Genomic DNA, 127698 nt, shown 5'->3' with positions numbered 1-127698 from the left:
ATGTTAGCATGTCCAACCAGTGGAATACCTGGTTAAACACTAGCTAATGTTAGCATGTCCGACCAGTGGAACACCTGGTTAAACACTAGCTAACGTTAGCATGTCCAACCCGACAGACACCTGGTGAAAGCTGGTCAAACAAGGGGTGGGACCGGTCTGATGCCGTGCAATCATTCAGGACGCCGTTACCCCACCATGTCCTGTCAGCAGTGAACATGGAGCATGAGGCGGCGCAGCACGGGGGGGGGGGGTGAGGTACTCCAGCATTGATGCGGAGCAGGTTCATGGGTGTGAGTGTTGGTGGAGTAATTATAAGGTGCTTCTGTTGACTAATGAGCGTGGGGGGAGTGTCCGGGGAGGACGGGGACGTCGATCTTCACGCGGTTGGCAGTCAGCTCTAATTTGTGATGATGGCTCCTGGCAGCGGATGATAATTACAGACACAGGCCATGGACAGAAACCGTCACACTGCCCCCTGTCTGCAGCCGGCAGTACTGCTGCTACGCCCTAATGGATCACACCAGGGAGGGGGGGAAAGGAAAGGAAGGGACGAAAGGGGGGGGAAGGAAAGGGAGGAAAAAGGAAAGGAAGGAAAGGGAGGGAGAGAAACGGAAGGAAATAGGGAAGGGAGGGAAGGAAAGGAAGGGAGGAAAAGGGAAAGGGAGAAGGAAAGGCAGGAAGGAAGCATCTTGATGCAAACCCTCTGAAACAAATCCGCTCAGAGCCGGAGGATAAATTTGACTTGTAACCATGGGAACCAAAGACAAGCAGCACTTCAGACATGGACAGACAGAACCAGTCCTTCGTGCTCGTCCGGTTAGCGCTCAGCGACCCGACGGACCGTTCTGCTTCCTTCGCCACCCTGCCCTGGCCACGCCCTCCTACCAAATCCTGGAACTAGCTCCACCCCTAAGGTGTTGAGACGGCTGCGACGACAGCAAACGGCCGACTTCCTGTTCTTCACACAACTTCCTGTTTCATCATCGACCCCCCCCCTCACGGCTGGGCACACCTGAAGCGTCCACCAGACAGACGAACGCCTACCTGCTGGCGTCCGGTCCGGGTTTGACGCGTCCCTGAGTTCTGGCCTCCCACACGCCGTTGGCCAGCTCGTTGCCGATGGCCTTCATCACCTTGATGAGCTCCAGCGGCCATTCGTCCAGGTCCAGAGACCGGACCCGGGACAGGTGGGTCCCCAGGTTCCGGTGGATACCCGAACACTCGATGCAGATCAGCGCCCCGAGGTTCAGACTGGCCCAGTCCGGGTCTTGGTGAGAGAGGAGGAGGAGCAGTTTAAAACACAAGCGTGACCTCCTCACCTGAGGAGGGGGCGGGACTCACTCTGAGCGTCACAGTCGGCGCAGCGGCCGTTTCCTCGGATGGTTCTGATGGTCAGCAGAGCCTGGGCCTCGGTCCGGCTGGTGAGACGCGACTGGAACAAAGACAACAAGCACGTCAGCACCAGAACCAGGTCCGTTTGATGGTACCTGCGACGGGCCAAGAGGTTGGACTCCAGCGGAACCGGTCTGAGCCGCCCCAGCAGCCGCCTGACTGGAACCGGTACCAAAACCACAATCACTGGACACCAGCCCGGGTTTTGTTCTGAGACAGGCGACACCAGAACCTGAACGGTTGCCCCATTTCAGGCTGAAGGCGTCAACGCCAGAGAACGAGTAGGGGGGGGGGGGGGGGGGGAGGGGCGGGGCTCTGGTGGACGTTGGGTCCAATCACAGCCCGAGAGCCTGAGGCGTCAACACAGCGGGCCGAACCGAGACTGGCAGCGCGGAAGCTGAGCGCCAGTAATTACTAATCATGAGTGGGGTGGGGGGGGGGGGGGCAGACTGAAGAGGGTCGCTCGGGTCGCTCACCTTGTTCTTGCTGCTCTCACAGGACTGCAGGCAGGCCAGGATCTGGCTCTCGATCACCTGGACCCAGGCGTCCCGGTCCTCGTACGACCCGGCTTCAAAATGCCACATCTGGCCCGTCAGCGACACGATGGTGAACTCCAGGTTCTCCTCGGGTTCTGTTGGGAAGAACACTGGAACAATGAGCACAGCAAGGGTTCTGGAGGACCGGCAGTGATGTCATCTCTGCTGTTGGGGGGGGGGGGAGGGGTCAACTGTCAAACAATTAAGCCACACCCACAGGAAGTCCCACGCTGCACCAACGAGATCGGGTGCGTAGCGTAGCATAGCATTTTGCAGCCAAAGATGGACGTCTCACCCCTCAGGAGGGGACGGAGACCAAACTAAGAGGTCCAATCCAACACAGGGAACATTAGCGCTGCAGGTACGCACCGTTAGAACATTCGGAACCCCATCTTGTGCCCCTCATTCCAACGTTTGGTGGGAAGGTTCCACGAAACCGACACGTTGGAGCGATATAGCGTTTAACGCTGTCGCGGTTCAGGACCGACACCGCAGGTCCAAAGCTCGGCTACCGAGCGTCTCCGGGTCCTGGTCCTTCCTCAGATGCGTAGCAGCGATTGAAAGCAACATTGCCCATGTTCTAGCTCTTTTAGCGGGTCTCTGAGTTTTCTATGCTAGTAGCAGTTAGCAGCTAACCTTGAGAAGAGAATGTCTGCAGAGTGGACAGATAGAGGACGAGCTCAGACTTGATGCCGGGGTGACGGGGTTCTGGTGTCTCTAGGCGCCTTCGTGCTACGTGTCCATTGAGACATTGCTAGCTATGTGCGTGTCAACAACATGGCCGCGTCTTCAACGTGGCGCTAGGATTCGACCGCTGAGGTGCGTTCGGGTCCAGCACCGGCCTGTTTTTGCTCCTGGAGCAGGATTGGTGCGTCTGGACCAGAAACCTTCTGGAACCGTCGCCATCCCGACCGGCGTGAGGCAACGTGTGTGAACGTTAGCGGGCCACGCCTCCGTGCCGCTGTACACAATCAACGTATGCATGAGGCCCAATCACAGGTGGAGCGGCGGCGGCGACGGCTTGGTAATTACCGCCAGCGCTTCCGGCTACGGCGGCGACATTCACGCAGACAGAGGCGGCGCCGAGGCAATTTGTGAACTCTGACACGGCTAACCTTTAACGGCAGGAACGAAACAAAGCCAATACACGGCATTTACACGACGCAGGGTGGGGGGGCCACGCCGTGCATACCGGCCGTCGTGGGGGGGGGGGGGTGTAACCGAGCCAGCAGAGAGTGTGAGGAGGTGCAATGAGAGGGGAGGCGGGAGGAGAGACGGCCTCAGGAAACACAAATTAAAAGCCTTAAATGTCGCCGCACACTGGATCGCTTTGCGACACAGGTCATTACTCGTCATATTATTGTCAGCCTTTCACAACATTAATAACCTGGAAAGCATCAGAGGCGCCTGTTCCCAAGCCCCCCCCCCCCCCACAACCGCGGAGACGGTCGCCGTGACGCCGCATCCATTGCAGTTCACCTCCTTCTCTGGACTCCAGAGTCTCTGAGGACGGGCGACAGGAGGCGCCCAAAGACAACGCAAGAAAAGATGCACAGTGTGGACGACAGGCGTCTTCCCAGGGGAGGTGTCCTCCTTCGGTTTGAAGAGGGGGGGGGGGGGTTCAAGGAGGGAGGGGCGGTATGACCGGCAGGTCACACGACCCCAGAACGCCCCGATGGGGAGGTCATGAGAATGAGAAAGAACTTAATGGAGCCACAGAGATAAACGTGCTGCTGCCTTTACCAGGCCTAGCCTAGCCTAGCCTAGCCTAGCCTAGCCTAGCATAGCATAGCATAGCATGCTACGCAGAGAAACATCATGACTGAACAATGTGAAGAAAAAGGAGCCTCATCCTCAGTCATCCAATCACAGGAGGAGAGTTGAATGAAAGCCAGCTCTGGGGGCGTCGCCCACAGACGGCGGTCCCCCCGTGAATGATGCCGGGCCTCGCTCTGACACCGCCATGCTTCACCTGGCGCCGGGTGTGACAGGCGGCGCGCCGCCGCCGGCCCGCTGCTTAATGGCTAAATTGGGAAGACGGTTACTAATCGCTTATTGAATAATGAACACGACACAGCTGATAAAAAATTTCAACACTGGATTATTTATAATATTTCACTTAAGCCTCTCTGGCTGACTAATGGGGGACAAGTCTGCCGAGGGGACAGCGAGGACGAAGACGAAGAGAGGACTGGATGGGACGCAGCGTGAAGGAGGAAATAAATAGTCTGCATGCTCTGAATCCCAACGACATTTACAATCACCGACGATGCCCCGCCTTCAAACAGGATGGCCCCGCCTTCAAACAGGATGGCCCCGCCTTCAAAAAGGATGGTTCCGCCTTCAAGCAGGATGTCCCGCCTAGGAAGGATCCTGGGGAGGACAGTGACAGGGGGGGGGGGGGGGGGGGGGGGGGGGCGTTACCTTCTGCGGTACCAGAGAGGCCGTCAGCTTTGAAGTTACTCGTGCTCTTCTTCCTCCGGTGCTTCTTGCGGTTGGCGTGCGGCGATGGCGGCGGTTCCGTCTTCGGACTGGTGGTGCCGGGACTGGAGCACGTCGGGTCTCCCAGGCCCGTGTCTGTAGGTCCAGACGACAAGGAGGTAAAGATGGTCGCACTCGCTGCTGGTTCCCCAGATTCTAACCGGAGCGGTTCTGATTATTGAGGGTGTGTTTTTCCACGTTTGTCCGTAACCGTCCAGAGGCGTTATCCAATCAGAGAACCTAAATGACCGGCTGTACGAGCGGTCCAAGCCCCTGGTGGACACCGGCCCGGTCCCACACGCTGGTGTGGAGGAGGAACCGGAGGGCGAGCGGGTCCATCGGCAGAGAGGTCGGGTTGGTCTGGAAGCTGTGACAAAATAACACTCAGCTTCCATCAATATCAGAGCATGGCGGAGACTGACGTGTGTGTGTGTGTGTGTGTGCGCGTGTGTGGAGGCAGCACACGCACACACACACACACACACAAAGCCGCCTGCTGGCCGCCGCGGCGCCCAAACGGCACACGCCCCCAAGGACGGCCATAACTTATTTTACAATCGTTTAGTCTCAGCTCAAGTGGAAAATGTGACAACTTATCTCTGCTGACAAGACGCCGTCCCCCAGAGTGCAATTAACCGCCGCGGATTAACAGCCCCCCCATCTGCACGCCGCCGCCCTCCCCCCCCCCCCCCCCACACCCCAAAATGTCCTCCTCCCGCCCATCGGATGTTTGGACAGCAGCTGCACTTCCTATTTGCACCCAGGTGAAACAGCTGATTGAGCCTCGGGGGGGGGGGGGACCTGTCAGCGTCCATTTTTACTCCTCGGCAGGGGCGGGTCCAATCCGTGTTGCCTAGCAACGAGTCCTGGGTTCCAGTTTAAACTGGATCCCTTCCACTGGCGACGTCGCCGTCGACGTGACATCATTATCATCTGAAGGTGTAAACTTGGAAGCGACTGTTCGGGCCGAACCGATGACCCCTCCTAAAGGTCGTCAGACTTGTTGTCATGGCAACAGACAGGCGTAGCTGTCGGTCACCCGCCTGACTCGCCGTGTGCTCTCTTACCTGTGCTGGCTCCGGAGTTGGCGATGACGGTGGCGTCGGTCCACTGGTCGGCGCTGGAGACGGAGCAGGAGCGCTGGTGCAGCCCGTCCAATCCCCGGCTGTTGAAGGACGCCGAGCCGGCGCCGCTCGCCATCTGAGACGCCGACGAGCTGCTGGTCACCGAGCCTGAGGCAGGAAGCAGCGGGGGGTGAGCGGACGGACATGCCGACCACGGGTAACCCTAACCCTCGCCAAACGCACTGGCCCCTCCCCTTCCTCCTGTGATCTGAAAGGTATGAACCCGCTCCAGTCAGGCCAGTGGGTCCAACTGGTCCAGACGGGGGTCCACCCCCCCACTCTCTCATTACAGCTCATTAATATTCATGACGATAATTAGAGCGGAGCACGGCTCACTGAGCATCACGCCATTAGCCGGGGCCTCCTGGATCCCGGCGCTCCCAGAGCGCCACCTCGTAAGCGCTCCTCTGTGTCCAGAGTCGGACACAGAGGAGCGCTCGTTTCTCACACCACGGCTCCCTTCAGCGTTCCCTTTGATTTCGCCGCCATCGCTCTGACCTGTCGTCTGTCCCAGCTGCAGGCCGCTCATGTCCCTCGTCAGCCCGTTGGTTTTGGGATTCGCCGCGGCGCCGCTGGTGGACACGGCCCGCGGCGGCCTCTTCCCCGGGACCTTCACCGTGGTCCTCAGCAGGTCGACCTCCTTCCCGTGGACGTTCTGCATGTAGTCCTAAGAGACGGGCGATGACGTCAGCAACAGGGACAACCATGTCTCCCACCCAGTCCCAACATTCCTCCACCCCAAACTGAACCAGAACCAGTCCACACACAAAATGTCCATTTGTCCCGGTCCAGTCCAGAGGCTGGTGATTGGGTTGTCTGTCTCAGGGACAGAAACAGAAACCGGAGCAATGCTTCTGGACCGGGAACCGGGCAGTCCCGGGACTGTCAGCGCCGGACCACGCAAACTGTGATTGGCGGCAGCCATCCACAGACACGCCCACAAACACAACATCTCAGTAATGAGCTCTCCTCCGGTCTGAAGGGGCGGATCAGAGACCCGAAGGACGAGAGGCGCTTGTTAAATCCACCCACGTTTCCCTCAGAGTGGGGTGGAGTGTCAGCGCTGACCCAACAGGAGCAGGGCATTGTGGGAGGTCGGCCTCCTCTCCAACATCAAAGGGACTAGGGGAAACAAAGCTCACGCCACCCGCCGGGCCGTATTAAAACACGCCGCCAGAGCACCGGGTCCTGTGATGGTGGAGGAGCCGGAGCGCGTCTCGCCGTCCTCTTAGAGACAGCGCTCCTCTTCAAACATTCTCTCGGTGTCCCGCCTCCTTCTGGCAGCTCCGATGACAAAAGGCCAATTCAAAGCCAAGTGCTCTCGACGGCGTCCTAACAAGCCACCAGAGACCCCCGGATGCAGGGCCCGCTGGGTAAACCCTGACCACACCCCCCCGACAGATTGACCGAAGTAATTGAGTCTGCATTAGCATCGGGGAGCTTTCATCATCGTCCACACCTCGCAGCGGCGTTCAGGACGGAGGTGTGTATCGACCAGCAGCTGGCGTCCGTTCCTTCATCGGTGTTTGAGCAGAATACTGCTGACGACCCGGAAACACGGATCCATAAAAGAACAAGATCGATCGAAGACGCCGCGGCCGATGAAGGAGGAGAAGAAGAAAGTTGATGAAGACTGAGGCCGGGGCGTTTCACGAGAGACCGCGCACAGGAAGCTCACGACAGCAAGATCCTGTGATGATGCAGCCACTTAATTAGGTACAGTTAGCATGATGTAAGCTAACGTGGTCACTTTATTAGGTACAGTTAGCATGATGTAAGCTAACGTGGTCACTTTATTAGGTACAGTTAGCATGATGTAAGCTAACGTGGTCACTTTATTAGGTACAGTTAGCATGATGTAAGCTAACGTGGTCACTTTATTAGGTACAGCTAGCATGATGTAAGCTAACGTGGTCACTTTATTAGGTACAGTTAAACATAAAAGCTAATGTGCCGAACATTAGCAATGATAGTTGAAATTAGCTTCAACCTTTTTTGCCACTCATGTCAAGCTCACCTGAATATAACAGGGCAAAGCGCTGGATGAAGACAGGCTAACATTAGCTGCAGCATTGGCTAAAGATGTACTAGCTAGCAGCATTCCAAAGTTAATTTAAATTGTAGCTTTCAATCTTCTTCTATGGGCTGCAGAACACTCCGGTCAGGTGATGAGAGATCAGGTCCTGATTGGTTGCTGCCTTTGATTATGTGAACTGGTTCACTTGCTGGGAGGCGGGACTACAGGCCGAACCTGTCGGAAACAGGTGGCGCCCCCTGCAGAGTGAGGTGCGCCGCGTAGGTCTCTGTCATCCTGGCTTTGAGGAGACATTTCTTGCTAGTTAGCGTCTCCTGCCATCCTCTTAATTAGCGGCATTAATGTGATTTCTTTGCACATAGTCGAGCAATTAGCGGCGCTGATTGAGCTTCATTCGATTAGCCTCTGCAAACATGCTAATTGACGCCTGAGCTGCAGACGCCCCACGCTGACAGAAACCGGGCTTCTGGTGCTGGAGGGGTTCTGTTTATGAGTGCTAATGCGTTGTAACGCTAATCTACAGCGTCAGTTGTGCTAATGGCTGACGGACGTGTGGGCGTGATCAACACGGAGGAAGCTGGGCCACACGGCCAATCAGATGGTAGCCACACACATCGTCAGCGGTCAGGGTTCCTCTGGACAGGAGAACCAAGCAGAACATGGGCTTTATAAACATCAAAGGGTCGACAACGTGTGTGTGTGTGTGTGACCACTCAGCTCCATCCGGAGGCGGAGCAGGGAGGTGACTTCAGCTCTGAGTCTAAGGAGGCAGGAGTCAGACAGGGGGCAGTACGGAGTCTGGGGCAGAAAGGAGTCACAGATAGGGGGCAGTCCGGAGTCCGGGGCAGTAAGGAGTCACAGACAGGGGGCAGTACGGAGTCCGGGGCAGTAAGGAGTCACAGACAGGGGGCAGTACGGAGTCCGGAGCAGTAAGGAGTCACAGATAGGGGGCAGTACGGAGTCCGGGGCAGTAACGAGTCACAGACAGGGGGCAGTACGGAGTCCGGGGCAGTAAGGAGTCACAGACAGGGGGCAGTACGGAGTCCGGGGCAGTAAGGAGTCACAGATAGGGGGCAGTACGGAGTCCGGGGCAGTAACGAGTCACAGACAGGGGGCAGTACGTAGTCCGGAGCAGTAAGGTGTCACAGATAGGGGGCAGTACGGAGTCCGGGGCAGTAACGAGTCACAGACAGGGGGCAGTATGGAGTCCGGGGCAGTAACGAGTCACAGACAGGGGGCAGTACGGAGTCCGGAGCAGTAAGGAGTCACAGATAGGGGGCAGTACGGAGTCCGGGGCAGTAAGGGGGTCTTACGTGCAGGCTGGGGTGGTAGGTCAGCAGGCCGTCGTCACACAGGGTCACGTACTTCTTCTTCCACTCCTTGTTGAGGGATTTCCCGCTCCTCTTCATCAACATCCCCTGCAGACAGAAAGTGACCCGTTAAACCACACATACCCAAACTTGGACCCGACCAATCCTGTCCCAGAACTGCTTTGTGACCAGAACCCAGGGACCATCAAAACTCGGCCAGAGGCAAGCGCCCCCCCCCCCCCCCCCGATTACAGCACACGGACCGCAATCAGTGATGACATCACACCACACAGTAGGAAGGGGGAGGGGTTGTCGGTCTGGACCGGACTTAATTCAGGGGGAGACGTTTCGTCTTCAAACCTACGTCAGCGAATGAATTCTGGCCATCCATCCGTCCCGGGGGCGACACGCCATTAGTCTGCTCTGGGGGCTAATTGAACGCCGCATAGAAACCCTCATGATGGGTAATACCCTTCATTATTCACCCCCCTGGGCTTCATGACACGCGTCGCCTCATTTTACCTCCAGGGAGGGGGCGGCAGCCATGACAGCTTACAAGCTGCCCACACGGGAAAATAGATCAAAGAGATAAAAACTCCCCCTGCAGGACCCAGGCACTTCCTGCCCCGGTGAAGAATGGGGGGGTCCTGCTTCGGAAAGGTCGCTAGCTTGGGGGGGGCAAAAGATGAAGTCATCTGTTAGACATCCAAAAACGTCCACGGGCTGCAAGACGACGAGCAGCTGTTCATTAAGAACGAAACACAGGAGCAGAAGTAAAGTCCAAGTAGAGAACAAAGGATCAACAAGATCCCGAAAACATCCACAAAAGATCCTGAAAACATCCACAAAAGATCCTGATAACATCCCCAAAGGATCCTGATAACATTCCCAAAAGATCCTGAAAACATTCCCAAAAGATCCTGAAAACATTCCCAAAGGATCCTGATAACATTCCCAAAAGATCCTGAAAACATTCCCAAAAGATCCTGAAAACATTCCCAAAGGATCCTGATAACATTCCCAAAAGATCCAGAAAACATTCCCAAAAGATCCTGAAAACATTCCCAAATGATCCTCAATCCAGACACACACGCCTGTCCTCGGTCGGACACACACACGCCTGTCCTTTCGGTCGGACACACACACGCCTGTCCTTACAATCATTCGTGTCCTGAAGGTGTCCGTCCTCGGGAGACTAATCTCCTCCCTCATCACCTCCTATTTTCCCGGGACAATGGGCTCCCTGCTCCCACTGAAGGGAGTGATAGCGGATCTTGAAGGAGCTACAGTCGGTGAAAAGACCAGCCAGAGACACTTTTGTTGACCGCCGTCCCCAGAGAGCAGGAGGCCAAATGGGAGGCGTCACCTCCATGACAGCGGAGTCGGGGTGACGGCTGCTGGGAGGGAGGCCGGACTCCGCCTCCAGTATCGGGGCGGCCATCTGAACCGCAGGTCATCCATCATCCCTCGAGGGGAGTGACTCCCTGAGAGCCGCCTTCCTGGGAGAAGCTAACGGTGGCTAACACCTGTCTGCTAACACCCTAACCTGTAACACGACACCATTCGATCTCTATGGGTGAGACGACAACACGACAGACAGGTGGTGGCGCCGCTTCCTCCAACGGTCAGTTACCGGGTCAACGGGTAGGAACGGTCTCTGCAGGTTCCCCAGACCGGGTTCTGTGGGGTCCCGGTTCTGTCCCCCTGGTACCGAGTGGGTCGAGAACAGCAGCACGACTCTGTGACTCTGTGACCGTTACTTCAGCCCAGCACTGCGTCTCCAGCTGTTTCCACGACGACCTGAAGACAGTCGGCGAAGGCGGAGCCAGCCAAGACTCATTTCCTGCCCGCCATGGTGGATACCCCCGCCCGCCGGCGCCAGTATCTGATACAACGGCGACAAGGTCAGCGCTGATGGGGCAAGGACAAGGGAGGGCAGGCCTGGGGGGGCCAAGCAGATCAAATAAAAACCACCGAAGAAGAGGGGCTGATTTATCTGATCAGAGTTCTGGGTAATTAATTAGAAACCCAATTATCCAAAGCTGACTTGAGCAGGCAGAGTTCATTATGGGATAGAAAACCCCGCCCCTCGCTCCAGTCTGATGAACAGCGAGGCTCCTCCTCCTCACGGAGAGCCTCGGGTCGCCGCCGCGCCTCCTGATGAGTGGAGGCGTGGGACAACAGACGCTACACCCGGCGCCGCTCCGTGGAGACGCCGCGCTCTGATTGGCGTCCGGGTTCTGTGGATCGGCTGATTTAATTATGTCAAACAACCCCCCCCCCCCCCCCCCCACCAAAGAAACCCTCATTTCCAGGGTTAGTGCGCTCCACAAAAATGTCATGATGGCCAAAATGGCTCCGAGCAGCGACAACCTTTCCAGGGAAATGATATTTTTCCAATCCGATGGAAGGCGGATCGTGTGGCCCTCGTTAAAGCCTTGATAGCAGCTCATTAATATTCGCCGTCTTAATTAGGGCCGCAGTTAATTTCATTAAATTCTCTGGCTGCTAAATGAAGCAGATTATGAGACATCTTTTACTGCAGAGCGTGAAATTACGGCGGCCCGGCGCCCGGGGGGAGGGGGGTGGGGGCAGGGGTGAATTACAGGGTAAATAACACCCAAATTAACCAGCCAACACACCCGGCGCCAGGGGGAGGGGCTAATGAATTACAGGGTAAATAGCACCCGAGTTAACCAACCAACACACCCGGCGCCAGGGGGAGGGGCTAATGAATTACAGGGTAAATAGCACCCGAGTTAACCAGCCAACACGCCCGGCGCCAGGGGGAGGGGCTAATGAATTACAGGGTAAATAGCACCCGAGTTAACCAGCCAACACGCCCGGCGCCAGGGGGAGGGGCTAATGAATTACAGGGTAAATAGCACCCGAGTTAACCAGCCAACACGCCCGGCGCCAGGGGGAGGGGCTAATGAATTACAGGGTAAATAGCACCCGAGTTAACCAGCCAACACGCCCGGCGCCAGGGGACAGGACAGTCCAAAGTCCCGCCTGGACTCTGTCCTTTGCTCGACTGAAAAGAGGACAGAGTTCGGCTTCACTTCACTTCAGCTAACTGCTAGCTGCTGTTAGCTGCTAACTCAAACAGAAGGAGGCGACAGAACAAGCTGCTCAGCGGGCTCCAGGAGCCGCTTGGCCCACGTTACCGTGGTTACGGGCCTGGTAAACAGGTCCAGACAACCTAACCCTCCTTGCTGGTCCTGGCGGCTCGGCTGCGGTGTCGGGTTGGGTTTCAAAGCGCTGCAGACGCTAATTAGCAGCGCGGAGCAGATGTCGGAGGAACCCCGCGCCATCTGGAACCAGAACTGGGCGCGTTCAGAAGCAAGAAGGACCAATCAGCTTCCAATCAGCACCATCGCCATCGCCGTAGCAGGACGTTGGTTCTGACTCACTTCCCCTGAATCCTTTCAGGTTCTTTAACGGACCCGTCCGACCTTGGCTTGTCTGTCCAACGTCTGAGCGGTTCTACTGGGTCTGAGAGCTGACACATTAAAGGGTTAACGCTCTCCTTCCTACGTCTCCTCTGATTGGACAGCTGAGAATCAGCTCCGGTTCTGAACCGGTGATGGACAGACGACGCTTCACGATGATTAAAACGCTTCCAGAAACGGGCTGCGGCGAGCAGGTGGAGGCGACGCGTCCATGTGACCCGGTCCCGCCCACACTCACTCGACACACTGGTATCTGACCGGCATCCACCAGGACTTAACGAAGTCCTCCTGGTCTCATTACAGACATGACTTTTAATGAGCACTGGACTCTTAATGAAGGCGGGCGCCGGGACCAACAGAACCGCCGTCACCTCCGGTGGTTCTAACGTGAACCTCGCCCACGCCGTTTGATCCACACGGCGCTAATGAGGACATGACTCAGCGTTACTACTGGACCCCGACAGTACCCGGTTAGCGGGACACGGCTAATCGCTACGGCAGATGTCAGACTCGGGTCCAGAGAGCTCCGCCCCCAGAGGGGCGGCGTTCATCAACAGTACAGAAACACGTATATAAAAGGACCCCCTGACTCCCAGGTCCACCAGGGTCCAGCAGAACCAACGTCAGGCCGGAATCATTACAACTAAACAATTGACACCTCGTTCCCTGGAACCAGGTTCTGGTCTCACCCCTTAATTAAGTTCAGCGTGGTACCAGGATACATTCGGGTGGGCCCAACGGAGACAGCGGATGAAGGAAGCATCTGGTTCCGAGAGATCCAAACATCGTTAACGGGGAGAGGCGGTAGAACCACCGACGTCTAACAAGGCATCCGGTCCGGCCCGCTGACAATCAGGGACACGCGGCGAGAGCGGCCGCAGAGAGCCATCAAATCAATTAACGTCCACTTCCAAAAACACACAACAGGAGGAGGAGGCGCCTCCAGGCTGCTCCTCATCCTCCGGGGCCTCGTCGGCCCGGAGAGGAACGTCTGGATCCATTAGCGTGGCCTCATCACGCATCCCGGGCTGCCTGTTGGAATCCTGGACAATGTCCCGTTCAATAATCATCTCCAGCGGTCTGCTGAGCGTGTTCCGACGTCTTGATGCATGTTCACACAACCAACTGCCAGTCAGTGGCCAGCTGAGTCTAATGCTAGTGAAATGCTAAGCTAACACCAGACAGGACCGTACAAAGAACTGTTAATGAGCTACATTAGATACCAGAAGCTGTGGTAGGTGAAACTAGCTAACATTAGCATTGATAAGCAACACTAGCTAACATTAGCTGTGACAAATGACACTAGCTAACATCAGCATTGATAAGCAACACTAGCTAACATTAGCTGTGACAAATGACACTAGCTAACATTAGCATTGATAAGCAACACTAGCTAACATTAGCTGTGACAAATGACACTAGCTAACATTAGCATTGATAAGCAACACTAGCTAACATTAGCTGTGACAAATGACACTAGCTAACATCAGCATTGATAAGCAACACTAGCTAATATTAGCTGACAGCTATAAAGCAGCCAACTGAAGGTGAAGACGGACGGAGTCGAACCTGAACCCAACATGCCCGGTTCTGATAACCCACAAGAACCAAAACGCTCCGTCCTTCCTGCTGCGCTCCGCCGCTGCAGCAATACCACAGAAGAAGAAGAGAATATCTGCAATTACTGTCGTCTCCACTGCGACGGTCCGGCGGGGGTCCGTCTCCATGACGACCCCAAACAGGAGCCTCGCTCTGTCTCCCCCCTCAGCCCCCCCTCTGTCGCCCTCTCTCCACAAACGATTAGTTCATTAGCGGAGGACAAACGGGCCGCGGCGTGGACAGCGGCTGCGATTAATGCTCCCTAATGCGCTGATCCGTTTGTAGGGACACCCCCCCCCACCAACACCTGTCTGAACTCCTCCAGCTGGAGGAGGACATGTCCACCACCTTTCAGGTGCTCGGCTGTGTCAGCTGAGGCATGGAGAGCTTTTGATCCGTCCCGTTCCTCCTTCATCCTTTTTTTAACGCTCCCGTTTTAACAAAACCGAGAAGCATCTTTGAAGGAGACACGTGGCATGAGGAAGGCGCGCTCCTCTCATGTCCTCCTCCTAATGATCTGGCTGGAGGACCCGGGGGACCCTCACCCTAATTGATGTAAAGTGTGTGATTTCACTGTTAATCAAGGCCGAGCAGAGCAGCTACACGTCTCACCTGTTTGATGGGGATGGCCCGCCCACTGCCGATGCTGTCGGCCCGAGCTTCCATGCCTTTCTTGTCCTTGTCCATCTCGCTGGCTTTCCTGGACTGTGGACCAGAGGAAAGACCACCTGTCAGCTGACACCATTCTGATACCATCCACCCAGACCCAGACCTTGGCTTCTGACCCGGAACCCAGTCTGGGAACCAGGACTTTCCTTAATCTAACATCAGCAACCGACTAGGGTCAGTTGGTCCAGTCCAAGGTACCGGGTCAAACCAGTAAACCTTACATGTAGATTTGCTAACGTTAGCTGCTGCGCTCAACCAGGTGTCTCTGCAGACAGAAATGCTAACGTTAGTTGCTGCGCTCCACCAGGTGTCGCTGCAGACGAGACATGCTAACGTTAGCTGCTGCGCTCCACCAGGTGTCTCTACAGATGAGACATGCTAACGTTAGCTGCTGCGCTCCACCAGGTATCTGCAGACGAGACATGCTAACATTAGCTGCTGCGCTCCACCAGGCGTCTCTACAGATAAGACATGCTAACATTAGCTGCTGCGCTCCACCAGGTATCTGCAGACGAGACATGCTAACGTTAGCTGCTGCGCTCCACCAGGTGTCTCTGCAGACAGAAATGCTAACGTTAGCTGCTGCGCTCCACAAGGTAACTGCAGACGAGACATGCTAACGTTAGCTGCTGCGCTCCACCAGGTGTCTCTGCAGACGAGACGTGCTAATGTTTAGCTGACGGTTGACTCACGGTGAACAGGTTGGAGCGGCGTTTCGACTGCTTTCGGACAGGTGTCGGCGTGTTAGCAGTCTGGGCCACGTCGATGCGGAGCTCCTTCTGGCTGGTGCTGGGTGTCGACGGCACAGACGACGAGTAGTCGCTCAAACTGCCGCTGCCGTTGCTGGTCTGGAGGGACAGAAAGAAAACCGCGGTGACGGTTGGTCCGCCAGCGGTTCCTGGTATTCATGTTAGAAGTAGGAACGCTTTTTAAAACTCGGGACAAAGTCTGCAGCGTCAGACGTGTCGTCAGGGCGACGCATCCGACTGGGTGGAGGCGGCGGGAGATGAACTGGACCTTGGGGGGAGTGATGGCTGTTTAACGACTAATCAATGAGGATGGGAGGAAGAGGGGGCGGTCCAGGAGACAGAGCGCCTCGGTTCTGACCATGGCGGCGCCCTCACCACGCACGTGGAGTATGTGAACTGTTCAGGTCAGAAGGGGTTAAATGTGTGGACAATGTGCTGCATTGCTCTGCGGGGGCCGTCCTGGAGGACCGAGTGACCTCTGACCTGGCTGACGTGGACCGAAGACACCTGTGGGGCGCAGACGGACGAGTGACTCGGCGAGTTTGGGAGGGACTTGCAGGGTCCGATGGACAGCTGCTGCTTCTTCCTGGTGGACACGATCTTCTGGGCAACTGCAACACACAAACCACAGCAGATGAACCCACAGAGGAGAACCCACAGAGGAGAACCCACAGAGTAGAACCCATAGAGGAGAACCCATAGAGAAGAACCCACAGAGGAGAACCCACAGAGGAGAACCCATAGAGGAGAACCCACAGAGGAGAACTCACAGTAAAACACCCACAGTGGAGAACCCACCATGGAGAACCCACTGTGGGGAACCCACAGAGGAGAACCCATAGAGATGAACCCACAGAGGAGAACCCACCGAGGAGAACCCACAGAGAAGAACCCATAGAGGAGAACCCACAGAGGAGAACCCAGAGAGGAGAACCCACAGGGATGCCTCATTACAATTTCAGACAAACAAGCTTTCCTTGAATGTAAATAAATCAAATTATATACTTTTTAGAAACAAAAAATAAAACTCTTCCTAAGCAGGACTCAAAGCTGCTAATTAATAACATTGAAATCAATCATTTCTTGGTCTATTAGTTGATGAAAGGTTGTCCTGGGTAACCACATCGAGTCAGTATTATCATTAGAGTCTGATAGTTTGAGCTGCTTCGTTTTCCTCACACCTTAATTCAGAAATGTTGAACCCAGTTCATTTAAACACCCAAAACTTTATTCATGTCTTAATCAATTAATGTCACGTCTTGGGTCCAGGACCGATCACATGACCAGACTCTGGAGGTTTAACCCCGCCCCCCTCACCGCCCTCGGGTCGGCCCACTTGCAGCGGACTGCTTCTGATTGGATGTTTCCTCAACCAGGTGTGTTCAAAGGAACGGACGACAGGGACGGAGGCTGGAGAGTGGGACGTTAGCATAATGCTAGCAGGAGCTAGCAGAGGATGGGTCAATGGGGCGGAGCCTAGCCAGACTGTATATTACTTTAACAGCCATTATTTTAGGGCTCTGCTAAATATTTAACCTGGAACTTAACTTGATCCATCAATCTCCGTTCTGCTCCGTCGTTCCCGTTAATGGAAGCGTCTCCCGTTTGACCAGATTTATGGGGAGGCTGCGCCGCCACTCCAAGGGGGAGCGGGGGAGGCGGAGTCTCGCTGCGTTCACGCCGGTCGAGCATCGTTTCACAGGTTTTCACCGTTGAAAGGACGGAGTCACCAATCAGATTGAAGCGCTGGCCCCGGACCGGCCCCTGAGGGCGGAGTCATCTGTCCTCCCCAGCTGGGGCCGGCGTCCTGAATCATCCCGCCCCCATGCCAGACCGCCGCCGAATCAGGATCAAAGCTACCAATGGGTGCGGAGCTTTAGCGCCTTCGCTCTGACACGGACCGGAAAACGAAAGCGGCGTAATTAAGCTAATTAGATGAGCTCGCAGAGTCCTGCCCCCAGAGGTCACCGCCCCCCAGCATTTCTTCACCTGGAGATGCTGCTTGTCGCCATGACGATGCAGCTGATTCTGAAGCCGAGTATGAGCGTTGTCGTTGAAGCCCCGCCCACGACCACCAGCAAGTCCCAATCAATGCAGGCTCCAAACGAAGTGAAGGTCACGGAGTTTGAGTGCGAGATCAATACAGACATACACCTCCTTCATAAATTGTCATTTGATCGCCATCGACTCCGGGGCCACGCTGGCAAATGTGCTTTAAATGAGAGCGTTTAGTCACGGCGTGTCACAGGGGCGGGAACACCATCGATCAATAACTGATTTCCTTCTGATAGGAGCCGACTGACGTCCTGTTCCAACAAGCTGCATCTTCCTCCACGATGGAGTCCTGTTGGAGTATTGATCGACTGGGCTGAACTACTGATCACCCTGACCGGTGGAGTCCGAGCTCCAGAGACCAACGGAACTATTGCTAATGCTACCACTGCTACTAATGCTAATAATGCTATGAATGTCACTAATGGTACCACAGCTACTAATGCTATGACTGCTAATGCTACCACTGCTACTAATGCTATGAATGTCACTAATGGTACCACAGCTACTAATGCTATGACTGCTAATGCTACCACTGCTACTAATGCTATGAATGTCACTAATGGTACCACAGCTACTAATGCTATTACTGCTAATGCTACCACAGCTACTAATGCTATGACTGCTAATGCAACTACTGCTACTAATGCTATGGATGTCACGAATGCTACCACTGCTTCTAACGCTAATGGTTATGCTAATAATGCTATGTATGTCATTAATGCTACCACAGCTACTAATGCTATGGATGTCACGAATGCTACCACTGCTTCTAACGCAAATGCTTATGCTACTAATGGTATGAAGGTCACTAATGCTAATGCTACCACTGCTATGAATGTCTCTAATGCTAATGCTACTACTGCCACAAATGGTATGAAGGTCGCTAATGCTAATGCTACTGCTCCAGAGGCCGCATCCATAACTGATAATTCTACTACGACTGCTACTCATCTTAATGCTAATAGTTACTGCTTCTAAAGCTAATACTGCTGCAAATGCTAATACGGTTACTATTGCTAATACGGTTACTAATTATAATGCTAGTACTGCTACTTGACTACTGCTATAATGTAAGACAGACAGACAGACAGCTACAGGCTGCTGTCGTGTTTCAGACAAAAAACATTAAAGTCATCGTTCTGCTGGATGATTAAAAAAATGATTAATTTGAGATAATGAAGAGAAAGATACAAAGAGACAACACACACACACACGCACCATGGACACGCACACACTCACAGGACACACACACACACAGGAATAATTAAGAAGATAATAAGGCATTGTTTAGCGTGAATGTTTCCTCCTGGACCAAGAACACACACACACACACACACACCATCATGTCGTTCTCCTCATTATTCCTCAGATTATCATTAATTCACTCTGACTTCCTCTAATTGGACGCAATAACTCCGTGTTCCTGCACTGCCACCTTCAGGACGAACACTGCCATGACGCAAAGACCGGCCGATCCTGCCGCAGAGGAACCAGGACCCTTTACGAGAACCAGAACCTCTTTGCCGGTTCTTCTTTCTGACTATCAGGGTGCTGCGTGTCCCAGCCAGCCTCCTCCTCAGCTCATCTTCATCGTGCTGCTCTAATATGTGCTTCTTTTATTAATTCCTCGCTGTGATAAAACTTAACTGCGGTACAGTTCCGGCTAAATCGCCGAGCGGCTCCATTTCATTCTTAATTGACGAGTGATTAAGAGCGTCCGAATGGCTGTGGCCGGGGCGTCGGGGGGGCGGGGAAAGTCACCTTCCCGGAGGACTGGACGCCGCCGTCCTGACCACCGAGGTCTTCTTACCGTCCTGGAAGACGCGCTCCACATTCAGGCCGTAGGTGGCGCAGGTCTCGTAGTAGGTGCAGCGCTTCAGGTCGTTGGACAGCTTCCTGGCCCGGCCGTCGTCGATCACTCTGGGATTGGCCGAGCTGATGGCGTCTGGGAGGAGACGAGGACAGCATCATTCAGAACCGTCGGGCTGAGCCGAGTGGACCGTTCTGGTTCTGACGGGTCGGGGTTCACAGAATGAAGACGCGATTCAGTGAAGAAACAGGAGAACCAGCAGTGGAGCTCTGGCGCCCTCTGCTGGACGTCTGCTTCAGGGCAACAGTCAAAGTGTCTTTAATGCGAGGGAGGGAGGGAGGACAGAAGGAGGGAGGGAAGGACAGAGGGAAGGAGGGAGGGAGGGGAAGAGATGTAGGGAGGGAACGAAGGAAGGAGGGAGGGAGGGAAGGACGGAACAAGGGAGGAAAAGACAGAAGCAGGGAGGGAGAGAGGGAGGGAAGGACAGAGGAAAGGAAGGATGGAGCGAGGCAGGAAAAGAGAGGCAGGGAGGGAGGTGTGCCCTGATGAATGACTGTCGTGTGCAGTAACTGAAAGGCACCACTGGGTGGCAGCAGTGACTCATGCCCAGAGAGGGAGGCGGTGGCGCTCCTGGTTCTGGTACCTTGGGTCCCGACCAGGACCAGAGGCAGGTCCCCGGTGCTCCTGCAGCCGGCCAGGCGGCTGAAGTAGTGGTAAACCGTCTGGAAGCTGATCTCGTCCTCCAGACTGAAGACGAAGATCACGGCGTCCGCCCACAAGGAGAACTGTGAACAGGGACCGGTTCAAATCAAACTTTATTCACACACAAAGACGGGACGGCGTCCTGCCAGTCCTCACCTGGGCCTCCGGGGGGCCTCCTTCGTCTCTGATGAGCAGGAGGTGACTCTGGCCGTCGACCATGATCTCCTTCTTGAAGCGGCCGCCTGCAGGGAAGCACAGGTGATTGATCCACGATCGATTGATCGGCTGATCAGAGCGCCCTGCGATGCGTCTGAAAGGGGAGGCGGGTCGGGTTCTGGCTGGTTTGCTCGTTAAAGGGTCGACCTTTGACCCTGCAGCTGATTGGTGGACCAGGAAAAGTGACCTCAACCTCGTCGCGGCTCAATGCGCCAATAACATTGATTGATTGATTGATCAGGGACGAACAGGAGAAACTGATTGATTGATTGGGTAGACCGGATGCCGAGTCAGCTGATGAGGGGCGGGGCTTCCTGTTGAGTCCAGGTTCAGGCTGTGACGTGTCGCCCCCCCTCTGATTGGCCCAGTCAGAGGAGGGTCGTGGTCTCGGGGGTCCGATGCGATTCTGAACCGCAGCTATTGTGAACATGAAGGAGTGATAGATGGATGGATGGATGAAAAGGAGGGGAGGATAGTTACCTGCGTCCACGTCCGCTAGTTTAGAGCAGCAGCCAGAAAGAAGAGAGACAGAAGAGCCGTCAAAGACAGGAGGAGGAGGAGGAGGAGCTTCATCACCGTGCAGCCCGGGCTCCAAACCACAACCTCAGAATAGTTCTGGTTCTGGTTAGCGGCGCGGCGCGGCGCAGGCGGTCGCTCCCGTTCTACGGAGCAGCAACTTATTCTCGACCCCAGGAATGCCCGGCTGGTCTCCTCCTCTGCTGACCTCCGTCCGTTCCTCGGTGGTGACGCAAGCGTTTCTGAAACGTTTCTATTCCATCAGAGCCGAAGCGCTGCCGGCCGGTGGGGGCGGAGCCAGCGCCGGGGACTCTGTGGTTAAAGCCTGCCCTCCTCCACGGAGGGTACGCAAATAAACTACATTCATGTACCAGGGGGCGGGGCATCAGCTCCTTTGCTGCTGGGGGGTGGGGGGGGGGGGGGTCTGACTAGTTTACTATTTGTTGTGTTTGCTGAAACGTGGTGGAGAGAAGCGGAAATATTTAAAGGCCATGCTTGACTGAAGGAAGGTTCTGTTAGCAGAGACGCTACCGTTAGCTCGAGTCTCATTCAAATATCTGATCAAAACGGTGACAAGAACCTGGATTTAATCCACGAGGTCAGGGGCGTCAAACTCATGTTCTCCGAGGGCCACATCAGCATTATGGGTGCCCTCAAAGGGCCAGTTGTCACGGTAACGCAGTGTAAACGTAACTAAATGTAATGTAATGTAAATAAAATGTAACTACTTCTTAACATGCTGCTAAATAACTGTATTTACTACTACATACTTAATTAAATTATAAATATTACATATGCAATTGCGTAGTTCTAAAAATATATCGATATAAAAATATCCGCCGAGGTTATGTAATCGCCGGCGTCTGTCTGTAATTTGTTCTTCAATATCTCCATTGATTATTGACCGATGTTTATGGAATTTAACAGTCATGTAGGGGGGGGGGGGGGGGGGGGGCTCTATCTCACCACTGAATATCATCTGGGTCGGATCCAGAATGGAGTCGGCAACAAATATTTAATTTTAACATTAAAACCTCATTAGAAATCTGTTACAAATACTCCGATTCACTTTTACTTTTCAGCATTTTACAAAAACAAATGTCTGCACAAAGCTCTCGCGGGCCACAAAAAATGACGTGGCGGGCCACATTTGGCCCCCGGGCCTTGAGTTTGACACATATGCACTAGATGATCTAGAACACAATGTCAAGGACCTAGTCCAGAATCTAGTGGATCTAGTCCTGAATCTAGAACACAATATCACGGTTCTAATGCAGAATCTAGTGGATCTAGTCCAGAATCTAGTGGATCTAGTCCAGAATCTAGTGGATCTAGTCCTGAATCTAGTGGATCTAGAACACAATATCACAGATCTAATGCAGAATCTGGTGGATCTAATCCAGAATCTAGTGGATCTAGTCCTGAATCTAGTGGATCTAGAACACAATATCACGGATCTAATGCAGAATCGAGTGGATCTAGTCCAGAATCTAGTGGATCTAGAACACAATATCACAGATCTAATGCGGAATCTGGTGGATCTAATCCAGAATCTAGTGGATCTAGTCCTGAATCTAGTGGATCTAGAACACAATATCACGGATCTAATCCAGAATCTAGGGGATCTAGTCCTGAATCTAGAACACAATATCACGGTTCTAATGCAGAATCTAGTGGATCTAGTCCAGAATCTAGTGGATCTAGTCCAGAATCTAGTGGATCTAGTCCTGAATCTAGTGGATCTAGAACACAATATCACAGATCTAATGCAGAATCTGGTGGATCTAATCCAGAATCTAGTGGATCTAGTCCTGAATCTAGTGGATCTAGAACACAATATCACGGATCTAATGCAGAATCGAGTGGATCTAGTCCAGAATCTAGTGGATCTAGAACACAATATCACAGATCTAATGCGGAATCTGGTGGATCTAATCCAGAATCTAGTGGATCTAGTCCTGAATCTAGTGGATCTAGAACACAATATCACGGATCTAATCCAGAATCTAGGGGATCTAGTCCTGAATCTAGAACACAATATCACAGATCTAATGCAGAATCTAGTGGATCTAGTCCTGAATCTGATGGAAGACCATCAGCGGCTTTTTCCTGAAGCACAGGTCCAGCCGGACCTCAAACAGAGACTGAGTGAGTACTGGTACCTTCAGGGGACTCCTCCTGGACGTAGGTTCCCGTCAGGTACCTGTGGACCAACGCCGACTTACCGCTGGCCAGGTTACCCACAATGCCCTGGAAAGAGTTCTGGTTACTTTGACTGTAGGTGAGGTTCTATGTAAACGTTGGCTGGTTGCGGTTTGGACTCACCACTTTGAGTTCTGGTACCGCCCGACTCAGAGTCCATTCCTGACTGTTCACAAACGCATCTGGAAGCAGAAATGGACAGCGTTCAGTCCGACGCCGTGGACAGGCGGCGCCTTCAGGTGCCGTCAGTTCAGCAAGCCGCTCAGGGAACGAAGGAAGAGCGGCGGCGAGACGAGCCGATGCTCCTCCCACAAACATGGACGAACACCTGCCCATCAACCGGGACGTGTCTGAAGGTTCACAGTGGAACCAGCACCCGTCTGCACGCCCTGCGGCGCCACTCCAGTGGGCCAACGGTTCCCCCTCATCCTCACTTAGCACGTTAGCAGGGTGCTAGCATGAGCCCGCAGGTTTAGCCTCAGTTTACGCCCACAGCTATGACATCATCACTTAAATGCTCGATGGACCTCCATGAAACCGACCCTGGTCTCCGCCCTCTTCCTGGATCACTGGATCTGGACCGACACACACACACACACACACATGCACAGGGATAATGGGTGAAGCGTGTTCATTCCCTTAGGTGTGTGTGTGTGTGGGGGGGGGGGCTCAGCTGACTGTGACCGATCAGAGAAGCTCCATCTCATTGGTCATGCGTGTTTGGGCCTTCATCCTTGGCGCTGCTCCTCTTCGTCTCCCTGAAGGAACTCGTGATCCAGTTCTGTTTTCTTTGTCTCCGAGGAGACATTCAGATCGTCTGTCTGTCTGTCAGCCACCGTGTCAATAAAGATTTGATTCAACGCCACTGTTTTCTATACAGACCTGTAACGGCTGACGAAGACAACAGAGGAGTTGAATTAAAAACACCTGATCAACAACCTGCTGATTAAGCCTGTCAGACAGGTAACCCCCCCCCCCCCCCCCCCCACACACACACACACCCACACACAGCCGTCAGAACCCGGGATGAGTCGCTAAGCCATGTGATAACGCAGCCAATCAGGCTCAGGGGCGGGGCGTGCTGTTGTGGACGACCTTAGAAACCAGTAAAGCCACCATAATGAACGCGCGTGTTCGACATCCCATAATGAAGGCGTCTGCTGACATCACAGCTGATACCAGCTACATACCGCCTTTGGCCACGCCTCCACGCCACACCCGACCCTTTTTAGAGAGATTGTGCTATAGCACCAAAACAGACTTGTGTGTGTGTGCGTGTGTCTGCCTGCGTGTGTGCGTGTGTCCCTGCGTGTGTGTGTGTGTGTCTGCCTGCGTGTGTGCGTGTGTGTGTCTGCCTGCGTGTGTGTTTCTGTGCCGTGACACATTTCTTGTGTACATTAATTCTGCATGGTTGTGGATGTAGGTCACACACACAGGGTGGGCGGGGCTAGCCCCCTCCCCCCCAGACTGGTGGCAGATAAAACGCGCAACATCACGCAGGGCGGCGATGATGTCATCTGCAAATAAATGAGGCCGACAGCAGTAACCAGCCCGTAAACCAGTAACCAGCACGTAAACCAGTAACCAGCAGATAAACATGGAACCAGCACGTAAACTAGTAACCAGCCCGTAAACCAGTAGCCAGCAGGTAAACATGAAACCAGCCCGTAAACCAGTAACCAGCCCGTAAACAAGTAACCAGCACTAAACCAGTAACCAGCAGGTAAACTAGTAACCAGCCCATAAACTAGTAACCAGCCCGTAAACAAGTAACCAGCACGTAAACCAGTAACCAGCAGGTAAACTAGTAACCAGTCCATAAACTAGTAACCAGCCCGTAAACTAGTAACCAGCACGTAAACTAGTAACCAGCAGGTAAACATGAAACCAGCACGTAAACCAATAACCAGCAGGTGAACATGTAACCAGCACGTAAACTAGTAACCAGCCCGTAAAGTAGTAACCAGCACGTAAACTAGTAACTAGCCCGTAAACCAGGAACCAGCACGTAAACCAGTAAACAGCAGGTAAACATGGAACCAGCACGTAAACTAGTAACCAGCAGATAAACATGGAACCAGCCCATAAACAAGTAACCAGCCCGTAAACCACTAACCAGCACGTAAACCAGTAACCAGCAGGTAAACATGAAACCAGCACGTAAACCAATAACCAGCAGGTAAACATGAAACCAGCACGTAAACCAGTAACCAGCAGGTAAACATGAAACCAGCCCGTAAGCCAGTAACCAGCAGGTAAACATGAAACCAGCAGGTAAACATGGAACCAGCACGTAAACCAGTAACCAGCAGGTAAACATGAAACCAGCCCGTAAACCAGTAACCAGCACGTAAACTAGTAACCAGCCCGTAAATTAGTAACCAGCACGTAAACTAGTAACTAGCCCGTAAACCAGGAACCAGCACGTAAACCAATAACCAGCAGGTAAACATGGAACCAGCACGTAAACTAGTAACCAGCAGATAAACATGGAACCAGCCCGTAAACAAGTAACCAGCCCATAAGCCAGTAACCAGCAGGTAAACAAGTAACCAGCACGTAAACCAGTAACCAGCAGGTAAACATGAAACCAGCACGTAAACCAATAACCAGCAGGTAAACATGGAACCAGCCCATAAGCCAGTAACCAGCAGGTAAACATGAAACCAGCACGTAAACTAGGAACCAGCAGGTAAACATGAAACCAGCACGTAAACCAGTAACACCGTGCGGAGCCCCGCCCCTCAGGACTCCTCCTCCTCCAGCCTCCTAGGAGGATACGAAGCACGTGGAGCTGCTTTGAATCCCGAGGTCGTAAAACGACCTTAGACAGGATGTTTGACGTTATTTGTACTGTAATACATGCTACTGTGTGACTGTACTTGTACTCTAACATTCTATCTAATATATTCATCATCATCATCATCACCACGACCTCCTTCCGAGTGGCCCCAGAATCGGAACCAGTGGATGGGCGGAGCCATCCAATCACTGGGCGGGTGTGTGATGTCATTACCGTCAGTGCCCGCCCCGTTGACGTTCTCCATGCTGGGCTGGAGGGAGCGGTTGGTGCCGGGGCTCCTGGCCGAGGAGGCCCCGCCCCTCCTAGTGAAGATCCCGCTGAAAAAGCGAACCAGACGCGTCTCGCTGGACCACCTGCCCCCTGCTGCCCCGCCCCTCTCAGCCGCCAGACGCAGCAGGTCGCTGTTGTCCAGCGTCCGGTTCTTGCCGCCATGCGTCCCGTCCCAGCGGCTCAGTTCGGACAGGAAGTCCAGAGTACGGCCGTGGCGAGGAGTCGCCTGTGGGACGTCCCGGCCGGTGCAGCCGGAGCTGCTGAGGTGTTTGTGGGGGCGGAGCTGCCGTGGCTCGCCGCCGCGGCGCAGGAGGCCAGGAGGCGCCTCGGCACTCCGCCCCTCCGTGGCGCCGCGTGTTTGAGGAGCTGCGGAGGAGAAATCAGCCGTTCCCTGCTCCTCAGGAGGACGTCCTCCACGCTCCACGTCCAGGCTCCTCTCCTTCAGGAGGAGCTTCCTGGAGGAGGCGCCCCGCCGACCCAGCTCCAGCTGCCCCATGCTGAACGCCCTGAAGCTCCTCACGAAGCCGCGTGACCACGAGAGCTGGTCAGACTCGTCCTGCACCTCCTCTCGCTGCTCCACCAAGCGCTCCTGGTGGGAGACCCCCAGCCTGGGCGGGGGGCCCGGCCCCCCCTCTTCGCTGTCCGGACGCTCCCTCTTCACCAGCGTCAGGGAGATCCTGTAGACCGTCTTCCTCTGAGGTGTGCTCCTGTCCATGCTCTCCAGGAGGAGCAGCCCTGAGGAGGAGTGACTCCTCCTCAGGGCTGCTGGTTCTGGTTCTGGTTCTGGTTCTGGTTCTGCACAGGAACCAGCCTGTGTGAAACGGACTTCTCCTGCTGCCGAGGAGCGCCCAACAGAAAGATCAACGCTCCTCCTCCCAGAGCTCCGGCTCCGGTCCCGACAGCAAGGAGGACTCTACCGGCGAGTCCCGGCCGGAGCGCCGCCTCCCAGCGCCGGAATGTCGGCGATCAGGAGCCGAGGTCCCGCCTGGCCTCCTCGAACCTCCAGACGGCGATACAAGGACCGCCTGCTCCTTCTCCCGCTCCTCCTCCGCTCCTCTCTCTCTCTCTCTCACACACACACACTCCAGCAGCAGGAGATCACAGGAAAACACGGAGCAAAACAGAACTGGATCAGGACTCCAACCCGGCGGAGAACGGCTTCTCCGGAAGTAACCATGTCAACAAGAAAGGGGCGGAGAGTGACATCAGCAGCTGTGAGCTGATTGGTCAGCAGCCTGACTCCAGCTCAGGTTTTACCCCCCCGCAGGAGGAGCTTCCTCTTCCTCCTGCCATCATCATCATCATCATCATTAACACTCTGAAGTCCAGAGCCTCAGAAGCTCAGACTCTTCATCATCTTCATCATCTTCATCACTCGCCTGCATCTTTAGCTCCTCCTCCAGTAATCAGAGGAGCATCAGACAGCGCCCTCCTTCAACCGGCACCTCCTAGTGGACAGTCTCCTCATCCATCAAGCAGGAGACCCTACTGGAGAGGAGGACCATGTCCAGGGTCAACGGGACCCTGGAGAAACCCAGCCACCTCCTTCTCCCAGCGGAGGAGTTCTGCTGCCACACCGGAACTCCTTTGCGAGGAGCTCCAGGAGGAGATGATCTGTGCTGTTGTGGAGTATTATTGGGTATTTATACTAGTAGTATAAGGTTTGTGAGGAAGTGAGGAGAAGGGAGGTCTACTCCTGCTGCAGCATTTCTGTCTGCATTAAAGAGTGAGGAGCAGCAGGAGGTGCACTGCCCCCCCCCCACCACACACACACAGAAAAACCACCCACTCACTGGGTGATGGAGAAAGTGGGTCAAGTAGCAGCAGCATTGGGGTAAAAGGGCGCCCCCTGCTGGCAGGAGGCACCTGCAGCTAATTAGAGGCTAACACTAAGAATGCTAAGCTAACCGCAGAACAGAGTTCGACCAGATAATCGGACTCTCCTCCTCCTCCTCCTTATTAGCATGTTCTTCTTCATCATCTTCATCATCATCATGACTTTAGCGCTGCATGGCGAGCCCGCCCAGCACCTCCAGGTCGTTTCTGGGCCGGTTCTTGGAGCCTCCTGCCAGCAGAGGGCGCTGCTGCTCCAGGAATCACGTGTCAGGCAACTCCCGCAATGCCTTTCAGGCGACCAAACAAGGTGGAGAAGAACAACCACGGCGACCGCTAAGAGGGTTCTGAGCAACCCAGAACCCGTTTAGGTCTGCCTCTGTCCTCTGGGACCTCAGAACCCAGCCCAATGACAGGCGACGGAGAGGAGGACTCACCCCCTCGGGGGTTGTTGGAGATGTGTTCAGTCAGAATGATCCGGAGCGGTCCCGTAGCTCCTAACCGGTCCAGAACCGGACACAAGAACATTGTTAGGGAGCGGGCAGGAAGCCAGACTATTTTTATTCCAACAGGAGATGGCGGAGAACTCGCTATTGTTTTGGTCGGGTAAGTGTCCGGAGCTTCCCCTCGTGTTACAGAGGCTGTGGAAAACGCAGATCCAGGTCCCTGGATCCGGATCAGAGCCATATCAGAACCACACTAGTCCGGCATCAACGCAACTAGGATTGTTTCCGTCATACACCAACTACATGTAAAACGTTCTCTGCTGTCACATCCCTGGTACCCGATCCAGCACCAACCGGGATCCTGGTTTTCCCATGTTACTTCTGTATTCACACAGACCAGAGAACTGGTACAGAGACTACACCTGGAACCGAGACTAGACCTGGAACCGAGACTAGACCTGGAACCGAGACTACACCTGGAACCGAGACTACACCTGGAACCGAGACTACACCTGGAACCGAGACTACACCTGGAACCGAGACTAGACCTGGAACCGAGACTAGACCTGGAACCGAGACTACACCTGGAACCGAGACTACACCTGGAACCGAGACTACACCTGGTACCGAGACTACACCTGGAACCGAGACTACACCTGGTACCGAGACCAGACCTGGAACCTAGACCACACCTGGTACCGAGACTAGACCTGGTACCAAGACCAGACCTGGTACCGAGACTACACCTGGAACCGAGACTACACCTGGAACCGAGACTACACCTGGTACCGAGACCAGACCTGGAACCGAGACCAGACCTGGAACCGAGACCACACCTGGTACCGAGACTACACCTGGTACCAAGACCAGACCTGGAACCGAGACTACACCTGGTACCGAGACTACACCTGGAACCGAGACTACACCTGGTACCGAGACCAGACCTGGAACCTAGACCACACCTGGTACTGAGACTAGACCTGGTGCCAAGACCAGACCTGGAACCGAGACTACACCTGGTACCGAGACTACACCTGGAACCGAGACTACACCTGGTACCGAGACCAGACCTGGAACCTAGACCACACCTGGTACCGAGACTAGACCTGGTACCAAGACCAGACCTGGTACCAAGACTACACCTGGTACCGAGACTACACCTGGAACCGAGACTACACCTGGTACCGAGACTACACCTGGTACCGAGACCAGACCTGGTACCGAGACTACACCTGGTACTGAGACTACACCTGGTACTGGAACTACACCTGGAACCGAGACTACACCTGGTACTGAGACTACACCTGGTACTGGAACTACACCTGGTACCGAGACTACACCTGGAACCGAGACTACACCTGGTACTGAGACTAGACCTGGAACTGGAACTACACCTGGTACCGAGACCACACCTGGTACCGAGACTACACCTGGAACCGAGACTAGACCTGGAACCAAGACTACAACTGGTACCGAGACTACACCTGGAACCGAGACTACACCTGGAACCGAGATTAGACCTGGTACCGAGACTACACCTGGTACTGAGACTACACCTGGTACTGGAACTACACCTGGAACCGAGACTACACCTGGTACTGAGACTACACCTGGTACTGGAACTACACCTGGTACCGAGACTACACCTGGTACTGAGACTAGACCTGGTACTGAGACTAGACCTGGAACCGAGACTACACCTGGAACCGAGACTAGACCTGGTACCGAGACTAGACCTGGAACCGAGACTAGACCTGGTACCGAGACTAGACCTGGAACTGGAACTACACCTGGAAGTGAGACTACACCTGGAACCGAGACTAGACCTGGAACCGAGACTACACCTGGTACTGAGACTAGACCTGGTACCGAGACTAGACCTGGAACTGGAACTACACCTGGAAGTGAGACTACACCTGGAACCGAGACTAGACCTGGAACCGAGACTACACCTGGTACTGAGACTAGACCTGGTAACTGAGACTAGACCTGGTACTGAGACTACACCTGGAACCGAGACCACACCTGGAACCGAGACCACACCTGGAACCGAGACCACACCTGGTACCGCTGACACACAAACAAACACAGGACCCGAACCTGGCTTACAGGCCTTCATCAGACTCCTCGAACCTGCAGCCGGGCCGCCCGGAACAGGTGCTCGGGTTCATACACACCCTACCTTCAATAGCGATGACATGCTCCCGGATCTGGTTCTGCAGCAGCGGCTCCTCCACCTGCTCCAGCAGCTCGTAGATGGAGTAGATGTTGGGATGGACAGACTCGAACCTCTGGATCTCGGCCCGGATAGCGGCCGAGTTCGCCAGGTGCTGCTGGTAGTTCATCCCGGGTCCTCCCGGGTCGGGTCTGTGGAGAGGAAGGTGACCGTCTCTGCTTTCTGGAGCCAGTGATGAGAACCCCCCGGTCCTGGGTCTGCTGCCCGCAGGTCCTCGTTACATCCCGGGGGGGACCGGAAGGACAGCGGGTCTTCCAGCGGCGGCGCCCGCTGCTGCTACTGGCCGGCGACGGCTGCACTTCTCCGGCTAGAATCTCATCAGCGACCGGAGGGCAGGAATCAGAAACGGCCTTGCAGCAAACATGCTAGGCTACCGGCTAAAGCTAACTAGCCACAGCTTCCAAACCGGGAAAAGAGCTAGCTGTGCGTCTCCCGGGCGTCCAGAAGAGGACGGCGGAAGTTCGGGAGGAAGGGAGGCCCGGACCAGCAGCGGGGACGGTCCGGTCGACCCGGGGACAGTGGGCGGCCGCGGCGGGGCTGTCCCCCGTCCGTTGTTCAGTCTCCACTCCAGCTACGTCCTCAGTCCCGTGTCAGACCCCCCTGCGGGCCCCCCGGCGGAGCGCGCGCGGGTCTCAGGTAGATCCAGGTGTGAAAGCCCGTTTTCTACAGGTCCGGACCCTCAGCGGTCCAGTCTGTGTCCACCTGGAACGTCACTGCCTTCAATGTGTTTCTACCCGGAGGGTCAGGTTACACACAACACGCACCGTAACTTCCGGAGATGGTTTTCAAACTAAGAGACATGTTCCGCCGCAAAAATGAGAGGACGCGGATCGATTCTATTTTACTGTGTGTATATCTTATACCTTTATTTTGAAAACCCTCCCCCAGCCTTTCCGGTGGGTTTGTGACCCACTGTCGCGTGCTTGACGAACGGACGTCCAAGAACACACGAACCGCAGACATCGCGCAGAAATCGAATAATCAGTTGAATTCACTGATCTCTCCTGGAATTCATGATTCTAACTTCCTTTTGGACCCCTTCAAAATAAAGCGGAACACAGGCGCGTGAACGGAGAACACTTTATTGGTCGTATCGACAGGAACACAGCCAGCTCCATCATCACCAAGCAGGACAGAGGCCTCCGTCCCGGTCTGGGCCGGGCCGGGACCGAACCGGGCTGAGTCTGGGACGCGCTCCCCCTCCAGCAGGAAGTGACGCACGGCGCCGCTCTTCTTCTTCCCGCTGCCGACAGCCTTGACGCAGCAGCCATGAATCGTCCACAAACTCCCCCTGTGGACAAACAACACACTCAACGTGGGCAGCCGGAGGGAGGAGCCGCCCCTGATGACGTCATGCTTGTTGTACTGTCAACATCGATTAACGAAATAAACCAACAAAAAGGAATTCTGGGTACAAAACTATTAAAGTGTATTACAGATCTATAAGTGTGTGTCCTCTCCGGTGGAGGATCCGATTACTCGATGACTCTAATTAACCAATCGATAGAATAATTGATTACTTAATCGATAGACTGATACGCAGCTCCTTCAAACGGAACCAAGATCCGGAATGAAAACCCTTCCAGCCAATCAGTGACAGGTTTACGTTTTATTCATCGTGCAGACAGACGTCGGCGCCGCCGGGAGAAACGGTTCCACCGGACCCCAACCTGTGATGTCATCAGGGCCCGCCTTCCCTCCACACCGCGAAAGACAACGTCTCCCAGAGGCGGCCTGCGGGACGCCAGATAAGATGGCGCCACACGTTTGTCAGTGACAGTAGATCAATAAAGGTTTCGTTGAAAGATGGAGAAGGACACAACTTTAGGAATGTGTAACAGCAGATGCAGAACCGGACCGGGACAGCAGCTCAGGGGTCCACCTGGACCAGGACAGCCAGTACATGTCCCCCCATCAGACACCCGAGTCAGGTGGGTGGACAGGATGTGGGGACAAACAGCAAGGACTCGCTAGCACTTAGCAGCCGGTAGCTCTTAATAATCAATAGTGGGCAACTATAAATAGCGTCTGACGCTAAATCAAACGTCTCGCTTTAAGCTAGCTCGCGGCTAGCCGTGGAGGAATGGGGGCGTGGCTGTGATCAGCAGCATCAGCCCAAACGTCGGTGAGGTGTCCACACAGGAGACGATGACGGGGAGAGGAGAGAAGACGAGTCCCAGCAGAGTCGTCCGCCACCGCCGCCACGCCCACCGCGTCCTGCTGGTCTTCAGAGGACGCAGCAACGCTTCTTATTCTTCTTGCCACTCGGCCCGTTTCTGTCTTTGCCCTCGACCATCTTCTTCTTGCGGACGTCCCTCATGAGGTCGAAGAACACCTGGAGACAGAAGGAGGGTGTGTCACGAGGAGACAGGCCGCCGCCCCCCTCCTGACGTCGGCGCACCTTGTCCACGTTGGCTCTCGTCTTGGCCGAGGTCTCCACGTACGGGACGCCCCCCCACTCGCTGGCCTTGGCCGCGGCGTCGTCGGCGGACACCTGCCGGCGCTCCTCCAGGTCCGACTTGTTCCCCACCAGGAGCAGCGGGACGGCGTCCTCCTCCTTCACCCGCAGGATCTGGTCCCTGTCAACCGGTCAGACAAATAAAAAAAAAAGGAAAACAGGCTGCGCAGGTGAGACCAGAAGGGGGCGTGGCCCTGTGCGCAGGTGAGACCAGAAGGGGGCGTGGCCCTGGTGGCGATCGGACCGACCTGAACTCAGACGTGGCCGTGAAGGACTCGTGCTCCGTGATGGAGAACACCAGCAGGAAGCCCTCCCCACTGCGGAAGTAGTTGTCCCTGATGGCGGCGTAGTCCTCCTGACCAGCCGTGTCCAGGATGTCGATCTGGACGTCCTCGCCGTCCAAGACCACCTTCTTCCTGTAGCTGTCCGCCTTGGTGGGCTCGTAGTCCTCCACGAACTGAGAGCAGAGAGGCCACGCCGTGACAGGAAACAGGAAGTGCCAGGGTTCGCCCCAAAGGGGGCGTGTCTTACCTCGTCGTACATGAACTGCAGGGTGAGCGCCGACTTCCCGACTCCACCGCGGCCCACCATGATCACCTTATGGAGGACCAGGGACGTCTGGTTCCTGGTCTTGCTGGAGGCCATCACTCCGGCCTGCAGAGACCAGCAGAGACCAGTAGAGTCCAGTGGAGTCCAGTACAGACCAGCAGAGACCAGTAGAGTCCAGTAGAGTCCAGTACAGACCAGCAGAGACCAGTAGAGTCCAGTACAGACCAGCAGAGTCCAGTAGAGTCCAGAACAAGCCAGCAGAGACCAGTAGAGTCCAGTACAGACCAGCAGAGACCAGTAGAGTCCAGTAGAGTCCAGTACAGACCAGCAGAGACCAGTACAGGCCAGCAGAGACCAGTACAGGCCAGCAGAGACCAGTAGAGTCCAGTACAGACCAGCAGAGTCCAGTAGAGTCCAGAACAAGCCAGCAGAGACCAGTAGAGTCCAGTACAGACCAGTAGAGTCCAGTACAGGCCAGTACAGACCAGCAGAGTCCAGTACAGACCAGTAGAGTCCAGTACAAACCACCAGAGACCAGTACAGACCAGTAGAGACCAGTAGAGACCAGTACAGACCAGCAGAGACCAGTACAGACCAGTACAGACCAGTAGAGACCAGTACAGACCAGTACAGACCAGTAGAGACCAGCTGTGAGATCCGTCGTGTAAAATCATCTAAACTCACTCAGAGTTTTCTGGTGGCTTTTCTGGACCGGGTTCAAACACCACAAACAGGATCGGGGGTTGTTTGGACCCCCAGAAGAGGACCCCAGTAGACTACCACACTGGACCTGGGCCCACTGGGACAGAACAGGGTTCAGATCTCAGGGGACGTGTGCAGCGCCGGCTGTAGAAGACACTCTGATAAGGAGCTGGAAATACAGGAAGGACGGGACGGAGACTTCAGTGACCTTCACCACAGGCCGCCGCCCACAAGGACACCAACAAGAGGGTGGAGCAGCAGAGGAAGCAGACCGGGGGACGTCCCCGAGTCAACGTGACCATTAGAAACCTCAGCAGCTACCGCAGACATCCATGTCCTCCGGCAGAGACACATTCATGTCCTACAGCAGAGACACATCCATGTCCTCCAGCAGAGACATCCATGTCCTCCGGCAGAGACACATTCATGTCCTACAGCAGAGACATTCGTGTCCTACAGAAGACACACTCATGTCCTCCGGCAGAGACACACTCATGTCCTCCAGCAGAGACACACTCATGTCCTACAGCAGAGACACACTCATGTCCTACAGCAGACACATCATGTCCTACAGCAGAGACACACTCATGTCCTCCAGCAGAGACACACTCATGTCCTACAACAGAGACATTCGTGTCCTACAACAGAGACATTCGTGTCCTACAACAGAGACATTTGTGTCCTACAGCAGAGACATTCATGTCCTACATGCTGTCCCTGCTCACAGAACCGCCGTCCAGCCCCACGTCCTCTGTCCTCTGTCCTCTACATGTCATCGGTGGACCGGTTTCTCTGTGACAGCCACTTCGCACTTCTCCGTTCCCGCCTTCAGGCCGTAGACCACCTCTGATTGGATGCAACAATAAGCACCGCCCCCTACGGCTTCGCTATTGGCTACGTGGTGTGTCGCTCATCGAACTGACAGCTAGCAGCGATAGCGACTCTTTTCCTCGGTACTTTCGCGAAACGAGCTACAGACGTTTCGCACCGGGGCGACCGGGGCCGAAACAACAACCGAGCCGGTAGCGCGACTCACCGCGTCCGCGTTTCACCGTCTTCCGCTGGGAAACGCACCATTCGCCGCCTCACGCAACTTCTACAAGTTGACCAGCAGACTTTCTGCCCCGCCTTCACCCGCCCAACCAAAGATCGTCTATGAGTCTACAAATGAGGCACTCTATCGCTGGAGCGCGCGCGCGCCACACACACACAAATAGACGCAGAGTGACGAGTCTTACTTTTAGCTGCTCTAAGATGACACTGACGACAGGATGTGACGTCACCTGATGGAGCAGCTGTGTGGACTCTGATTGGCGGGGCTCCGGCTGAACGAACGGAGGCTCCTGGTTCTGGTTCTGCTAGCGGCTAACCCCTTCCAGGATCCGGATCCGGATCCCTCTTTACAGAACCCACCTAGAACCAGGACCATCCAGAACTTCAGCAACTGTTCTAGAAGGGTCATTGTTAGAGGAACCCAACTTTAAAGGTGGTTCAGAATCAGCCAATCAGAACATGTTCCTGAAGATGACATCATCAGATTGATGTGAATGGGTGGTGCTGAACAGGTGAGTCCCACCTTTGGGAGTCAGGAGACAGAAAGCAATAATACTCGTCAACCACAGTAATCTTAGTACATAGTACTCATAACTGAGAGGTTTGTCCACCAGAGGAGGATTTTCATCCATAACTTTATTGATCCTGATCAGTTCCTACCTGCAGCACAGTCGAACCGCCAGCAGGGGGCAGCATCTCATTTTGAAACTGAGCGCGTGCCTTGACTGACATCATCAGGTGTGTAATTGAGACGAATAAAAAGTAATCAATAATCATTTCAGATTAAAAAATACTCTTCTTCTTTATACATTGACATCGTTACTGATCATCGATCACCAATAATCAATGGTGGACAACAGATCAGAAGTGTGTCTTGTGTTTTATTTAGTTTTATAAATAAAGTTCGATTCAAATCTTTTATCTTTTTATAAGCGATTTTTTTTATTGATTAATAAACTGAAACTGAAAATCAAAGGTCAATAAATGATCATGATTGGATCGATTATAATAGGTGCGGAAGGGGGGGGGGGTCCTGTCTGAGGGGAAGAGAGAGGAGGGAGGTGGCACAGGAGTGAGGAGCAGGGAGGGGAGGCGCACCTCCAAACCTCCGCAGCATCCCGGAGCGGACGGAGAAAAGTTTCCTCCCGAAGGTCTGCTCCGGTTTCTGAGTCGGACCCGAACCCTGCGGAGGAGGAGCCGAACCGGCGGCGGCGCGTTTCTCCCGCTGAGAGGAAAAGTTTGACCGCAGGTGAGAGAACGAGGAGCCCGAGGAGCTCAGGTGAGTCCGGCCGAACTTGTCACAGGTATCGATCACATGATCGATCATTGAGGAGGATTCCAAACGCGCTTCCTGCCGGGTTTAACCCGGGAATCATAGACATTTGACCAATAAATATATCGATCTTTATCACCAAAGCCTTTTATGTCTTCCTGCCGACATTCAGGCAGGAGGAGAAAAGGAGGTGCACATGGAGCTCACCTCCTCTCTGCTCCTGGTCAGAGTTTAAAAAGTGAAAAAGAGGAAAAGAGTAAGAACGCAGTGATGAAGGATGGAGTCAAAGAACAAGAAGAGGAGGACGGGGCAGGAAGAGGAGGATGGGGCAGGAAGAGGAGGACGGGGCAAGAAGAGGAGGATGGGGCAAGAAGAGGAGGACGGGGCAAGAAGAGGAGGACGGGGTAAGAAGAGGAGGACGGGGCAGGAAGAGGAGGACGGGGCAAGAAGAGGAGGATGGGGCAGGAAGAGGAGGACGGGGCAAGAAGAGGAGGACGGGGTAAGAAGAGGAGGATGGGGCAGAAAGAGGAGGACGGGGCAAAAAGAGGAGGATGGGGCAGGAAGAGGAGGACGGGGTAAGAAGAGGAGGACGGGGCAGGAAGAGGAGGACGGGGCAAGAAGAGGAGGACGGGGCAGGAAGAGGAGGACGGGGCAAAAAGAGGAGGACGGGGCAAGGAGAGGAGGACGGGGTAAGAAGAGGAGGACGGGGCAAGAAGAGGAGGATGGGGCAGGAAGAGGAGGACGGGGCAAGAAGAGGAGGACGGGGTAAGAAGAGGAGGATGGGGCAGAAAGAGGAGGACGGGGCAAAAAGAGGAGGATGGGGCAGGAAGAGGAGGACGGGGTAAGAAGAGGAGGACGGGGCAGGAAGAGGAGGACGGGGCAAGAAGAGGAGGACGGGGCAGGAAGAGGAGGACGGGGCAAAAAGAGGAGGACGGGGCAAGGAGAGGAGGACGGGGTAAGAAGAGGAGGACGGGGCAGGAAGAGGAGGACGGGGCAAGAAGAGGAGGACGGGACAGGAAAAGGAGGACGGGGTAAGAAGAGGAGGATGGGGCAAGAAGAGGAGGACAATGTAGGAAGAGGAGGACGGGGCAGGAAGAGGAGGATGGGGTAAGAAGAGGAGGACGGGGCAGGAAGAGGAGGACGGGGTAAGAAGAGGAGGACGGGGTAAACCACGACACCGTGCACTCCCGACACTCAAAACCAATTCAGTAAATCAACTGGATGGACAGAATCGTTTAACACACTATTTAGTTAATTTATATTAACCATCTACGATCAATATGTTTTATTTTACCCCACTGGTAGTTATTTAGTTAGTTTAGATTAACCATCTGACACTAAAATATTTTAGTTTACCCCACTGGTAGGTTTATGGATTATTGATTAAATAAATATTTGAAAGGGTCTGTTGTATCAGTGCTGCAGAGCCAAAATGATCAATTCTGAAATCACTGTCACTGCTGACAGCACACATGCTAATGCTAGCTGTGTTTAATAACGGCACACATGCTAATGCTAGCTGTGTTTAATAACAGCACACATGCTAATGCTAGCCGTGTTTAATAACAGCACACATGCTAATGCTAGCTGTGCTGATGACAGCAGACATGCTATGCTAGCTGTGTTTAATAACAGCACACATGCTAATGCTAGCTGTGTTTAATAATAGCATACATGCTAATGCTAGCTGAGTTTAATAACAGCACACATGCTATGCTAGCTGTGTTTAATAACAGCACACATGCTAATGCTAGCTGTGTTTAATAACAGCACACATGCTAATGCTAGCTGTGCTGATGACAGCACACATGCTAATGCTAGCTGTGTTTAATAACAGCACACATGCTAATGCTAGCCGTGCTGATGACAGCAGACATGCTATGCTAGCTGTGTTTAATGACAGCACACATGCTAATGCTAGCTGTGCTGATGACAGCAGACATGCTATGCTAGCTGTGTTTAATAATAGCACACATGCTAATGCTAGCTGTGTTTAATAACAGCACACATGCTAATGCTAGCTGTGTTTAATAACAGCACACATGCTAATGCTAGCCGTGCTGATGACAGCAGACATGCTATGCTAGCTGTGTTTAATAACAGCACACATGCTAATGCTAGCCGTGCTGATGACAGCAGACATGCTATGCTAGCTGTGTTTAATGACAGCACACATGCTAATGCTAGCCGTGCTGATGACAGCAGACATGCTATGCTAGCTGTGTTTAATGACAGCACACATGCTAATGCTAGCCGTGCTGATGACAGCAGACATGCTATGCTAGCTGTGTTTAATGACAGCACACATGCTAATGCTAGCCGTGGGGCCAGTATTCCTGGTTGTGTTTATTGTGCCGCGGTCAGGGATTGATCACTGACCTACCGTAGGCATGTCTGATTCAGACAGGAAGAGGAAGTCAGATCCGGGCTGAGTCCATCCTGAAGTGGGTCGACCCATCTGCAGCCAGACGCTGGAGGAGATCCGCGCCGATGGTTCCTTGGTTCCTCCTCCAGCAACGGACTCAGAACCCACCGAAGGAAAGACGTGGTTCTGGGCCGCTGAGCGATGAGGCCGTCGGCGTGTCGGGCCTCAGGGGAACCCCGCCCGCCTCCGATCCGTTTTTAGCTTGCAGATACTCGGGTTTATCGCTTCTCTTCAAGTTTACAGGAACAAGTGTGGGAAGTCGTATAAATTCAAATGTCACGTTAGCCCCCATTTGTTAGCATGCAGTCAACAATCCCTCCAGTGGAAACCGGGTCCAATTTAAGACTCACCAGCAACCCGGGCTTCTTTTACTGGATCACTATTAGTCAAAGAGGAATGGGGGGGGGCAGCCATACATTCCAGCAAGTGGCCCCCCTGGAAAGGGGCCACGGCGAGGAGTGTGACCTTTGGAGCTGAGACAGAGCCATTAGTTTGGCTGATAGAATAATTCATGGAGCCGGTGCTTCTGGTTCCGCCAGACTGATCCGGAGCCGACGTGTCCCTGACGGTCTGGGATGTCTCCATTCAGGTGTCAAAGCAGGTTTGGGTTTGGTGGTTCTACACACTGGACGTAGAACCGACAACCGTCAAAAGGCTGTGGAGAAAGGTCAGGGGTCGGAGCAGGCCTAAGTCACCATGACAACGTCGTAAGGTGTTTAGGCAGTGTAATGGGGTATATGGGTGTGACCTCAGTGACCTTCATGATCCTGAACGTGGACCTGGAGGACCTGCTTCCCTCCTGCGTGACCCAGGATCCCCCGAGGATCGGGGTTTATGAATCAGGCAGTTCCTCAGTGTGTCTGACGGACTTCGACCTTTGACCTCCTGACAGTCATTTTTACTGAACCCCGCGAGGAACATTCATCCATCTGAGCACCTTCTCAGCCAATCACGTCGTCGTTAATCCTCCTCTTGTCCCCCTCCAGACACGATGGCGACGTCCCCGTTCAGGACCGGTGACAGAACCCACACGCGGGACGGGAGCAGGTTCTCCGGCCTCCCACTGAAGCCCCCCCCCTCCGAGACCAGAGGTAACACTCTGCCTAAAACCGTCTCCTGATCTGCATTTCTTGTCCATCCAGCGGGGGGGGGGGGGGGGGGGGGGCAAAGATGCGGTCAAAGATGAAACGCCATCGAGGGAGTCGGTGCTCGTGGCCCGGCTGAGGTGTGATCAGGCGCCGGCAGCAGAACCTTAGAAAGACCAGGGCCTTCAAAGAGCATGAGTAAGGTGGCTCGCCCAGGTGACAGGAGGCCAGGGACCCGGGGCGGGCCAGAACCGGCGCTGGTGTTGTTGAACTAAGTGGAGCGCAGCAGCCGCCGCTCGCAGAAAGAGAATCCATGTTTTAATGATGTCAGCCAGCGAGAGATGAAAGGCCCGGTTCTGACCTGCTGCAGCTTCAGAGGCTGGCGGGCCGCCTTTAACATGCTAATCACATGATTTAACGACGCCGATAAAGGACGAGCAGGCCGCCATCACGCACACGACCACGGCCACGCCCCCCAAAAACCACGGGCTGTTCAGGCAGCAGCGACGGACTCCACAGGTCACTCAAGGTCAACAGTCACACGACAGCCAATCGATAGTCACTAGTAATCACTCGTAATCAATCATTAATAATCACTTCTATGTCATTTTTGAAATGCAAATCCATCCAGTGATTCCGTGACGCTTCTTCTCTTTGATGAAGAGCCCCGGAGCTCCACGATGAAGAAGTCATAAATGATGGATAACCACAGGGAGGGCTGAACGGGGGGGGGGGGGGGGGGTCCGGGTTCCTCTGAGGTCACATGATCAGTTCATGATCAGGTGTTCTGCTCCAGGTCCGATCGGACCCGTAAGTCAGGGTCCTGAGGGTCAGGGTCCAAGCCCCTCAGAGGGTCCCAGAAGGACGTCCTGTCCCTGGCTCAGTCTCAGAACAACCACAGACGTGCACGGAGGTCCTGAACCCGGGGCGGTTCCTCCGGTCCGGGCCGGGTGGTAGCCCCGCCGGGTTTTACGTGCCGGTCTGGTAATTTATTTCCTGCACTTTGCCGCGCGTCAGGAAACACGGCTTTTAATGTTATTTACACTTAAAACACGCTATTTAGAGCGAGAGGAGGAAAACGAATGGGCCCGGCGCCGACCCGTTAGATCACACGGTAACAATCTGGCTTGCTAATAGAACCATTCATCATGGAGCGGCCCGGTCCCGGTCCCAGAGGCCTATGGAAATGGGCTGCAGCTATAATGACGCGGAAGTGAGCGACGCTTCATCGTGGACAATTAGGGTGGCCCAGGTGCTCCTATCTGCTCCTATCTGCTCCTATCTGCTCTTATCTGCTCCTCCTGCTCCTATCTGCTCCTCCTGCTCCTATCTGCTCCTATCTGCTCCTATCTGCTCCTCCTGCTCCTCCTGCTCCTATCTGCTCCTCCTGCTCCTATCTGCTCCTCCTGCTCCTCCTGCTCCTATCTGCTCCTATCTGCTCTTATCTGCTCCTCCTGCTCCTATCTGCTCCTCCTGCTCCTATCTGCTCCTATCTGCTCCTCCTGCTCCTGTCTGCTCCTCCTGCTCCTGTCTGCTCCTCCTGCTCCTATCTGCTCTTATCTGCTCCTCCTGCTCCTATCTGCTCCTCCTGCTCCTATCTGCTCTTATCTGCTCCTCCTGCTCCTATCTGCTCCTATCTGCTCTTATCTGCTTCTCCTGCTCCTCCTGCTTATATCTGCTCCTATCTCCTCCTCCTGCTCCTCCTGCTTCGTTTTCAGTTATTTTCTGGAGTGAAGGAAAGGCCTTTAAAATACATTGTTTCACACCAACTCCTGGCCCGGATCAGGCCCGGATCAGGCCCGGATCAGGCCCGGATCAGGCCCGGAGAGGCCGGGACGCCGCTGCCCAGTAAATAGATTCAAATGAGCGCTTGTATGTCCTCTGACAGCAGGCATCTGTCCACCCCCCAGCCCAGCACCGCCCGGCCCGGCCCGGCAAGCCCAAGTCCGCCTCCTCAGCGGCGCCACGTCTCCAAACTGGTAATAACTGGTATTTAGGGCAGGGGGGGCGGAATAACTCCAAAACCAGCGCCAGGATTGATGATTGCGTCGGCGCCAGAGCGGGGAGTTTATCCACCGGTAAATCCAGACGCGTCTGTTCGGGGGGGGGGGGGGGGACCAACTAATCTACCTGAGGAGCAAAAGAGGAGGGGACAGATAGAGACTCACTGCAGGAGGCGCCAGGAAAGCTCAGGTGTTCACCCCCCCTCCCCTCCCAACTGGGTTCCAGTGGAGTCATGTCCTGTTCAGGGCGGGGTACACCCCCCTAGACAGGGTGCCAGCAGGGGGTGCGGGACGACAGCCCCGGGGGGGGCAGCTCCTGAATTACCGTGTTTTAGTTATGGAGGCTTCTGATTGGTTCTCCTGACGGCGGGCCTTCATCACCGGCCCGTCCTCGCACAGAAGCAGTGTTAGCTTGCAGGTGATTACTTAATCTGGACCGGCGCGCGTCTTAAGCAGGGCGATCCATCAGACCGGCGCCGGAGGAGGGTGGTACTCCGGGGGTAATCAGTCTTTGGACCCTCCCCGTCTTTAAACAGCACGCCGGCATCGTTGGTCCCGCCGCCGCCGCCGTCACCAGCAGCCGAAGGCTAAGGTGCTAGCCGCTGGGACCCGGCACACCTACACCTGGCCCGTGCTGTGACAGAACCGGGTCAGCCCGAGAAGGATCATCTCCCCACAGGCTGGTGGACAGAGGGAGTCCACCCACGCTCAGATCTCCAGGAGAGGACTCAACTGGACCCAGAGTCCCCCTCTGCGATGGAACAACCGGAGGGGCTGATGGACCGGGGCCCCCAATTGGCCTGGGGGGGCCCGGTACAGTCAAGTAAAGAGGGCTGACCTCTGCTGACCTCTGGGACCCATCCGTCAGGCTGTCAGCACACAATGAGAGCTCTGACTCACTCCAGTCTGGGGACTGTGGGGGCCCCGGGGGGCCATGTTAGTCCTCCAGGAGCTCAGCCCAAAGCAGATCATGATCCATGAAGTCCCAGGACTCCCTCTATAGATAGATCCAGAGTCGGTCGGTTCACCTGGACCTGCTGCTCTTTGGGTCCAGCAGAACCGTAGAACAGCCCACGATTAGCAGGTTCTGAAAGGGAGAACTTGTGATGAAGACCTCCTGTAGCTCAGGCAGTTCTTCATCATCAGACCTGAAACCACGTAAACCAGAACCAGAACCAACCAGGAGTGCGTGAAGGGTTCTCAGGGCTCCCTGAGTCGAGCTGAATGTCGGTTCTGATCCAGATGGGGGTCTCCTCAGCAGCACATTGATGATTCATTGAGACCGCCCCTCGGTGTGATCAGGAAGTATTGACCCCAAATGTTCTGAACTTCCTGTGGCTTTGTCCCGTCTTCATCTCTGCAGCTCCACACCACATGTTGCCCAACTTCCACGCTCCGGTCCCGGTCCATGGGCGGCACCAAGAGGGCCGGTACCACTACGAGCCTCGCGCGCTGCACGCCATGCACAGGTCAGTGGCCCCTCCTCTTTCTGTACGATGAGTCATCAGATTAGTGAGCTGCAGATCTAGAGTCCAGATCTACCCCAGATCAAGCCCATATCAGGCTCGGATTTAGTCCAGATCCAACCCAGAATTAGTCCATATCTGCCCCAGATCCACTCCAGATCAGGCCCAGATGTAGTCCAGATGTAGTCCAGATCTACCACAGATCCACCCCAGATCAAGCCCAGATTTAATCCAGGTCTACCTCAGATCCACCCCAGATTTAGTCCAGATCTACCCCAGATCCACCCCAGATCAAGCCCAGATTTAATCCAGGTCTACCTCAGATCCACCCCAGATTTAGTCCAGATCTACCCCAGATTTAATCCAGGTCTACCCCAGATCCACCCCAGATTTAGTCCAGATCCACGCCAGATCAAGCCCAGATTTAGTCCAGATCTACCCCAGATCAGGTGCAGATTTAGTCCAGATCTACCCCAGATCCACCCCAGATCAAGCCCAGATTTAATCCAGGTCTACCCCAGATCCACCCCATATTTGGTCCAGATCTACCCCAGATTAAATACAGATCTACCCCAGATCCACCCCAGATCAGGCACAGATTTAGTCCAGATCTACCCCAGATCCACCCCAGATCAGGCCCAGATGTAGTCCAGATCCACCCCAGTCTCGTTCAGGGCGGGTTTTCCTGGTGGGTGAACTCCATCGGTCTGCAGCTCCATCACTGACGGTGTCGTTCCTTTGTATTCGTTAATGGCTTGCTGTGGAGCTAATCTGTGTGGTGCAGCCTTGTTGCCCCCGAGCTAGTGGGGTAATTAAACTCTCAGAATGTCGAGGTCACAGTCCCGCCGTTGCTGCACTGCTGCTGGCAAGTCCGACTTCCAGGCTGCTGAGGCTTCAGTAATAGATCCAACGCGGCGCTGGGCAGAACCGAGCCTCACAGGCCGGTTCTGAAGAAACACCAGCAAAGAGCTGCTTCATAAAACGTCCACCTGGCTGGGGGGTCCATGCTGCTAAAGAGCATCTGGACCACCTCACAGGGCGGGCTGGGTCAGGTGATCAAAGGAGGCGTGGTCAGGAGCAGAAGGGGGCGGGGTTATATGTTAAGGAGGGGTGTGGTCAAACATTAAAGGAGGTGTGGTCAGCATTTTAGTGCATAATGGGTTCCTCTTTGAAGCCCAGTGACTCTTTTTCAATAGCAAAGCTGATTGGTTGAATTGATGTTAGACCACGCCCATGAATCGTAGGTACATGAGGTATGAGACGTTCAGACTCCATCAGAGCATCCAGATCCAGGGTTGAGATGTTACCCAGGTCCAGACTTCAGAACCAGGGTTCAGGGTGGTGCCAGCGAGGACTGAGACGGACCCGGTCTGACCGGAGTGGCGTGGCGTGGCGTGGCGTGGCGCGGCGTGGCGTGGCGTGGCGTGGCGTGGCGTGGCGCGGCGTGGCGTGGCGCGGCGTGGCGTGGCGTGGCGTGGCGTGGCGTGGCGCGGCGTGGCGTGGCGTGGCGTGGCGTGGCGTGGCGTGGCGCGGCGTGGCGTGGCGCGGCGCGGCGTGGCGTGGCGTGGCGTGGCGTGGCGTGGCGTGGCGTGGCGCGGCGTGGCGCGGCGTGGCGTGGCGTGGCGTGGCGTGGCGCGGCGTGGCGTGGCGTGGCGTGGCGCGGCTCACAACAGAAAGTCAATAGGCTCCTCCATTTAAATTCAGAGCTGATGGTGATGCATACTCCCTGCCTGGCGGGGGAAGGGCTATTCATCACCGCACCGTTCGGGAGGCGGGCGGGGGGCGGCCGTCCGCCGACTCGCCACCTTGATTAATGTAATTTGATCTTGACAGTGGACCCTAATTCATCAAGACCTTGATCCGGCTGTCGCTGCCCCGCCTGAGCCAAATTCGGCTAATTACAGGAAGGTTGCCCAGCAAATGAAGTGAGTGTCATCCGTGTCCCGGTGCAGCAGTTTATTACACCGCCGCCGCCGCCTCGTGGCACAGGTCCTCGCTGATCGTCCAACATGACATCTGAGCGCCCCTCCTCTTCATCACTGTTTGCATAGGCTGTAATGAGACGGCTGCTTAGTTTGTCACGCCTGTCAGGAACAGACGGTTTCCTCCTCTCCCTCACGCCGCCAAAGGTTTCCCTTACCCCGCCCCCAGGCCGATGACGGCCAGCAGAGGGGGGACACTTCCTGCTTGGTGGTGGCGTTCCCGTCTTTGCAGCGAGATGAGACCAACGTGCTGCTGGCTCCTCCCATGTCTGAGGGTCATGATGCTGGTGGCTCCTCCCATCTCTGAGGATTACCTCACTGGTAGCTCCTCCCTTACTTACGCTCAAATCATGTTTACGCGAGGGAAGTCCCGAGTCGGACGTTCGCTGGATCCATTACTTGTTATCAGATCTGGAGTTACGCTACAGAGTGAGACCTCTCTACTCCAACAGAGACGGCAGCGCGTGCAGCATGACATCACTTCCTGTGGCGCCATTGGTTGAATGCTGGCTAAAGCCTTTAGCAGCTTGAAGCTAGTCGTGCGAGTCTGTATTCCGGGTGAGAGAAACCCGGCGGTTGAGCTGCTGCTGTTACTTTAAGTATTAGTCCAAAGTGATCAAAGCATTTGATTGATTATTGAATGTTCGCTACATAAGTTTTCAAGAGTTAAATGTTTAAATATTGATCTGGGGTAGAGTTAAATATTCTAGAAGCATCAGACCGGTTCAGAATCAAACAATTTGGACTTGGGGGCAACAGAACCGGATCGGGACGTCCCTAATTTACGCTAGTTTATATTTGTATTAGATGCAACAAAAATAAACAAGTCAATAATAACAGAGTACATTGAGTGTCAACCAATGACAGAAGGAGGCGGGACTTTTCTCTAAATAGAGGTCAGTGCAGGGAGACAGCCGTTACCGTGGTAACGTGAGGCGTCCGCTTCACGTTCAGACTGGGACCGAGTCACACGTTGTCGCCGTGACAACAAGCACCCACAGGCCACACCCACACACTAACAACTTCCACCCTTTATAAAACGGTCCCAGTAAGACCAGTAGAACCCATAGAACCAGCAGGACCAGTAACGGGTCGTGACCCGACCAGGTTTGAAGTACTGTTTGGTACCAGAGACGACGGAGGATGAAGAAGAAGAAAAACTCCTCCTCCTCCATGGACGGCTCCAAAGAACTCGCGACTGCAGACAGAAACAATGACTCCGCCTCCGCCCCGGCCCGTAGCCAATAGCGGTAGAGTCTGAGCCGGTAAACAAACATCTGGGTCCGACGGGCCATCAGGGGCCGTCTGAAGAACCACCAGACTCCGAGACCAGAACCAGCATTCTGATGCGAGGCTGAAGCAGCAGTAGAACCTTCACCCCAGAACCGAACCGGCACCGACGTGATGTCATCACGAGAGTCCGGTCGGCCAATTGTGTCTACTTCCTGTCTCCAGCCCTGCAGGTCTGTCCGGCGGACCCGACATCTCCCTGATCCGGGTCTCCCCCGCCGCCGTGCCGACGGGCACGCCCTTCAGCCCGCCTCCCCCGTACCTCGGCGCTCAGATGGAGCATTACCTGCGCTCTGTGCACGGCGGCCCCGCCCTGTCCGTGGTCTCGGCCCCCAGAGGAGTCGGCCCAGCTGCCTGTAAGTCCACCAACCAGAACCAGAACTCGTCGCCACTGCCGGGTGGACATTCTGAGGAAAGGGGCGGAGCAGCCCCCATTAACCCTAACCCCCCCCCCCCCTCTCCTCAGTGGCCCATGAGCATCTGAAGGACCGCGGCCTGTTCTGGCTTCCACCTCCCCCAGGGCCCGGCCCAGGTGAGTACTGCCACCTGATGGCCAACCACCGGAGCCCATATGGAGATCTGCTGATGCAAGGGGGCGGAGTCACCGAGGGGTCTCACCTTTCTGACTACATCACCCCCATCGACGGTGAGTCAGCGGGAGACAGCAGCTGGGGGGTTGGGGGGGGTGGAAGGTGAATGTCAGGTCCTGGTCCTGGTCCTGGTCCCCCCCCTCCCCCACAGATCCTGCAATCAGGCTGAATTGATCGTAGCGCTAAAAATGATGGACTACTAGTGCTAACTGTTAGCACCGATGCAAGCACTAACTATTAGCGCAGGGCTGGGCAATTATTTTTTTCATGGGCCGGTCCGAGTCAACCAAAGGGCCGTATGCGGCCCTGGGGCCGTACAATGCGCAGGTCTGTGCTAGCGTAAAGTCCACAACAGCAGAATGGCTTCACCTGCTGACTCACCGGTGTGTCCACAGTGTCCCGCCTCTCCAGCCCCAGATTGATACCCAGGCTGGGCAGGAAGATGGCGCTGACCGCCTCGCCGCCGGACGCCAGCATGGACCTTCAGACGATGATCCGGACGTCTCCCAACTCGCTGGTCGCCTACATAAACAACTCGGCCGCCAGCAGCTCCTACCTGTCGGTGGGAGGGTTCAGGTGAGTCCCCTAGGAGACCGCTGTGGGTTGGGTTGGGTCCTTCTTCCCTGTGACCTCGTATCTTCTGTCCTTCATCCTTTTAGGTTTCTTGTTGCTTCCTTTCTTTCCCATCTTTACTTTTTCTTTTTCTTTTCCTCTTCCCGATTCCCCCTTTCTTTATTTACCTCCTCAGGTTCTTCCTTTCCTCCTCTTTGCTCTGTACTTCATTTCCCTCCTACCTCCTATTTTTTCTCTTTTCTCCTCTACTTCCTGGCTTGCTCCCATGTCCTCCTGGTCATGCTTCTTCTTCTTTGGTCCCTGCAGCCCGTCCTTCCCCTTCCCTCATCCCATCAACCCTGGGGCCTACCAGCAGCTGTTGTCCCAGCAGCGGGGGCTTGGCTCCTTTGGTCAGACTCCGCCTCTCATCTCCGGCCGCCATCCGGCCCTCTGCCGCTCCCCGCTGCCAGTCTCCACCCGCCACACCAACCTGTTGTACAAGGTAAGCACAGACACAGGTTGAACCCCACCTGTGTCCTTTGGTCATAATAGTGACATCATTATAATCAGGGTCGCTGGAGCCCCCGCCGGGACTTTGGTGTCTGGAAATTGGGCATCCAGTTCTTGGGTGTCCAGGTGACGTCCAAGTCATGGTTGTCCAGGTGGTGTCCAGGTCTTAGATGTCCAGGTGACATCCAGGTCTTGGGTGTCCAGGTGACATCCAGGTCTTGGGCGTCCAGAGTTCTTTCAGGCCCACCTCAGCACGATTAGCCGATTAGCATCATTAGTCTTCATTGACGAGTTTTGTCCCCTGCGTGGCACTAATGAAATCTTGTCTCCCCAGGACCACGGCGGACACTCTGCGGTCAGCAGCACCGGAGACCGCGTCCTCACCAGGAGGTCAAAGGTGAAAGCTGAAGCCGTGGGGCTGAGGCCGCCGTCTGCAGGTTCGCCGGTACGCAGAACTGGCTCTATTGGTTAAACGGTCCTTTTAGTCGGTCCAATCAGAAAGGCCCAGTCAGATCCGCCAGTCGTGAAGGTGAAGAGACACCTGGGTGGTACTGGGAGAGGTTTTTTCTCCTGTACTTCCTGATCCACTACCTGTCGGCCAAAGGTAAAGCCCACCTGATTAGAGGGTGGCGCCCCTTGGCTCCGCCCCCGCTGCCTGGCGACGGTAAACTGTGCCAGAACACTTTGTTTTCATGAAAAATCGTCGAGGAGCCACTTCCTCTGGCTTTTGACTAATCTGTGGCTCCTCTTCCACAGCGATGCGGTTTGGGCTTGATGCATGGGTCGGCGCCACTCGCCGGCGTCCCCGGGCCAGAACCAGAATTGATGAAGATAGTGTGAGCGGGTGGAGGGGGGGGGGCGAACATGCTGCAGTCAGCACCATCCGTGTTGCACTGCAAAACCAAGCCTCTAAAAATAGAAACAGGTCTAATCAGCACGGTGCTGAAGGTCCGTCCGCGGGTCCGACCCGACAGTCAGACGGCTGGACCGCTGACCAGCCTTTAATTCAGGAAACGGGAATCCGGTTTCCCACATTCAGGATTTATGGAAAACGTTTAAAGCAGAAAAGGAAATATTTTCAAATCCAGAAAGGTTTTGAAAAAAACGGTCCCGTCTGTTGTCCTGGTGCTGCCAGAAACAAAGGTGATGGGGGACATGGGGTGCATGTTAGCGGTGTGAGTTCAGGTCCTTCAGCACCAGCAACTGACGTGAACCGTCGAGGACAAATCAACGTTCATTTGGCTTGTCCACAGAACCAGCAGGGCAGCGAGTTGGACCTGAAGGACGACGTGGATCGAGACGGATGTAAGCAGGACCCGGATGCCGTTCACGAGACCAACTGCCACTGGGACGGCTGCAGGAAAGACTACGAGACCCAGGAGCAGCTGGTCCACGTAAGTGTCTGCAGACCAACACTGGCGACCCGTCCAGAAACCCAGTCCTTAGAACCAGTTCCAGTCAGAACACATGAGCTGCACAAACTGTACCGACCAAACAAGAAAGGAGCCAACCAACACCTGAGGCGACCTGCCAGGTGAGTGGGTTCGGGTTCGAGTCTGAGGTGACCTGCCAGGTGAGTGGGTTCGGGTTCTAGTCGGAGGTGACCTGCCAGGTGAGTGGGTTCGGGTTCGAGTCTCAGGCGACCTGCCAGGTGAGTGGGTTCGGGTTCGAGTCTCAGGCGACCTGCCAGGTGAGTGGGTTCGGGTTCTAGTCTGAGGCGACCTGCCAGGTGAGTGGGTTCGGGTTCTAGTCTGAGGCGACCTGCCAGGTGAGTGGGTTCGGGTTCTAGTCTGAGGCGACCTGCCAGGTGAGTGGGTTCGGGTTCTAGTCTGAGGCGACCTGTCAGGTGAGTGGGTTCGGGTTCTAGTCTGAGGCGACCTGCCAGGTGAGTGGGTTCGGGTTCTAGTCTGAGGTGACCTGCCAGGTGAGTGGGTTCGGGTTCTAGTCTGAGGTGACCTGCCAGGTGAGTGGGTTCGGGTTCTAGTCTGAGGCGACCTGCCAGGTGAGTGGGTTCGGGTTCTAGTCTGAGGCGACCTGCCAGGTGAGTGGGTTCGGGTTCTAGTCTGAGGCGACCTGCCAGGTGAGTGGGTCTTCGGAACATGTAAACTCCACAGAAACACCTGGTTTGAACCCATGACCTTCTTGCTGTGATGCAACAATGCAGATGATGATGATGCTAACCACTATGCTGTGTGTGTCTCTGTGTGTGTCTGTGTGTGTCTCTGTGTGTGTGTCTCTGTGTGTGTCTCTCTGTGTGTGTCTCTGTGTGTCTCTGTGTGTGTCTCTGTGTGTGTGTCTCTGTGTGTCTCTGTGTGTGTCTCTGTGTGTGTCTCTGTGTGTGTGTCTCTGTGTGTCTCTGTGTGTGTCTCTCTGTGTGTGTCTCTGTGTGTGTCTCTCTGTGTGTGTCTCTGTGTGTCTCTGTGTGTGTCTCTGTGTGTGTGTCTCTGTGTGTCTCTGTGTGTGTCTCTGTGTGTGTCTCTGTGTGTGTCTCTGTGTGTTTCTGTGTGTGTCTCTGTGTGTGTCTCTGTGTGTGTCTCTGTGTGTGTCTCTGTGTGTCTCTGTGTGTGTCTCTGTGTGTGTCTCTGTGTGTGTCTCTGTGTGTGTGTCTCTGTGTGTGTCTCTGTGTGTGTGTCTCTGTGTGTGTGTCTCTGTGTGTGTCTCTGTGTGTGTCTCTGTGTGTCTCTGTGTGTGTGTGTCTGTGTGTGTGTGTGTCTCTGTGTGTGTGTCTCTGCGTGTGACTCTGTGTGTGTCTCTGTGTGTGACTCTCCGTGTGTCTCTGTGTGTGTCTCTGTGTGTGTCTCTGTGTGTGTCTCTGCGTGTGTCTCTGTGTGTGTGTCTCTGTGTGTGTGTCTCTGTGTGTGTCTCTGTGTGTGTCTCTGTGTGTGTCTCTGTGTGTGTCTCTGTGTGTGTCTCTGCGTGTGTCTCTGTGTGTGTGTCTCTGTGTGTGTGTCTCTGTGTGTGTCTCTGTGTGTGTCTCTGTGTGTGTCTGTGTGTGTCTCTGTGTGTGTGTGTCTCTGTGTGTGTCTCTGTGTGTCTCCTACAGCACATAAACAACGAACATATCCACGGGGACAAGAAGGAGTTTGTGTGCCGCTGGTCTGATTGTTGTCGGGACCAGAAACCCTTCAAGGCTCAGTACATGCTCGTGGTCCACATGCGGCGGCACACCGGGGAGAAACCACACAAGTGCACGGTGGGCAAAGGTTGTCTCTACCCCTGTGGCCCCCCCAGAGGGTTCAGGGGCCTCCAGACAACAGAACTTCATGTTTCTCCTAACAAATCACCTTGAGGACTGAGAAATACTACAGTATTAAATACTCCAGTACTCTACAGTACTACTGCAGTAGTAAAGCTGTACCATCTCCTGTGGTTGTAGTTTCAGGGCTGTACTAAGTCTTACTCCTGTATCAAATACTCCAGTACTCTACAGTACTACTGCAGTAGTAAAGCTGTACCGTCTCCTGTGGTTGTAGTTTCAGGGCTGTATTAAGTCTTACTCCTGTACCAAATACTCCAGTACTCTACAGTACTACTGCAGTAGTAAAGCTGTACCATCTCCTGTGGTTGTAGTTTCAGGGCTGTATTAAGTCTTACTCCTGTACCAAATACTCCAGTACTCTACAGTACTACTGCAGTAGTAACGCTGTACCGTCTCCTGTGGTTGTAGTTCGAGGGCTGTATTAAGTGTTACTCCTGTACCAAATACTCCAGTACTCTACAGTACTACTGCAGTAGTAAAGCTGTACCGTCTCCTGTGGTTGTAGTTCGAGGGCTGTACTAAGGCCTACTCCCGCCTGGAGAATCTTAAAACCCACCTGCGTTCCCACACCGGGGAGAAACCCTACGTCTGTGAGCACCAAGGCTGCAACAAAGCCTTCTCCAACGCCTCGGACCGGGCCAAGCACCAGAACCGGACCCACTCCAACGAGGTAGGCAGCGGACCCGCCGCCTCAGGGCCCTGTAGCCCCTCACACAGAAGTGTGTGGGTTAATTTCCCCTCAGGATGGTCTGCAAGGGAAATAATGAGGCGTAGATGTATCGAGTACAACCGACCACAAACCATGACAGCCAATCATGCTGGTCTCCTCCCCCCTGCACCCTGCTGGGGGGCGGGACCACCTGCAGATGGTAAAGGGAAAATGAAACCTGGTTCAGGTACGTCTCCTGCAGAGAGGAGGTTCAGAGTTCGCCAACATTAAACGTATGGAGATCTGACGAACTCCCTCAACCTGCAGGAGTTCTGTCCAGGCTTTACACCTCCTTTTCCTTTAGCAAATGTTCTTTTCTCCTTCTAAGTCATGCAGCAGATAACTGCTAGCAGCAGACAACAGCTAGCCGTAGCTACAGATAACCACAGTTAGCATACCTGTCAACCAGTACGTTTTTGCCGTACAAAGTACGGTTTTTATGCATTCTAAGACGTGTACGGCGTAGAAGAACATCTGTACGGGAAAACGCAAATTTGTAGCGTCCGTCAGACGCTGAAACAAGGACGAGATGGGTCTCAGAACAAGCTTTTATTAACCGGTAAACCCCGCCACTAACAGAACAGATATCCCCTCCCGTCTCTCTCACCCCCTCCACGCTCACACACACCCCGCCCCTCCTCCCTGGATGCCTTCACTGACTCTCTGCAGAGTAGGAATTACGAACACGAACACGAACCGTTACAGTCCCATCCGGTCTGCACCGAATATCAAGAAACGTGAAAAACATGTTTCCCAATCACAAGCCAGCAAAGGTTTGTATTTTTCTGTCCCTGTTTGAAATTTAAATTACAAACATCATTGATCGATACTTAAGTTTGGTTTACAAAAATAAAAATGCTAACGATTTTTTCCCCCGAAATATCTGTTCTTATTTAAAAATTTAAATTACAAGCATTATTAATGGATATTTTAGTTTAGTTAAAATATCAAAATTAAACTGTATCCTAATTAATAATGTCCAACTATGTACATAAATAAACGCATTTGAAAAAAAATATATGGTGTAAGGTTATTTTGTATTTTGTAAGGAAAAAATCAACGGTTTGTAAGGCCATGGAGCCTTGGAGGTTGACAGGTATGAGTTAGCCACAGTCAGAGATAATAAGGGTTAGCAGCAGCTAATTGTCTGCTGTTTCCGTTGTACGCATCATTTATCGTTGACATTATTTTGTTCATATATGTTGGTCTTAGTGCCGGTGGCTAGCAGAATCTAATCATTGTCCTGTTAGCAGTCAGATGTCCTTCTTCGGGAGTCTTTCCAGTTCTGGTTCAGAGTCTCGTGTCTCGTGTCTCCAGAAACCCTACGTCTGTAAGATCCCTGGTTGTATGAAGCGCTACACCGACCCCAGCTCTCTCAGGAAGCACGTCAAGACCGTCCACGGTCCAGAGGCCCACATCACCAAGAAGCAGCGCGTGGACCCACTGCCGAGGCCGCCGCCGTCCAGGGACAACGGCGAGAATGAAACGAGGAGCGTCCAGAGGGAGGACAAGGCATCACACAACAGCGGCTCCAGAGGCACGGAGGACTACCTGCACATGAAAGCTATCAAGACGGAAACCTCTGTGGTAAGATGGCGTCCTCCAAACGACAGCGGTCTTCATCAGAACCCGTCTTCTGTCGCTGCTTGACTGTCCTTTCTCTCTCTTTCTGACGTCCCTCCCGGACAGACTTTACTCAGGTGAGCTCTCCTCAGACTTCCTGTTGAACTCATTCAACGGCGATCGACCGTTTTATTGAACATAGAGGCGTGGCCAGCATGAGCATCAGGGATAAACCATCACAACCCAACAACGTTTCCTCACCAGAATGCAATCAGGTCTAGTACGAGGCCAGGTTCTCCGGGCCACTCGTCATTTCATACCTGGACCAGGTACTCTGCTTCAAGCCCCAGAGAGCAGCCGCTCACTCGAGTCCGAGTCAGGCTGGATCGAGTTCTTTCAGGTCCTGGAGAACGTGGGGTTGCTTGTTGTTCTGAGAGGTTCTGTTAGGTTGGGCTGGTTTGTCCTAAAATTAACAAAGACCATCGGCAGCGGTTCCTCCTGCCGATTTCTGATCCACAAAGACCTTCTGTAATCTGTGCTGCACCCCCTGCCTCCTCCACCCGACCATCCAACCGTCCATCCATCCATCCGCCCGTCCATCCAACCGTCCATCCATTCGTCCACCCGTCCGTCCACCCATTCATCAACCCATCCATTAATCCATCAATCCGTCCATCCAACGGTCCGTCCGTTCACCCATGACGTATCAGTCCACCCCAGGCAGTCATTCATCAAGTAGCAGAGAACGGACACTTGGTGGCGCCACCAGCGATGACAGTGGAGTAGAACTCGCTGCACACAGCAGGGGAAGCCTGGGGGACACCAGCACCTCCCCGCATGGAGTCCTTGGGCTGTTCCACCGGCAGGGCCGTGGTGCTGGTTCTCCTCCTCCGGGAACCAGCTGAGCACCAGCCAGCACCTCCAGAAACCAAAGGCAGTGAGGGACTCATGTCGGTGGGCAACGTCCCAACACCCCCGGTCCTCTGCACCAAGCTGCCCCCCATTCCAGCCAGTGGTGAGTAGAGAGACGTGCAGAACGGTTGGTGTCTACTTTGTGCTGGGACAGTCGGTGAAATAGTGGCGGCAAAGAGTATCCGAAGATTACAGAACTGCTAAGAATCAAGTCTTGTCTCTGACTCCACAGGGGTCCCCATGGACAGTCTTGGTACGGGTGGTGATCTGATTTCCTCCCCTTGATCCGGCTTTGGTGATTCCAGTTCTGGTCAAAAGAGTCCATTGGAAGACCTCCAGCACCCTGAGCCCACTTAACACCTTCACCACCGACCATCAGCCCAGAGCCAGCGACCCCCTTAAAGGCGGCAGTAAACTGGTCAATCAAGGACGGGGCTCCCAGCGGGGGTCCAACGGACTCCGGAGTTCTCCTCATGCACATGGAACATTCAAGGGACTGAAAAGACGCGACCGAGTCCTGGTTCTGTACAGACTTCCTGTCCAGTCCTTCCGTCTTCTGAAACCATTGTCTTGTTTATTGTGGCGCTGCAGGAGGATCGGATCCCGGCTCAGCCTACACGATGCATGTTGTGGTATAATTAGGTATAAAGGAGAACATAATTATCTGGCGCTTTGTCTTCTGGAATGAATCTCCACTAACTTGTTTTACGCCATCAACGACTTGAGCCGACGTTCTTCTGCGGCGGGGGAAAACAATCAGTGGCGCTCCTCGTCCTCTCAGCGGTCGGGTCCCCAGCGAGACATACATGATTAACTGTGACACGTCGGCTTCAGCCGTCTCGGATCCCATTTGGGAATGATGATGAGTCCGTGCGTCCGTAAATCGGTTGCTGGTGGCAGACGGACCAGCCGCTCCGTGTCGTACGTTACGCCAGTTTGTCGTGCCGGCCGAATGGAATTGTTTTTGTACATTTTTAAATACAGAACTGCTTCTGATTTCTACTCCTGTGTCATCCTTCGTATGGACCTTGTTCCACATCTGTGATTCTGATCCGGACAATCGGGGAAGGTAAAAAACAAAAAGAACTTTTCCTTCTGTATCGCGGTTTTGAAACAAGTAAACTTCCTGTTTAGGTCCGGGACGGGGTCGCGACCTTCATCGTTACGGTATCAAAACAGGTAAACTTCCTGATTAGGTCCGGGACGGGTCGCGACCTTCATCGTTACGGTATAAAAACAGGTAAACTTCCTGTTTAGGTCCGGGACGGGTCGCAACCTTCATCGTTACGGTATAAAAACAGGTAAACTTCCTGTTTAGGTCCGGGACGGGTCGCGACCTTCATCGTTACGGTATAAAAACAGGTTAACTTCCTGTTTATGTCCGGGACGGGTCGCGACCTTCATCGTTACGGTATAAAAACAGGTCAACTTCCTGTTTAGGTCCGGGACGGGTCGCGACCTTCATCGTTACGGTATAAAAACAGGTCAACTTCCTGTTTAGGTCCGGGACGGGTCGTGACCTTCATCGTACCAACGACCATAAATGGCACGTGAAAGGAGGAGTCAGATGTGACGCTGTCACGTGATTGGTCACATGTTCAGTGTGGGGCCTCATGTATTATTCAGGGCCCTCCTGGTTGCAACGGGGCCACCTGAAGGGGGCTCCGTGTCGGCGGCTGCTGAATGTTAACGAGAGCCTGAATAATCTGGACCCTCACCCTCAGGTTGGCGGCGCCGCCCGGCCCGCTCTGTAGCCCTGAATGTTTAATACGGCGCCAGTGAAAGACGTCTGGGCGGCTGGCAGAGGTTTGGGGCGAGGTGAGAAGTTCTGGATGTGTTCCACATCAGAACTCAACACTCACATTCAGATTCTGGCGCCGTCTCCTCACCAGCTGCCGGTCCGCGGGCCCGACCAGAACTTTCCTCCGTCCGGATGACAAAAACTTCTGACGCAGCGCCGTAAAGTAGTTTCTGCTCTCGCCCAGAAACCAAGCAGCGCCGCGTGAACCGGGTCGCTGGCGCCGGGAGCCAGCCAATCATCGGCGAGGTCATCGAGCAGGATGATGTTTATTCATCGCCGGTTCTGAAACCAGCATCTGTCCCCCCCAACCATCTGTCACTGTGTCAGCGGGCTGTGATGTCATCATCACTCATCACACCCAGAACCTCAGACAGGACCCTGGTGCTCCAGCACAGGTCCCAGGACACTGAGGTTCTGCTGGTTCTGGAGACCTCCGGGTCAGACCCAGGTGGTCTGGACAGGTTCTGTTTATCCGTTCAATATAAAACGGTTTCATTTAAAAATGCTTTCATTTTTTTTACAAATAAACAAACAAACGAAACATTCATTTCCTGTGGAAAGTTTCCGGTAACAATCCTGAGTCGGGTTCTGGGTCCACTTCCCCAGTACTCTGCTTCCGAAGTCGCCGTCAGATGAGGGAGGCGTGACCCAGCAGCAGAGGCAGGTCAGCGGCGCCGCCGTGCCGGGTCTGGGTCGTCCCGGTCTACGGTCTCTGGAGGCCTGAGGGACGAGGTCCTCATTAAAACCTCTCCTCCTCCTCATACGGGCCACCGGGCCGATCCAGGTGTGTCCAGCAGGTGACGCCGGCTGTATTCTGATTAGTTTCTCCTCACACGCGTCAGGAGTGGGTTCTGGAGGCGTCGCCAAGGAAACAGACATGAACATTTACCCATGATGCAACAGGAGTTTCAGTTTGAACGTCTGACTCCTCACTGAGTCCAACCAGCCTGGACCGCCTCCTTTACGGGAGGAGCGGCGTCCTGATTCTGGGTTCTGGTCCTGGGATTCTTGACCCCTTGTCTCTGGACTTCTGAAGGACACAGCTCTCCTGGCTGTGATTGGCTGCTAGGCTCAGATTGGGGCGGGGCCAGCCCAGTTATGCAGCGCTTGGCGCAACCTGTCGGGGCTAATGGCTCCAAGGATGATGGATGGTGTTTGTGCGGCGCTGACGGACCCGACTCGCCTGATGATGATTGGATCCAAACGGCAGACTGATTCAATTATCTCACATCATCTGCATTAATGCCTTATTTGGGCTGCGGGGACGTCGGGGGGGGGGGGACAGGCCAGTTAGACAGGAAGTCCACCTTCAAAACTGCAGACGCCCTTGGCCCCCCGCAGACACGCCCATCAGCACCAAGACACGCCCCTCAAGACAGAGGAGTCAGACACTGACAGCCAATCAAAAACACTCTGCATATCAACTTCCTTAAGGGACAGCTGTACACAAAAACAACAATAACAAGTGTGTTACTTCCTGGTGTGTTACTTTACTTCCTAGAGTGTTACTTCCTAGTGTGTTTCTTACCGGTGTGTTACTTTACTTCCTAGTGTGTTACTTCCTTGTGTGTTACAAACACTTCCTCGTGAGTTACTTCCTGGTGTGTTACTTTACTTCCTAGTGTGTTTCTTCCTGGTGTGTTAGTTCCTGGTGTGTTACTTTACTTCCTAGTGTGTTTCTTCCTGGTGTGTTGGTTCCTGGTGTGTTGCTTTATTTCCTAGTGTGTTACTTCCTGGTGTGTTACTTCCCACTTGTCTCTTCTGGAACACAAACGCAGGTTTCCATTTCCTTCTGCTGCCCCTGTTCTGGTTCCGCCCCTCCATGGATCCGATCGGGGGGGGGGGGGGGGGTGACAGGAACTGGACTCTGAACCCGTCTTCATGGGGGAGCTGTTAAACGGTCCTGATGAATAATGAAGGTGTGTGTGAGCAGCCCCTGGACTGACCCTGCCCCCCCCTGGGCCGCCCCCGGCGGGCGTTCGGTGTCAGAATGGCGGGTCTCAGAACACCTTGGGGGCCCGGGGGGGGGGGGGCGTCTCCATATTGAGCAGACAGATGAGACCTGTTAAATGGAGGGCGGGGGTGAGGCGGACCTCCGGGGTCCAATCCTCATCCTGAGCTGCAGGGACGGGGGCTCTGGCCCGCCTCCATCGGACCTCACGTCTTCCACACCTGCAAACCGGAGCTGACCCGGAGCGTCTGCCAGCCCGGGCCTTCCCATCATGCACGGGGGCAGCAGCGAGCTCCCAGGAGCCCGGCCCGCCTCCTGCCATCTGCCATGATTTATAGAAAGCTGCCGATGATTTATGGGCCAGTCAGCGCACAATGAGCTGGTTCTGTTTCATTTACACGACCCGCGACCCCGCCGCCAGTCCAGCCGGGTCGGGGAACGCTCGCTAATCAGACTCTTAACGTGGGGCGGGGCACAGAGGCCCGCAATGAAATTAAGTTACGACAGCGTGCGCATACCGATGAAACGGGCCGCCGGCGCCGGGCCCGTCCAGCAAAGAGGTAGAACATCGAGGTGAAGCGCAGGTCACCTGGTGACCCTGTGGATGGACCCAGAGACACAAAGGCCCCGGGGGAGCAGGAAGGGGGAGAGAGAGAGAAAGAGAAGAAGAGCAATTTCTCGGAATCTGTTCGTCCAGTCATCTCGGACAGCTGCGCGTCTTCACGCAAGGCCTCGTGGGAAATGGAGTTGTCGGCCAGAGGCGTTAGATTCCCCGCAGCTGTGGGCTTCGGCCGCCCTCTGCAGGTGATCCAGTGGAACCGCAGCAGCAACGGAACGCTCCGTTCTGGTTCGAGAAGATCCGGTTCCAGCGCTGGAACCGGATCTTCACCGGAACCTGTCCTGCAGCCTGCTGCCCAGAGCGCGAACACGCACACACATGCACACACACACACACACACAGGCTACAGACCGGAACAGCAGCAGCGACTCTGAAGCAGGGCAGCAAAGCATGCTGGGTAATCCCATCAGATGAAGCGTTTACCTTCAGAAGGTGTGGAAATGAAGAGACCCACTGGTCAGTGTGTGTTTACCGTGACGTCATACGCCCCTCCCTTCACTCGGGGAGGGGGGGCTCCCGCCCCGCCGTCACACCGTGAGTGAAGACGCTGCTGACATGACACTAAAGCGTTCCAACATGGCGGACGGCAACTTTCCTTGTCTTGGGGTGGCGTGGGGAGCTCAATGAACGTGTAGTGAGAGCCCCCCTGCTGACACCAGAACCAACACAGACGCGCCGCCTGGACTCCCGGTCCGGTCTCCGGTGCAATTTTTGGAACCTCTCACGGAAGCGAGAGAAGAACCAGAGCGAAAAACAGAATGTCCGGTAACATTTCGGGCGTCTGCCGCCATCTGCTGGGTGCCCAGCGGTACTACAGTTGTTGGGCGTCAATGCTCCGTCATCACACATCCGGAGCCGAACCGGGCAGCTGTTACGCCCCCCCTAGGAGGGAAAAAACAAATCGTGCCCCCCCCCCCCCCACACACACACACGCACACTCTTGCATCCTTAACATAAAAGGGAACGTGAAAAAGAAAGGAATATAAATCGATTTACAACAAAGAATAACTTTATTACCATTGTTTTTTAGTCTGCAACAGAAAATATTTGAAGTGTATCAATTTGCCTGAAAAAAAAAAGGTCCTTAAACTATAATTTATTTGGCTTCGTGTTGGGGGGGGGGGGGGGGGTGATACATTCTCCTCTGGTCTGCAGGAACTTTAAAGTAAAAACATCAATAGCACGATGGAACAAGTGTTCTGGGGCATCGGCTCAAGACGAGCATCCATCCAGGCCCAGCGGCGTTTATAAGTCCACGTGGGAGGGCCCCACCGCGGCCCTGGACCGGAGGGGCGGGGCCCTGTCAGCTGCAGGTGGCGGCTGATGTCGACGGCTTCCTTTCATCCGTGGACCGGGTCTCGGCTGCTCTGGCTCTGGGATGGAAACTAAAATCATCCACTTCATGGTCCACGGGCGGCTGGAGCGCGCCGAGTTTGGAAGCGAGTGCCCTGCGGCAGACGTGAAAGGTGAGTAACCACGTCCGTCACACCTGCTGGTGGTTACTCATCCGCTGTGGACGGGTCCTCAGGCTGGCTCGTTGCCGTCAATAACCTTTGAAGTCGAATCTGTCAGATCTGTTCCAGGCGGCGGCGGAGGCGGAGCCTCACCACATCCTGAAGATGTACGACACCAACGGCAGCCTGGTGAACATCACCCCCCAGCTGGAGGCCAACGGCGAGGACTCGTACTACCGGCTGGAAGCGGTGGCGTCCGACCTAAAGCGTGAGTCACAGCAGCCAGCTGTCCGTCCGTCCGTCCGTCCGTCTGTCCGTCTGTCCCTCCCCCTGAGGTGCAGGATCAAACAACGAGATGAATCTGATTGGTCAGGGGGTTTCCCCGCTGTAGTCTTGAGAGGTGAATGAAAGCATGTTCCTTCTGCGTGTGCAGGAGTGGGGACGCCCCCGGAGTTGGACGACATGGAGCACAGGTGAGTTCCTCCCACCAGGTGACTCGGGGGGGGGGGGCATGCAAATGAGCAGGACTCACGGACGTCTCCGTCCTCAGGCTACACCGTCTGGAGAGGAAAGTGATTGAAGATGTTGGGAGCGTTCCTGAGGTCCTCCGTGAGATGAAGACTCACGTGGAGTCCTTCAAGGAGAAGCTGGAGGTTGGTCTCTGGCCCCGCCTCCAGGAAATGGGGCGTCGCGTCCCGGACAGAAGCTCCGGTCCTTTGTAAAGCCGTCTTCTCTCTGTCAGAGTCTGGAGCACCTGAGCTGGATGGGTCTGTTTAAGACCGACCGAGACCAGCGCCTCGCCGACCCAAAACCACCGACCCAGCAGCCGAGCGTGCCGGACGGACGAGAACAAGTCCACCGGAGGTTCCTGCACATGAGGTGAGCTCGTCTGCAGCTCCTCTCCCTGGTTGTGTTCGTGTGATGTCGTCACGTTGCATCAGAAGCGACCTCAGACGCCGGGTTCGGGTGAGACCGCGGGGAACAGCACTAATTTGTGCTTTCCGTGTTGCCGTAGCTCACTGCAGGTGACGGAGGAAGTGAAAGAGCATCTGAAAACGCCCCTCTTTGATAACTGGTGAGTCGAGACTCTGAAGACGGGTCGTCCCGTCAGCGTTCAGCGTGCCAACGTCATTCTCTTCAATGAGGCGCTTGCACATTTAACTGGGCCGACAACTGATCTCTGTGGGACGCCGCAAGTATCGACCGACAGTTCCTGACTGGCCGTGAAGTACAATCGGGTCCGTCGACAGGCAGTGGGAGGAGGCAGAGATGCTGGTGCTGCTCCAGGTGATGTTCGCTGACCTGGACTTCCTGGCGCTGTTGCACATCGAGCTGGATGTCCTGCAGAACTTCCTGTTTGAGGTCTACTGCCACTACAACAACGTCCCCTTCCACAACTTCAGGCACTGCTTCTGCGTCACTCAGATGGTACGACCCGGACGGGGGGGGGAGTCCGCTCTCTGAGGTGTCACATGGGACACGAGGCTCAAAACCCTCATCGGCAAGGGCAACAACGATAACAGCCTTCAGACGGGTTCCAGAGTCCGAACAAGGAAACAGAAACAGTGTTCATGTTTATTAACATGTTATTACTCATTTATTATTCATTGATTTTAAACTGGAATCCCAAACAACTACCATGCTTTACAAACATAAACACATAGTGAGGATGATGATGATGGCGAGGCTCTGACTTCATCAATCACATTTACAAACGGATGAACTCTTATTGATTAGCAGCAGAATTCTGTAGCACACAAAAAAGAACATTTCATTAAAAAAAACTTTATTATGGTCTTTACTGATAAAGTCCATGCTATGCTACACTCGATGTGCTAGCTGTAGCTTATAGCTAGCTGTAACTGATTGATCAAGGCGGTCTCGCTGCTAGCGTGTAGCACAGTTAGCGAGTGATTGATCAATCCATGGTGAGGCTCAGCTGGCTCCCCTGACTGCACGTCACTGATATATATTGATAATATGATCTGCTCTTCATCCAGTGATCAGTTGCGTAGTGTGACAGAACATCTGTCCGATCCGTTACGAGTGGCCCGGTTCTGCTGCGAGCCCTGAACCTCTGCTCTGGGCCGGTTCCAGATGTATGGCCTGATCTGGCTCACAGACCTCCGCAGTCACTTCCCACCACTGGATCTGTTGGTCATGCTGACCTCGGCTCTGTGCCACGACCTGGACCACCCGGGCTACAGCAACGTCTTCCAGGTGCCCGAACCCGCCGCTCCGTCCAGGTACTGATCCGTTTCCCCATCACTGTCTTCTCCATCGTCCCGCAGATCAACGCCCAGACCCACTTAGCTCGGCGCTACAACAACGTCTCCCCGTTGGAGAACCACCACTGCACCATGGCCTTCGGCATCCTGTCCGAGGTAACCGCATGAAATGTCAGAGTTATTGATCGCTGACAGAAACACGTCCGCGATGTTGGTTCTGCAGCCGGAGCGCAACATCCTGAAGAACCTGAGCGGCGAGCAGTACCGACACATCCGTGCAGGAATGATCAGGTGAGACTCTGACATCACATCCTCCACGCCGGCGACGCCCCCCTCATGCCAACGGTCTCCTCAGGTGCATTCTGGCCACCGACATGGCGAGACACAACGACATCCTCCTCCGGTTCCGCGTCACGCAGCCGATCTTCGACTTCACCAACGAGGAGCACAGAGAAGTGGTGAAGCACCGGACGGCGCCCCGCCTCGTTCACCTCCCACCAGGAAGCAGTAATGCACCTCCTCTTCTTCTGACGCTCCCAGCTAATGAAGATCATGCTGAAGGTGAGCGACATCTCCAACGAGGCGAGGCCCATGGCGGTGGCCGAACCCTGGCTGGACTGTCTGCTGCAGGAGTTCTTCAACCAGGTGTTTTACTTTAGGTGGACCATGGAGCCCTCTTTGTGGAGGGGAGGGGCATGGGTCACCAGGGTTACCGTTGACGTATTGGCTGCTCTTCTGTTGTACAGAGTGACACAGAGAAGCTCCAGGGACTTCCTGTGACCCCCTTCATGGATAGAGACCAGGTGTCTAAACCATCGTCCCAAACCAACTTCATCCAATTTGTCCTCCTGCCACTCTTCACAGAGCTCACCAAGCTGTTCCCCTGTCTGGAGGTAAAGCGCCGCCGCCGCCGCCGCTTCATGACCCGGTCTGAAGAGTTGGTCACACACTAAACCCCAAAAACCGCCCTCATTGTCTCCTAGCAACACATTCTGGTGCCGGTGCAACGAGCTTTGGACTTCTACTCTGACATGGAAAGAGTCACCAAGCAGGAGAAGGAGCAGGAGGAACTCGAACTGCTTTAACATCACCGATGTTTCTAGCAGGGCTGTCCAAGTAGCAGCTCTATCGTCTATGCTAGGTGTATTCTGGGTGTATTTTAGCTGTATCGTCTATGCTAGGTGTATTCTGGGTGTACTTTAGCTGTATCGTCTATGCTAGGTGTATTCTGGGTGTACTTTAGCTGTATCGTCTATGCTAGGTGTATTCTGGGTGTATTTTAGCTGTATCGTCTATGCTAGGTGTATTCTGGGTGTACTTTAGCTGTATCGTCTATACTAGGTGTATTCTGGGTGTACTTTAGCTGTATCGTCTATACTAGGTGTATTCTGGGTGTACTTTAGCTCTATCGTCTATACTAGGTGTATTTTGGGTGTACTTTAGCTCTATCGTCTATACTAGGTGTATTTTGGGTGTATTTTAGCTCTATCGTCTATGCTAGGTGTATTCTGGGTGTACTTTAGCTCTATCGTCTATACTAGGTGTATTTTGGGTGTATTTTAGCTCTATCGTCTATGCTAGGTGTATTCTGGGTGTACTTTAGCTCTATCGTCTATGCTAGGTGTATTTTAGCTGTATCGTCTATGCTAGGTGTATTCTGGGTGTACTTTAGCTGTATCGTCTATGCTAGGTGTATTCTGGGTGTATCTCAGCTCTATCATCTATGCTAGGTGTATTCTGGGTGTACTTTAGCTCTATCGTCTATACTAGGTGTATTTTGGGTGTATTTTAGCTCTATCGTCTATGCTAGGTGTATTTTGGGTGTATTTTAGCTGCATCGTCTATGCTAGGTGTATTTTGGGTGTACTTTAGCTGTATCGTCTATGCTAGGTGTATTCTGGGTGTACTTTAGCTGTATCGTCTATGCTAGGAGCATTCTGGGTGTACTTTAGCTGTATCTTGTGATTGAACTAAACATAAATGGCTGTGAGCTCAATAGTCAGCCCTGAGTGACGCCTGTACATGAAGAATTTTTAACGATAAAGAACACAAACCATCTGAAGGTGAACACAAAGATTTATTTATCAGGTCATTTACAAATGAAGAAAGTGCAAATATTTTTTCCCAACCCAGTAATGCAATTTAACCTCAGTTTACGGTTGTCATGACAACAGACAGGATAAAACTAAAGGTACAGTCACCACAATCTCTTTATGCAGCTTCTGCACAATTGCACAAAACAACAGGAATCACGAGGAACATGAACGTTCCTCTCTCGGAGGCCGAGTTCACATCATCGGCTAAACGGTCTCAAGTCTGACACTTAAGACCGGGTCCTGGATCAGATCCGGGCTGATCAGACCATTTAATCATGTTCTGAGAACACTGGTGATGATGCGAACATGGTACACTATCGGAAACACGTGAAGCAGATCACACAAATTACTTCACTCCCTTGTTATTCTGTACACGACAGCAGCTGATGATGTCATCACCTGATGATGTCATCACCTGACAGGAAGCGGCATCAACACAAACACGTTTATATAAATATGACAGGTTGAGCAGTTTAATGACATGTTTAAAGGAATCATGCTAGTCCCACAGAACCCCGACTGTACCTACGAATCGGCTAAAAGTACAACCCTAGACGTCTACTATGTAAATACATTGACAAAAATATCTAAACATTTCCTATAAGTTATGAAATCTATTTGGCTTTTTGGCGGTTGTTTACTTGTGGATGGTTTCATTGTGTTGTTTGATGTTTGACGTCTTTCTCTGATTGGTTTCATTCATGTGTCTGAAACAGAAACACGTTTCATCACCGGTGCTCAGTGATGATGTCATCTGTCTGACCTCATTCTGATCTGGGCGGGGCATAACGTCAGTCTAGTGGAGGCACTGAACTCATCGTTAAATACTGGATCTGAACACGAACGCTCTGTTCTCACAATAAATAAATAAAGATTTGATGAAGTCTAAAATAACATCTACAAGCCGGCCGGTCCCCTGGGTCCACTAAACTGGTCTGTGATTGGCTGTGGCTGTTTAGTCTGTTGGCAGCAGGAGTAAAGATCATCCCTGATTGGCTGCAGATGTTCAGGCGACGAGTGAAAGGACTGTGACTTGACATTTGGGGCAGCAGTGAGGACTCGGCAGGGACGGGACTCGCCTGTCAGAAAGTGGGCGGGACTTAACGGTAGCGTATTTACGCCATCGGCAGGTCCTCTCTCTCTCTACTAGTTGAACATGATGGACTCCGGGTCCTGGTTCATCATCCGAGCCATGTGGCGCAGGACGTCCTTCTTGGTGATGATGCCAAGGAGACGTCTGAAGACACACAGTCAAGGTCAAAGGTCAGGTCAGACAACGAGCCCATAAAAGCTGAGAACGGTTAGCTTCTCGTCCTTTCTGCCGGCGACCTCCTTACCCGCTCCTGGTCACCAGACACTGGCGGAGGCCGAGCTTGCGGAAAATGTCCACGACCGTCTCCATGGGCGTGTGGTCGGTGACGGTGAAGGGGCTGAGGTTGAGGATCCGCCGCAGCTTCAGCGGCTGGGGGTCGCTGGCCGGCAGCTGCGGCGCGTCTTCGGTGAAGTAGACCGCCGAGCTGCTCACCACGCCATCCTGCTTCTGGCGGGCGTTTTCTGGAGGGACAGAGGCGTCCACTAAAACACAACCAGCCCCGGAAAGGACGGAACAAACCGCAGGCGCCAACTTACTGATGGCCACGGTGAGGTCCCGGCGCTGAACGAAGCCTATCAGCCTCTCCGACTCCCTGGAGACGACCACCGGGAAGCCGTTGTAGTCGGTGTCTTTGATGAGCGCCTCCACGTCCTCCACGGTGGTGGCGTCCTGGGTGAGGACGGCCAGCGGGGGGTCGCTCCTGCGAGGCCGCATCACGTCGGTGGCGAGGGTGCGGTGGGTGAACTCGTCCCGGACGTCCAGGTAGGGGTAACCGTTGAGCTGGATGTGAGACTCGTAGATGCCCTCCTTCCCGAAGGCGTCCGCCACCCACTTGCTGGTGACGGCGGCGGCCATCAGGGGGACAATGTACTCCAAACCGCCGGTCAGCTCGAACATGATGACCACCAAGGAGACGGTCATCCTGGTCACGCCCCCTAAACATGTGTGTCGTCGGGGAAATCTGTTTTAGGCAACCGATCAATGAACACGGACTCGAACCCGGTCGATCTCGTGACCCACCCAGACAGGCGGCCGCTCCCACCATGGCGTAGAGTCCGGGCGTGACGCAGTCGGCGCCGGGCCGGCACCAGTTCTTGAAGATGATCCAGTCGTGGTGGTGGTAAGCCATCTGCTCCACGGCGATGCCAACGATCCGGCCGGCGATGGCGCCGACCGCCATGCTGGGAATGAAGAGGCCGGACGGGATCTGGAAAGGAAGCAGCGACCAATCAATGCCTGAGCCGACGACGACGTCAGCGTGAAGCAGCGTTTCCCAAATGGGGGGGCGCGGTGCCAGGGGGGGGCGCCGTATAACCCTGCGAGGAGCCGGTGTACTAGATTAAAGTGCAATTGCACATCCACGACAGTAGGTGGCAGTGGCGCTTTCATTGTCAGAGTGTGCGCAGAAAGGTGAACGCTTGTTTTTTTTTACCGCGCACAGCAAAGAGCGGGAGTTCTGACGAGCAGCGAACGAACGGACCCCCCAAAGAGACGCCGTGGAGGCGGAGCCAGACGGAGGGAACGGGACAACCAGCGGCCCGTCTCCGTCCTCCTCACACTCACCTTCATGCCGAAGGTGAAGACGGTGATAACGATCTTGAAGGCGAGGGCGAGGGCGAGCTGCCACAGGGCGCCGTAGACCCCGGGGCCCGCCGGGCGGTCCGGGATGTCGTCCACCGGCCGGCTCGCGTTGGAGTTGTTGATATAATCGCAGAGCTGCGACGACTCCAGGGCGCCGCAGTCGTTGAAGAGCTCGGAGATCAGCTCGCTGGTGCTGCGGCGGGTGTACGGGTTGGGGTACGCCAGAACCGCGGTGATGCCGGTCACGGCGATCACCTCCAGGACCGGGTACCGCCCCAGCCGGGTGGTCTTCCGCCGCCGGCACCAAGCGATGTTGGCACGAATAAAGAGCGTCCCCCAGAGGCCGCCGAACACGCCCAGCAGGATGAAGGGGACCAGCTCCGCCATGTACCACGGCGTGTGGTACTCCACGTAGAACAGAACCAGGCGGCTGTTGCCAAACGGGTTGATGGAGCGGAGCGTGAAGGCAGCGACCAGGGCGGCGAAGAACGAACGCCACAGAGTCTTCAGAGGGAAGTAGTAGCTGACCTGCAGGACACACGACGCGGATTCACACGAGGAAGGGGGACGCCGGCCGGACCTCCTCCAGAACCGCCCCACGAGGACACATCCCGGGAGAACAAACCTCCTCCAGGCTGAACAGAACCCCTCCGATGGGGGCGCCAAACGCCACCGACACCCCGGCCGCCGCCGCCGCAGACAGCACCTGAAAGGTGAGCGGTCGTCACGGAAACGTCAGCATGTCAGGAATCATGAGCATTTAGCAAATTTACGATGTTTAAAAAAGCAGAGTACCAGGTCCAGTCTCGGTTCCAGGTCTAGTCTCGGGTTCCAGGTCTAGTCTCGGTACCAGGTCTAGTCTCGGGTTCCAGGTCTAGTCTCGGGTTCCAGGTCTAGACTCGGTTCCAGGTCTAGACTCGGTTCCAGGTCTAGTCTCGGTACCAGGTCTAGTCTCGGTACCAGGTCTAGTCTCGGTACCAGGTCTAGTGTCGGTTCCAGGTGTAGTCTCGGTACCAGGTCTGGTTTATTGTGGTCCTGGCCTCAGTGGTTTTTCGATGGAAGCTGCTCAGGTGTGTGTTGACCTCTCACCTCTCGGCGCTTGCCTTCGTTCTTGCTGTACTTGGAGAAGATGCTGCAGAAGAGGTTTCCACAGCAACAGGCCACGTGGACCAGAGGCCCCTCCTTCCCCAGGCTGAGCCCTGATGACACGGCCAGAACCAGGGTGACCGTCTTGATGAGCAGGGTCCATTTCCCCAGGTAGCCCCGGATGATGAAGCCACTGAGGATGGTCTTGATCTGAGTAAAGTAATCAGATTACTTTCTGGAGACGGCGTCACACAGACTGGCGTTCGGCGCCGCCTCACCTCAGGGATTCCTGAACCACAGGCATACGGAGCAAAGACCCGAACCAGCGACACGGCCAGGAAGGAGAACAGCAGCGCCCAGAGGACGTACAGGAAGTAGTTCAACAGGTACACGCCCCCTCCCTGCAGGAAGGGCATCAAACAAACACCCACCCGGGTTCTGGTTCAAACCCTCGAAGGTCAGAACCCAAACGGATCAGAACCACGCCCGGCGCGCCTGACCTCGCTGTGGCCCGTCACCAGCTCCGCCCACTTCTGCCACTGCGGACACTTGTCCCGGTCGTCGAAGGTCGTCTCGTTGGACGTCCAGCAGCACTGCTCGCGGCTGTACCAGAAGGCAGACAGACACACGCCCTCCTTCAGGTCCGTCATCCAGTCCACCGCCAGGTCGATGACCCCGGCCAGCGTCCCTGAGAGAGCAGGTCCAGACAAGGGCTTCAAAGGCGGGTCGGGGGCCTGGTCGCCGTGGTGACCCGGGGCCGGGGCACTGACCTGAGAGCAGACCGATGAGCAGCATCACCACCCATCCCGACCACGCGTCCAGAAGGCTCTTGATCAGCTCCCAGATGGACTCTCTGCTCTTACTGGCAATCTGATGGACAAAAGGAAGACGAGCGTTCAGGTGGCGTCTGTCCTCGTCTCCGTCTGGGGGGGGGGGTCTCACCTTGCGGTGGCGGTCCGTGTCCCGGGATTTCTCCCTCAGCCAGTCGATGGTGTGGAAGTCCTCGTAGGTGCCCACGTCGGGAAACGGCTCGTCCAGGAAGTCCATCAAGTTTCCTGCTCCGTTGATTTCCTCTGCGGGCGTCATGCCGCCGAGTCCTGCAGGGGGCAGCACCACCCGTGAACCTCACACACCTGCACCTGTCCACGGCACTGTCTGTTATAACCTTTATTTTTGTTGTTATTACTATTTACTACACTACAAAGGAAACATCGTAACTCATTCTATCTAGTCGGAACATGATGTTTACGTCATCCACGTATGACGTCACGCTGTGTAGACCGTTCATAGCACCACGTCTGTGCTATGACCTGTATATTCATTCATCCCGGATGAGCCTGTAGGTCATTAACTACTCCGGTTCGGCGCTAACCTGCATGTTGTTAACCTGGTTAACCCGTCTCTAACCTACTGACACGCAGCGTCACTGATTAGCTGCGCTGCAGATAACGGTACTCGGGGCTAGCTGCGTCCGCTAGCATTAGCATCGGCTCCGGCAGCTGCTAATGCTAGCGGGATAAAGCCGCCTTTTACCTTCGCCGGCCTCCATGTTCAGCTCCGTTCTCACTTCCGTGGGTTCCGAATCGGTTCTTCTGAGTTAATGACTTATTTAATGCGGACTTCGTTGTTCATATTAGCGGTGACAAGCGTTCAAAACAGCCATCAAAAGCTCCTTCCCACAATGCACCTGCATCAAAGGCCAGTGTCGCGAGATTTCCACGAGCTCACGTTGTGGCTCAAAGATCATCTATTGGACAGAGGACACTGCTTGAAATACAATTCAACCTTGATTAGTACGAAAATAACGAAGACAAAATAAATCCTGAGCAGTTCGCCATTAAGAAAACTTTAAACAATGGAATTTATTTATGACAAAAAACTTTGGATATTCTCCAACATTAAAGTGTAAAATGTACAAGGAAAGAACTAAATTTAAGTAAATGCTGATCAAACTTCTTTCAACGTGTGCATGTTGTTCTGTCTGGTGGTGTAGGAATGCAGACGTGATGCTCCGCCCCCTCCACCTCGCTGCGCCCTTATTGGCTGTAGTTCTTTCATGAACCTTTATGTGCCCTGCAGGAGAGAGGCCGGCCCACTTTGTGAGTTTTGTGTGACCGGTTAAAGTCCAAAGACCCACAAGCAGAGCGTCCCTGCGGCTCCTCTCCTTCCAGACCAGACAGCTGCCTGAGATGGAGGACAAGAAGAAGGCCGTCCTCTTCAACTTCTGGGGGGTCGTTGTCCCCCGCAGACAGGATGTCTTCCACCAGTTCGAGGAGCTACACCACCTGCCGAGGTAAGGCCACATGTCGGCACTGTCAAAGGTCACCTGCGTGGTTTGCTGTGCTCGGTGCAGAAAAGGTCAAAGGTTGCTGAGACCACCTGGAGGGGGGGGAGGTCTCGGCCTGCTTCTACCTGAAGCAGCGACAGGTGTCACATGACATCCAGGCGATCACACTGCTGCATTCTTTCAACCCGCTGGTTGCTAATCTGATGGCCACGCCCCCTAACGACATTCAGAAAGAGCTGCAGGTGTGATGAACAGGTGAGTTGTTGTGTCTGTTGTTCTTAGCGGTTTCCTGTCTAGCGTGACGTCCCCAGAGGACAGCGCCATGAGCCGGGCAGAGAGGGGGGAGGTGACGCTTTCTCAGGTGAGCCGGTTTCTGGAAGGGAATGCCCACATGACCCGCCTCACCTGCCCGCCTCACCTCCACCCTCCGTTTGTGTAGCTGATACCAGCATTCCAGGAGGAGTGCGTGAAGGAGGCCCAGTTAAGGGCCGTGATGCTGCCTTCTGATTGGTCAGTCACAATCCTGATGGATGAGCTCAGAGAGGCGATGATGAATGTCCATCCAGGCGTGTTGAAGACGGTCAACGTCCTGCGTCACAACGGTACGTCAGACCCAAAGACGGTCCCTCAGACCCGATCGGGGACCTGAGTCTGTCCTCCATTCCATCAGGGTTACTGACGACGGTCCTGGCCAATCGCTGGATAGATGACAGCGGGCGTGGACAACGAGGTCCGGCCCACATCCTCTCTGTCCTGGGAAACCAGTTTGACCTGGTCCTTCAGTCCTGTAGCTCGGGTCACAAAGTCCCCGAGTCGTCCCTGTTCAGCTCTGCTCTGAAGCACCTTGGAGTGACATCAAAACAGGTAACACACAGGTGACTGCAGGTAACACACATGTGACTGCAGGCAACACGCAGGTGGCTGCAGGTAACACACAGGTGACTGCAGGTAACACACAGGCGGCTGCAGGTAACACACAGGCGGCTGCAGGCAACACACAGGCGGCTGCAGGTAACACGCGGGTGGCTGCAGGTAACACACATGTGACTGCAGGTAACACGCAGGTGGCTGCAGGTAACACACATGTGACTGCAGGCAACACGCAGGTGGCTGCAGGTAACACACAGGCGGCTGCAGGTAACACGCAGGCGGCTGCAGGTAACACACAGGTGGCTGCAGGTAACACACGGGCGGCTGCATGCAACACATGTGACTGCAGGTAACACGCAGGTGACTGCAGGTGACTGCAGGTAACACGCAGGTGGCTGCAGGCAACACGCAGGTGACTGCAGGTAACACACAGGTGTGGTCTTCATTTCAGGCTCTCTGGTTGGATGCTGATGAGGAAGGTGTGAAGGCAGCAGAGGGGGCGGGGATTAAGGCCATCCTGGTGAAAGATGTAGGCGGAGCTCTGAGCAGACTGAGCAGCTTTACTGGAGTCCAGGTAAGAACGAGGAGGAGGAGGAGGAGGAGGAGGAGGAAAGAGGTGCTTCCCCTTTACTGTGTGTGTGTGTGTTAGGCTGTTGGACCAGACAGTCCTCCTCCCTCCTGCAGCCCTGATAAAGTCTCTCATGGATACGTCTCCATCAGGGTAAGAACCGGAAACTGGAGTCGCATGATTCTGGACCTGGAAGAGGACTGACAATGATCCCTGTGTGTGTGTGTGTGTGTGTGTGTGTGTGTGTGTGTGTGCACGCTCCAGCCCGGTGTGAGGACTCACTATGTGGACATGGGCTCAGGTCCACCGGTTCTGCTGTGTCACGGCTTCCCTGAGAGCTGGTTCTCCTGGAGATACCAGGTAACGGGTCCAGAACCTCTAGCCCACCTTCCTGCAGGGTCCAGCAACACCTGGTTCTTCCAGAACCGCTGAAGCAGCTTGACGGTAGCGATGGTGCGTTCTGTCTCCGGCAGATCCCTGCTTTGGCAGCTGCAGGGTTCCGGGTCCTGGCTCTGGACATGAAGGGCTATGGGGAGTCCACAGCGCCCCCAGGTGGGTGGACTCAGCTGGCTCTGGTTCTGTTGGGACAATCTGAAGGTTCTGTTTGATGCTTTGCTTTTCACCTGACAGACATCGAGGAATATTCCGCAGAGCAGCTCTGCAAGGTAAGAACTCCCAACCAATACCTGAACGCTCCACCGCTAGCTACCCATCTGGCTCATCGCCACGGTGACCTCACTGTTGATGATGTCATCAAGAACCTTCATGAAGTAAGCGGCTATTTCTGTTTCAGGATCTGATCATTTTCATGGACAAGATGGTGAGTAGTTCTCCAGAGCATCGTCTGAATTCAAAGGTAAAAAATACACCTGCCGGAGCAGAGTCGGGTAAAGAATACACCCGCAGGAGCAGAGTCGGGTAAAAAATACACCCGCAGGAGCAGAGCCGGGTAAAAAATGCACCCGCCGGAGCAGAGTCGGGTAAAAAATACACCCGCCGGAGCAGAGTCGGGTAAAAAATACACCCGCAGGAGCAGAGTCGGGTAAAAAATACACCCGCCGGAGCAGAGTCGGGTAATAAAAATACACCCGCCGGAGCAGAGTCGGGTAAAAAATACACCCGCCGGAGCAGAGTCGGGTAATAAAAATACACCCGCCGGAGCAGAGTCGGGTAAAAAATACACCCGCCGGAGCAGAGTCGGGTAATAAAAATACACCCGCCGGAGCAGAGTCGGGTACAAAAATACACCCGCCGGAGCAGTCGGGTACAAAAATACACCCGCCGGAGCAGAGTCGGGTAAAAAATGCACCCGCCGGAGCAGAGTCGGGTAAAAAATACACCCGCAGGGGCAGAGTCGGGTAAAAAATGCACCCGCCGGAGCAGAGTCGGGTAAAGAATACACCCGCAGGAGCAGAGTCGGGTAAAAAATACACCCGCCGGAGCAGAGTCGGGTAAAAAATACACCCGCCGGAGCAGAGTCGGGTAATAAAAATACACCCGCCGGAGCAGAGTCGGGTAAAAAATACACCCGCCGGAGCAGAGTCGGGTAATAAAAATACACCCGCCGGAGCAGAGTCGGGTAAAAAATACACCCGCCGGAGCAGAGTCGGGTAATAAAAATACACCCGCCGGAGCAGAGTCGGGTACAAAAATACACCCGCCGGAGCAGTCGGGTACAAAAATACACCCGCCGGAGCAGAGTCGGGTACAAAAATACACCCGCCGGAGCAGTCGGGTACAAAAATACACCCGCCGGAGCAGAGTCGGGTAATAAAAATACACCCGCCGGAGCAGAGTCGGGTAAAAAATACACCTGCGGGAGCCCTCAGGTGAACGCCAGCTGAGTACCTACGTCTTGTACCTTCCCAGATGATCCCCCGGGTCACGCTGGTGGGTCATGACTGGGGCGGCTTCCTGGTGTGGAACGTGGCTCAGGTGTACCCAGAGAGAGTCAGGTGCCTCACCCGCTCCGACACGTTACCTCCCACCTGGAACTGAATCCCGTGTTAAGTTGCTTTCCCCTGTGCCTGAAGGGCCGTGGCGTCGCTGAACACGCCCCTGTTCAGAGCCGATCCGGCGGGTTCTGCTGCACAGGCGCTCCGGTCCATTCCCGTGTTCGACTACCAGAACTACTTCCAGAAGCCCGTAGGTCTGCACGAAGCATGACAACACAGTCATGGGGTTAGGGTAAACTTTAGCCTAGCTTAGCATACGGACTGGAGCAGAGGGCTAGCGGGGCAAACAGGAAGTGAGGCCCTCGGGTGTGCCGTTTGTGTGCTTCAGGGTGTGGCCGAGGCCGAGCTGCAGAAAGACCTGGACAGAACCTTCAAGATCTTCTTTTACAGCAGCGCCGAAGAAGTGAGGAGGCACGCGCACACACACGCGCACACACACACGCACACACACATCAACCCTCACCACCGTCTCCGGTTTCCTCTCAGGGGACGCGTCCTCCTCTGAAGACGGCAGGCGTCTGTGCTCGAGGTGAGACATCAGAACTTCCTGTCCGGTGTCCGGCGCCAGCTGACGTCTCCCGTGTTCCAGGTGGACTGTTTGTGGATCTGCCGGAGGAGATTCCCCGGAGCTCCATCCTGACGGAGGCGGACCTGCGGTACTACGTCAGCCGGTACCAAGAGCAAGGCTTCAGGTCCGACCGGGTTTCTGGTTCCGCCATTACGTCAGGTGACCTAATACCAAGCAATAGTGCGAGATGAGAACATGGCTCCAGAACCTGGATCACACTGGTACCCCTGGTAGTAAGTTCTGCCACACATGGGGCTGTGTTCAGGCTCTACACCAGGTTCTGAATCTGGACTGAGGGTCCTGTCAGCTGCCAGAACCTGGCCCAATAAGATCTGTCAGACAGAACAGCACTGGAGACAGACCTGTAAAACGGAACCCACCTTGCCGTCTGCTCCGCAGGAGGCCGTTGAACTGGTACCGTAACGGCGAGCCCAACTTCAGATGGAGAAGTTCTTTCCACAGCAGAAAGGTTGGTCGTCACATCTGGTTGGTTCTGATCCGGTTCAGGAAAGCCCGAGACGAACCCAGGTGTCCGTCTGACGGTCTTTGTCTGTTGCCAGCTGCTCATGCCTGCACTGATGGTGACGGCGGGTCGAGACCCGGTTCTGCTGCCAGCCTTCTCCAAGGGGATGGAGGACTTGGTGAGAACCAGAACCAAGAGCGTGTCCGTCGATCACTACACGTGATTGGTGGCTGAGCTGATGGCTCATCCATTACAGATCCCGAACCTGAGCAGGAGACACATCGAGGACTGTGGACACTGGACCCAGATGGAAAGACCCACTGAGACCAACAACATCCTGGTCGCCTGGCTTCAGGAGACACACCGGAGGCAGGACCACACTGCTGAGGCCCCCCGACTGTGATGGACGGAGGAAGGACAGAGGAGGTACAGAGGAAGGATGGTAGAGGAACGGAAGGACAGTAGAGGGACGGAGGAGGGACAGAGGAATGATGGCAGAGGAACAGGGGAAGGACAGGGGAGGGATGGAGGAGGGACTGAGAAAGGACAGAGGAAGGAAGGAAAGAGGAACAGGGGAAGGACAGAAGGAAGGAAAGAGGAAGGATAGATGAAGGGCAGAGGAGGGACTGAGAAAGGACAGAGGAAGAACGGAGGAGGAACAGAGGAAGGACGGAGGGACAGAGGACTGCTGATGAGACGAGAACCTGTCGACTTGTGAAAAAGTTTGACCTCATGTCAATAAAAGACAAATAAATGTTTCATTGAATTATTTTTCCAAAGTTAAGACGAAACCAAAAGTTTGAACCTGATTTGAATCCGACCAAACATTTGTGTGAACAGCGCCCTCAGCTGGACGGAGGCCTGAACAGGCAGCAGCAGGAAAGACGAAGACGTCGAAATGTGTTTTACGTGAAACAACTTAATCTGAAAAGCACGGGAACGTTTGACCCGACCGATGAGTCAGCGGTTCCTTCCACGTCCTAAAAGGAAAGATGGTGCTAACGTGCTAACGTGCTAACATGACATCACACAAAACGCCTTGGCGTGAACAACATTCAATGCTCAGAAACGAATCTGGAACGTCGCTTTAATCATCCAAACACAAACGACACTATTTACAGAAAACACAAATATACAGAGGACAGCGAAACGCCGTCTGATTGGTCAGTTCTAGAATGAGGACACTTCAAACGGAAGCTTAGCGGAGCCAGTCCAGTTCAACCAAGACGCTGGAGCAGGACTGATGACGTTTGGGGTCCCGCAAGTCAACGGGGTCAAGAAAGACCTGCTGACGGACTTGAATCCGGGGCGGCCCGGGTAGAACCAGGTCCGACGGCGCCGCGGCTTCATTTGCTGATGACGCTCCCACCGACGCATTTGTGCTTCTTCAGATTAGCCAACCGGGTGAAACTCTTCTCACAGACACCACAGCTAAATGGTTTCTCCCCAGTATGCACAATCAGGTGTCTTTTCAGAGTTCTCCTTTCTCCAAACTCTTTCCCACACTCTGAACAGCTGAACGGTTTCTCCCCGGTATGAATAGCCAAGTGTCTTTTCAGAGTTCTCCTCTCTCCAAATCGGTTCCCACACACGGAACAAATAAATGGTTTAACCCCCGCGTGGACGTTCAAGTGCCGTTTCAGCGTCCTCCTTGCACCAAACACTTTACCGCACACTGAACAACTGAATGGTTTCTCCCCAGAATGAACGTTCAGGTGTCGCTTAAGCGTCCCACTGTCACGGAATCCTTTGCCACATATGGTACAACTGAAAGGTTTCTCCCCGGTGTGCGTCCTCGTGTGTTTCGACAAGTTGTGTCTCAGACTAAAACTGGCTTTGCAAACGGAGCAGCTGAAAGGTTTCTCTCCCGTGTGAACTCGCAAGTGCGCCGTGAGATTCGAGCGCTGAGCGAAGCGCTTGCTGCAGTGAGGGCAACTGAAGGGTTTCTCTCCGGTGTGGATTCTCGTGTGCTGCTCCATTTCCGTCTTCCGAGCGAATCCTTTACCGCAGACCGAACACATGAAGGGTTTCTCCCCCGTGTGAACCCTCATGTGTCTCACGACCTCGACGTTAAACTGAAACGTCTTCTGACACACCGAGCAGCTGAAGCGTTTGCCTTCGATGTGAAGTCTCGTGTGAGTCGTGAAGGACTTTTTCCTCGAGTACGTTTTACCACAAACTGAACAGGTGAAGACTTTCACTGCCGGTCCAGCGCTCCAGTCCGTGTCTCCGTCGTTGGACATGGGGCTTAAACCCGGCGGAGGCATCCTGGCCCCCCAGTCCCCACTGTCCTCAGTCGCAGGCTCAGAGGACGGAGACGCCTCATCTTCAGCATCTGCCTCAAAATTACTATCTGGATTCAAGTCCCCGTCTGATTCTGATCCTCCACTGTCCCCTCCATCAGACTCTTTCTTCCTGTCCTCGGCCTGATGAAGCTGTGAGGACTGAGGCTCCTCTTCATCGTCTTCCTCATCCTTCACAGAGACGGGACTGAACGTGAACTGGGTGATTTCATCCTCCTCCGGTCCTTGGAGCCGCTCTTCCTCCGGACCGGTCCAGAGGTCCTCCTGTTCCTCTTTAATGTCTGGCAGCTCAGGTGGGGGGTCCGGATCCAGGTCCAGACTGGGGCTCCGGTCCTGCTGGTGAGGAGGAACTTCTTCTGGACCGGGCGACAGCAGCTGGACGTCTGTGGACAATGAGAGACAGACTGCTTTGAGACAACCCCCTGATCAGAGCACAAGTTTAAATGAGGAGCAACTCGAAAATAAAGGAGGAAAATTATTCTCCTGTCCTTTTCCACATACGTCCAAACTGAAGACCAGCTTTAAAGAGTAACCTGCTCTGGAAACATGTCCCAGCTGAGGACAGAACGGAAGGACGGACACGATCTGGGTCGTCATGGGCGACAGCCAAGCCGTTACCTTCCGAGTGACGCCTCAGGTGATCCAGTGAGACGCTCCTCTGCTCGGGGCAGCCGTCCCCGTCTGGTTCTGGTCCTCCATCAGACGCTTTCTTCCGGTCCTCGGACTGAGGCTCCTCTTCATCGTCTTCCTCATCCTTCACAGAGACAGGACTGAACGTGAACTGGGTGATTTCATCCTCCTCCAGTCCTTGGAGCCGTTCTTCCTCCGGACCGGTCCAGAGGTCCTCCTGTTCCTCTTTAATGTCTGGCAGCTCTGGTGGGGGGTCCTGGTCCAGGTCCAGACTGGGGCTCCGGTCCTGCTGGTGAGCAGGAACCTCTTCTGGAGCGGGAGACAGCAGCTGGACGTCTGTGGACAATGAGAAACAGACCGCTTTTAGAGGACGGATGACATTACTGAAAAGGGAAGGTTGGACCTGCACCGTCCCACGGATCGGAACCGCGTGACGGTGCAGCTGTTAGCATAGCTCGGTAGCTTCCGGGTCAGAATCATTAAGCGAACCAACCTGGTCCGGGTGAGCCCACGCGAGGCTTGCAAACAGCGTCCGGTCGTCTCCGGGACATCGGGATCACCGGCGGCGGCAGCGGTTCCTCCGGTTCAGAGCGTTTGTGACGTCCGCCTGTTTCCAGCGAAGAAGCTAAGCTAGCTTCGCTAGCTTCGTGGGACAGCAGGGGACGAGTCGCCCGGTGGAGCGACGAAGACGTCATCTAATCAGACAGATTGATTAGGACATGTCCTTCTGTCTCCGAGGGAAGCTGTCTCTACTGAGGCAAACCGTGAGGCCGAACTCCGTCCGTTTCCGGTCGGTGTACCGCGATAAGTCCGGTTAGCATCCTCGGTTAGCATCCCCGGTTAGCAGGAGAGCAGACTGGGCTTAAGCGTTCACTCGAAATCAAACCAGTTCATCCAAACACGCAGGTTATGGCGGATCAGTCGATATCGATCCGGAGATCGGAACGACACAGACAGCTAGCATGCTAGCCGCCGGAAGCAGCAAATTCTTCTTCTACCCCATGACGCACTAGCGCCACCTTCTGTTCCGGGGTGGCTCAGACGATCAGCGTCAAGACAACTAAATCAATAACTGAGCACTTTATCTTAGGGAGCTACATTAGCTTCAGTGAAAATTTACGGCTGTTTTATTTAGTGACGTATCACGTGACCAAGAAAATTCACAGGCGAATGTTAGGTTGGAGAAAATCCGGTCGTTTTTCAAAATAAAACACCTTTTAGACGCTAATAATTTATACAACGGAAATTGTATAAATTACTTATTCTTTCTGTGCGGCCCGGTAACAAATGCCTCACGGACCGGTACCGGGCCGAGGCCCGGTGGTTGGGGGCCACTGATCAGAAGGATCAAAGGGCGAATTGCCCCCATCAATGAGTCCAATATCACAAAAACTACCGGGATCTGCTTTCCAGCCTGAAGTCGCCCGAACCAGAGCAGGTTGGTCCCCCCACTGGAAACCCGGGGAAGCCGGTCCACTGAGTACCACTGGTTCAGAATCAAGTCCAGTCCAAGCATTGATTATGAGTGTCATAGTAGGACGTTGATTGATAAGGCCACTATGGGACGCACCAGACGTCAAACTGGGTCAGGACACGGGATGATAGTTACCTCACTGGTTCCGTCTGGGGCTGCAGAACTTCTTTGTGAATCCTCATTACTGATGGGATTTCAGTGGACCCTGTTAGCAGCAGAACATCGAAGACACGTCTTCCTCCTGAGGAACATGAGACGAAGACGATGAAGAGGAGCCTCAGTCCTCACAGCTTCATCAGGCTGAGGACAGGAAGAAATAGACTGATGGAGGGGACAGTGGAGGACCAGATCCAGACAGGGACTTGAATCCAGATAGTCATGAGGCGCCTCCGTCCTCTGAACCTGTGACTGAGGACAGTGGGGACTGGGAGGCCAGGATTCCTCCGCCATGTTAAAGCCCCATGTCCAACGGTGGAGACACGGACTGGAGCGCTGGACCAGCAGTGAAAGTCTTCACCCATTCGGTTTGTGGTAAAACGTACAACTGGAAGAACTCGTTGACGACTCGCATGTGACTTCACACCGACGGGAAACGTTTCAGCTGCTCAGTGAGTCAGAAGACGTTTCAACGGAGACGAGATGTGGACAGACACGCGAGGACCCGCACGGGGGGGGGGGGAGAAACCCTTCTGTTGTTCCGTCTGCGGGTTGAGAGTCAGCCAAAGCTCCATTCTTCAGCTGCTCTGTCTGCCACGCCCGCTTCAGTTTCAGAACACATGAGGAAGCATTCAGGGGAGAAACCCTTCAGCTGTTCTGTCTGTGGGGCAAGATTCACCCAAATGTCTGAAATGCTCTCAGGTGTGCCGTTTGCTTCTGATGATGTCATCCAGCATGGAGGCAGTAAAACCTGTGTGTCTATCTAAATGTGTGTGTGTGTGTGTGTGTGTTGAGTCAACGCCATCAGTGCACGCCGGTCTCACATCTGCAGCAAAGGACAGGAAGACTATGAACACATTCCACTCGGGTTTAGAAGTGGAGCTTGATGTTCAGCCAATCAGAGAACAGATAGCTTCCTGCTTCTGGTTGTGCAAGCTTGAGTTACCAATCAATAAACAAAGTGTTTCCTCCAAGTTCCTTTTTAAGGTTTAAGATCAAATCAGTAACACGAGCTTCAACTAGTCCAGTTCTCGGAGAGGCTCTGGAACCGTGTTCCTTTCAGCCGTCACCTGGCTCTGAAGAGAACCGGAAAAGGGAATCTCCGCCACCACTTCCTGGTTGCTGTTGGTCAGTCTCTGATAGAATCTTTGCCATGACTGCACCGTCTTCCTGGACCAGATCCACAAGCCAGTCGAGATGCCCACCATCATGGTCATCAGGTACTTGATCCTGAACACAGTGAAGGAGAAAGCCGTTGGCACCAAGTCTCCGCCTGGACACGGCACATTGAGTGGCTCGCAGGTCTGCATGCGCCACGCCCTGTCCCACTGTGGCCGGAGCGCCTGCTCGTAGAGGTAGCATGCGACGACGGCCGCGGTGGACGCCGTGTACAAAAGGCTGAACGTTGCGATTCGCACCACAAACTTCTCCAGCCGGTCTGTTCTGGTGCCGACTTGTTTCAGGACCGTACGAACGTGGAACACCGACACAAAACCAGCCAACAAGAAGGAGGTACCAATGAAGAGATACACCAACAGTGGTGCCAGGACAAAGCCCCAGAGGGCGTCCAAGTTGTAGACCCCTACATAGCAGACGCCGAGGACCACGTCCCCCTCCACCTGGCCTGTAAAAAGGACGCTGAGGGTTTGAACTGCTGGCACTGCCCACGCTGCCAGGTGACAGTACTGCGTGTTGGCCTCCATCGCCTCTCGACTCCATTTCATCCCAGCAGACAGAAACCAGGTAAGTGATAGGACCACCCACCAGGTGGCGCTGGCCATACCGAAGAAGTAGAGGATCATGAATAGAATGGTGCAACCTTCTTTTTGGGTGCCTTGGGCCACCATTTTGTAGCCCTCCTCAGTGAACTTCTCGACACAAGCAACACTGTCCTCTGAAAGGAAGCCGGTGACATGGGCTCCTGCTACCATGAAGGAACAACCTGACAGGAAAACGATCGGTTTCTCCGGGTATCTGAACCGTCTCCTGTCCAACAGGTACGTGAGCACCGTGAAGAGAGTGCTCCCGCAGCACAGAGCCGACCAGATCCCGACCCAGCGACGGCCAAGCTTTAACTCCTCCTCGTGGAAATACATCAGTCCATTGGGCTTGGACACCTCACAGGGGGCACCGCAGTCTTTCACTGCCAGGAAGTGGTAGTTGAGGTAGGTAGGTACCTGGAGCTGTAGGGGGCAGGAGAACGGCTGGTCGGTCTGAGTTACAGGTTCCAACAGGCTGAGAACAGAGTTGGACGTGGGCTTGTCTACATCGGTTGTGTCCTGTCCCACACAGATGTCTCCTGCACCGTGGACTGGAAAGTCTTCGCAGTGCAACCTGTCTGGCCACTGGAAGCCAAACTTATTCATGAGCGGCTTACATCCCCGTCGCGCTCGCTCACAGAGCGACCTGCAGGGTGGGATGGCCTGCTCCAGAACCGTACAAACCGGCGCATACAAGGAACACAGGAAGAACTTCAGCTCCACGGAGCACTGGACTTGAACCAGAGGGTAGAACTGGTGGACCTCCAGTCCAGCTTCCTCCTGATTGGCGTGTCCCAGCAGGTTGGGCATGATGGTCTTGTTGTAGGCAATGTCAGTGCAAAGCGGTATGGAGATGGGCTGGCAGAAACCACGGTCCCGGATGGACATCCCCGTCTCGTACTGACCGGTTCCGGACTGGAAGAGGACCAAAGTGCAGCCCATGATCCAAGCCCACCTCCAGGTTCTTGCTGCTGCCATGGCAGAGGACACAAACTCTGTCCAGCTGCAGAAGAGAAGAGGCCGGCAGCGTTGGTCCACCAGCCTGACAGGACGTGGAGGTTTATCAACTTCAGTCCTGCAACTCTCAAAGCCTGAAAACTCTGGCGTGAAGAAGGGTTCTGAAATAACGGAATGAAATAATATAGAAACCAAGGAATCGCTTACCCGCCACTCGAGAGACGCTGAAAGAAGTCTGCTTTATGTCCGCCGTTCCTCCAACGCTCGACCAATCAAGGTCCACGCTGGGCTGGTTTCCAGGCACCCCCCGCCGTTGAACGCCATTATCCAGGAAGGGGTGCCCTGAAACTCGCACCCCTCTCTCCTCCAATGAAATGACCTGTTTACTTGTTTATGTCGCTGATGGTAGGTCGAAGTGAAAGGGGCGTGGCCGAAGTCCCCGCAGTAAACAAGTCTGTTTAAAGTCCGCATAATTCATTGTCATTCACTGATTAACTCCACCGTACTCATGTTTTAATTATCACGAAGACGCCAAGTTGACATATAATGTAAAGCAGTTCTCTTTGTGTCCGAGCGAGTTCTTTGAATTGTTGTCGTTGACTTTGAGGCAGACGGGCTTCTACTTACAGAAGAAATTAACCATTTTAATTGTATTTATACTTCATATTTATATCTACAGCTAACCTGTCACAGCTCAGCAGGTTAATTTCCAGATAACTTGAACTGGACAAGGCAGCTGCGGGATAAATTAGCATTAGCAGGGGAGCTGGGAAGCTAGCTGCTAGCCCTGCTCGGTCGGCAGCGACAAGAGACGAACAGTCTGGAGGAAGTTCCGAACTTTGAAAGGGAAAAGGAACAAAAGTTTTTTGGTTTAAAATAACATCAGTGGGATTCTTCAGGGGCAGAAATCAAAGGCTGCGCTGCACTTTGATTTCTTCCCATTTGTTGACTTGTCGTGAATAAATTTCATCAAACGACAATCAGACGTCCGTCAACTCAAAATTAATATTCAGACACCTCCACATCAAACTTCACATGCGACTGTCCTGTCAATCAAAGCAATCAAATACATTTATTAATGAGTGTTTGTCTTCAAACATTGTTTGAAGCCACCAAAACAGAAACAGAAAAACAACAGTACATCTGCGAAATTAGCAAGAGTTGAAAAGGAAGTGATGCTGCATTCAGAAGTGAAATAAAAGAGCTGAAGTTCACAGCCGTAGATGAAAGGAAAGGAAATATCAAGGACAAGGACGAGCCAACAAGTCACCAACCTGACCCAAGATGACCAGGATGCTCAAAGGCTTGGACACTGCTGCTCAAGTCTGTAGTCCTTGAATCGTTCCGAGATGGTCCCTGAGATCAACCTGACCTGATTCACCAAGTTCCCCTCGGGGATCAATAAAGGACTGATTCTGACAATCCCAGTTTCACCTAGTTTTTTTATTAAATACTTTTCACAGACCAGAAGAAAACCCCACAGTCAGAAGTTCTTGATCACCTCGATGGACCCGTTTGGACGTTGTGGAGCAGCGGTTCTGCTTAGCCTGACAAAGTGTATGTCCATGTCACACTCCACTGGTTCACCCGAACTCCTTCATCTGGGTCACGATAGACCACGATAGTCTGCCTTTCATGGACACCACCAGGTAGTCCTGATGGACCGTCTCTTGGACACAGACTCTTGAATGGTTTACCAAAGGCAAAAACTATTCATTGACCCAAGACTCAAATTTAAAATGCATAAAAAGTATCTGAACTCTAAATCTCTTTGGACCAAATGAAAATGAAGCCAAATGAAAGAGGCAGAAAGTGCACATGTTCAAAGCCTGCTCACGGTGTCCCATCAGGTTCTGCTTGTCAGTTCTGCATGGTTCTGATGTAAACTTTGAACCTCGTCTGACCGACAACTTCAGTTCTACTCAGACAGAACCACAAAACTGCTGCATTAGAAAATGCTGCAGTCGGTCTTGTCATTGACGTTCCCGCTACATCCTTTCCTTTCTCTTGGGTCTTTGGAGTCTTCGCCCACGCCTGTTGCTGCTGGTTGCTGTGCTTCCTCCTCGGCAGCCTCTTCACAGCTGTCCACATCTCCAGCTGGCGGTTCGTCCAGACCCTCGGCACTCCACCGGGTCTTCCTATCGATCTGTCCAGGATCAGCATTGCTACCTTCTTGTACGCCTATCAGTGCCGATTCCGGAGCAGACACCATTTCCATTCTATCTGCAGCCTTTTCTTTGAGCCTTCTGACATTTGAACTTTGAGTGTTTGTCATAACTTGATGCCTTTTGAGGCGCCTCTCAACCATTTCCTCCATGCACACAAGGCAGTTAGTGTCCGGTTCGCTTTGTTGAGCCACAACTGGACTTCTTGAGGAGTCTAACAAAGCCCCATCTGGCCCAGACACCACGATTTTGGTCTTCGCTGGTTCAACAAGGTAAGATTCAACAAAAACGAATTCCCTCGAGCAGCTCATCGCCGCTGGATCGCTCCGACTGTCAAAGGACTGTTCTTCGGTGGACGATTCACTGCGTTGGTTAAATGGTACCTCTGAGGTATGTTTTGTTGCCTTTTTGTCACTGCCGGTTGGACGATGTTGAGGTTCGAATCCAGAACCTCCAGCAGGGCTCAGCTCCATCCTCTCTGGGGTTTTGTGTCCTTCCGATGAATCCTTCAGGTCCCAAGCTGCAGTGAGTTCACCTGCCGTCGTTTGCTGGGTGGACTCTTGGTTCGTCATCTCGTGTTGATCTGAAGAACTTTCTGCCAGCTTCTCCTTTAGCGTCTCCTGGACGTCTGAGACACGGTCATTGACTGTATTTTCAAACGCTCCTCTCAGCACACCAACGACGGTCTTTTCTAGAGCACTCCAGTCTCTCAGAATCTGGACTGGGACAAACACTGGTAATATGGTGAACCTTGCCTCCTCTGGTTGATTGTTAAATGCGAGACCAGCAGATGGATGCTTTTGAAGCTCTTTCTGAATCCAAACCGTTTCTCCACCTGGTTTCTCTTCATAAATCCTCAAGCTGTTAAGTTCCTCAGATGGTTCCACCATGAGTCCGTCCTCCGCTGGTGGAACTACATCCGTCTTTGTTGGGGGGGCGGAGGATCTGGGATCAAACGTCTGGACGGTAGCTTGTGGCTCATTTCCCATCAGATGTTTCTGGACTCCTTCATTTCTAAGCAAAGAACTTCCAAGATTTCTGGGTTGTTGTTCTGAGCCCGTGTTTCTGCCGGGAAGTGTTTCCACTGCGTCCCGGATGTCCCTCGCTGGTTCTGATGGGTCTGCTTCATCTGGGTCACTGCTGGAAACAGCGCCCTCTGCTGGCAACCGCCCTGAAAGATCATGAAGGCTATGTTGGGGCACCGAGTCGCATCGACAAAGTCAGCACGTCAAAGGGTACAAATGAGAAGTAGGGAATCGACCCACAATGAATCAATGAATGACCGAACATATTGATCAGGAAAGACGTTGTGTTTGATTCTTCTGATGGTTAGAGAGCAAGAATTGATCAAAGCCTGTTAGCAACCATGGAGAGATTTAGAATTGTGATGTCATAAAATGGTGAATCAGAGGTGAATTAATTAGAAATAAAATAATTGATTGTAAAAGGTAATGATTGTTTGGCAGACATGGATTCTTGACTCCGTCCTTACTGAGCACGCTCTCTCCGCCTCCACCAGGGGGCGCCTCAGTCAGTCTGGTGACATCATCATCATGCTCCCGTCTCGTATCCTGATTGGTGGATAGTTCAGGAGCAACAACGACTCTTTGTTTCTGTTCGGGACAAGATTACGAATAATCAATATTCTCCAGTCATAGTTCCTGCACAGGTGTCTGATGACATCACACAGGGAGAGGGAGTGGCCTGACCATTTCCTTTGTGATTACCTTCAGTAAACATGTAAGTCGGATGACCTCCTCTCCGAGCTGATCACGATCAATTCCAATCCTGTCAGATATTTGTCTCTGCCTCTCTAATGCCTGCGAGGAGGAGCAGCCGGTGAGGAGGAAGAGGAGCACATGAATGAAACAGGAACATTTAAGAATCTTCCGTCTCTAGCTGAAGACACGGAGGCGAGTCAGTCGGGAAGCCCGCGTGAAGCCTGTATGAAGCCCGTATGAAGCCCGTATGAGGCCCGTATGAGGCCCGTATGAAGCCCGTATGAAGCCCGTATGAGGCCCGTATGAGGCCCGTATGAGGCCCGTATGAAGCCCGTATGAGGCCCGTATGAGGCCCGTATGAGGCCCGTATGAGGCCCGTATGAGGCCCGTATGAAGCCCTTATGAAGCCCGTATGAGGCCCGTATGAGGCCCGTATGAGGCCCGTATGAGGCCCGTATGAGGCCCGTATGAAGCCCGTATGAAGCCCGTATGAGGCCCGTATGAGGCCCGTATGAGGCCCGTATGAAGCCCGTATGAGGCCCGTATGAGGCCCGTATGAAGCCCGTATGAGGCCCGTATGAGGCCCGTATGAAGCCCTTATGAAGCCCGTATGAGGCCCGTATGAAGCCCGTATGAAGCCCGTATGAGGCCCTTATGAAGCCCGTATGAAGCCCGTATGAGGCCCTTATGAAGCCCGTATGAAGCCCGTATGAGGCCCGTATGAGGCCCGTATGAAGCCCGCATGAAGCCCTTATGAAGCCCGTATGAGGCCCGTAGGAGGCCCGTATGAGGCCCGTATGAGGCCCGTATGAAGCCCGGTTGAAGCCCGTATGAGGCCCGTATGAGGCCCGTATGAAGCCCTTATGAAGCCCGTATGAGGCCCGTATGAAGCCCGTATGAAGCCCGTATGAAGCCCGTATGAAGCCCGTATGAGGCCCGTATGAAGCCCTTATGAAGCCCGTATGAAGCCCTTATGAAGCCCGTATGAGGCCCGTATGAAGCCCGTATGAAGCCCGTATGAAGCCCGTATGAAGCCCGTATGAGGCCCGTATGAAGCCCTTATGAAGCCCGTATGAAGCCCTTATGAAGCCCGTATGAAGCCCGTATGAAGCCCGTATGAAGCCCGTATGAAGCCCCTTAACCACATGTACGGCCTCTGACCTTGCTGATGGAGTCACAGCGTCGCCGTGACTCCCACAGCGCCTCCTCCTCGTCGCTCAGCTCCTCCTTCAGCACTTCAACCTGATACATCAGCGCCGACTTGTCCTTGCGAAGCTGAGCGTTGGACGCCGTGGCCTCATGGTACTTCTGCTGCACCCCCAGGAGAGACTCCTGAACGCATCATCCATGACGCTGACGTTAGGATGTCGAAGAGAAAAACATGTTCTAGTTTTACTTTCTGTTAAAAGTCGAGCAGTAACCTGATACGCCTCCGTCTCCATGGAGACTGACGTGTCACAGCCTTCTCTGTGAGATGAAGCTCCGCCCAGAGAGGCGAGGGTGGAGGCAGGGAGACTTGTAGCCGAACCCTGAGGAAGAGGAGGACACACATCTTCATCCCATCCCATTCACGTTTGACAGATTTGAACGTTTTACAAGCCTTAAATTAGAATCGCACGACGCACGGCTCGTTGACACGTCGGATGCTTCACTGCCATCTTGTGGACAGGTCGAGTACATACGACGCACGTGAGCGGAGACAGACAGGAAGGGGAGGGATTAGAGCCGAGTGAAATATTTCATCGATCAAAGCACAATAATCAATAATGGTCTGAAGTGTCTGCTGAAGGTTCTTTCGAGTCTCATCGATCCCTAAACTCGACGGAAGAAGCTCCGACTGGAAACAAACGCCGGCGTCCGCTGCATCATGTGACCGTCCCTCCAACGGTCCAATCACAGGCTGCGATTGTCCCGTCCCTCGCAGGGTTAATGCCGGACACATTTCTATTGATCATCCGTCACACGGGATCCCGAGGCGTCTCAAACTCACCAGCATCCGACTCCCCCCCGAGACCTCCTCGACTCCCTACGGACACCTGGAGCACCAGACCGGCCTGCTCCTCCTGCTCCTCCTGCCGTCAGCTCCTTCTCAGGCTCCTCCTGCTGCAGCGTGTGACGATCAATCAGCTGATCGCTGCAGTCAGCAGACACACTGTCCAACGAGCAGCACAGATATTGATCGGGTCAGTGTCGATGACGTCCATCAGGATAGCGTTTGCTGATCGGATCTGCTGGACCGGGAGCAGATCTTTGAGTTAATCAATCAAACGGCTTCTCTCCATTCAACCGTCAATCCAATGCCTATTGATTGGCTGGATTCTGCTGTTTATTGATTACGTCACAGCAGCATGTGATGAACAGGTTAACACAAAGTGACAGGAGAGAGGAAGAAGGTCGAAGAGGTGAGGACAGGCAGGATGGAGGAAGAGGAGGAGTTTTTACCGGCTGCTCCTCACGCGCCACTGATCTTCATCAAACAGGAAGTGTCACATGGAGCCACTTCCTCCTCTGGAGACGGCCTTCCAACATAGTCTGTATTCGACTGACTTACTTTACAGGTGACTCACCTGAACAAGCAGATCTAAACTTCAAAGGGTCGAGGAGCTGCCCCCCCCCCCCCCTCCCCCCCTCCCAGCAACCCCCGACCTCTGACCTCGATCGGGATCTGAGCCTAAACTTCGGAGACGCCGGTTTCATCTTTGATGACTGTTTGCTCATTGGCCGCGACGCAGCGACCAGCGGGACCGTCGTCACAAGCTAACGTTAGCCAGCTGCTAACCGTCACGTCCACCGCCGAGCTCGTGCGGCGTGGCGTCACCGGAAAGCCCGCGTTTGGAACCAACCAGACGGCCCGCAGTGCGACGGAGCGGGTGGGACGCTTCATTCTGACGGACAGGAAGTCATCGGTATAAACCCGGAAGACTCTTTTAATGACGGACGCCCAAGAAGCCAATAGTTTCAGTGCTTTATTGATCATAAACACTGACGTCAACATTTATTAGTACTCAATTTGTCACTTTCAATCAGCATCATCCCCAAACATCAAATATTACCAACACTGATCAAGACAAATGGAAGAATTCAGACATCAGAAAGCTGCATGTGATTATTTTAAACTGAGATGATTATTGGTGGAACGAAGTCAGAGTTGACCCAAAAACAATCAATCGGGGCGTTTAAAATGAACACATTTACATTCCAAACCTTTTTCACATTTAATCGTTTTTGTCGTTGCATTTTGAACTGAAATTCTGTTTAGTGGATTAATTCTTATTGTTGTGTTTTATTGATTGAGTCGGTTGCGTAATTATTTAAACTTTTTAAACGATGCTCATGGTTTAATTACCTTATCAAAGGATCTCTTTAGTTTATTTTTCTTTTGGGAGTAAGTTTAAACAATTATTTAGGTCATGTAGCGCCCTTCACGTCCTCGAGGGGAATGACTGGTTCTAGATTAGAGGAAATTAAACGATGCAAAAAGGCCAAAGGGCAAGAATGGTTATGTGGCGGATGTTAGCATGTTAGCAAAGCTAATGCCGGCAGCCAAGCGTGTTATCGTCGTCATAATGCTTGAGGCAACAAAGCCGATGTAAAGGAGTCATAGTAATAATGCTATCTGTTAGCGAAACCCAAAATGTTCAGTGTCCAATAAGCTGTCGGCATCGTTTGAATCAGGAAACCTTCCATTTGTTTCTTCACGGTTGATGAAGACAGAATGACTCGCCGTGCTTCCAGCTTCAGTACGTGTTGGACGGTTTCCACGGCGCTCCGCTTGAGTTTCCTGTCATAAAACGAGACATTCCGTCCGTCAACAGCGGGACATGCTGCGGGACACCGGATCAGAGTACAGGAACGTGAGAGCGTTTCTTACTGGAGTCCAGCGGCGACTTCTTCTGCTTAGAAGATCCAGAAACCTGAAGCCACAACATTGTAATATTATATCACCGTCATCATTGATGCATCGTCTGATCAGGTCGTTGGTGACATTCATGATCAATAATTCGGCCGATGGACCCACCTTCCTTCCGGCAGCGTTCAGAGCAGCGATCTTACTCTCGATGTCTGACACCTGCAGAGAAACAGACGAACGGCTGTCACACAGAAAGCGACCACAGGGTAGAGCGACCCGTAGCTTAGCATGTGCCGCCGCTTCACCTGGACCCACCTCACTCTCGGCGGTCAGGACTCTGGCGGTGGTCAGCGCCACCACGTCCTCGAGTTCCGACAGCTCAGAGTCGGCCGTCCCTCCGAAACAACTCTCGCTACTTTGCTCGAGTTTTTTGAGCTTTGTCTCCAGTTGGTACGATTTACCTGCTGCCATGTACACCTGGACAGGTAAGATGACAAAAGCATCTCGGTCACCGGAGAGTCTGCTCGCGCGTGCACACCGGTGTAAAAGGTTCGTTCTACAGGTAGCAGTCCCGTTTCAGACACCGGGGGGGGGGGGGTCTACACAGTTCCGTCATGCTTCAAACGAGACGGGAGGGGGCGCTAAGGTTGACCTTCACACAACAACAGGTTAGGGGAAGACGAGGCGTGCAGTCCGTGGTTCAGCCTTACGTTTTCCTCAAGTTCCCTGAACGCATTGTCTGCCTGCTTAGCAACGGTTGCTACGAGGTGGGCCCGGTCGAGCGGCTCAGCGAGGCCGAACTCGACCATCGCGTTTTCTGTGGCGTTAATGGTTCTCAGGACCTCAGTGGTGAGGTCGCACAGGGCGGCAGCAGCCGATCTCTGAAAGCCATTTCAGAGGGCAGATGTTAGCAGCTGGAAAACGTCTGTTTCATCTGCTCATATCCAAGCTCTGCTTTAATGTCCCCGGACAGCGTTGACTGCTAATGCTATTAGCTAAACATTAGCTAGGTCGCTTCGCCAGCGGTGCCTGTTTGTCCTGCAAACTGCCCGACGATGTAAACACCTGCCTCTTGTCTCAGAGACACAGAGACACTGAGGGACACAGAGACACTGAGGGACACAGAGAGACAGGACGTCAGATTTCTGTTGATGTGACTCAGAGTCCATCAGCTACACGGGACACGGGACTTGCTGCAAGATGAATCTGAAGCCATTAAGGACGGAGACCATGACTGTCCGGTCTACCTTCTGGGCCTCAGTCAGCATCTCATTGCTGGACGAGCTCAGGTCTTTGTCCTTCACAGAGTCCAAAGCGACTCTTCTTTCATCATCGGACGACAGGACTCTATCGCTCAGGTTCCCCGCCAGCTCACTCAGCTTCTTCCTGAGCTTCTCCTCTTCGTTCTGACCCGAGAGAGTCTGCAGGATTGGACAGACAGTTAAGAATTCCTGTCCAGGTTTAGGATCAGAATGACACCAAGCTGGAGAAACAAGACATGCGGTCTGTCTCCTCTCACCACGCTAGCATTCATCATCTTATCCTCCAGACGGCTCAGCACACTCTCGATGGCCAACATCCGTTTATTCAGCTTGTTGATCTGTGATGAAGAACGATGAAGAATCAGAGAGGAAACTCAGGGTTCAAATGCTTTTACTCAATTCAATTCAGCTTTATTTCTATACTTAAATTACTGTGTGGAACTATGGGGGAATAATTACAAAACAATAATCCAACCTATTTTTATATTGCAAAAAAAGGCGGTCAGAATAATGAATGATGCCCCAACAAACCCATTGTTTATCCAGCTAAATATATTAAAATTAAATGACTTAGTCAACCTCAACACTGTGGTTATGTTCAGGGTTCACAATAATAAGCTCCCTGACTGTATCCAGGAAAGGTTCAAACACAAAGAGACCTGTTATAATTTGAGAGGAACTCATATATAGCAAAAAAGAGAAGCTAGAACAAACACCAAATGCAGATCCATCTCAGTTAGAGGAGTAGATTTATGGAATAGCCTGGATGGCACATTAAAGAACTCTACAACAGTAAAAGCATTACTAACGTTGTTAGTGGTTATGCTGTACTAAAACTAAACATATAAACTCTGGCAACAGGAGTAGCAGGGAAAGACCTGCAGAGAAAGACCTGCAGGGAAAGACCTGCAGAGAAAGACAGAACCCAACCTAACCCACAAGAGCAAGAACTTTGGAGACGGCGGCAAGGAAAAAAATCCCTTTAACAGGCAGAAACCTTGGACAGAACCTAAGACTCATAGTGGACGGCCATCTGTCTGGACCGGCTGGGTTGAGACGGAGAGAGAGAGAAAGACAGAGGGAGAGAGGAAGACAGAGACAAGGACATGTACGAAGAGTCAGAAACAAAGAGAGGGAGAGAGAGACAGAGACACAACGTAACATCTAAGCTGCTGAACAAGACACTATATAAAACAATTCATACTTTTACTTGTCCAGGCTTCTCCTGCAAGGAAGCTTGACTGTGTCTGCGGCGGTAGGGGGGTTGGGCGTACATGGGGGGGTATCTGGGGTAATCGTCTTCATCTGAGGTATCGACGTAAATTTGACGAGCCACTGAGGAGCCGACCTTGGACAGAGAACGAGTCCGGACCATTCGGCTCTCTGCATAGTCATCTGACAACACACAGTTGGATACAGACAGGTAGACGGGGACAGGTAGACGGGGACAGGTAAATGGAGACAGGTAGATGGAAACATGGACAGGTAGACGGGGACAGGTAATTCTTTGTACCTTGTGGGGACTGAATGCTTCCGACATGGTGGTCAGAGGAGCTGCAGTTATTTTAACAGCCACTAGAGGGCACACGTCGTTTGCGTTTGCTGTGCGTGTGTCCTGCATGTCCTACCAGGTCTCATGGCGTATCGGTCCAGGCTGCTCCTGCGGCTCACTCGGTGGTTGTACATGTCGTAGTCCACACTGTTCCTGTATCCTCGGTCCTCCTGCATCTGCTGCCGAGGACAGGCTGAGCTGAGACCGTCATGCTCACCTGCCTGTCCAGACGTCTCCAGAGACTCCAGGTGTCTTACCTGCATCGACGCGCGTCGTGAACGAGGGAAATAGTCCTCGGGGTCAAAGTCCAGAGGATGAACTGACAGAAGACGTTTACCCTTCCTCATCTGACACAAAGGAGGAAGAGGAGGTGTGTACATCTTCTGCTTCTTCTTCAGTCCGTCTCACCTTGACGTTCACCTTACCGCTCTGTATCGCTGACCGTCGTCCTCCCCATGGTCGTCCTCCACACCGTTGTACATGTCTACACACCCACAGAAGAGAAGACACACAACCACGTCAACAGGTGCTTCATGTTTCAGAGCGAGGCGGGGCCAGCTTTGTGTAGTTCAACCGGGCAACGTGGGGACACCGACTTCGTTGTTGTGCGTTGAATTCAAATTATACGTTCAATAAACCAGTAGCGACTCACAACTGTGGCTGTCCGGCATGCTCTGAGCGTCATCGCCACGGCCACCTGAGGAAGAAACAAAGACGCATCACAGGTAACCACACCCATCTGCTCCAATCACAGGCAACCACACCCATCTATTCCAATCACAGGTAACCACACCCATCTACTCCAATCACAGGCAACCACACCCATCTGCTCCAATCACAGGCAACCACACCCATCTGCTCCAATCACAGGCAACCACACCCCTCTGCTCCAATCACAGGTAACCACACCCCTCTGCTCCAATCACAGGCAACCACACCCCACAGGTCAGTTACGTTAACAGTGATGTCACAGCTGACTCACCGTCTGCATTCAGCCTTTTGTAAAGTGACCTCATCACCTTGGCGCTGCCGAAGCGTTTGAAGCGGTTCCTCACGTTGTCATGGTACCAGCCAGCTGTACCCATCTTCAACACCCTGTAGATGTACACACACTTTGACATAACACCTTTTTCAACTTTGGCAAATGCTCCTAATGCTCGCTAGCAGGTCGTCCTTCTCACCAGGTGTGTCCCAGCGAGTCGCTAATGCTAAGAAGGTAGCACACAGAGCGCAGACCCACCTGTGGGGGGCCTCACCTGGTCATGCGGCAGCCGTCACACACCCAGCCGTGCTCCTTCTTGTTGTAGCGGCTGCAGGACTTGCAGGTGAACATTTCGCAGTCCAAACACCGACGCCTGCTGCTGACCAGGAACTTGAAGGGCTGCAGGCAGCAGATGCACAGAGAGTCCGACAGGTGGCGCTGAGATCCCAGCAGCTCCCGCTTGGAATCCTCCTTCTGGATTTTAGTCCTCAGATCCCTGGGAAACAGGAGAGGAGCAGATTCCCAGCTGTTCCCGTCCATCACCCGTCTGACATTGATCGATGACAGAGTTGCATTGTCATTGATTATGGATTATCAGTTCATACCGCACACACAGGAAACGCTTTGTCTTCATAAAGGGAAATACTCATTGATACCAGTCTCGGCCTGTTGGCCCCCGGGGCTGATGGGAGTTGGAGTCTCCGTGGGAACAGAGAGCGTCTTTGTGGGCCTGCTGTTTGGGACGTTTGTCCCCTCGTCCATGTGACTGAGTGATGACCGACTGCGTCGACAACATCGCGCAGGATCACATTCCTCCACAGCTCACATGACCGAGTCGACCGAAGCGCTCGCACGCCCCGGTCGCCTCGGCACTGACCGAATGCACCTGTACAGGTGAGGAAGCTCACCTGTCTGATGACCTCACACTGGAAAGGCATCACGGAGACAGAGCCCGACTACAGGACACATGCTGGCATGACATCATCATAGAGGATGACATCGTCATGGACAACAAGAGTCATCACATCTGTCCTCGCTTATCATTAAATAGCACAATGATCCAGTCATCAATGTCCGCCACTTACCCCATTCTGTCCTCCTCCGTCTTCCGAACGTTAAAGTCCCGTTGAATCACCGCCCACACATGTTTGGCCTCCTCGTCCGTCAGACGGGACAAATCCAGTTTACGCTCCATCGCGCTGAAAGTATTCGTAGAGCAGACGTTGAGCTAGCGCTGCAACGATTCATCGAATACATCGGGTAATTCGATTAGAACAAAGCTTCGAATTAAATTCTGTTTCCTGGAGGATTCATTTTATTCGTGTTGCTAACTAAAGTCCCTCTGTTCAAACATTCAATTCAATTCAATTCAGTTTTATTTATATAGCGCCAGATCACAACATAAAGTTATCTCAAGGCACTTTACAGGATTAGCAGGGAAAGACAGAACCCAACTAGACCCACAAGAGCAACGGAGGCAAGAAAGAACTTCCCTTTAACGGGCAGAAACCTTGGACAGAACCTAGGCTCATGGTGGACGGCCATCTGTCTGGCCGGCTGGGTTGAGAGAGAGAGAGAGAGAGAGAATGGCAGGTCGGAGACGAGTCAAAAACAAGGAGATGGATAGGGAAGCGATAGCGAGACAGAGCAGGAGCAGACAAAAACAAAATGCTAATTTTGAACAGTCATAGAGCAGACGTTGAGCATTCATAAAGCAGACGTTGAACAGTCATAGAGCCGACGTTGAGCATTCATAGAGCAGACTTTGAGAATTCATAGAGCAGACATTGAACAGTCATAGAGCAGACGTTGAGCATTCATAGAGCAGACGTTGAACAGTCATATAGCAGACGTTGAGCATTCATAGAGCAGACTTTGAACAGTCATAGAGCAGACGTTGAGCATTCATAGAGCAGACGTTGAGCATTCATAGAGCAGACGTTGAGCATTCATAGCGCAGACGTTGAGCAGTCATAGAGCAGACGTTGAGCATTCATAGAGCAGACTTTGAACAGTCATAGAGCAGACGTTGAGCATTCATAGAGCAGACGTTGAGCATTCATAGCGCAGACGTTGAGCAGTCATAGAGCAGACGTTGAGCATTCATAAAGCAGACTTTGAACAGTCATAGAGCTGACGTTGAGCATTCATAGAGCAGACGTTGAGCATTCATAGCGCAGACGTTGAGCAGTCATAGAGAAGACATTGAGCATTCATAGAGCAGACTTTGAACAGTCATAGAGCAGACATTGAGCATTCATAGAGCAGACGTTGAACAGTCATAGAGCAGATGTTGAGCATTCATAAAGCAGACGTTGAACAGTCATAGAGCAGACGTTGAGCATTCATAGAGCAGACGTTGAACAGTCATAGAGCAGACATTGAGCATTCATAGAGCAGATGTTGAACAGTCATAGAGCAGACGCTGAGCATTCATAGAGCAGACGTTGAGCATTCATCAATGAGGGATATGGAGTTGATTAACTTTCAAACACGCAGAGACAGTCGTCTTCAAAGCCGCACTGTAAAAAGCGTTTCTTCAGGTTTTAAACTCGCCCGTCAGCGTTTTGAGTCCACGCCTCACCCAGGACACGTTACACAACGGCTGACGCCGCCGTGAAGACAAAGAAGCACCGGACACGTCCCGTTTCTACTCCCGTCATCGAAATGAAGGCGAGACAGGTGATTCAAGCAGACGGTTCCTGTGAGTTTCCCGGGTCTACAGAACCATCCACCGTTCAACCATCCAACCATCCAACATTCTCACTCTTCCTCAGCTGATGAAGACAGAACTATCGTTCCCCGACGTCTCCAGAAACGCTTGGACAAAAGAATCAGACAGAGGACGGCTGTTCTCAGGGAGGAGGAACTCACCAGGTCCGTCTCGGTCCGGGCCGGCGAGGCTGATGGGACCCGGTGATCACGACTGAGCCTCAAGCCAGAGAATCAGCTGATCACATGACCCGCAGCCTCATGACAGCTCACAAGCTCACCCGCATCACAAGAGACACCCCGACCAGGAAGGTCCGAGACCACACAGGTCCGGAGAGCAGAGACCATCCCATCAAAACAGACAAACAGACAAGGACATGACCCGGGACCTCAAAGGGACGGCCCCAGGACAGGCTTTTGTCCTGAACCAAGAGACCGGACCAGGAGTGCCGGGACCCGACCCTGGTTCTGGTTCCTGGCAGCTGGACGATCGCTCTAATACAAACACCATTCTGTGTAGTCAGAACTTTTATCCATGCTTTTTAAAGGCTTCCAGTTCTAGACCGGACCGGGTCGACCAGGGGACTCCACCCCCAACACACACACACACACTTCCTTCCCTCCGTTTCTTCCTTCCTTCCCTCCTTCCTTTCTTCCTCCCTTCCTCCCTCCCTCTCTCCGTCTCTCCGTCTCTCCGTCGGACTGTTCCCTTCTCAGCCACCAGGTGTCACCCTTCACCTGTTGTTAACTTTTACTGTGCATCTTAAACCAGTTCCAGAACCTCCTGAAACGGTTCTAGAACATTCTTGGGCGTCCCCAGGGGTCAACCCCCAGAGGTCACCGCCCTTCTCTCAGCCAGGAAGAGAGGGAAGAGAGCGAGCAGCTGGCAGGTAGCGACGCCGTCGCGGGACGAAATCCATCCGTTCCAGAGCTCACAGGAGGTGCTTCAAACAAAAACTGGACTTTCACCTCAAATATTTCCAAAAGGGAAAAAGAGAGAATAAATATTCCCGAAATATTTTTGTTTCTATTTTAATGTTGGATTGTGAGAAGATTAATTTATATTTAAAATCTTTAATGACAGAAAGTTTCAGACAAAGGAGCAAAGACGAGTTAGAAAACAGAACAATTTTGGTGAAGCTTGTCGTCTTTTTCTCGTGTGGACGCCAAAGCGGCGAGCGTTAGTCCAGCAGAGGAAACCGCCCACCTCAGATTAGGTCTTCCAACGTCTCGTCCAGCCAGCCTGTCTTTGTCCTTCACGTTATACACAGCAAACTGTTGCTGGACACGCTTCAGACATGAGGGTCTACTAGGGGCCTGTTGGGGGTCTCTACTAGGGGGCTGTTGGGGGTCTCTTAGGGTCTACTAGGGACCTGTTGGTGGTCTCTTAGGGTCTACTAGGGGCCTGTTGGGGGTCTCTACTAGGGGGCTGTTGGGGGTCTCTTAACCCTAACTCATCCGAACCACTTGGCTCCAGGGAGGTTTTTCAGGCTTTGAGACGAGAGTCTTTAAACCGGCTCTGGGACGCCTGCCAGGTCCCCCCCCCCCCCCATGGCGGTTTCTTTTGAGCAGGGTTCATGTTCACGTTGGGACGCCGCTGTCCTCCGGGACAGATGAGGTCTCTGTGTCGGAGGCACGGGAACCATCCATGAGTTTGGCGAGTCCCGTCTTGGTGGAGCACTTGAAGACAAAAGCCTTGATGAGGTCATCGCGGTACTTCCTGTGGAGGAAGCTGTAGAGGAAGGGGTTGACGCAGCAGTGGACGAGGGACAAGCACTGCGTCAGGTGCAGCGCCACATCCAGGAAGTCCTCCAGCCAGCAGGTGAAGGGCAGGAGGCGGAGCAGCCACAGCGTGTCCAGGACCAGAACGCCATGAAAGGGCAGCGTCTCCACGCGGGACAGGTTGTCGTGGTCAGTGAGGTTTAACTCCGCCCACAGCTCCACCAGCTCAGTGAGGTCACGCCTGGACAACACGGAGAAGCACCTGGTTACACCTCAGTCTGAATCAGGTTATCGATGATGTCATCACGGACGATGACATCACAAATTAAAACGGATGGAGAGATGGAGCAATCAGCAATCATCACTGAGATCAATAACGATGTCGGGTCGATAATCCCAGCAATGTATTACTTATTTCACTATTACCAGTAATAATACTATAATACTATAGTATAGTATTATTACTCCTACTAGCAAAAGAAAGAGGAAGAAACGAGCTGAGAACATGGAGAAAAGGAGGAGAAGGAGGACAGGACGCCACATGAAAGGACTTTTATTGGAGCCTTGAGACTGAAAGGTCACGACCTTCAAAATAAAGGTTTACTGTCGAGCTGTAACAGGTCAGAAAAGAGGAGAGGAAGAGGAGGAAGAGAGGAACGATGAAGATAACTGTAAAGGGTAGAACAAACAAACGCACAAACTGAAAGCATTATTGTTTTGATTCGTTCAGCTATTTCACACAATATTCTTTTTTGTTTTATGGTCGCAGTATTCTATGTGACCACTGGAGGGCGACAAACATACACGTCGAAGTTCGAAGACCAACACAATGGCAAATACAACTTCCTGTAGATTCTTTCAAAATAAAACCCATTAAATACGAGCCTGAAATCAACCAGTCGGCTGACGTCACATGCAACGAGACGGCATTCGTCGACGTCATCACATGGCGCCCAGCCATACGGTGGATTTTCATAACTCGGAACTGGCATCCTTGTTTTTATCCGGACAAAATGTCGGTGTTTCACGACGAAATAGAGATCGAAGACTTTGAATACGACGAGGACACGGAGACGTTTTACTTCCCGTGTCCCTGCGGGGACAAGTTCGCCATAACTAAAGTAAGTAGCTGAAGGCTAACGGCTATCCCAGGACACGTCTGGTATGACGTCATTTAGGAAGCACCCATTATCTCTACGACATAATGACAAATTGCTTCCGGAGCTGGCGGGTTTGTCACGTGTCTGTGTGGCGCTGCTGTTTTCAACACGCCAAACCACGTGACACTGACGTCATCTCTTAGTTTGCGGGTAGTTGGCTGTGAAAGGACTACAAATCTCAATCTGGTGTTTCTGTCTCAGCTGTCTTTGTAGTTTCCGGTAAACACAAAGCAACCTTCGGAGGACGGTCCAGGCCGGGCGTCTGTCCTTCACGCTGTCCTCTTGTCTTCTCCAGGAGGATCTGGAGAACGGCGAGGAGGTGGCGACGTGTCCCAGCTGTTCGCTCGTGGTCAGAGTCGTCTACGATAAGGTCGGCTGGCGCCAGACGCCGTCCGCAGGACGCCGGCGGACGAGTAACGAGTTCTGTTGTGCTTTTCAGGAATCCTTCATGTGCGGAGAAGTCGTCCAAGCCCCGCCCACGGAAAACAAACTGGAGCTGCTTCAATCCTGAGTTCAACGCAGCCGCTTCTTCTTTGGTGGTGTTTGTCCTCTCGGCTCCCGTCCCTCTGAAGGACAGGACGCCAGCAGACCTGAGGCGCTTCTCGTCTCGGACATCAGGAAGCCGTCTTTCTTTTGTCCTAAGGGCTGGACAGTTTGTCCATGAAGTCTGGGGACGCTCTGTGCATCCTAATGACTTCATGTCCCCGGAGACGCAGCGCTGTCCCTCCATGTTCGTCTTTGGGCTCAGGGATCTGGACTCCTCCCACAGCTTTCTGTCCAGAGTCAACGAAACATGTTCGTTTTGGAAGGGGCAGCACTTTGACGCCATGATGCTGCCCTCTGGTGGTCATCGGGAGGAACAACGGACGCACGTCAAGTTAGACGTCGTTAGAAACTCCGCAGCTTCTGGATTCCACTCTCAAAATAAAAGGCCATTAATAAAAAGCGCTAACTGAGCATCCCGGAGTCTTAATTATTTCATGGGAACAAAGCATCGCTAATTTGTGCATTTCTTTTTGATTGGGTGATTATATCATTCTGCCTCTTGGCCCCACCCCCCTCCAGGTGAGTTTCCTGGAGGAGGAGTGCGAAAGAGGAAGAGGACTCGGCTCAGCGGCATCGGACGCTTTATTGGCGGTAAGGCACTGAACAAACGCTTCCATCTTGATGTCAGGTCAAACGTACGACAGCACAGACCTTGATGCTAAGCTAGGCTAACTGCAGCGTGGCCCTCCTCCCACTTCAGAAACAAGTCAGTGAAAATATTCTTTGGGATTTTCCCCAACATTCAGTGTCGCTACGTAAAAACCAGGAATATCGGCGTAATGACTGAAGGCCGTAACACGATGCTAGCTGAAGCTAACTTCGGTTAGCGTCCGCCGTCCCCTGCTACATTCACAGCGATGGTTGTTAGAAACAGCGGTTCTACTTCCTGGAACCGCATCACACACACACACCCATCTAGCGCCCGCCCTGCTCCCGCCCCTCCTGGGCGCCCCCGCCCCAGCCGACGGGGGCGTGCTTGTCCCAGCTGTCCGTGTTGTGCCCGTGTTTCCGCTGGTGGCGTTTGTAGTTGTCCCAGTGGCCCGTGGTGTAGCCGCACTCGGCGCAGGCGTACGGCTTCTCGCCCGTGTGCCGCAGCATGTGGCGCTTCAGGTTCATGCTCTGGTTGCAGGAGTAGCCGCAGACGCCGCAGTGGAAGGGCTTGGCGCCCGAGTGGATGCGCTCGTGGCGCCGCAGGTTGGCCAGGTTCCCGCAGGCGTAGCTGCAGGACGGGCACTGGTACGGCTTCTCGCCCGTGTGCACCCGCAGGTGGCGCTTCAGGTTGTCCAGGTGGGAGGAGGTGTAGGGGCAGTGTGGGCAGGGGTGGGGCTTCTCCCCCGAGTGGGTGTGGGCGTGGCGGCTCAGGTGGTTGGGGTAGCGGGACAGGAAGGGGCAGCGGGGGCAGCGAAACAGCTTGGCGCCGCGGCGACCCCGCCGGGGCCCCCGTGAGACGGTCGCGCCGCAGGGGGCCCCGGATCCGCCTTTGGACGGCGGGCCCACGGAGCAGCGGCGACACACCTGAAGGGCCACAGAGAGGTCAAAGGTCACATGTTGGATCTGAGGATCAAACGCTGGCCTCTGATTGGACAACGAAAGCTTCTGTGGGTCTACGGTAAAGACGTTACCGGTCCCGTTTACACTGATAATCAGAAGTCTCTCATCACCATGGAAACGGACCACAGAGGAAACGTACCTGTCCTCCCTCCTCCTCCTCCTCCTCGGCCTTCCCCCCCTCCAGGTCCGCCTCCTCCAGGGTGAGGCCACACAGCCGGCAGCAGAGGGGGAACAGCAGGACTGGCAGCGGGGCGGAGGGCGAGCCGAGCCCCCCCAGGAAGCCCGAGTCCTGGGACACCCGTAGGGTCAGGTCCGACACCACTGCAGGGTGAAAGGTCATCGGCGTTATGAAGGACAGACACTTCCTGCGATGCTGGACTTCCCGACCGGGACTCTGGACCCTGAACTCGACCGCGGGCGTCGGTTACCTCCGTCCACGCCGCCGCCGCCGGCTCTTCTCCTCCTCCTCCCCCGGCGCTTCTCCTTGTCCCTCCGCTGCGGCCGCTCCTGCGCGTGCATGCGCTGATGCCTCCGCAGGTTGCCCCGGGAGTTGCAGGCGTAGCTGCACTGGTGGCAGCGGTAGGGCTTCTCCCCGGTGTGGGTGCGGGCGTGGCGCTGCAGGTTGACCAGCTGGGCCGAGGCGTAGGGGCAGGCGGGGCAGCGGTACGGCTTCTGGCCGTCGTGGGTCCTCATGTGGCGCTTCAGGTGGTTGGAGTAGCGCGAGGAGAAGGAGCAGAGCGAGCAGGAGAACGCTTTGGGCCGGAGGAGATCGCCACCCTCGGAGCCGCCACCCGGATTCAAACCCGCCGCCCGGGAGGAGTCGACCTCGGCGTCACGCTGCAGGCGTTCCTCACAGGTCAGACAATGTAGCTCCGCCCCCAGGTCCAGGCCCACACCTGGAACAGATCAGAACCGCGTCAGAGAGTTTCACAGCTCACACGGCAAAAATAACCAAAGAAAACAAAAAAACAGACATTTATGAACGGGAGGAGTTACCGAGATCTAAGCCCGCCCCCAGAGGCACGTCTCCCAGGAGTTGACCACACCCTTTACAGGAAAGGAAGGCCGGGAAGGCGGAGCCTGTTGGTGCCGAGTCGTCCTCCACACTCAGGGAGAAGACGGTCACACCTGAGGAATGTGCGGAGGCGGAGATTAAACGCGGCCCCGCCCCTGAATGACGTGTGTGTGTGTGTGTGTGTGTGTGTGTGTGTGTGTGTGAGAGAGACCGACCCCCCTCTCGATCCAGGCCCAGGATGTCAGAGTCTTCAAACTCCAGCTCTCCGTTCAGCAGGAAGTCGCTCTCCAGAACCAGACACTCCGGGTCGCACACCAGCCCGTCCTCCAGACCCACTGGACCAAGTGTAGCGCGCACGCACACACACACACACACACACACACACACACACACACACGGTGAAGGAGGTGGGGAGGAAACAGGCGCAGAGGAAGTCAGTGAGGCGGACAGAGAGGAAGACGGGTCAGGGTTCTGGATCCAGCGTTAAAACGGGACGCATCCGACCCGTTCCGTCGACGCGACGACCACAGGGGGGGTAGAAACCGGACGCGTTACAGCGAGACGGTGGAGACACAGAGTCCAGAGCACAAAGAAGAGACAGGAAGTGGAGACAGGAAGAGCCACAACCTTCAGGAAGAGATAAGACGCGACACATCTGGGTCTCAGCAGTCTTCCTCTCCGCGGAGGAAGGGCCCAGCCTGAACGGTCAATACGCCGGACCGGTTCTAACCAAGCGCCGTAAAGAGGGCAGAAGAGCCGCCGTACCGAACCCGGGACGGGGACCGGCGCCCCGGGAGGAGACTCACGTTTCACCGGCTGCGGGTTGGATTGTTTCCTCCGCGGCATTTTGTCCCGCGTCGTCCCGAGTCCTGCTCCTGTTGTCGGGCGACGCTGAGGTCCGTGTGTCCGTCAGCCAGCCGGGCAGCTAGCTAGCTGCATGTCGTCATCATCATCATCACCTCCTTCCTCTTCCTCTTCCTCTTCCTCCAACGGACGGTGAAGGCGGCGGCGTCATCGCTGCCTGAGGGGGGCGAACACGCGGCACCTTAAAGTTAGCGCTGTCGTCGCTGTTGTTTCACAGTAAACAGTTGAAGCCATCTTGTTAGCAAACTAGCTAGCTAGCAAACGTCAACATCAGAGCCCTAAACCTTTTATGAAACACACACATGTTCAAAGATGCGAGCCGGCGCACGCGCCTACCTGCGATGACGTCATAAATGACAGCAAATCGTTGCTGGCTGTTTCTAAAATAGTATTTTGTTGTAAAACGCACCGGACTCGAAGCTCAGTAACACCGGGCGGTGCATTTAGGGACGATGTCCCGCCCTCCCCTGCCTCTGACTGGTTAAGCTTAGCCAATCAGCAGCCCTCGTGCTATACCAACCCAGGCACCCGGGGAACCAGCCAATCAGAGGCAGGTTAAGATTGACCCACAAAATATTGGATTCAAAGCTTCCGCTGGATACGGGCTAACAATGACGTCAGTGTCATGCGTAGAGGGTTGTGGGACATGTAGTCCTTAAACCATTAATGCGATTCTGGAGAGATTTAACTAAAAAAACATTGTATATTTTCTTACATTTATATTTTGGTAAAGTACACATGTATGTACATATGGATTCATATATTTTCCGCTTTTCTTTTCTTGTTTAATGTAATTCCATTTGTTGTGAGATGTGTATGTGTGCGCGCGCAGCCAAGGTTCGGAGACCAGGACCGGAAAGGTTTAACACATTCAAATAATACGCTGGTGGTTCTCAGGATGTGATTATCCATCAAGTAGATGCATGAAGTTCTACTGAAATATTAATCAAGTAATTGTTTTATTGATTTAATGCTCATGAGTCACCACCAGGACATTGATCACCAAAGAAGGAGCTTTTCTTCCATCTCAAGTTGGACTTTATCATTGATGATGATGAATATATTTATTAGATAGAATGTTAGAGTACAAGTACAGTCACACAGTAGCATGTATTACAGTACAAATAACGTCAAACATCCTGTCTAAGAGGAGCATTTCAAAAAAGCCCTTGCGGGCTTGTTTCCGTTGAAAGTCCTTCGTACATCATTGAGGCTTCACCTCCTCTCTCCTGCATTGAGGCTTCACCTCCTCTCTCCTGCATTGAGGCTTCACCTCCTCTCTCCTGCTTTAAGGCTTCACCTCCTCTCTCCTGCATTGAGGCTTCACCTCCTCTCTCCTGCATTGAGGCTTCACCTCCTCTCTCCTGCATTGAGGCTTCACCTCCTCTCTCCTGCTTTAAGGCTTCACCTCCTCTCTCCTGCATTGAGGCTTCACCTCCTCTCTCCTGCTTTCAGGCTTCACCTCCTCTCTCCTGCTTTAAGGCTTCACCTCCTCTCTCCTGCTTTAAGGCTTCACCTCCTCTCTCCTGCATTGAGGCTTCACCTCCTCTCTCCTGCATTGAGGCTTCACCTCCTCTCTCCTGCACCTCCTCTCTCCTCCCACCCACAGCCTCCCGAGAAGCTGCTCCTGCAGGCTTCATGGAGTCGTTTCCTCCTCACATCCAGGAATGATTGAAACACGAAACCCAGACTGTGTGTTTGAGACAGCGTCCATGTTTATCTGTTCTCGGCTAACGCAGCAGACAATCATCATCATCATCATCATCATCATCAGTTTACAGGAAAAGGGACTTCTAATTCTCCAGAGCATGGGTATCAAACTCTGGCCCGCGAGGCAATGGAAAATTAATATTAGAGCACATTCACCGCTAATACTACAAATCCCATAATGCCATTTATTTTATTTGACGTTGTTTATTTACACTGTTGTTTTATGTATATTGTGGCAACTTTATTTTTATTTTGATACATTGTTTACCTATTTATTGTGCATTTTAATGTGCAAAAACACACGGAATTACAGCAATAAACAAATCTAAATTCTGGCTTTGATTAATATTCAATTCTGGCCCACTGTGTATTTGAGTTTGACACCCCTGCTCCAGACCAAATACGCATCCGATCCGAGTCGGTCCTCCAGGTGTGTTGAGATGAAGGACGAGTGGCACGGAGGAGCTTTCTTCCTCTTCTTCTCTGAAACCTTCCTGAACTAAAAGGATCGTCCACTTTGTGATTTTGCGTCCTGCTGCGTCCTCCAGGCTGCGAGCACTTCATCATCGCCGACCTCGGCGGCGAGCCGCGCTCTGATTCGCTGCCTGGTCTGGGTGATGAAGGCTTCGACATCCTCCTCCTCGGTGTCCTCCCTTCTTCTTCTCACCCTCTCCGTATCCACGGTTTCGCGCCGTGAATGATGAGCGACGTCTCCTTTTGCCGAGAGGTCCCCGTGGCGCTCTGTGATGTCATCGCTCTCGGCCTGTGACCTCATGACCCGGCCGTAGCCGTGAGACGACGTGAATCCGTTGCAGGAATATTCCCGGTCTTCGCCTTCCTCCTCCTCACGCACCCTGGACCTGTATCTGGGGCTCAGGCCATACGCCTCCTCATCTTCCTCATCGTCCTCATCGATGCCGCCTGAGAAGCCGAACTCAGAAGCCGAAGCGTCCGGCGGCTCGTACAGATCCTCGGACGGGCCGGGCTCTCTCCTCGGGGGAGGCCTGACGCTCTCCAGCCAGTCCTCGATGCTGGTGTTCTGATCCTTCTCCAGGGCGGGGCTGAGATTCAGGTGTCCAGAGAGGCCGTGAGACCTCGCCGGTTTCTCCTTCTTCTTCGGTTCCCCCAGAAAGTCCTGCTCGAGGTTCCGCCTCTCCTCCAGCTCATCGTCGTCCCCCTTCGGCTGCTTCTTCTTCTTGTACAGGGTGCTCCGCTTGTGGTCCTCCAGGATCTTCTTCTTTCCGTAGGCATCCATCTTGTCCCTCATCTCAGACTTGATCTCCTTGTCCATGGCGTCCAGTTTCCCGAGGTCGACCTGGTCTTGGAAGAGGCTGAAGAGCGGAACACTGGTGGTGGTTATCTTGTTCCGGGTGGACCCGCCGGCGGAACCCGGAGCAGAGCCTCTTCCAGTGAGGCCAGAGACGCTGCTTGACCCCCCAACAGAGAGGACGGACGCTGCTTTTCCAAGACCCGGGGGCCGCGTGCCGGAATAGGAGGCGCCACTCAACAAGGACGCCCTGTCATTGTCCAAAGCACGGCTGGAAGCCACGCTGGCTGCCCCGCCAAAGCGAGGTTCTGACCCGGCACACGAAGGAGGCGGCCCCCCCAGCTCCCCTTGCTTCTGCTTGAGGGTCTCCGAGACCACGCTGGCTATCCAGCTCTGGATGCCGGCGAGATTTATCATGGGTTCCCCTGCTGGACCCTGGACAGCAGGAAGTGGGGGGACGGGAGGAACCGCTGATCTCGTGCTGCGGGCCCGAGAAGCTGAAGACAGGACGGAGGACCAGCCGCTGAGCGTGGACATGCTGTCTTCGTGGACGATGCTCGTCTGACCGGCGACTCCAGCTCCAGCCCAGAAGGAGGAGAGCGGCACGGTAGCTCCGCTGAGGACGCTGTCCGTCTCCCAGCCGCCGATGGACTGACTCTCCTCGAGGTTTTTCTTTGCTCGCTCCAGGATCTCCTCCCGTCTCTGTCTCCGTTTGACGGTTGCAGAGTCCTCACCTCGACTCAACTCCAGAAGCTCCTCCGGGTTCTCCTCCCCGTGACGCTTCTGCTGCCTCAGCTTCCAGGACTGATACGCTGTCAGGTCCACGTCCTGACCGGAGGGGGCCTCGGCTTGTCCCTCTCCGTCCTCTCGGTCTTTCCTGTTCCAGCCGAACTGGATCCTCTTGATGCGCCAACGCTCCAGAGGACTCATCTTCTCCTTGTTCTTCTGGCAGAAGTTGGACATGCAGCTGCTGTCGCTGAGGATGCTCTGCACCTCCTGGTCGACGGTCCGTCGTCCTTCGTCCTCGTCCGTGGCGCCGCTCTTGCTGTCCTCGCCATCCTTCCGGTGGTAGCGAGCGGCAGCCTCCTTCTCGATTTGCTTCAACCTCTGTTTCCAGAGATCGGAATAGCTCGTGCAGCTGGAGGTGGACAAGGTGGACGAGGTGGACATGGCGTCAGCGGGGGGACGCCTGAGGCGGCATCTCAACTGCTCTCTCACGGCTTGTATGTCCTCGCTGGTGATGCTGCCCAAATCAGCGTCCGTCCCTTCTGCCCCCGTCCTGGGTCGGGCCTTGGGCGTGGACCTGCCGTCCTCGCCGTCCTCGCCGTCCTCGCCGTCACTGTTCAGCTGAGCTTCCCACCAGTCATCACTCTGATATTTCTCATTCCTCCGCTGCCACTCGTGGATCATCCCGATGAGGCCTTCATCATCATCCTCGTCGTCATCATCGGCTCCGCCCTCCCGAGCGTGGGCCGAAGCCCGGTTCTGTTCTCCCGCGGAAGACGCGGCGCTGCTCATCACGCTCGCTCCGTCCTCCTCCTCTTCCATCATGATGGAACGTGCTTTAACCGTGCTCCGCTCCTCCTCTTCATCGGTGCCCCCCGAGCCGAGGATCAGCGCTCGCGCGCGCGCGTCTATGACGGAGCCCTGGCTGAGCGCGTCATCGGCGTCGTCGCCCTCGCGCTCCTCCATCAGCGTCTCGTTCAGCTCCCGCAGCTGCTTCAGGAAGCCCTCGTTGGGGCTGATGGCGCGCTTCTTCCTCAGGGTCGTCAGCGCTTCCATGATGGTCATGTGATGGAAGATCATCAGGTAGGACGCGACCAGCACGGCCGAGCGGCTGGCGCCCATCATGGACGCCACCAGAACCTTTCCTGCGGGAGCAGAAGGCGCACATTTCAGTCTCGCCACTCGGATTTCAAATATTCTACGACACGAACGCTTGAAAAGTGACAGATCAGACGTCGTCAGTCGGGAAGAAGAAGCAGAGTGGACGCAGCCTGCGTCCTAATGACTGAGGGACGGCTAGATTAGCGTCTTCCTGGAACAGAGGCGGACTCCGGGGGCCGGATCACACTTCTGAGAAGCAGCGATGCTGTCTCAGTGGACAGACGGAGACTGTCCTGCGTCAACACGACGCCACCTGCTGAATAGATGTGCGTAATGAAGACGTCCGGGTCTCAGGTGGACCCACCGGGACCGTAACGTCCCCCCTGTCCTCACCCCTGTGTGTCAGCAAGGCCTCGTCCAGGAACTCAGCGGCGGGGCGAAGGTGCACGGAGATGTCGGCGTCTACGAAGTCGTCCACCTCGATGCCCGTGTACTTGATGTCCCAGCCGGCGTAGAAGGACTCGCCGGTGTAGACCCCTGTCCCGTGGGCGGCGTTGAGGATGTGGGTGACGCCCATTCGCTTCAGGCGGGCTTTGTTCACGGCAACAGATCTGAAAGACATTCGTCAATCGTCAAAAGACAAAGCAAGACAAAAACGGTCCGGCGGGGGGCCGAGACGCCGAGACTCACTTCTCCGCTATGAAGACGTTAGGCCACACCTCGTCCACGGCGTTGCCGAGGGCCTGCAGCCGGTCCTGCACCATGGCCCTCTGAATGTCCAGCACACAGGGGGTGTTGTAGGGACTCCGGTCGTCAATCATGTCCCTGACACGGTTGTAGAGGTCTTCCACCATCAGCTGCTCGGCGCTTTCCAGCATGGACTCCGGGACGGACTCGGGATGTGGGCTGCGAGGCGGCAGCTCTGGGGGACAGACAGCCGGGGGGGACGCGTCAAGGTTGGACAATAGAATGAGAACTGTCCCTTTCCCATCGCTCATGATGTGAGATAATGTCAGAGTTGGATTCTGATAGCGGCGCTAATCGTAGCAGCTAATTGCTTCAATCAGTTCCGTCCTGCTCCTCCAGCGTCTCCGTCTCCACATCCCATAATGAGCCGAGGACTCTTTTGCAGCGTGCTGCTGCACCAGCTTCGGTCCGCTCACCTTCCTTGATGATCTTCTTCGCAGCGATGGCCGACGACAGGTGGATGGGCTCCATGAAGATGCTCGCAGCATCGGAACCGGACATCACGGAGAACCTGGACTCCGAGGCCGCGGAGAAGCTGAGGGGACGAAGGGGGACACTTCATCACGGGCCTGGGGACGGCCGCTTTCATCGTTTGTTCAGGCGGTGTCCTACCTGGGGGACGGACAGCGCAGGTAATGAGACTGGATCCCCTGGACGCTCCTCTCCTCCTCTCCACCAGGAACCGTCTGATCACGCTGCTCCAGCCTTTCATTGGTGGACGCCATGGTAACCAGGATACGCCTGTCCAGCAGATAGAAGGGTTTCTGTTTCTGTGGACATCAGAGGAATTTAACAAGCCGTGAAGTCTGCTCTTTGAATTCCGTCCACGGAGAAGCATGTCCAGCGTTCGGCCTGGAGCTGTTAGCGTCTTTTGTCCTCAGTGTCCTTAATGAAGAGTTAAAGACACGCACTGGGAAGCGAAGGAATGTTGAGGACGCTGTGATGAACACCGTGTGCTCGTACTACAGCATAATGTTAATAAGCATCACACAAGGGCGTTATTACCGATTAACTAACGCTTATTACACATTAGATTATAGAAAGGGCCGATCCAGCCCGAGAAACAGCTCCGAATAGAACCCTGTCATCCAAAGAGTTCAAGCTACGTGTGTGTGTGTGTGTGCGTGTGTGTGCGTGTGTGTGTGTGTGTGTGCGTGTGTGCGTGTGACTGTGTGTCTATTTTTAACCCAACAGCTGCCTCAGACGCCGTCGGCCTGAGATCAGCAGCGAACAGCTTCAAACTTCCAAAACAGACGACAAACAGAAAACCACCCAAATAGAAACATGAAATCAAAGTGAACCGTGTGTGTGTGTGTGTGTGTGTGAGTGTGTGTGTGTGTGAGTGTGTGTGGGTGAGTGTGCGTGTGGCTTCTTACCTCGCTGCTGATCAGTCTCGAGCTGATGGCCGTCAGTCTGACACTAAACCCGCCCCCCCCCCCCCCTCACCCCCCAGCAGGCCTCTCAGACACCCGACACCAGAGCTGTGAGTAACTGAGTACTTTTACTCGAGTAAGGTTGTACTCACACACACACACACTTAAAACTTTATTGACTGGATGGGGTTCATTGTGGGACACTTTTACATTATAAATAGGAATATTCCCGTCCCGTCGTTTTCCTGCTTCTTATTAATAATCCGACTTTTCCCAGACAGTTTCTCTCTGATTCCATTTTGACTTCATTTTTTCTTTGTAGTTTGATCAGATGTTTTGCGCAGTCGGAACGCGGGCGATCATCATTTCCCTGAATTCAGTCGCTTTTCCCCGAATCGTCATCCGTCGACCTTTCAAGGCTCCTGGAAGGTCAAACCGGCGCTCCTGGTTCCCAGCAGAGACCGCTCCGGTTGATTTCAATGTTTGTCGAGTGATGAATTGAATCGTGTTGGTCACAGGACGGCGTTCCCCTCGGAGCTGGCGTCTCTCTGGAGTCAGCTGAGAGCCAAGCGTCTATTTATAGCGCTATTAACTGTCATTAACTAGTTATTACAACCCGAACGACCCTCTTCAGTTAGCCACGAGCTAACCGGCTGCTGCATCAGCTGACCTCGCTTAAAGTTGTGTGTGTCAGAAATGAAACTAAACACACACACGCGGGGCGTATTTGCACTTTTTATTGCATCGAACAGGAATCAAAGTGAAACGACCATTTGAGCCGCTTCCAGACTTTAACACCTGCTCAGTCTTTTAGGCTCCTCCCACCGTGAGGGCGGTCCCACGCGAACGAGGCACGTTGATTGGGAGAGCCTGCTGCTGGTCTATATAAATACCAAGAAGCACTAAAAGGCACAATAGCGTCTCGCTAACAGGACGACATCTAACGGCAACATCCTGGACGAAAGCACGGCGAGCGCACGACGCAAAGCGCGTTCGAATGATTGTTCCGGCAGGATCAATACGGGTCCTGATTGGTCTACACAGCCCCATGGTCGTCCTGGTTTTGGTCCAATGAGAACGTGAGCAGAAGAAGAAGCACAGCGCTGAAGTCTGGGCGTGCGAGAGGCCGGCGTGGGGCTTACTTCCTGTCGTCTGAGCATCAGCGCTGGTCGTCAACGGCAACAGCCAGCAGAGGAGCCGCCGTCTCGCTATGCTCCGCCTCCACGCCGTCTGTCGACCAGATCGTCCTGTTCTGGTACTCGGCCATCTTCTCCTCCTCCTCTCTCCCCCCCGTGGTGATTCTGCCCCTCAGGGGGGGCAGGCAGTACCCCGCCTCCTCAAACATCACCAGGTGCACCTCGCCGATTTCGTTCATCAGCTGCACACAGGTGTAGGAACCCGGTTTGGAGCCGTCTGGAGTGGAAGCGGTGGGGTCCAGAGGCGGGGGGTCCGGAGGCGGGGCAGCCACGGGGCTGCTGGTCTGCTCCAGCACGTGGTACGCCGTCCCTGACAGCGTCACGATCTCCGGTCGGGGCCACTGGGACGGCACGGAGCAGTACGGCGGCGGCTTGGGAGTCACGAGCTGATGGAGGGCGGCTGCAGGAGTCGGGTCACACGGGGAGATCAAGGCGTCCTTCTCGCCATCTGGCGGATCAGCCGGCAGGGTGAGGTAGACGCCGTCACAGCTCACCTGGTCCCACGCCTCCTCGGCATGAATGGGAGGGCTGTAACCGTGGAAGCTACTCAGGTGTTGGTTGATTTCGTCCAGCTTCCCCTTCTGAGAGGAGACACGGAAGAGAGGTGATGAGAGGAGGCGTGACGGGAAGGAGGACAGACACCGGAGGAGAAAAAGACCAGAAGACAGGAAGGAGTGAGAGCCTGAAAGCAGTGAAACCCAGTGCGTGTGTGTGCGTGTGCGTGTGTGCGTGTGTGCGTGTGCGTGTGTGTGTGTGTGTGTGTGTGCGTCACCTTCAGGAGTCGTGAGTCGATGCCGATGATCCGCGGCTTTGGAATCGGCGGCATAAAGTAGCGTTTAAACCTGCAGGTGAAAAGATAATCACCTGTTCAACCCGGCCGCTCATAAGGAGTGTGTGCGTGTGTGTGTGTGTGTGTGTGTGCGTGTGCGTGTGTGTGCGCGTGTCCCACCTCTTGCTCTGTGGAACGACAACACACACAACGACCAGCAGCACCGTGACAGCGACGCCCGACACAAGAGTCCCCACCAGGAGTTGACCTGCACAGGTGTGACCAATCACCATCATCATCATCATCATCATCATCATCATCAGCTGAAAACAGCAACACGCCAACTGCAGAATGTTGATCGCTGACTGGCGGCCGTTGCCGTGACAACCCCCACCTGCGGGCGGCCTGCCGGGGATGCTCATCGGCAGGGCGGAGCTCCATTCGCTCCAGATGCCGTAGTTGTGGGAGCGGCAGCGAACCCGGACCAGGTAGTCCCCGAAGGGGAGGCCGAGCAGCTCCAGGCGGGGCTCCCTGAGAGGATGCTTCACCTGCGTACGACAAACAACAGCGTCGACTCGGACCGGCGCCGGCCGCGGGGCGGCGGGGCGGCGGGCGCTACCTTCCAGCTGCCGGGCTCGTCCACGCGTCGGTACTGGAGCTCGTACACCAGCGTGATCCAGCCGTACTGCAGGTCAGACGGTACCGGGTACCTCCAGGACAGCAGCGCGTTCTGGCCCGCCTCCTCCGCCTCCGCCTCCCTCAGCACACAGGACAGGTCGACCGGGGCGGCGGTCTGAACTGCACACACAGAACCAACAGGTTACTGCTGCTGTGTATTAGTACTGCACGTACTGTATGTACCGAGTACCCAGTCTGAAGCTGGACCCCCCGCGGGTCCTGGTCCTGATGTAGTTCAAGCAGTCCGTCTCCAAACAGCGAATCAAAATGTAATTACGATCAATCATCTGCTCGTCATTAACCAAGAAGCCAGCTGCAAAAATAACACTTCTGTCTGTCAAAGTTGTGTGACGTCATGTGGGCGGGGCTTAATCAAAGTCTATGTCAAAGTTGTGTGACGTCATGTGGGCGGGGCTTAATCAAAGTCTATGTCAAAGTTGTGTGACGTCATGTGGGCGGGGCCGAGTCAAAGTTGTACGGACTTCATGTGGGCGGGGCTTAATCAAAGTCTATGTCAAAGTTGTATGACGTCATGTGGGGCCGAGTCAAAGTTGTACAGACTTCATGTGGGCCCCGGCTGGATGTTTGTCCTGTTCCAGGCGGCTCTGGCTTCCTGCTTTGACTGGCGCTGGTCCTTCTCGGACTCCCGCTGCGCTGGATTCTGCCGCCGGCCTTTCATTTGGAATTCTTCCGGTTCTGCCTGCTCGAGTCCGGTATTTGGTTGAAACAACAACCTGATGGGGGCGGGGGTCTGGACCGGGGGAGACCCAGAGGGACGGCGTCCGGCTGCTCTGACCGGTGTTTCCATCAGGTGACCTAAAACACCGGGGGCGGAGCCTCACCGATCTCGGCCACGTCCAGGCAGTGCTCCCTGGAGGTGTAGTTCCTGTGGGCGGAGACGGCGGTCACGTTCATGCAGTAGATCTTCCAGATGGAGGTGTGGCTGCTGTCGAAGTGGCAGCTGTTGGGGCCGGCGCTCACGTAGTCTGGACATCCCTGACTGGGCCCTCGACTGTGAACAGGAAATGGAACAGGTGTCATCGCCCCGGGGAGGCCCCGCTTCTTCCTCCGCCTGCTCATATTACTGTTGTTACAGTTGGGTTGAAGTGATTCTGGTTCCGTTTATGATGTCATCACGACTCACAATTATTTCTGTGGTGCAACAAGCTGCAGGAGGAGACGGTGGAGCCTGATGCGTGTGCGTCTGTGTGTGTGTGTGTGTGCGTTTCTGTGTGCGCGTGTGTCTGTGTGTCTGTGTGTGCGTGTGCCCCTCTGCGTGTGCGTCCCTCTGTGTCTGCGTGTGTCTGTGTGTGCGCGTGCCCCTCTGCGTGTGCGTCCCTCTGTGTCTGCGTGTGTCTGTGTGTGCGCGTGCCCCTCTGCGTGTGCGTCTGTCTGTGTGTGTCTCTGTGCGCGTGTGTGTGTGTGCGTCTCTGTGTGCATGTGTGCGTGTCTGTGTGTGTGTGTGTGTCTGTGCGTGTGTGTGTATGTCTGTGTGTGTGTCTGTGTGTGTCTGTGTCTGTGTGTGTGTGTCTGTGTGCGCGTGTGTCTGTGCGTGTGCATGCATCCCCCTGTGTGTGTGTCTCTGTGTGTGTGTGTGTGTGTGTCTGTGTGTCTGTGTGCGTCTCTGTGTGCGTCTGTGTGTCTGTGTGTGTGCGTCTCTGTGCGTGTGTGTGTCTGTGTGTGTGTGTGTGTGTGTGTGTGTCTGTGTGTGTGTGTGTGTGTGTCTGTGTGTGTGTGTGTGTGTGTGTGTCTCTGTGTGTGTGTGTCTGTGTGTGTGTGTGTGTGTGTGTGTGTCTGTGTGTGTCTGTGTGTGTGTGTGTGTGTGTGTGCGTCTCTGTGTGTGTGTGTGTGTGTGTGTGTGTGTGTCTGTGTGTGTCTGTGTGTGTGTGTGTGTGTGTCTGTGTGTGTGTCTCTCTGTGTGTGTGTGTGTGTGTCTCTGTGTGTGTGTGTGTGTGTTGTACACACTCCTTGGAGTAGCTGAGGACGTACTCCACCGGCTCTCCGTCGGTCCGGTCGTCCACTGGACGCCACCAGCAGGTGAAATCCTCCATGTTTCTGGACCGGCAGAGGTCGATGTGGGGCCTCATCGTGTCGCCGCCCCCCCCTGGAACATCAGGAGTCAGCATGACATCATCGCACCTGAGCCGACTCTCTCACACACACACACACACACACCTGTCGGTGTCCTCCAGTCAGAGGAGCAGACAGCGTTAGAGGGTTAACATTCAGGAAACGTAAAAAGAGATGTTTCCTCGTTCAGGAAACTTGTGTCTGTCTCATTATGTCCCTGCCTGTCTTTTCATCCCTGTTAGTGCTTTTGATGCAGATTCAGCTCTTTGGACATTTGCTGGCGGGAAAGTAAAATATTTAAACAATAAAGAACCAGAACTAGTCAGGTCAGTCAGAACAAACCGGACCTGCAGGGGGAATCAATTATCAGCAGTCGTCTCCGTCTCAAACCAGAGACGCAGCTTCCTGAGGATCGATCGGCAGCGGGAAGCAGCAGGACGTCCACCTGTCCCGGATTAGAGACGGGGATGGGGGGGGGGGATGCACGGCGCTCCCGTCTCAGGGCGAACAAAGTCCCGCTGCGTGTTCCACCGAGCGCATTGGAGCACGCTTCAGGAACTTCCCAATCAACAACCTCGCTTCTCAGAAAAGAAGACAGAGAAGACGCAGGAAGCTGACCGATACCTGCACGGAAGCAGGTCATGAAATGGAGGAACCATTTCAGCCGAAACACCTGGGAGGCATGCATTTCCTGTTTTACTTTGATAGATTCAGGTTCGATGGTGAGAGGCTGAAGAATACTTTTATTTTAAGCTTCTACAAACCAACCAACAAGCGTCACTCTGGAACAGACCCCCCCCCCCCCCCTGCATTATCGAGTGGACAGGCATTAATTTTACTTCACATCATTCCCAGAAAGCACTTGAACTCACCGGGTCTGGCTTCGTGGGAGACGGTTCTGGCGCAGCCCGCCTCGGGGAGCAGACAAATCAGAAGCAGCCACCAGCACATCCCGACGCCTCGTCCAGCACGCGGGACACAAACACCGGAGGACGGGTCCCTCTGAACGTCTGGCTCCAACCAGCAACTGGAGCATGTGATCTACAGAGGAATGGAGATTCGGGACGATCACCCTGTGGCTCCAGTCATGAGACGCCCGCTGCTGGACCGCCTGTCCCGACAGCGGTTCACGCATTCCTACAAATCACCGCATCAGTTTTCCATGATAATTCCATGATGGATTCTCAGAGTGTCCATCGCTGCCGCTGGAGGAGGCGGAGCAAGCCTCCACGCCACCCACTGGGGATGGGGAAGAATCAGCTGATTTGGGTTTCCACCAATCAGGCTGTTCCCAGACTCCAGGTAACAGAGCCATCCATCGTGGGCCGTTTCCCTCTGAGGTCCCGGAACCCGAGTCGCCGGACCGTCAGAGACACGCGTCCCTGAGGTCAGCGAGGGTGACGAGTCCCTCCTCATCGTGGGACGCCGTCTTTTATTGCTTCATGATCGTGTTTATTGACAGTTGTTTGGACTTTATAGCGTGTCTTCTTGTTTTATCTTGATGTCCTCTGACTCAGTTTGTCTTTCAAGCTGTTCAATAAAGTTATTATCATCGGCCAATCAAACGTGGAGGACGACAGGCAGCAGGACAGAAACATGGATGCGGCGTTCCTCCAGCTCTGTTGCTGTGACAACCCCCCCCCCCCCCCCACACCTCACCCCAGCAGTCCTGGAGGACACGACTTCAGCCGTCGTCCAGCTGATAAGACCAATCAGCAGCATCAGAGTCACATGCTCCGCTGCTCACAGATCAATCACACGCAGCCTTTGGCATGAACCTCCAATGTTGCGCAATCCCATATAATCCGATAACCAGGACGGATCAATAGTTATCACTTCAACAGTGTGTTAAAGTGTAACCAATAGGGGCCAGTAGATGGGCGTTAGCTTAACAGCTAGCACTGAGACTGCAGACATGAACACGACAGTCCCAGAGACATGCTAAGGTTTGTCACTTTCAACGGAAACAAGCCCGCAAGGGCTTTTTTGAAATGCTCCTCTTAGACCGGATGTTTGACGTTATTTGTACTGTAATACATGCTACTGTGTGACTGTACTTGTACTCTAACATTCTATCTAATAAATAAATATATTCGTCACACCCCGAACCAGTCCAGGATCGCAGAGTGAACCAGTCCGGGTTCACACAGTGAACCAGTCCAGGATCGCAGAGTAAACCAGTCCGGGTTCAAACCGAACCAGTCCGGGTTCACACCCCGAACCAGTCCGGGATAGCAGAGTAAACCAGTCCGGGTTCACACAGTGAACCAGTCCAGGATCACAGAGTAAACCAGTCCGGGTTCACACAGTAAACCAGTCCGGGTTCAAACCAAACCAGTCCGGGTTCACACAGTGAACCAGTCCAGGATCGCAGAGTAAACCAGTCCGGGTTCAAACCGAACCAGTCCGGGTTCACACCCCGAACCAGTCCGGGATAGCAGAGTAAACCAGTCCGGGTTCACACAGTGAACCAGTCCGGGTTCATTTGAACTTGGAGGATCCCTTTTCCATTTAGAGTCAGATGGACGCCGATGTGAGACTAAGAAGTGAGACGAGGACTTAATGAAGCCCCGTTTGTCTTCCCTCGGGACACGACTTGGTTGCAGCAAACAGAAGTTTCTGTCAGTAAAACGCCGACGAAGGTTTGGCTTGATAGAACGTCTTTCAGTCTTTCAGTCAGTGAAGGGGGACATGTCTCGCTCTCTGAAGGACACGCGTGAACGAGGACCAGTGAATGTCAGTTATATTACAGTAAATCTAAGGATGCCTTCATTTCATCAGATCTTTATTCAATGAACTGAACTGTTTATCAAAATTCCCGATGCCTTTGAAAGCAGCACGAGCCCCAGACCCGCTCCGGTTTTAGAAACGCCCCTGGTGAAAAGCACCAGAACACATGATGCCATGGAGAACAGCCAATCACAATAAGTCACAGATTATTGCTGGACGCGGTTCCTTAATTAGGCTTTGATAACCTGCGTGTTTTTAGCCACGCCCACCGGACACGCTCCTGCATGGTCTTAATGAACTTCACCGATTCTCAACTTTCTAGGAGGCGCACCTGCGTCTTTCAGGAGAGAGTCTTACCTGCAGGGCGAATCAGCTGTCTGACGACCGCTGGACCGGCACCGGGGCGCGGTACCGGCCGCTGGACGGTGAAAGCTTCCGGTGGAGGCTCGGAGCCGCTGCCAGCGGAATGTTGCCTTTTCTCCTGTCACCGTCCGGCTCCTCCTCCTTCCTCCGCTCTCAGGAGGAGAAGCAGGAGCGCCTCGGACCTGGATCCCCCTGCGGAGGCGCTTCCACTGCGGGAGGAGGAGGGGCGCAGAGGCAAAACCATTAGGAGGACAAAAAGGCAAAATCTCCCTCATAAAATAATAAGAATTATATAATGAGAATATAGAATGATTAATGACGACCAGAGAAACAGAATAATAAAAGATCATTAAAAGCATGACGTCAAAGGTCGGTGTTTGACCTCTTTAGTGTGCTGAACCTTCTTTTCTTTAGCTTTGGTTCTGCAGAGAACATTGCAGAACATCAAATTCATTAAATAAAGAGGAGTTGAGTTTGAATTGAAATGAAAAAACAAATCCTCAAACAAATTAAACCAACAACTGAAAATCTGATAAATTATCTTTTAATTAAAACGAAAATAATTGAAGCACAAAGTGTTCAGGATGACATTTATGTGACGCGTCTGTTCTCTGCTAATACCTGATTGGCTGTTGACACGGTGATTACGTCATCCTGTGTCACTTCTCCTGCCGCTGCTTTGTGATCACGTGCCCAGCCAGCCGCCAGGTGTAGCCCCTCCCACAGTGAGGCGCCAGTGATGCTGCACATTCTGACCAGCAGGGGGCGCTGTTGACATCAGAAGGAAACGCCCATCAGTGATGAAGGACAGGTGATGACGACACATGACAGAAGAGAGGAGCATCAGCCCGCGAGGGGGGGGGGGGGGGGGGCGCTTGCCCCGCCCCCTGCCCCTTCAGGTGTCAGGTGTTCCTCTTTTGATCTTTCGTCATGTAGAAAGTCGTCTTCCTTCCTGTTTCACGTTTGGAAATGTCACTTCCTCCCCCTCGAACTCATTGTATCTCCTTCCTGTTCCTCCTCAACGGTCATCTGGCGTGACCGCAACACAACCGACGCCCAACGGTGCAGGGGGCGGAGCTTCCCTAACGGCTGCCTCGGGGGGGCATTTTGTCCTTTCGTCACCTTTGCTGTTTGATGATGGACTTTTCAGCCATTTCTTCAGCCTTATATGGAACTGTGTGCTCTCATTGGTTTACAGCGAACCAATCAGGATTGAGGATCACTTTGACACTTTCTTCCACAATCCGAGAATGTAAAACTATCTACATTTAGTTAACATCGTAAAGGAAAGGCCAGTTTCAGGTTGCCGTGACGATGTTGATGCGGGAGACAGAGCCCATCATCATCTGTATAGCGAGGAGATAAACCCTGGCCCAATCAGCTTCCAGAGTCGTCTGTCTCGCTGGACGGTGGACGTTCTGTGAGTCACGGAGACGAGCCCAGCTGGGACGGAGCACTTCCTGATTCGCTGCTCTTAAAGGCTGCAGCCTGAGGAGTTGACTCACTGCTCCTCTGCTCCTCCTGCTCCTCCTGCTCCTCACGCATCGCCGTCTCTGCGATCAGACAGGAGCTCCTCATCATGGGGAACTTTGCTGCCAACGAAGGACTCTCCATATTTGTCATTGTGAGTATCTGTGCTGTGCTTCCTGCTGCTCTCGTCCACTTCCTGTTTCACCTTGGACGGCTTCGGCTCGCCGCCACGCGGCGGGCTGGACGTCGGTTCTGACTCCCGTAAACGTCGGCGGCGCGCGCGGCGCTTCCTCCTTGCGAGACGGACGACGTTGTGTTGCTGCTGCAGGTGCTCTGGTTGGGGATCAATGTCTTCCTGTTTGTCCATTTCTACCTGGCCTTCCTGGTGGACCGATGGTTCTACACCAGAGTCCTGCTGGGGGTGAGTCGGACCTGCTCCTCTTATTGATCAGAATAGAACATCCTGATATTGAGGTGCCTCCTCTTGCCCCCCCCCAGCACGCCCTGTCCTGGGCCCGAGCTCCAGCTGCCTGCCTGAACTTCAACTGTCTGCTGATTCTGCTGCCCGTCTGCCGGAACCTGCTGTCGCTCCTCCGGGGGTCCGTCCAGGTAACGGGTCCCTGCAGACCCGAGCTCTTGAGCTCCTGTCCCTGCTGATGTCCTCGTCCTCCTCCTTCAGTGCTGCAGCCGCACCGCCGCCCGGCAGCTGGACCGAAGCCTCGCCTTCCACAAGCTGGTGGCGTACATGATCGCCTTCCACACAGGTCCTCGTCAATAATCGCGAGTCGGTCGTAGAGCGTCTCCTCCTCCTGTGTCCAGCTGTCCCTAACTGGAGGACATGTCTCTGCTTTGGCTTCAGCCGTTCACATCATCGCACACTTGTTCAACTTTGAGTATTTCATGGACGCCCAGCTGGACGGGAACAGCAGCCTCCTGCCCGCCGTCCTGTCTGGGATCGGGACGGGGGACAACGCCTCCTTCCTGAATCCCATCAGGTCCAATGAGACGGTGAGTCCAACATGTCCGTCCTCTCGGCTTCGTTACGAAAGTTGTCCACGACTTCCTCCTGGAACTTTCTGCCCACTTCCTCAAAAGCTTTCACCTCGTTTGGGTCGCATGCGGTTACAGTTCTCCTTCTCCTCCTCAAACGACCTTCATCTTCTCAGTGAGGTAGACGAGGCCAGACCTTGGACCTGGACCGCTCCCGTTTAGAATGATTCTATCTTTGGTGCAGAACCCGACCTACGTCATGTTCACCACCGTCGCCGGTCTAACGGGCGTGGCCATCACGTTGGCCCTCATCCTCATCATCACTTCATCCATGGAGGTCATCCGCAGGTCCTACTTCGAGGTGTTCTGGTACACCCACCATCTCTTCGTCATCTTCTTCATCGGACTGGTGTTCCACGGCTTTGGGTGAGGTTTGGAAACCCCTTTGTGATTGATTGATTGATTAGCTCTTGAGGCCGTCTGCTAGCGCTGCTGCTGCTAACCGGACGCTCGCTGGCTGCAGGAGGATTGTTCGAGGTCAGACACCCGCCAGCCTGAAAAGCAACGACCCCAACGTTTGCGCTGGGCAGTTTGAGGACTGGGGGGGAAGCGGCTCCAACTGCTCTGTCCCGGTGTTTGCTGGGAACCCCCCGATGGTGAGTCGTTCAGATCCCGGGGCAGGACGGACGCCCCCACCTACCGGCGTGATTTCAATCAGCGACTCGCTTGTCCCTCCCCAGACCTGGAAGTGGGTGGTGGGCCCCATGATCCTCTACGTGTGTGAGAGGCTGGTCCGCATCTACCGATCGCACCAGAAGGTGGTCATCACCAAGGTGGGTGTCGCAAAGCCCAGAAACCCCGAGGATGAGGAAGAGGAGGAGGAGGAGGAGGATGAGCTCTGTCTACTTACCCCAGGTGGTGATGCACCCCTCCAAGACGCTGGAGCTGCAGATGAAGAGGAAGGGCTTCCGCATGGAGGTGGGTCAGTACGTCTTCATCCAGTGTCCCTCCGTGTCCCGGCTGGAGTGGCACCCCTTCACCCTGACCTCCGCCCCCGAGGAGGACTACTTCAGCGCCCACATCCGCATCGTGGGAGACTGGACCCAGGCGCTGTACGAGGCCTGCGGGGGAGACGCCACCGAGGCCCTGGAGGCCTGGAAGCTGCCCAAGTAGGGAGACAAGGGGGGGGGGGGGGGTCATTCAGGCTTTATCCAGAGCTGCATTAAGGAAGCTGAGATCCCACCATGCAGGGAGGGGGGCTTGAGCAGGGAGGGGGGCTTAATTTGCTGCTTTGACTTCAGAAAAGTCACTTTTTGCCTTTAAATGAGTCCAAAATGAAGCCATTACAGGAAGTGACGATCTGATGACCCGCCCCCTCTGGTCGCAGGATGGCCATCGACGGCCCGTTCGGCACGGCCAGCGAGGACGTGTTCCGCTACGAGGTGGTGACGCTGGTGGGGGCTGGGATCGGCGTGACCCCCTTTGCCTCCATCCTGAAGTCGGTGTGGTACAGACGGATCCAGAACAACCAGGACGTGTTCACCAAGAAGGTGAGGGGGGGGGGGGGGGGGCAGGACCCCTACCCACGCTGTCCCGCCACAGCCTGACCGCTCTGACCTCTGACCCCCCAGATCTACTTCTACTGGCTGTGTCCGGAGACCCAGGCCTTCGAGTGGTTCGCCGACCTGCTGCAGTCTCTGGAGGCTCAGATGGCGGAGAGGGGCGTGGCCGACTTCCTGAGTTACAACATCTACCTGACCCGCTGGAAGGACACCGAGGTACGGGGACGCCTCTGAGCGGCACGCCCTCGACTCTGGCTTCTACTGAACCCGTGTCCCCCCCGTGTCAGGCGGCTCATTTCCGCGTTCACCACGAGGCGGAGAACGACCCAATCACGGGCCTGAAACAGAAGACGCTCTACGGGAAGCCCAACTGGGACAACGAGTTCGGCAGCGTCGCCGCCCAGCACCCCGGGTGAGGCGCGCCCCGGCGAGGCAGCGCCCGGCGTCCTTCTGCTCCTAACTGCTTCTGTCGTTCGCTGCAGGACCAAAGTCGGCGTCTTCTTGTGCGGGCCGCCTCAGCTGGGGGAGTCTCTGCAGAAACAGTGTCTGTCCCACTCGGAGGGGGACGTCCAGTTCATCTTCAACAAGGAGAACTTCTGAGCCCAGCTTCGCCGGCTCCTCCTCCTCCTCGCCGTGCTGTCCCCCGTGTCTTGTTCTGCTTTCCGCTGCTGCTTTCATGACGTTCCTTCCCGTTTCGTTTCGTGTTTCAGCAGGAAACCCAGCCAGCAGCTTCAGAACGGGCGCTTTGAGGTCAATCTGGAGCTCAGTGTGACAAACACTGGATCCTAAATGCAGCGTTCCCGCCACGATGGCGTGGAGCGGCCCTTCCCCTCTCGACAGGAAGACACACCTTCATTTCAGAACAGCCCCTTCCTTCCTCAGAGCTGGGGCGGGACGTGAGCAGAAACGTTTCGACGTTCTTTCATGCGTAGAATCGGATTCAGAAACTGAAACGCTCTGAATCTGCAGCTGGGATGTTTTCCCCGTGACAATAAAGTGGTGCTTCTCAATTATTTTCTGTCACGACCCCCCCCCCCCAAAAAAAAGAGACCTTCCTTCGTTTTATCATCTCCATCTCTCTTTTCCTCCCCGTTAAATATTTCTCCCCGCTGTCTCTTGAGGGTTTGTGTACAACTGTGTGCGCGGCAACACACCATAGAGCGAATGCTCCCCGCGCGCACTCTGACAATCAGGGCGCCACTGCCAACTACTGTAGTGGATGTGCAATTACACTTTAATCTAGTACAGAAAAAAGAAAAAGCACAGGCGCCCCCCCCCCCCCCCCCCGACATCGCACCGCGACCCCCTAGGGCAGGAGTGTCAAACTCAACTACACAGAGGGCCAGAACTTAAAATGAATCAAAGTCACGGGCCAAAGTTGAATAAATACCTTTAATATAGACCCAAACAAGTTTTGCTTTAACATTGAGTATGGAACAAGCAACGCTTTTGTAATTTAATCATGAAGACATGCAAAATCGAATTAAAAAATGGCATTTTAAATAAATTGTATGGGTTGTTTTTTATTTGCAGCCTTCTGAGGTAAATATGAAAATAAACTTTTCCACAGGAAAGAATTGTTGTCAAAACAACAATCCAGCAATAAAGATTTCTTTTTCACATTTCAAAGCTGTGGGAAGAGTTCGAAGAGCATTTTGTCAATGTTCAAGAAGGTGAGACATTTTTATTCCCTTTTCCACACAGGAAAATCTTAGTGACGGAGTTTTAACGATTAGAAATTAAAGTAAAATCACGTCTGTAAAATCAACACTAACTAGTTCTCCATTTTTCAACGTTTTTTTTTCCAAAGCATCTTGTCTTTCCTTTAAATTATCTTGAAAAAGCAACGTATATTTTTTTGTGATTTTTATACCTAAATATTTAACAGTGTTTGAGATTTTTAATTGAGTGGAATCTATAAAAACAGGGTCAGCTCCAAATGCTCCTAGTTCACTCTTCTGCCAGTTTATCGTATATCGGGTACAGCCCCAGAAGAGTTGATTACTTTCCAGTAAATGCGGGACAGACTGCTCAGGGTCAGACACAAAGATTGCAACGCATAAGCGATATCTTATGGTGTATTCCACTAATAGAGAATTGAATTGTTTTTCTGGTACGCTAATCGCTAATGGCTACATGGCAAGTGTAAATAACAACGGCGATAGGGGACAACCGTGGCGAGTGCCTCTTTTGAGAGGAAATGGTAGTAGGATATGTCGGTTGGTTTCTAACACGAACCTTCCATTTTATCTTTACAAGGACATTTCTCTCAATACTGTGAGAAGTATTGAGTAAATAACGGGTATAATTCAAGTTACACACGAAGGTCGCATCTAATAATATCCACCAAAATACAGGGGCAGAGGAACTATGTTGAAGATGACCTTTGTGTCAGTTGCTTAGTGACATGCACATTACCGGTGTGTGCACGTTTTCATGGGAGGGTTGGCAGGTTGTACTTTTTTTACATTCATATTGATGCTTAGTCAACCTTAAATATTTCCTACTTCTTTGTTAATAAATATTTCTGCTTTTTTTTTTTTTTTGTCCCCTCAGGCACGCTCCCTGTGCTCCTTCCTGTTCAAGACCCTCCACAATTAGACGAGATTTTCGACATTGATGAGGGAAGTTACGATGAAGACATAGAGGTTTTTGGCAATCCTTTTGAAAGCGCAGAGGAAGGATTTGACCTCATGATCGATGGAGAAGAGGCTGGAGATGACAACCTCGTCCCTCCGGATCTTCTTGATCTCTTCCCTAACGAGCCACAAGTTTTTGAAATCCTTCACAATACTGATGGCTTTCTGGACCAGCTTGATGCTGATCGTCCGGACGAATCTCTTCGGGAGGCCCGAGATGTTGGACTTCAGGAAGATCTTCCTCAGAAAAGAGGCACGAAGCGCGGCAGGGGAGACGAAACTGAAGACGAACGTCAGCCGAGGCAGAAGAGAGTGCGTGAGGACAGCGCTGAAGAGACCAAACCCTCAACGAGTGGTCTCGCAGATTCAGCTTCCAGTCTGACGCCTCCAACTATCAACTTCGGACCCTCAACTGTTGTTGACCTTTCATGCCCTCTTCTTGGCATCCCACCCTTTATTTTGGACATGCCTCTCGCAACTTTTGGCGAGGATCTGTTTGATGACTCAGATTAGGATCAACCCCTGCTTGCTATGTATTACAACAGGGGGTCGTGCCCCACTTTTTGAGAACGACTGCAATAAAGAGGTGAATTTGTAGAATTTGTCCTCGAGTGTGATTTCAGGTTGAAAGACTGCGTTTGTTGTTGTGCTGGAATCTCGTGAACACGATTCCAGTCCACACCAGAGCCGTGTAACATGTCTCGGTTCACAGCACCGGGGAGGACGGCCGCCTCGTCCCCGTCCACGGCCGGGCCGCCGGATGGCTGATGGAAACCGTGGCCTGAAACATGACGGAAGTCGTACGCGTGCTCAGTTTGCTGAAGTTATGAAAGTGATTCCTGAGTCCTGCATTAGGCAAAGAAGAAGAACAGAGTGGATAAAGTTTATTTTCGGTGCTAATGTTCCTTAGAAAATTGCCCTAAATGTTTTAGCGTGGGTTAAGAAACATGTGACCTCTAAAGGAAACAAAATCACGCGTCATCATTTAAACAATAAACTCTCAATAAATGCCACCGAACAGCGACTCCAGCTCTGTCCTAATTCAGCAATTAGCAACTAAATATATTACTGAGCCTGCGAGTCCCAAGACCGAAGCTCACTCCAACGCGGTGAAAGGGCATCTGTCCATCCAATCAGCTGCTGAGGAGATTTGCTGTTATTGATTAGAGTAACGGTGTCTTCGGTGAATCTGATATTCTTCCACTGCTCATCCGAGGACTCAGTTTATTTTTCATTTATGTCGTGCTTCACATTCTCACTCTTGTGGTTAGTTTACCATATTGCTGTCAAAGAGTCATTTAATAAAGCAGGAAGCAACTGGAAGTCTTCCTCGCTCCTGGCTCCTGGGGGACCCCTGCTGGTCTTCCCGTTAGAGACAACACAAACAGGAGTCAGCGAAGGGTTTCGAACTCTAGAGTGGAGAATTATCTCAAATGAGCTCATTTCTATGTTACCATGTAGATAAAAAAAACATTTTTTGAAGGCCTGACCTCGTCGTCGTTGTGAAGGTCACCCATTCAGGTCATTTAGGTCACTCCAAAAGGTTTACAGACTGTTTTTAAAAGCTTCCGCCCGCAGCGCCACGGAAACCACAAAGAAGACGGCGGCTGGCGGAGGCCGCCACCTGCTGGAGGCAACTCGACCCGTTCCTGCTCGTCCGCCTTTACTTAATAAATTCGTCTGGAGCTTATTCAACAACAATTTATGTTAAAAACCATCTTTTTAATTTTAGACGTCATCTAATCTACTAAACCCACATTTTACTTTTCTCTCAGGCATTAAGCGACTTCTATCTGAGCACGCCGAATCATGTCAAAGTAAAAAACGAAGATGTCACTTTCATTTCAAACTTTAATTTCAAAGTGAAAATTGGAAGAACCACAGATAAAGTGAGCGCAACGTTTTAGCGTGGTACAAACGCGTAAACGTCCACCGGTACCAAAACGCACGTTCAGCTTCAGATAAAAAAAACAAATAGAAAAATAGCACGAGTCTGTCAAATGAAACGATCATGTTGGAATATAAAATAAACTGATGCCTCAACTTGAAATTCAAATTGATGTCATCAAAAGTGCAAAATAGCCCTCAATAAATAAGATTATTAGTTTCTCACAGTTCAAAACACACACACACACACACACACCACGGTGGTGCCGGTGGGGGAGCGGGCTCGGCTGGCGCCCCGGCCCGTCCCGTCGCTGGGGACATCCAGAACTGACAGGACATGAATCAGAGAAGGGTGCAGCTTCCAGACCGGGGCCCTCTGGATCTCTGTGGGTTGCTGGTCCCAGCAGCGGCGGGGGCCCCTCCCTGGACGGCCGGGCTTTGGGCGTCCTGCTTGGCCCCGGAGACGGACGCCTGTCTCAAGAGAGACGCCTGAGAGGAGGGATTTATCTCCGTCACCTGACGGCGGCGTAATCTCCAGCGGCGTGTGAAATGAGCCCGTACCTTCGTCCTGGAGCCCGATTGGCCTGCTGAGCTGCTGCCT

The 127698-nt window shown here is 53.9% G+C and overlaps 14 protein-coding genes and 1 non-coding gene across 16 annotated transcripts in view; 6 read left to right on the top strand and 9 right to left on the bottom strand.

Moving 5' to 3' along the window:
* agap1 (ArfGAP with GTPase domain, ankyrin repeat and PH domain 1) overlaps positions 1 to 30545 on the bottom strand; it is a 39742-nt gene extending 9197 nt beyond the window's left edge. The window contains exons 1-16 of the mRNA XM_068756265.1: positions 30383 to 30545; positions 22972 to 23030; positions 22809 to 22896; positions 20071 to 20156; positions 19856 to 19997; positions 19213 to 19347; positions 15831 to 15958; positions 15291 to 15446; positions 14542 to 14634; positions 8882 to 8986; positions 6032 to 6200; positions 5477 to 5641; positions 4353 to 4505; positions 1869 to 2023; positions 1342 to 1432; positions 1045 to 1267 (exon numbers count right to left, since the gene is read on the bottom strand). Coding sequence (XP_068612366.1) covers positions 1045 to 1267; positions 1342 to 1432; positions 1869 to 2023; positions 4353 to 4505; positions 5477 to 5641; positions 6032 to 6200; positions 8882 to 8986; positions 14542 to 14634; positions 15291 to 15446; positions 15831 to 15958; positions 19213 to 19347; positions 19856 to 19997; positions 20071 to 20156; positions 22809 to 22896; positions 22972 to 23030; positions 30383 to 30545 — 2111 coding nt within the window. The remainder of the gene's footprint in view (positions 1 to 1044; positions 1268 to 1341; positions 1433 to 1868; positions 2024 to 4352; positions 4506 to 5476; positions 5642 to 6031; positions 6201 to 8881; positions 8987 to 14541; positions 14635 to 15290; positions 15447 to 15830; positions 15959 to 19212; positions 19348 to 19855; positions 19998 to 20070; positions 20157 to 22808; positions 22897 to 22971; positions 23031 to 30382) is intronic.
* A 1492-nt stretch (positions 30546 to 32037) lies between these two features.
* On the bottom strand, positions 32038 to 35281 carry LOC137912184 (ras-related protein ralB-B-like). Of its 2 annotated transcripts, none has more exons than XM_068756535.1 (5): positions 35182 to 35281; positions 33426 to 33548; positions 33143 to 33351; positions 32838 to 33015; positions 32038 to 32771 (listed from the first exon to the last, which is right to left on the bottom strand). In XM_068756535.1, exons 2-5 carry the CDS (start codon positions 33537 to 33539, stop codon positions 32664 to 32666), a joined length of 609 nt encoding a protein of 202 aa, XP_068612636.1. In that variant the 5' UTR covers positions 33540 to 33548; positions 35182 to 35281; the 3' UTR covers positions 32038 to 32663. The 2 variants fall into 2 exon arrangements, with proteins under 2 accessions (XP_068612636.1, XP_068612637.1); XM_068756536.1 differs by lacking the exon at positions 35182 to 35281 and adding an exon at positions 34128 to 34220.
* Positions 35282 to 39633: 4352 nt separating this feature from the next.
* LOC137912284 (zinc finger protein GLI2-like) lies at positions 39634 to 57342 on the top strand. Its single transcript, XM_068756633.1, is given in 20 exon segments — positions 39634 to 39739; positions 39883 to 39987; positions 43348 to 43453; positions 46888 to 47078; positions 47189 to 47368; positions 47708 to 47888; positions 48192 to 48366; positions 48709 to 48819; positions 49628 to 49768; positions 51418 to 51567; positions 52139 to 52303; positions 53660 to 53920; positions 54598 to 54734; positions 54736 to 54802; positions 54804 to 54867; positions 54870 to 54920; positions 55050 to 55070; positions 55123 to 55342; positions 56981 to 57079; positions 57225 to 57342. Coding segments are annotated over 20 exon segments (2649 nt in total).
* A 2435-nt stretch (positions 57343 to 59777) lies between these two features.
* On the top strand, positions 59778 to 59907 carry LOC137912292 (U4atac minor spliceosomal RNA). The gene has a single exon (XR_011106186.1). It is a non-coding gene; the product is annotated as a U4atac minor spliceosomal RNA (small nuclear RNA).
* Positions 59908 to 60566: 659 nt separating this feature from the next.
* Positions 60567 to 63955, top strand: LOC137912283 (high affinity cGMP-specific 3',5'-cyclic phosphodiesterase 9A-like). Its single transcript, XM_068756632.1, has 14 exons — positions 60567 to 60654; positions 60761 to 60910; positions 61076 to 61115; positions 61193 to 61295; positions 61385 to 61521; positions 61658 to 61717; positions 61893 to 62070; positions 62740 to 62862; positions 62934 to 63026; positions 63094 to 63161; positions 63226 to 63328; positions 63411 to 63515; positions 63617 to 63763; positions 63854 to 63955. The coding sequence occupies exons 1-14, from the start codon at positions 60567 to 60569 to the stop codon at positions 63953 to 63955; spliced, it is 1497 nt and encodes a 498-aa protein (XP_068612733.1).
* A 979-nt stretch (positions 63956 to 64934) lies between these two features.
* clcn4 (chloride channel, voltage-sensitive 4) lies at positions 64935 to 70397 on the bottom strand. Its single transcript, XM_068756315.1, has 12 exons — positions 70260 to 70397; positions 69669 to 69823; positions 69497 to 69596; positions 69227 to 69414; positions 69005 to 69127; positions 68730 to 68936; positions 68266 to 68346; positions 67623 to 68168; positions 67080 to 67266; positions 66596 to 66994; positions 66304 to 66520; positions 64935 to 66203 (listed from the first exon to the last, which is right to left on the bottom strand). Exons 1-12 carry the CDS (start codon positions 70273 to 70275, stop codon positions 66113 to 66115), a joined length of 2310 nt encoding a protein of 769 aa, XP_068612416.1. The 5' UTR covers positions 70276 to 70397; the 3' UTR covers positions 64935 to 66112.
* A 518-nt stretch (positions 70398 to 70915) lies between these two features.
* On the top strand, positions 70916 to 75840 carry ephx2 (epoxide hydrolase 2, cytoplasmic). The gene is made up of 18 exons (XM_068756317.1): positions 70916 to 71019; positions 71296 to 71374; positions 71453 to 71615; positions 71684 to 71877; positions 72335 to 72457; positions 72533 to 72604; positions 72716 to 72811; positions 72925 to 73003; positions 73082 to 73116; positions 73245 to 73271; positions 74321 to 74406; positions 74485 to 74596; positions 74735 to 74809; positions 74893 to 74935; positions 74996 to 75098; positions 75374 to 75443; positions 75535 to 75615; positions 75694 to 75840. Exons 1-18 carry the CDS (start codon positions 70916 to 70918, stop codon positions 75838 to 75840), a joined length of 1689 nt encoding a protein of 562 aa, XP_068612418.1.
* Positions 75841 to 76708: 868 nt separating this feature from the next.
* On the bottom strand, positions 76709 to 77503 carry LOC137911974 (gastrula zinc finger protein XlCGF57.1-like). The gene has a single exon (XM_068756319.1). It carries the CDS (start codon positions 77486 to 77488, stop codon positions 76784 to 76786), a length of 705 nt encoding a protein of 234 aa, XP_068612420.1. The 5' UTR covers positions 77489 to 77503; the 3' UTR covers positions 76709 to 76783.
* A 3516-nt stretch (positions 77504 to 81019) lies between these two features.
* On the bottom strand, positions 81020 to 82702 carry LOC137912282 (frizzled-7-A-like). Its single transcript, XM_068756631.1, has one exon. The coding sequence runs from the start codon at positions 82700 to 82702 to the stop codon at positions 81020 to 81022; it is 1683 nt and encodes a 560-aa protein (XP_068612732.1).
* A 4098-nt stretch (positions 82703 to 86800) lies between these two features.
* Positions 86801 to 95444, bottom strand: mlpha (melanophilin a). Its single transcript, XM_068756630.1, has 17 exons — positions 95335 to 95444; positions 94524 to 94745; positions 94250 to 94362; positions 93920 to 93964; positions 93693 to 93751; positions 93525 to 93614; positions 93344 to 93443; positions 92920 to 93110; positions 92759 to 92761; positions 91973 to 92053; positions 91701 to 91874; positions 91164 to 91334; positions 90769 to 90930; positions 90622 to 90672; positions 90452 to 90517; positions 87765 to 87935; positions 86801 to 87463 (listed from the first exon to the last, which is right to left on the bottom strand). Exons 1-17 carry the CDS (start codon positions 95442 to 95444, stop codon positions 86801 to 86803), a joined length of 2472 nt encoding a protein of 823 aa, XP_068612731.1.
* Positions 95445 to 99291: 3847 nt separating this feature from the next.
* Positions 99292 to 100800, top strand: dph3 (diphthamide biosynthesis 3). The gene is made up of 3 exons (XM_068756318.1): positions 99292 to 99804; positions 100139 to 100213; positions 100283 to 100800. Exons 1-3 carry the CDS (start codon positions 99697 to 99699, stop codon positions 100352 to 100354), a joined length of 255 nt encoding a protein of 84 aa, XP_068612419.1. The 5' UTR covers positions 99292 to 99696; the 3' UTR covers positions 100355 to 100800.
* Positions 100801 to 100953: 153 nt separating this feature from the next.
* On the bottom strand, positions 100954 to 104282 carry LOC137911970 (zinc finger protein 513-like). Its single transcript, XM_068756316.1, has 7 exons — positions 104156 to 104282; positions 103762 to 103976; positions 103171 to 103290; positions 102937 to 103068; positions 102369 to 102836; positions 102080 to 102261; positions 100954 to 101904 (listed from the first exon to the last, which is right to left on the bottom strand). The coding sequence occupies exons 2-7, from the start codon at positions 103799 to 103801 to the stop codon at positions 101305 to 101307; spliced, it is 1542 nt and encodes a 513-aa protein (XP_068612417.1). The 5' UTR covers positions 103802 to 103976; positions 104156 to 104282; the 3' UTR covers positions 100954 to 101304.
* Positions 104283 to 105512: 1230 nt separating this feature from the next.
* On the bottom strand, positions 105513 to 110761 carry dusp27 (dual specificity phosphatase 27). The gene is made up of 6 exons (XM_068756271.1): positions 110747 to 110761; positions 109983 to 110140; positions 109787 to 109905; positions 109314 to 109545; positions 109017 to 109234; positions 105513 to 108667 (listed from the first exon to the last, which is right to left on the bottom strand). Exons 2-6 carry the CDS (start codon positions 110093 to 110095, stop codon positions 106029 to 106031), a joined length of 3321 nt encoding a protein of 1106 aa, XP_068612372.1. The 5' UTR covers positions 110096 to 110140; positions 110747 to 110761; the 3' UTR covers positions 105513 to 106028.
* Positions 110762 to 111902: 1141 nt separating this feature from the next.
* On the bottom strand, positions 111903 to 120127 carry LOC137912280 (prolactin receptor-like). The gene is made up of 8 exons (XM_068756629.1): positions 120055 to 120127; positions 115352 to 115490; positions 114229 to 114386; positions 113328 to 113506; positions 113103 to 113256; positions 112889 to 112976; positions 112712 to 112781; positions 111903 to 112520 (listed from the first exon to the last, which is right to left on the bottom strand). The coding sequence occupies exons 1-8, from the start codon at positions 120125 to 120127 to the stop codon at positions 111903 to 111905; spliced, it is 1479 nt and encodes a 492-aa protein (XP_068612730.1).
* A 1-nt stretch (position 120128) lies between these two features.
* cybb (cytochrome b-245, beta polypeptide (chronic granulomatous disease)) lies at positions 120129 to 123171 on the top strand. Its single transcript, XM_068756341.1, has 13 exons — positions 120129 to 120173; positions 120348 to 120440; positions 120518 to 120628; positions 120699 to 120783; positions 120879 to 121027; positions 121254 to 121435; positions 121533 to 121665; positions 121750 to 121842; positions 121925 to 122178; positions 122397 to 122559; positions 122641 to 122787; positions 122859 to 122983; positions 123054 to 123171. The coding sequence occupies exons 1-13, from the start codon at positions 120129 to 120131 to the stop codon at positions 123169 to 123171; spliced, it is 1698 nt and encodes a 565-aa protein (XP_068612442.1).
* Positions 123172 to 127698: the final 4527 nt, after the last annotated feature.

The sequence above is a fragment of the Brachionichthys hirsutus genome, chromosome 24 (genome assembly GCF_040956055.1).
Source record: "Brachionichthys hirsutus isolate HB-005 chromosome 24, CSIRO-AGI_Bhir_v1, whole genome shotgun sequence".
Classification (NCBI taxonomy): Eukaryota; Metazoa; Chordata; class Actinopteri; order Lophiiformes; family Brachionichthyidae; genus Brachionichthys; species Brachionichthys hirsutus.
The sequence above is the reverse complement of the archived record's forward strand: the minus strand, read 5'-3'. Positions and strand labels throughout refer to the sequence as shown.

Bases quoted from the DNA above. Each gene is read 5' to 3' on its own strand.
- LOC137912282 (XM_068756631.1), bottom strand. From the start codon at position 82,702: ATGGGCTGCACTTTGGTCCTCTTCCAGTCCGGAACCGGTCAGTACGAG.
- cybb (XM_068756341.1), top strand. From the start codon at position 120,129: ATGGGGAACTTTGCTGCCAACGAAGGACTCTCCATATTTGTCATT. The intron at 120,784-120,878 runs GTCCTCGTCAAT...CTTTGGCTTCAG, and splicing joins CATGATCGCCTTCCACACAG to CCGTTCACATCATCGCACAC. The intron at 122,179-122,396 runs GTAGGGAGACAA...CTCTGGTCGCAG, and splicing joins GAGGCCTGGAAGCTGCCCAA to GATGGCCATCGACGGCCCGT.
- ephx2 (XM_068756317.1), top strand. From the start codon at position 70,916: ATGGAGGACAAGAAGAAGGCCGTCCTCTTCAACTTCTGGGGGGTCGTT. The intron at 74,597-74,734 runs GTAGGTCTGCAC...TGTGTGCTTCAG, and splicing joins AGAACTACTTCCAGAAGCCC to GGTGTGGCCGAGGCCGAGCT. The intron at 74,936-74,995 runs GTGAGACATCAG...CCCGTGTTCCAG, and splicing joins GGCAGGCGTCTGTGCTCGAG to GTGGACTGTTTGTGGATCTG.
- LOC137911970 (XM_068756316.1), bottom strand. From the start codon at position 103,801: ATGCCGCGGAGGAAACAATCCAACCCGCAGCCGGTGAAAC. The intron at 103,069-103,170 runs GTCGGTCTCTCT...CACATTCCTCAG, and splicing joins GGGCCTGGATCGAGAGGGGG to GTGTGACCGTCTTCTCCCTG. The intron at 102,837-102,936 runs GTAACTCCTCCC...GATCTGTTCCAG, and splicing joins GGGGGCGGGCTTAGATCTCG to GTGTGGGCCTGGACCTGGGG.
- LOC137911974 (XM_068756319.1), bottom strand. From the start codon at position 77,488: ATGAGGGTTCACACGGGGGAGAAACCCTTCATGTGTTCGGTCTGCGGT.
- LOC137912283 (XM_068756632.1), top strand. From the start codon at position 60,567: ATGGAAACTAAAATCATCCACTTCATGGTCCACGGGCGGCTGGAGCGC. The intron at 61,522-61,657 runs GTGAGCTCGTCT...GTGTTGCCGTAG, and splicing joins CGGAGGTTCCTGCACATGAG to CTCACTGCAGGTGACGGAGG. The intron at 62,863-62,933 runs GTGCCCGAACCC...ATCGTCCCGCAG, and splicing joins GCTACAGCAACGTCTTCCAG to ATCAACGCCCAGACCCACTT.
- mlpha (XM_068756630.1), bottom strand. From the start codon at position 95,444: ATGGAGCGTAAACTGGATTTGTCCCGTCTGACGGACGAGGAGGCCAAA. The intron at 94,746-95,334 runs GTAAGTGGCGGA...CCTGTTTCCCAG, and splicing joins ACGGAGGAGGACAGAATGGG to GGATCTGAGGACTAAAATCC. The intron at 87,464-87,764 runs GTCAGAGGCCGT...GGGCTTCATAAG, and splicing joins GCTGTGACTCCATCAGCAAG to GGCTTCATACGGGCCTCATA.
- clcn4 (XM_068756315.1), bottom strand. The intron at 68,937-69,004 runs GTGAGGCGGCGC...TACTTTACTCAG, and splicing joins GTGGTTCAGGAATCCCTGAG to ATCAAGACCATCCTCAGTGG. The intron at 66,521-66,595 runs GTAAGTTGGCGC...CTGTCCCTCCAG, and splicing joins GGACCTCACCGTGGCCATCA to AAAACGCCCGCCAGAAGCAG.
- LOC137912184 (XM_068756535.1), bottom strand. From the start codon at position 33,539: ATGGCCTCCAGCAAGACCAGGAACCAGACGTCCCTGGTCCTCCATAAG. The intron at 33,016-33,142 runs GTCGGTCCGATC...ACCGGTTGACAG, and splicing joins ACGGCCACGTCTGAGTTCAG to GGACCAGATCCTGCGGGTGA. The intron at 32,772-32,837 runs GTGCGCCGACGT...TTCTGTCTCCAG, and splicing joins CGAGAGCCAACGTGGACAAG to GTGTTCTTCGACCTCATGAG.
- dusp27 (XM_068756271.1), bottom strand. From the start codon at position 110,095: ATGGCGTCCACCAATGAAAGGCTGGAGCAGCGTGATCAGACGGTTCCT. The intron at 109,546-109,786 runs GTGAGCGGACCG...TCTGTCCCCCAG, and splicing joins GAAGAAGATCATCAAGGAAG to AGCTGCCGCCTCGCAGCCCA. The intron at 109,235-109,313 runs GTGAGTCTCGGC...AATGTCTTTCAG, and splicing joins AACGTCTTCATAGCGGAGAA to ATCTGTTGCCGTGAACAAAG.
- LOC137912280 (XM_068756629.1), bottom strand. From the start codon at position 120,127: ATGAGGAGCTCCTGTCTGATCGCAGAGACGGCGATGCGTGAGGAGCAG. The intron at 114,387-115,351 runs GTGTGTACAACA...TCGAGGGCCCAG, and splicing joins GTCCTCAGCTACTCCAAGGA to TCAGGGATGTCCAGACTACG. The intron at 113,507-114,228 runs GTGAGGCTCCGC...CTGTGTGTGCAG, and splicing joins CCTGGACGTGGCCGAGATCG to TTCAGACCGCCGCCCCGGTC.
- dph3 (XM_068756318.1), top strand. From the start codon at position 99,697: ATGTCGGTGTTTCACGACGAAATAGAGATCGAAGACTTTGAATACGAC. The intron at 99,805-100,138 runs GTAAGTAGCTGA...TGTCTTCTCCAG, and splicing joins ACAAGTTCGCCATAACTAAA to GAGGATCTGGAGAACGGCGA. The intron at 100,214-100,282 runs GTCGGCTGGCGC...TGTGCTTTTCAG, and splicing joins TCAGAGTCGTCTACGATAAG to GAATCCTTCATGTGCGGAGA.